This window comes from Mustela putorius, unplaced genomic scaffold (genome assembly GCF_011764305.1).
Source record: "Mustela putorius furo isolate JIRA1106 unplaced genomic scaffold, ASM1176430v1.1 tig00000056_pilon_pilon_pilon, whole genome shotgun sequence".
NCBI lineage: Eukaryota > Metazoa > Chordata > Mammalia > Carnivora > Mustelidae > Mustela > Mustela putorius.
Genome location: NW_025421263.1, coordinates 5,244,649 through 5,383,896, shown reverse-complemented (window position 1 = coordinate 5,383,896; position 139,248 = coordinate 5,244,649). Strand labels below are relative to the sequence as shown.

Genomic DNA, 139,248 nt, shown 5'->3' with positions numbered 1-139,248 from the left:
AGAATGCAGCTGTTGGTGTCTCATCAAATGCATTCTTACCCAAAGATCTGCCTTCATGGGTAGCAAAAACTAAGGATGAGTGTGTGTGTGTGTGTGTGTGTGTGTGTGTGTGTGTGTTGCAAGGATGAGTGTGTGTCTGTGTGTATTGCAACAGACAAGCCCTAAAAAGGACTAGGCCCTCATGGTCAGCATCCTCATGTTCATCGTCCTCTTGCAGATAAACATTTCCTTTGTGGCTTGATTCCTCAACAGCTTTTGGCAAACTGAAAACTAGTAGTACTGAGCTTAACACATATTACTTATACTTAATGAGACTAGTTGAGTGAGCCAGCTAAAGTATTCAGCTTGATAAGTGTAATAATACAGTTTGGTGAGCAGCCTGTCAACCCCAACTTTGTCCTTCCCTACAAGATTCAGTGATCTGTGCTTTTTCCTGGTGAGACGTCTGACCCTGTACCATAGAGAAGAGCCATGGGAGTTTTTAACTGCCCAGAAGAGACTTCCTTTCCCCCTTCCCAGAGATTAACAGATGAACTGGAAAACAAAACAAAACAAAGTGAGCAATAATCTTTTCATTAATCTATCTCCCAGTCTACATTCTACCAGGCACTTAGGTTCCTTACTGCTCTGAGCCCCACCACAGGGAAAAGATGAGAGGAACAGGAGCTTTCTGTTGATTAAAACTCTGCTTGAGGTGCATGGATATGGTTAAATAGTATTAGGTACAAAATGAGGAAGAGAAAGAAGCATTGCTACTAGGTTGCCAGCCTCAAGTGGACCTGAGAAGCCAGGATAGTATTCTGTAATGTGAAGAGTTTACTGTGAGAAAAATTTCAATATGGTAGAAAAAATGTCAAAGCAAGAAAACGGGTGCTGGCATTGATACCCAGAGACCTATACTGAAGTGTGACTGATAAAGAAATAATATATAAAAAATAAAACAACAACAAATAACTTATTAAAAAAACTAACTTTATCAATGATGATCAAATAAGTTAGAGTCATACAATGGGATACTTCACACAATAAATAAAATATTAAACCTTAATTTATTATTAACTATTAATTTTTAACCATTAAAATGGCCTATTACTCTCTATAACTCTGAAAAAGATAGATACATAACAATACAGAAAAAAACATATTATTAAATAAACAAATGATACATGAATGTAATGACCCTAGATTTTTTTCATGGTTATATAGGATAAAATGCTATTTGGGTAGTAAGACCACACACACACACACACACACACACACACACATTGTCTTGAGTATAACCTTGGGAAATGCATAGGAAAACTTCAATATGCCTATTGTCTCTAATTCAAACTAGTGGTTGGACAGACCAAGGCTTTTACATTTTGTATTATGACCATCTGTACCTTTTGATATTTATCTATAAAGATGTAATAATTTTTTATTTTGTTGAAAAGAATTTTTATCTTATCTTGACCTATCTTCTTTCAACCAGCAGTAGACCCCTGTTGCATCTCAGTCTGGAGTGTGCTTTGGTGTTCTCTAGACTTTTCCTAGGCAAAAGATAGAAAGGAAACTGCTCTCTAATTATGAAAAATAAGAAAAGTCCACCTGGAGAGAGATATGAGAGGAAATGAAGAATGAGCGTCCCTGTCAACTCTTGTTCTCTCTCCCTGAAGTTCAAACATTTCTCTATCATTGCTCTTCTGTCTGGTAACTTTTTGTACTGATTGCCCTTCTGTCCAACACCTATTTGCATTTGTAAATATATTTTACAGTTTTGTTTTCTAATTGTCTCATATTCATTCTGAATCCAAAAGAAATTCTGTTCACCAAATCTTTGTCTGCTTTTGTTTGGCTCAGATGAGACTACAAAGGATATGACAGTCTACGAAATGGGGGTGCCCATCAGCTGTGGGTGATCCCAAAGAAGGTCACTCTGTTTCTACAACACCTACCGATTACTGCCACCATCACTCCCATGACAAAGGAGCATAGGGATACAGTCACAAATAGTCTATGTTGTATTCTCAGAAACAATGTACTACCTTTGAAGGCACCAAGGGCAAGCTACTCCAAGATGGGCCACTTCGGTGTACAGACTATTTTTTTTAAAGACTGTTTCTTTTTTAATAATTTTAATTTTATTTATTTTTAAAGTGAACTCTACCCTTACGTGGAGCTTGATCTCACAACTCTGAGATTAACGGTCAAATGCTTTACTGAGCCAGCGGAGTGCCCCTGGTAAGGAGACTATTTTGAACCAAAAGCAGTCTAAGATCCTGTAAGCTCAAAAGAAATTTTACCCCTCCCTTAACTGCTTAGAAGGATTTAAATTGAGGGGTTTTTGTTTTTGTTTTTTCCAGAATAAAGGTGACCAGTAGAGACAAATTTTATCTGAGTGACACATCTGTATGGAATGACAAACATCTAGCTATGAAATGGCTGCTCCTCTTATTGCCCTGTAAATTGCTTTTCTTCTGTTAAAAAACAAAATTAAGGGGGGCCTGGGTGGCTCAGTGAGTTAAAGCCTCTGCCTTCAGCTCAGGTTATGATCCCAGGGTCCTGGGATCCAGCCCTGAGTCAAGCTCTCTGCTCAGCGGGGAGCCTGCTTCCTCCTCTCTCTCTGCCTGCCTCGCTGCCTACTTGTGATCTCTGTCTGTCAAATAAATAAATAAATTATTTTAAAAAAATTAAACCAAGTAAGTGTGAAGATCTAATTGTCTTTATTAAAGAAATCATGAATCAGGCAGCACCCCCTCCATTAAGTAGACAGGCATTCCAAGAATTGTTCAAAATGGAAGGATTTTATAGAAGAATGGTGGGGGGTAAGCTTATTAGCAAAAGAATAAGATTGTGCCAGGTGAGGGTGGTTTCTAGAGGAGAAAGCAAGATGCCTCATGCAGATTATCTCATCTTTCTTTGAGGGGTGGAGAGGACCCAGGTGGCAGACTCAGTGGCACAGATGGAAAATTTCTACATTTCTGGGGGAATATTGAATTGCTATAAGATTAGGTATTGGGCATTGACTTGAGAACTCTGATGAAGTGACACAATTTGGGGTCAGTCTTTGTTTTTTATACTTTCTTCTAAAGTCCCAGACCCCTACCCCCTTCTCCTTAATTCAGAATGACATAGATACTTCATTAAATCTGACCATCTTTATGATTCTCGTGCTGTGTGGATTGCCAGTTCAGACACAATTACATTTTATTATCCCCTGTGAGTCTCTCCATTAATCCAGGTAGGAAAACACTTGATGACAACAGGAATTCTTGCTCCAGGACAATTGGCATAGTGGACAGTATCCTTTCACTCGCCGAACACTGCATGCCCTAGGCACATCATGTCAGCCCCCCGGAATCCATCTGGGGAGTCCAGTGGAGCAAGAATGGAGAGAGTCGTTTTTCTCTCTTCTTAAATTTAGATTAACTGGACAAAATAGTTCCTCAGGCTTAGCTACTCTTTGGTTACTGATCCCTTTCCTCCCAGAGATGGTCTTTGTTTTCTTTTGTCTGTGTCTTTCACATGGTTTGTCAAAGGGACTTGGAATGTGTGAGCATGAGGTAAAGGCTGTCTCCCATGGACAACCATGGAAGCCAAAGCTACAAACCTGGTGAGCAGGAGTCAAGCCTTTAGCTGTTAGAGCACTTGCCACCAAACTCAAAGACTCCTGTGATAGGATAAGTTGGTCAGACCTGGGTTGACACTAGAACGTTCACCACCTTCTAGAAAACTTCCATGCAACCAGGTACACTATAAAACGTTAAGTGGTCCCCAAGCCCATGATACATCCCTCCTAGGTATGAGTGTGGCTCCAAAAGACCCAATGCTTAGATAAAGCTGTTAAGGTACATATTGCACATAGGAGTTTTTCTCTCATCTTGTTCTGTGTCCTCAAAGCTTGGTTTTGTGACCAGTGAGAATATTCTCTTTGGTCTCCACCATTCTGGGAGTCCACTTACTAGGGTGCACTTTGATAGATGGTCCAGTACACTGGGGTTTTGAGTCTCTCTGTCCTGCTCTGCCACCTCTTAGGGGAGTTTTTCATGGAGGTTTGAGCCCATAGTGATGTGGAAAACAGAGGCAAAAGAAAAGTTATTAAATTTCCTTACTATCTAGAGCCCACTGAAAAGTCCTTGTAACAGTCAGAGTGACATTCCTGTAGGGACTAAACTACCTCCACCTCAATCCTTTGCAAAGGGCAAAAGGCAATCCTCACCTGACTGCTCCCCCCACCCCAACCAGGATCCTGTGGGTCTACTTTAACATATAAAAATTCCTTTGGAAACTTCCTTTATCTCTGAATCCCCCGAGATATGTTTTGACAATCATGCCCAAGCATATGGCCCACCAATATACATCTGAAGGATCTCATGACTAAGGTTTTTTTAGACGGTAATAAATGACCTTTCCCAATAATAGCTAGCCCCTCAAGGTCCTGGAAACCTTGCTTCCAAAATTCCTTATTGACAAGCTATTCCTGACCCCCTCCCAACTTGCAGGTATATAATGGACCACTCCTCACAACCCTGGAGCAGCGACTCTTCCTGCCCGTGGGTCCTGACCCTATGCTTTAATAAGATCACCTTTTTGCACCAGAGACATGTGAAGAATTATTTCTTGGTTGTCGGCCTGGACCTCACCTATATCCAAAACTCCATCAATAGAAACCTTTGTCGTCTCAACCTTACCTGTTTGTTGGTGCTGGAAAGTTTCATCTCACTAGCACCCACCTGGTGTCCCAGATTAGCGGGCCTGGGATTGGAGATGTCTCCTGTTTTCACGGGAGACCAGAGATAAACCATTCTTGTTGTCTTATTAGTATAATGGTTAGCCTTAGGGACTCCCTTGACAAGATAAAAGAGCAGAAATTAGACTTAGGACGAAGATAAATGTCCTCATCCAATGTAAAGTCCCCTTCTTAAAATCCAGCCTCATTTCCCTAGAAGATTTATAGAGACCACTCTGGTCTCATCTCTAGGTGGAAAGTATACAGGTTGTTCATGTAAATGCTGAAAGCCAGTAATGAATTTAACAAAAGCAACCAGACTGGCCATAGGGCTTGCTTTGTGCCTACCTTCCAGGGCTCTTGTAATCAGGCTTTGCCAATTTCAGACCTTACTACAATGCAATATCCTTTCTAGAAGTATCTTAGACCCCCACTGCAAAAGAATTTGTGTTCCCAGGACAGCAGCATATCTTTCAAATTATAAAGGCCTTTTACCTCTACTTTCAAAAGATTAGAATTTTTTGGCTATATTCACAACCATCCTTTCAAAGAGGAAACAAGATGACCAAAATTTTTGATAGGCCTTCCTACAAATGGACAGTGGAGGGCCAATATTCAGGAGCTGATATTGGATATTGAATTGAATTGAATTGAACTGAATTGCATTTTATTACGTTCTTTTTCTGTCCCTTCAAATTATTATTGAGTTGAGTTGATATAGAAAAAAAGGCTTTTGTTAAAATGCATTGCACAGACTTTACAAAGGCTTAGATCTTTTGCTTCCCATTTTATTTAAAAATTCTCTCTGATATAAAGAAGCAAATTTAGTTAAAAAGACTAGCTTGTCCCTTGATAACAAGAAGTGGCTGTAATCCGGTTCTTTGTGGAATTAGAAATAACTGTTTTTGTCTTACAGATTTTTGCAACGCAGAAATGTAACTCTAGAAGCAAGTCAAAAACCCATCTATCTTTAACAATCACTAAAGTACACCTACTGGGGCCCCAGGGTGGCTCAGTCCTTGAGCATCCTGGAATAGAGAGCCCTGCATAGGGCTCCCTGCTCATCAGGAGGCCTGCTTCTCCCTCTGCCACTCTCCCTGCTTGTGTTCCCTCTCTGTGTTTCTCTCTGTCAAATAAATAAAATAAAATAAAGCTCACCTATTCCTATCAAAATGCTTGTGCATATTATAAAAGATCAGGATATTGGTACAAATCTTTTTGTACTTAAAAAAAAAGGTAAATTTTAAATAGCAGTTACCCTGAAACTCTAGGGAATTTTTTTTATTATGTTCTTTTTCTGTCCCTTCAAATTATAATTATTATATCTTTGAAATGTAAACACAGCTCACAGTTGCCTGAGACTGAAGAAAGAAAGAAAAAAAAAAAAGAGAGGGGAGAGGCCTTTTTATTTTTTTCTAAATATTTTATTTACTTATTTGACAGAGAGAAATCACAAGGAGACAGAGAGGCAGGCAGAGAGAGGGGCAAGCAGGATCCCTGCTGAGCAGAGAGCCCAAGAATGGGTTCTATCCCAGGACCTGAGAACATGAGCTAAGCCTAAGGCAGAGGCTTAACCCACTGAGCTGCCCAGGAGCCCCAAGACAGAGGCTTTTTTAAAATACAAAGTCTAGCTCCTCTGACAGGCAAGTATGTTCCAAATATCCACCTTGGAAAAATCTCAGATAATCTCTTTGTGCCTTTGTGATGTAACATTTCTCTCTTTTGTTTTAAAGATTTTATTTATTTATTTATTTGAGAAAGAAACAACACAAGAGCAGAGGGGAGGGTTTAGGGAGAGGGAGAATTAGGCTCCTGGCTGAGCAGAGAGCCTGATGTGGGGCTCACTTGATCCCAGGATCTGGGGTTCATGACCTGAGCCAAAGGCAGTTTTGCTCAGAACTGTGCAATCTTCTGTATTTGCCTTTGATACCTTTTATTGTCACTTTGATTAAATGTATAATTCAATATCGTTTCATAATGATTTCTGTTTGTATTTAATCAAATATTTAAACCTTTTAATATTTATCGAGATACTTCCCAAAATCAAACTCTAAAATGAGGCCTTTGGACCACAGTCTAACTGAAATTTTCAAGTGGGCCCCTGAAGCCTATCCAAACAATAACATTGTGAGAAATTAAACTAATTAGGCTAATTTTGTATGTCAAATTACATGGAAAGAGTAAGTGATAGTAAACCCTCTAAGATTCTATTTCTAGAGATATGTTATTAAAATAAGTTTTCTAAACATTGTATAAAACTAGAAAGCTGATGATACTAACCAGGTATGTTATTATCTTGAAGAGTTGTGTGTTCAAAATAACCAGATTTTCTTACCATTTGCGTTATAATGAACTCGAATCAGCTCTTTAAGCATGGCCGTTTTTACGTCTTTTCTCATTTAAAGAGAGTTACACTGTTACTCAGACACTCTTGTAAAATCTTCCTGCAGATGTGTTTCAACTTTAATGAGATTCATGGAAAGAACTCTGAGTGCAGGTTCCTGATAGCCTTAAGATCATAAAACTGAACTAGGTCAAAAAATTCTGGTTTGACTAGAAAAACTGAATTCAGCAGGACAAGAAATAGTATCATGGGACTTGAATAAACTAAGGAAATAATTATAAATTTTATATAACTTTTTGTTTGTAACACTGCTGACTTTTTAAAAATGCTTTGTTTTTATCTATTTAAGAAAAATTTTTCTTTTAGGCAAACTGATAGTGATTTGATAAAATATACCTTTGTGAGTAAATTGAAACATTTATCTTGCTCCCTACCTGAACCCTCCAGAACTCAAAAACTCTCAGGTAGTATTCTTATATTTTTACTGCAAAATATTTATTTGCATAAGTTCAATAAGAATCTGCATTGCTCATAATAGGACACAACTAAACACATTGGTTATATTACCAAAGCTTTGACTGGAATGTCATATTTGAGAGAGACATGCATACTCAGATTGACCAGCTTTGAGGAACTCAGGTTGGCTTTATAGAGCCAATAAAGCCTCTTGGAAATAAGAGCCTGGTACCTTGCTTACAGAATTGCCAGAGCCTTGCCAAGTGAGTAAAGGAGGTCATTCCTGGCAGGTACAGGAAATAATACTTTGAAGACCTCGAGAAGAAAGGCATTCACTCAGATCTAAAGGTTCTGCAGGCATAGTCTGATGACAAGTATTTGGCTTGGGTTCTAGCCTTCAGAGGCTGTTAAAAGTTCAATCTAGAGATTCCTAATGAAAATTGCCAGTAAAGCCATTTTTAAAGAGTCTACATAGTTCTTGCAGAACTTATGGAGATAATCAGGCCAAGTTTTGTTTTTGTTTCTTGAAACTAGACTTAGTTGGCTGGTTAGTGTTAATTTGGCTATCTTTAGTAGAAACGAGAACGATTTTAGAGAGAAAATTTGTTTCAATAGAGCATTTTTGTAGATATTCGATTTGAATACTTTTCATTATATACTGGACTAAATCCTGATTTATTCTAGTGCCCTCCAATGCCTGCCTACAATTCTTTAAACTAGCATCTTATTTTTCCCCCCATCTTTTTGACTTGGAATCCTTTGAGAGTTAACACTAGCCTTTTCCCCAGAGCCCTGCAAACTGAATATAAACAACTTGATGTAAAACTTCAGAGAAATTGCCATAGTAGTTGATGTATCCACGATCTTTGTGTCTATTGTTCTGTGGGCCACTCTAAAAGATCCCCAGATATTTAAACTACACACTAGGACAATCAGTCAGATTGCCACTGCCTGCCCTCTCTCTCCCAATCTCTCTCTCTCTCTGAAGATGCTTGGAGCCTAACATCTAGAAATCTTGACCAGCTACCTTTGAGAACTCAGAAACCGTTTATAATATGATCCAATCATTAACTGTTGTTTTTTTGTTGTTTCCGTAGAAATACCTTTCATTTAATACCTGACTACTGGAACCATAGGCCCAAGTTTGAGAACACGACTGCATCACTGCCTCCTGAAATGAACACAACAGAACTGACCTATTGTCAACAGTAATAGATCAGTTCAAGGACATGGAACAGTATACCAGCTCACCTTCTGGGAAATTTCAGAGGAGGGAGCTGTAGGGGCCAAAGGCAGGCTGCCCCCACATAAGCCACTTGGCATGCAGACGGACTATTGGAGCTGGGGGCAGTTTCCTGAGAAATTTTTGCCCTTCCCTTAACTACATAGAGAAATCTAAGCTGGGGATTTTTCCAGATTAAGGAAAGATGTTATCCAAGTGACCCATCTGTATGGCAGGGAAAAACACCTAATTGTGAAACATCTACTCTTCTTATTACCCCGTGAATTGCATTCTCTTCAAGTTCTAGACCAATGACCCCCTCTCCTTAGTTCAGGATGACAAATATGCCTCACTTTCCTGACTGTCATTGGAATTCTTATGTCTGTGTGGATTCCCTGTATGTAAGTTATTAAACTTGATTATCTCCTGTTAACCTCATGTCAATTTGACTCTTGGTCCAGCTAGAAGGATCCTTGAAAGGGAAAGGAGTTCTTACTCCCCAATACTCTCTTCTCTGTGTACCCCTGAGAAGAATTAGTTATGTAGGAATAGGAAGAGCTTAAGGAATTGCTCAGCCAGCCTTAAAGTCAGCAAAAATAAATAAATAAATAAATAAATAAATAAATATGAATGGATAAATAAATAAATAGGCAGTATGTGGCCTTCAGAAATATCACCTGAAAATACTCACCATAAGTTAGTTGAGTAAGTTAAATATTAATTGTATTGTAACTACTGTTTTCAAGGTTTTTCCAGAAATGTGAAAATAATAAGCCTTAGGTTGGTAATAGAAAAGGAACGCATTTTTGGGAGGGTTTTCTCAGGTCTGTGTCTGCGTTTTTCAAGATTTGGCTGTTTTGCCACTTTTTCCTACCATGGAATCAGGGCTTCTAGTTTTGGATCATTTCATGGAGCAGCATGTCCTTTAATTTCAACAATTCTGATTTTATTTATATTTGTATGCTTCTTAATCTGCATGGTTCCAAGCCCAGTTATCATTTCTCCATGGAGCCTCCATTATTTGAGCTACCTGTATCTATTCCAAAACTTCACAATTCATAAAAGCCTCTAAATATTTCTAGTCTATGTCCTGCTATGCAGCTATTACTGATACAAAAGGAAATAGGAGAGAATGAGCCACTAATTCATTTGTTTGAATACTTCTTTTTATCTTCTCTATATTGAAAAAAAAACAAACAAACAAAGTCAGCTCTGAGAACAATATGATAAAGTAATTAATTGCATAGATTCTTCAGTCAGACTGGTTTTCCCCATCCCCCCATGATTTGGTAGTGGTGTAAACATTGAACAAGTCACTTGAGTTCTTGAATACAGTTTCATCAGTTATATAATGGGAAAAAAACTAGGTCAATACACTCCTGTCTTGAGAAGATTAAAAATAGTATCTACCTCACAGGTTCATTGTGAATAGAAATTGGTAATACAAATGTGATGCTTAAAATAAGAGTGGCACCCATAGGCACTGAGAAACTATCAGCTAATATTATTTTTAATGTTTTTTCTATTATTGCTGTTTTTATAATCAACGATTAATGTGACTAAACCCCTTGGGTACTCCCTACAGAAATGTAGGCTTAGCCAGCCCTAAAGTTAACTGGCATCCACTGGCAATGAACACATAGTGAAAAGAACCAAAACATGGCAATTAGAAGATCTAGATCAGCTTTGTCAGTTACTGCTTGGCAAGTTAACCTGAGTCCCAAATTCCCCATTTTATAATGATGATAACATTGTTTGGCCCACTTTCCTAAAGTAAAGTAGTAGGAGAATCAAATAAGACATGTTTGAAGGCTTCTCATAAACCTTAAAGAGCTACCCTACCCTGCTACTGAGTGTAGGAAATTAGCAATTGAATAAATCAAACACTCACATAAGAAGCACTGAGTGACAAGTGACAACTAGACAATCTCTTGGCTGTATAGGGGCTGACTGCCCCCAAGATGGGCCACTTTGGTGTAAACATTGTTTTGAGCTAAAATAAAACAAAACCCAGCATATTCAGAAAAAGCTTTTTAAGTTCCCACTCAACTAACTGCAGGTACCAGGAGGAGACCTATTAACAGAGATTCCTCTTTAAGATATTTATTTGTATAATAGTAGGCAAACTCTGTTTTGTCTTCCAAACATCTTCTTTCACCTTCCTCTTTTTTTTTTTTTGTTTAAAGATTTTTTATTTAATTATTTGACAGAGAGATCACAAGTAGACAGAGAGGCAGGCAGAGAGAAAGGGAGAAGCAGGCTACCTGCTGAGCAGAGAGCCTGATGTAGGGTTCAATCCCAGGACCCTGAGATCATGACCTGAGCTGAAGGTCCCAGCTTAACCCACTGAGCCACCCAGGCACCCCTTTCACCTTCCTCTTAATGGTCTTTTTCCTCTATATCCTCAGAGTCTTACCGCTCTCCTTAGTTCATATAGACCTCATGTTGCCTCACTTTCTTTGGAATTTCATGTCTATGTGACTTCCTTGTGTGTATGAAACTCAACTTGATTTCTTCCTGTTAATGTGATCTCTCATGTTGATTTGATTCTTGATCCAGCTAGGATATTGAGGGCATAGGAAATTTCTTTCTTCCCAGCATTTGCATCTACCTCTGACTTCATATTGTTTTCTTTTTTGTTGAAAATGAAATCCAAACTTAACTAAATGGTACTGTTATAGAACGTGGACTGGATCCTGGCAGAAGAATCAAGCAGCACTAGGGAGACTTTGGAGGATCAGAGATTTATTTAACACCAGTGGACTCAGGAGAGGTTGTTCTCCAAAGGTCTGAGCCCTGAGCACAAGCAGGGAGGGGAATTTAGACCCTCCTATTTCTGCATACTTGGTACTTTTGGCTCGCACAGGAAACGGTAGAAAAGAAGAACCCGGAAGGGCTTTGAGACAAGGACTGGAATTTCTTTGCTGGTTTGGTCAGCCATCTTAGAGTACAGTTTTTCTCTATCAGTACAACCATGTTATGCATTTTCTAACAAATGCAATCTGAGTAAAAATAATGAAAAGGAAGTAAATTGTCCATTGATCCATTTTCATAGAGCTTGAGCTTTTTTTTCTGAATTAGAACTTTATCAGCAACATAAAAAGTTAAAATTAGCCCATGCCAATATGACAATATTCATTTCCATTTACATTTGCAACAAAACAATTTCATTAAATGTAATCATGAGTATGTTTACAAAACAGAAGTGTTTAATAAAATGTCATTTAGAATGCATTTTGAAGAATCTTTATGATTTCTGGTGTTTCTGTATGATAGCTCCCTGTATAGCAAAGAATGTCAAACCGGAATGCAGACACAAAAATTCCTGAAGTGTTTTAACCAGATTCAAAAGCTGGCAATGAGGTTTCACTTGAGAAGCATCAAAACCTTATTGAAAAATTAAAGTGTGAAACAACACTTGTTCTACTAAAATGATTTTAAGCTGTTTAGTTAAAAAACAATCTTGCCTTAAGTAACCTTTGCAGTTTACCAAATACTTTCATACACATTATCCTCTTGTCTATGAGGGAGATGGTTTTTCTCATTTTAGATCTGGGGACCCAAGGCCCAGAGTCATACAATGATAAGGCCCATGGCTCTAGTCATTGACCCCAAGGCAGATCGTTAGATTCCAAACCTAGAGCTCTTTCCTTATGACATCCTTCTTCTCCTTTATGTGTCTAGAGAAATCAACAGTTGGTGTTTGTTATAATAGATGATGGAATAAAAAGAAATCAAAGGAGAAGTTATCTGTAATGAGCTATGTAGGTTGGAAAGAATTGACATAAACCTCACTTTTCTTGTCTTTAAAACAAAAACATTATAGGCAGTAATTTTTATACATTCTGTAGAGTTTTGGTAAGGACCAAATGAGTAGATACATATGAATGCATTTTATGTACAGTACAACTTAATGCACATTGGATTTGCTATTTTTATTATATGGTTTTCTGTCTGAATTGCATGAATTGTGAACATTCTTGTGAGAAAATACCACAAAGGAGATATGAGAATGGGCTCAATAAGACTTCTGGCCTTTGGCCCTACTAGGACAAGCTGCTGAATTGTCTAAACCTGTGAAAGTAAGGCAATTGTGAAGAAGAAATATGATAGTGTATGTAAATGACACATTACAGTGTCTGTCACACAGTAAACACTCATCACATGTGAGTTTACAATCCATTTAAGAAATGTATTCATAAAAATATAAATAGTCCATTTTAACAGGAGGTAAAGTAACACTTGAATCTTAAATGACACAATAGAGAATAGAAGCCATGGTTTCCTGATCCCTTCCTGTATCACTCCAGCCCAACCAATAGGAGCCGAAGTCAGCAGAATAAAGCTGTTCTACATTCTATTACCCTAAGGGAAGGGAAATCAACACCCATGGCTATTATCAGCAAAAATAATGTGCATTCATTTTATTGCACTGATCTTTCTTTCTTACTCCCTCCCCTTCTTTTCCCCTCCCTTCCCCTTTCCTTTCCTTTCATCTCTGCCAAGAGACCCATTAAAAAAGGCCACAAATAAATGGCTATAATTTTCAAGACCACTCAGGCCAACTTCCTTGACCTGCTATGGAAATCTGTGGTTTCTCCAGTGTATCTTAGGTATAGATGATGTTAATGAAGCCAAAAGTTAACCCATATGAAAAAAAAAAAAAAGTGGTACAGTGAACTGAATAGGGAGTCCTGCGCTGTGATGTGGCTCTTCACACATATGCAACATTTGATATGCTGTGGTGGGCAGAATCACACCCTCCCCTCTCCATCCTCTTCCTCACCTTAAGATGTTCATGTCCTTATCCCCAGAGCCTTATATGGCAAAATGGACTTTGTACACATGATTAAGTCGAGGATACTGGTACGTGGAGAGTATCTTGGATTTTCTGAATGGGCTTCATATAATCACAAAGGTTCTTATAAGAGAGAGACAAAAATATCAAAGTCAGAGAAGATGTGATGATACAGGAAGAGGTGGGAGTGATTCAAGGAAGGAGCCATGAGCCTAGGAATACATGTGGCTTTTAGATACTGGAATAGACAAGAAAATTATTCTTCTCTAGAACCACTAGAAGGCAGCCCTGTGGACACCTTGATTGTAGGACTTCTGATCTTCAAAATTATAATGTAATAACCTTTTGTTTTAAGCCACTAACTTTTTGATAATTTGTTAGAGCAGCAATAAGATACTAATACAATTTTCTCTGTATCTTCTGGGTCAAATTTTGAGATCTCTTGAAGACCTTATTAAGGACTGAATATTTATGTCCCCTACAATCCATATGTTGAAACTTTTTCAGTTCCCAATGGGATGGTATTAGAGCCCTTGGTAGGTGATTAGGTTTAGATGAAGTCATACAGGTGGTGTCCCTAAGAGGGAATTAGTGTCTTTATAAGAAGAGGAAAAAGCCAGCCAGTGAAGACACAACAAAAAGACATTTACAAACAAAAAGGGCCCTTTTCAGGAAATTAATTTGTCAGGAGCTCAATTTTAGACTTCCTAGCCTCCAGAAATGTGAGAACTTAATGTCCGATATTTAAGCCACCAGTCTATGGTATTTTATTATAACAGCCCAAACTGACTTAGATAGAATTTTAAGTTGTATTTCTTTTATTTTTCTTTTTTAAAATTTTATTTAAATTCTAGGTAGTTAACATAGAGTGCAATATTGGTTGCAGTGGTAGAATTAAGTGATTCATCACTTACATACAACACCCAGTGCTCAGCATAACAAATCCCCTCCTTAATACCCATCACCCATCTAGCTCATCCCTCACTCACCTCCATCAACCCTCAGGTTGCTCTCTATTGTTAAGAGTCTCTTATGATTTTGTTCCCCCCCATTTTTATAAATTATATTTCTATACTAATCTTTCAGAGATATTAGTAATAGTAGCAAATCTCCCATTCTCTATCCATGTATATCCTACTACTATATATATTGGTCTCTCCTTCGCCTGTTGGCTATGTTGTGTATCACTGAGAAAAGGATCATACTGATATAGTTCATATATAATAGAGTATCATGTGCAACCCCCTCCCTTCATGGATAGCCACAGCCTTCTTCTAAAGAATTATCTTCCCCAGAATTAACTGATACAGAAATTGCTGATCTGTTCCTCAAAGTTCTACACTGTAAGCAACAGAAACTAGCTGTGGCTAACATAAACACAAAAAGAAACATGAATACTGAGCAATCCACAGAATCACAAAGACTGGAAAAATAGTGAGGAAAAACATCAATTACATGTAATTCTATTCATTTCCTGCATGAAAAGTGATCCAAAAGATATTGATTTTGAGTCAACTGTATATATTACATAAGTATGTATATATAGGGATGTTTCCTTCTTATAAAATAGATAGCATTATTTAATAGTTTTTGACTTGGGGAACTAAAAAATTGTCTTTGCTCATTGTGCTGGTAGGTGCCTTACAGGGTTTGCAGGTTTTTTTTCTGTCAGTCTTCTTAGAGCTAGAAGCCTTCCTTCTACCATTACCAAGATATTTGGTCTGTTTCCCAGCACTAATTAATTTTTCTATTTTTAAAATTGCATTTGAACATCAGGAATATGCAGAGGGAGGTACTTCATCCTGAGAGTTGAGAATGAGGTTTGAGAAAAGGCCAGCAGTGAAACTAGAAAGCTGGGAAAGGAAAAAGGGAGAAGCATATGAAACTAATCATCTTGGGGGAAGGAAAAATTTTCGGAGGAGATGAGTCACATTTCAGTGATGAATGTGTAAATAAAAACCAAAAGGTTATTTATCATGGAATAATAAACTAAAGATACTGATTATACATTTGAGAATAAATGCAGTGAAACCACTGAAAACCAATTGATAGGCTTTTCCAAGTCTCAGTTCTACCATTTTATCTTCTGGTTCATGGCTTCCCTATGATTCCTTGGCACAGATTCTTAGTAACTGTCATTTAGTCTTGGTCCCAGATGTAATCCAATGGTGTATGGTCTGGCATTTTAGGGCCTCTTTTACTCCACACTTGTAACTACCGAGCCCGTTATGGAACCTAGACTGGATCCTGACAGAAAAACAAAGCAGCACTCAGAGAGTTTGGAGGATTGGGGGTTTATTTGAGACCAGTGGGCTCAGAGGAGGCTGTTCTTCAAAGGTCTGAGCCCTGAGCACAAGCAGGGAGGGGAATCTATATCCTTCTACTTCTGCATACTTAGTACTTTTGGTGCACACAGGAAACAGGGTAGGAAAGAAGAACCCGAAAGTGCTTTGAGACAGGGACTGGAATTCCACTGCTGGTTTGGTCAGCCATCTTGGAGTACAGTTTTCCCCTTATCATTCACCCCTTAGATGCCCCTTTAAACACCTAGTTTAGAGAGCATCATTATCTATTATGATGGCAGCGGCTCCCCTGGCAATAGTGTTTTCTTTTCTTTTTTTTTTTGAATTTTATTTATTTTATTTTATTTTTTCAGTGTTCCAAAATTCATTGCAACAATGTTTTCTATGGACTTAGCAATCCATCTTAAGGTTCCTAAGGCTGCCCAATAAACATAACAATAACATGTTTCTGGGAGAAGTCCAGTCAGAAGGAGCAGAAGCATAAAGTCCAACTCCTGAGGTGAGGGATATCACACCAACAACAGCCAGATATCACAGTGAACAGATGTCCATCAGTAGGTGGGGTCTTGTCAAAGGTGGAGCTGGAGCAGGTCTGTAGGATCTGCTTGGGCTTTCCACTGATGTGACTCATCCAACTAGTGAGACCCTTCTTTACTCTAAAGCAGTGGACCCAATTTGTATGACACCTATGGCCTTGAGGGCAGTAGGGATGGTTAGAACAATATTGTGGGGCCCTGTCCACCATGGTTTGAGGGGGTCCTTTCTAAAGCTTCTCAGGATATGTGCCTTGGAGTTTTTCCCAAGGTTTGGTGGTGTTGGGACACTTCTAAGTTTCCAATCTGTTTGAGGTCTCCTCTAAGCCTACTTATTATATGGGGTGGCCCACTATAGAACCTTTGAGATGAATTATAGCTGCAGCAGTCCTTTAAATCCAGTTGACTAGAATAAATGATATCAATGACCTCCAACAGTTATCCTCTATGAAAATATGATGTGCAGGTCCAGGTTTAAGCATAGCTGGATTTAAAGTTTGACAGGTTTTAGGTATTACTTCACCTATCTATCAGTGTAACTGGTATTTATATCTATCAGTGTAACTGGTATTTAATAAGTCGGCCTCCACCACCCATTGGTGGCCTTTGGTTTCTAAGACACTCGGGACCTGAGGTGAAATCATTACAGTCAGGGACTCTCCCATAGTGAGCTTTGAGATTCCTTTTACCAGGGCTGTTGTATGCTTAGCTAAAGCCTTAGTTTGCAATTGTACCTCAATAATGGTGGCTTCTAGGATAAATATGACTGAAAAATACTATTAAGACCACCTCTTTGTTTGAGGTAAATAGTTAACATTCTAATTACAAAGGATCACTGGCAAGTGGGAGAAAACTTGTCTCAAGAAGTAAGGCTATCCCCAAGTGCATTACCCAATCCAATCATAAATAAAGTGGGGTCATCCATTATCTCCACAAGTTCACAGATAAGCCTATGGAGTGGGGTATGCTCTGGCTTTTAGGGAATGATTTCATTATCTCAGCCACATAGAACTGGTCAAGGTGATAAGTTATACAATAATTGGGGAATCAATCCCATTGTCCAGTTGTTTAATCATGTGCCATGGGGTCCTGTTATTATTAGCCCCATAGAATAAAAACAAGAAGATTTTCTAAATGAGCTATTGTGCAACTTCTCTGAAGTTTACCTCAAGTTGTCTAGCTTAGGTAAACAACAAACATTTAAAGACAATCAAATCTAGAATTTACATCTACAAAGGTGGGTTATTTAAATGTCATTTTTTCTCTCTAAATAACCCTCATTTCCAGAGATAGCCAAATCAGGACTAATTTATTTGAGAAACAATTCAAGTTCTAACAAACCTGGCCTAATTATTTACATAAGCTCAGCAAGAACAGTGAGATCATATAGATCTTTAAGAATCTGCTTTCCTGGAACTTTATAAAGAATCTCTAGGTTGAACTTTTAGTAGCCTTTCCTGGCCAGAAGCCAAGCCATATGCTTTCCATCAGACATGCCTGTAATACCTCTAAGATTTGGGCAGATTCCTCTTCATGAGATCCACAAAGTATCCTGACATTCCTGCACCTGCCAGGAAGTGACATTCTTTACTTACCTGGTAAGGGAACCTCTGTAAGTAAGGTATCAGGCTTTATGGCTCTAGGTTGTCAACCTTAGCTCCTTAAATCTGTCTGGTCATATCTGAGTCTATGCATGTCTTTGCTCAAATATGACTCCGGTCAAAGCCTTGGTAAAATAACCAATGTTTCCAGTGGTGTCCTGTTACAAGGAGAATAGATTCTTACTGAACTTATGCAAATGACTAGGATTGCCATGAAAGAAGGTATACTTACTGAGACCTTTTGAGCTTCAGAGGGTTCAGATAGAGAGAAAAGTTGAATGTTTTAATGTGCTTACAAATGATTATTTTATCATGTTCCTATATGTCCTAGAAATTTTATGTTTCCTTAATAAAGAAGAGTGAACATTAAGGAAACAGCAATGTTTTTCAAACAAGGATCACAAAATCATAATCATCATTTTAGCTCATTTAGTCCCATGTTACTGATTCTTGTTCAGTCTGAATGCAGCTTCTTAGTTCTGGAAGTTCTTAATCATTTCAGTTTTAGGATTTTTAATATACTGAATACGTGTATCTGTCCTAAAAGTCCTTTATATGAATCTCTTTGAAGATATAACTCCCTTTACAAGAGAATTAGAACAATGCTACATGACAAAAACTCAGAATAGATATGATGATGAACATGAACAATGCTACATGACAAAAACTCAGAATAGACATAATGATCTGACAGGAGAGTTCACTATGAGGAGATTGACAAGGAAACTCAGTTATTCTGTGATACATAATATTTCAATAGCTAGAACCAGAATGTTACATATCAAACAAGTAAAGTTAAATTAGTCAGCAAGACTTTGTTCATGATTTAAATCTTGGGGAAGTTTATTAAAACCTTAGGAAGTTTTAAAGCACATGCCTACATAGGATTAGGGATGTTAAAGACCTGATAAAGGCAAACACACACACACACACACACACACAACAACAACAACAACAACAAACCTGATAAAGGCAAGACATAGAAACTGGTTTTTCTAAGCAGGTGGAGAGAAAACAACTGTTTGCATTTTCTTATCAAGAACAGACCAACAATTGAGAATATTTTGTCTTTTTTTTTTTTTTTTTAGGTTTTATTTATTTATTTATTTATTTGGCAGACAGAGATCACAAGTAGGCAGAAGAGAGGCAGGCAGAGAGAGAGGAGGAAGCAGGCTCCCTGCCAAACAGAGCCCGATCGATCCCAGAACCCTGGGATCATGACCTGAGCTGAAGGCAGAGGCTTCAACCGATTAAGCCATTCAGGCGCTCCAAGAATACTTTGTCTTTTTGAACAGAATGAAAACCAACTTTCTATACCAGTGTCTTTCTAAAGTTCATTTCAATCTTAGTCCATCCTGACCACACTTAATATTCATTTCCAAAGATTTTCTGTCACAAACCTTCTACAACTCTCCTTTGCATTCAGGTTTTGCCCCAAGCCATTTCTTTCCAAACAACCATCTCATTTAGGACAAAATTACCTTCTTTTACCTTCAATAAGATGCACTCCCTTTCCTTTCTTTTCTTACATATCTCCTACTTTTCCACATATAGATTTGTTTCCCTTATTTCCATCAGTCTTAGTTAGTTACAGTTAGCAGAATTTTGCACTCTTTTAAAACCTTAATCTCCAGTAAAGACCAAGGAGAAACCAATTGTGAACTGTTAGACCAGAATTCTTAAATAGCAAACTTGTGAGTCAGTTAAGCATGATTCACATGCTTGGTAAAAACATGTTTACCAACAGATTGAAGGATTCTTAGTTCTTTGCAGTAAGTCAAAAGCACAAACCTATGTCCAGTATACAATGGTATAGCACTTTATCCCATCTGGAAAAGACAGAGAGGTCCAACAAATTTAATTCCATTTGTCACCCAACCAAAACCTTAAAGTTTCAGGTTACCAAAGACTTTGAAAGCTATTTTAACAATTACCCATGAAAATTTTGATGAGACAATTAATCATTTTAGTCATCTTTTTACTAACAACCCAACAGAGATAACAGGAGGTTATTTGACCTTCAATAAACCTTGAAAGAATAAAAGTTCCACATTTACCACTGTTAGCTTAAAAGACACATCTATCTTATCTAAACCAACAAACTTAGTTTAAATGCTGAATTCTGTTCCACCTGATCTTCCCCTGTGGTCAATTTTCACCCGAGACACATGGGAAAATCTGGAGTGGGTGGTGTTAGATCCTGGGAATGCTCTTCTTGCTCCTTGACAGTGGTACCTGAAGCACCGAGGATGGTCTAGAAGCCAGTAATGCAGACTGCAACCAAGATGGTGCAGACACAGGAAAAGGGGGATGGGGAGGCAGAAGAGACAAAGTGCTGCCAGAGGGCAGAGAAAGGGTTCCCAGTTCAGGGGCTCATCAACTCCAGAGAAGCAGACTCCATGTTTTCCTGTCAACAAGGCAGGGGATAGGCAGTCCATGTTGGGCCAGATAATACCGGGAACTTCCTGGAAACAAAGGAAGTTTCAAGAGCTGCTTGGAAATATTCCTCAACGTCCTCATCCTGAAGGACAGCCGGGATCATGACCTGATCAGAAGGTTGGGTCTTAACCAACTGAGCCACCCAGGCACCTCCCCCACTTTCTCTTAAAGGTAAATATGCGAGCTCCTGTTATTTTACATCCTGTTTGTCTGTATCAAGTTTCCTGTGGGCTCTCAGAGCTGCTAAATCAGGTATCTCCCCACACATGCCACTTACAAGAAGGAGGAGTACTGTCTTCCTGCAGCTCATCTTTAGGATCCGGGACAAAGGACTGTGGTCCCCACACTTTCTGATGGGTTCATCCTTGTCCAGAGCTCATCTGTGTTGCTGTCCCTGATGCCCCGGGGCAGGGCCTCCCTGAAAGGCTTTGCTTCCTTAGAGCCTTTGGATTATTTTAGTATATTTTACAAATATACTACACTTTGGTCCTTCCTATTAGCACAGAATTGGACCCAGGGGGCAGAGTTTGGACTATCTAAAGCGAAGAATCAATATATGGAAACTGGTCATGGTGTCTGGGAGTCCTGATCATAATTTTGTAAGTGACCTTGACAGTGGGTAGGTCTTAGGGCCCCTCGGAGGCCCAGTCGACCCCAAAGGTGGCCCATTCCAGTTCATATAATGTGCCTAATTTTCCAGATGTTTTGATCCTATAGCCTCCTTTTAGCTTCTTAAAATTTTGAGCATACAGTCAAAGACCGTAGGTTTTGAAGAGCTTCCACCCATGAGGAGCAGGAGCTCTCTTGGCCACCCTGTGTGTTCCCTCCCTGTATCATTGGCATAAAGACAAACAAAAGGGTGGGTGCCCTTCCAAAGCAGAGATCAGTCAGATGCCCACCTGTCCACCTTCCTGGAAGAGACCTGGGTGGCTCTTGGCTGTAGTGAGTCCATATAAACCGTGGACTGGTGCCCCAAAGAGACTTGCCTTAGACCTTATGAGGCCACCACAGGAACAGGTTAGGCTTGCTCGGACTCTGTAGGCATCTGGGGACTCTAAGAGTGCCCGCCAGTGGAGCCACAGAATCAGTCCGCCTGACGAGCCAGGTCAAACTGCACATTCACTTGCGCATTCACTCCAGAAGTGATTACAGTTCCTCTCCCCCACTCCCAACCCTGGGAGGCCTTGACCTGTGGAATTCCTTCCTATCCCCCCTTTTGAGGGGGTCCTGACCTGAGGGACTGAGGGTCTCTGAGAAGGTCTCTGGGTCTCCCAGAGGTCTCTAAGAGGTCTCTGGGAAGTGATCAGTTACCCTTCCATCCTCATGGATGGCTCTGACTGGGTCCCCAGCCCCCAGGCCTTACTAGAATCCTACATCAGGTCTTACCCTGCCAAATCTCCCGAGTCTGGGTGGGAACAGTGGGGCGCCCAGCCTGAGGCGACCAGGCGGGAGACTGCTGAAAATTAGGCAGGGCGTGCCTTCTCCCTTACAATCCCTCCCTCATTCTGGCACTGCCCTGCCATTGCCCCAAATGAGTGGCACCAATAGGCCAGCATGGTTCAGTTTTCTGGTCAGGGAACCAAATGTTACCGAATCTGGACTGGGTCCTGACAGAAGAACCAAGAGGCACTTGGAGATTTTGGAGGCTCGGAGGTTCGTGTAACACGGGCGGGCTCAGAGAAGACTGTTCTCCATGGGTTTGAGCCCCGAGCATGAGCAGGGAGGGTAATTTATATTCTTCTACTTCCCCATACTCGGTACTTTTTGTGCGCGCAGGAAGCGGGGTAGGAAAGAAGAACCCGGAAGGGCTTTTGAGACAGAGACTGGAATTCCCTTGCTGGTTTGGTCAGCCATCTTAGAGTCCAGTTTTTCCCTTGTCAAGCCTTGGAGAGCTAGGAATAAGCAAGATAGAAGGAATCCAAGGAAGCTGCATATCCCTTGCCTCCGTAAATATCACTATGGTCCAGTAAGTAGGGGAACTGTGGGTTGAAATGTTTTCCAAGCAATCCCTGGGGCTAGAGAAATTTTAGTTGTTAGCACACCTTGACACCTAGAGGTAAACCTTAAGTGACCCCAACCGTTTGGGAACAACTATATTAGGTTACTAGGACTGAAAATGCTGATAAAAATTTCTTGAGAATTTTGTGTAAAATATAGATCCTTGGGCCCCAATCCTGCTACTCTAATTGTTAGGTCTGTGATTGTTTCCCTGAGATTCTGCAAATTAGCAAGCATCCTATTCCTCCAATGATTCTAAAGCAAGTGGTCCACTGTCTGGATTCCAGGTAAAGTTTAATGCATGGTCCTCTTGGTCTCCTCTCACTTGCTATCAGGCTTGAAAAATGAAAGACACCCAATGTTCAGGGAACACCTTGTAAAAAACTACAAGAGATTCCTATGCAGGCTGCGTCGGCCACAGGAAAATTCTGTACAGACTGTTTCCAGCTCTGGTAGTGATAAGCTCCTGTTAGCGGTTGTTATATGAGATTTCTGCTCTTAGTGTAAAACTTGCCCTGGAAAAAAAAATTGCCCTTAGTGTGCAAATGATTGAGTGGGAGAACATGCAAGAACTGATTGGCCAGAGCATCTGATTAAAGGAGAATGAACCCCTCCAGAGTTCCTTCATAGCCTATGCTGTAGCAAAAAGTGGTGACACCCATTATCCGTATAAACAATCTATGAGTCAGAGACATTTCCTTGCCTTTGCTGGGTGATAACAGGACTCATTATTTGGATTTCTCTTTTAGCATGCCCTACGAGCTCCCACCTGGAACCAACAGGGAGGGTGGCTTTTGCTCCTCAGTCAGATGTATTTCATCTGAGATAAAGGGTTCTAGGCCCTGGTCCAACAGATTCAGCAGATGATGGACCTGGTCCAGAGAGTATCATCAATTGTCCTGTTCTGGGAGAGGGATGAGGGGATATTTTGTTCTTCCCCTGGAGGCTTCATCGTCACCTATTTTCAGTGCTACATTGCTTCCAGATCTGAAGGTGGACCTGTCGGGGCCCAAAACATTCAATCTCCTGACCATGTGGAACTGCCAAATAACATGTGGTACAAAGTGCAGAACACTGCCCAGTACTAAGTAGCTCCTCCATAAATCTGGGTACCAGGAACTGTGCTGATCACACATGTGATCAGTTTCTTCCACTTCCTTGCAGTGAGGCTGGTGATGTCACTTAGTTGAAGCTAACAAAATGTGAACAGAAGGGACATGTGTCACGTCCAAGACCAAGTATAACAACCTGCCACACAAACATTTTCATTTTCTTTCCCCATGTGTCCAATGGCTGTCTATGCTAAGGGTGTTGCTGAAGATGAGAGGGTTGTCCATCTGGGCCTTGAATGACTAGTGAAGCATCACCCCCCCACCCCACCCAATTTTTTAAGAGATAAATAGCCCATGTGGGCTACTAACATTTTAGGTTTTATTTATTTGAGGGTTAGCCTACTTTAAATAATACAGTACTAGCTGAGGGCTCGCATACTTGACTGCTCACTCTAGTAATACTTGTGCCTCCTGTATCATATACAGGCTTCACAGGACAGGAAGCTGAGGAAATTATCTATACACTGTCCATCCAAATGGGTGTGGGACTATGCCTTACCCTTGGGTTAAGAATCAAGATTCCAGTTATGAAGATTACTGCTTCCGTAAACAGAAAGACAAGGTGTAATGTGGACCTTATCTGGTCTCAAAATCATCAGGCAGAAATACCATCATGAGTCATCATGTTCAAGTTATTGACACAACAATTCTGTGGGGACTGAATCCAAAAGTTAATTAATGTCTGTACTACTGGGCCAGCTCTAGGATGCAAAGCTATCACACTGTGCCATCTACAATTTAAATAAAGACACACAGCTATCTCATATCAGAACTATGAGAGAACAGTACTAACATAAATACCACTTTATAGAAACTGTATTCTCGACAACTACATACAGTTCTGGAGACCATACATGAAATCACATTTAGAAGTATCAAGGGTAGATATTTAATGAAATCCTAATATGAGCTATGAGTTATAAAGGAAAGACTCTTTTGACACAGTGAACATTCCATTTTATCATAATTTTCTTAAAGCAGGTATGCTATCCTATCCTATGCTATGCAATAGCCACATCTCTAAAGCCCACTGGGTTGGCTAAGTAATAGAAAATGAGGGACAGATTGGATACATTTCAGACAAAAGGAATGTTGGGGAATGCAGTGAGCTGGCGAATATCTTTCTAGCCCAAATGAGGCAGCTGCTACTCAGGGACAACCTTTCATTAACAGGATAGATTGTGGGCCAGCAATGCTAAGTATGCTGTAATTCCTTGGTGAGATCTATGATCTAGATTTCTATGCAGAATCATCTAATTTTTAAATTTTGGCATTCTGTTCTAACCTTTTCCTACTGGCAAGCTAACAAGTTAGCCTGAGGAAGTTCCAAGGATGCTGGCAGAAGACATCACACTCTTGGGACAGTGATTAGGAATTGTGACTAAGGACGGTATTACCCATAGCAATGTCAACAATCGGTTTCTTGAGTTCCAGTTCCCACAGGATAATGCACAGTGGGCTAGGAGGCCCCTGGGCATGCAGTGGGTTATATTATGACCTAGGAACTTTGACTTAAGGGAATCTGAGTATTTTATCCTGGACTTTAGGCATGCCTCCCTTTTCTCTAGAGGGAGATACTATTTGTACCTTCTGAGGTAGTTTGCAATACAAATGACCTTGAAAAAGGTACTGGGAAAAAAAAGGCAGTCAGAGCCTCTACTCATAAGATACACATAAGCATGAGGTGCATAGAAAATTATCTCACAACAATATTCACTGCTAGTTTCTTTTTTTTTTTTAAGGTTTTACTTATTTATTTGACAGACAGAGATCACAAGTAGGCAGAGAGGCAGGCAGAGAGGTGGCAGGGGAAGCAAGCTCCCTGCTGAGTGAGGAGCCCAATGCAGGGCTCGATCCCAAGACCCTGGGATCATGACCTGAGCTGAAGGCAGAGGCTTTAACCCCCTGAGCCACCCAGGTGCCCCTCATTGCTAGTTTCCAATCCCTCTTGGCTTCTGGTGAATTTTATAAGTATAACACCCTGATTGATCTTATTGAAAGAACTGAGTCCAATTCTGTTCAGTTTGGTTCACACAACATTTAATTATAGTTAGTATCAACAGCACTCTAGGCAGCAGAATGAGGCCATGCTGAATACTGACCTCAGCCTTGCACCGGCATCCCAGACCCAAACAGCTGAACAAGCCCCATAAACTACCAAGTCTAATTTAGAAGGCCAAGTGGCCTTCTCTTCAAGTTTCTGTAGTGACCTCTCCACTTGGTCATGTTAGAGATTGCATGGACTCCTGTTTGACCTGCAAGGGGAAAGTCTAGGGCAATTTTGTCATCATTCATAATCACCCAGACCAGTGAGGCTGGGTGTGAAGCCTTCAAAGGTGTACGTGGTGACTTTGACTTCAGCTAACGTTGGGAGAAATTTTACTGCGCTATTCTAACTGTATGACTCCTGTCTGTTTCCAGGGTATGCATAAATAATTAGCCTGTTATCCCTCCAGGAAGCTTCCCTGAGTAATCAAGGATGGGCCCACTTTGGAAAGATCTCTGTACTCCTCTGCAGGTGTCTACTCTTGGTATTGCAGGGTGCCATATTCCTTCCTTATTACCCCTTACCCCTACAGTACAAATCACTGTTTTCAGAACAAAGGAAAATTAATTCTGGGCTTCCACATGAGGGGCACAGTGCCAGGCGGCATGTGGCACCCCCTGGAAAGAAAATGATTTTGTTTACTGTTCTTGGAATCTCTCAAGTGAAACCTACTTTAGTCAGGGGAAACAGGTCGATAAAGCCTCCTCTGTGGCTTCCCAAAAAGCTAGTAGATTGTGGGGTTCCCAGAGGGGTTCCCAAGAGGAGGTGTGGGAGCAGAGTCAAAAAGATTTTAGTCAATTTTTGAGAAGTTCATTCTAGTGGTCAATGATACAAGTACTTGAATATACAAGTACATTCTAGTATCAATGATACAATGATACTCAAATGGTCAATGACACAAGGAGTTGAATAACCACCAGCAGCAGATTGTTGAATAGCTTTTGCCATAAAAAGTACAGCATTGTTACACTGTAAATGTTCCAAGAAAGCTAAGACAATACAGAATGTATTTCCAAGAGCTACAATAATGTGACTGCTGTGAGCTGATCCAGCTGGAACGCAACTGTGATCCAAAAAAAGTGAAAACATTGGATCCGTGATGCTATCTATGATGCATCATGGATAGCTTCATGAAGGGATGGAAGGTCTGAAACAAGTTGTTGAGCTTGGCCTGTGATGATGAGCATGTTGCCATGTTCACTACGATGATGGATCCAGGGTGCTGAAGGTGGAAATGTGAATGGTGCAGTTTCATTCAGTCTCTGCATTCTGTTCCATATTTTTAGAGAATTGGTCCTTATCACAGGCATTTACAGGAATGATTCAGCAATTGTGATTTGTTTGACTGTTTGTGGCCTCAGAGACGGGTATCTTTAGTCTGCTAATCTATAGCAGTTTAAAGAGCTAGGCCAATAGCAACAACCCAGGAATTAGTAAAATTCTACCAGGGCACCAGCGGATTTTAGTTTAGTTGAACCATCAGCGAGCTAGGGCCAGACACGTAGGAAGCCTTTGGGGACCAAGGGCTCCGCTAATGTAGCTGTGCTCTAAGCAGCAGACTAGGATATGAGGTTTCCCCTGTGGTGACAGCTGCCACGTTCCCATGGAAAGCTGGGGTTAGGCTGGCTGCTTGCTTGGACATCCTATTTCTATTTACCAAGTGAAGCTGGTGAGCCATCCTTACGTTGTTAATCACTGAGTCTGAGTCAATGTATTCTGAAGTGGGGATATCAGGCTGGACAGTCTCAAGACCCGCATGGGTAAGGCATTCTGTTTTGACAAGAACCTAGTGGCAAACCAATAGAGGCTTGAGAGTAAGAGTTGTTTAGTAGCTCTGTCAGGGATGCAACGAGTCTCAACCTCAGAGAGGACTTCTGGGGAAGGCTGACTCCTCTAACCAGAGGCTGTAGTCAACAAAACTGTCAGAGGAGAGACTTGTAGCTCAGAGATATGGTTCAAGTTGCAGGGCACCAAATTACTAGAACGTAACCACGTGGGGCTTTTACTGATCTGGAGAATTCCTTCTGGCATTTAAGGAAGAAGGAAGTATGATCATATAATGCATCAATTCCTACTATACATTCAAATATTGATGTAACAATATTGCACTGAATTAGCCTGAAAGGCCCCAAACACAAGGCACATTTGTTTCCCTTCTCCACTATGATTCCTGCCTGAATATCATTAATTGAATTCACTGCCCCATTCTAGCAAGGACAGGTAGGATGGTGACTTGTGTACAACACAGGTATAAATTTTTTATTTCCTTTTTTAACCTCCCCTAAAGACTCCCAACGCTCAAATATTTAGATCGGTGCTTATGACCTTTGACTCTCCATGGTTGCAGGGAGACTTTGGTGTCACCCTTAATTGTCTTTCTCCTTAAAGCTGCCGAGGTCAGAGTAGAGAAGGATGGGTAAAGGGGTAAAGAGGGAAAGAGTGGCTGTTATCCCTAAGCGAGGAGCATTTGCTTTGAGTTTGGATCAACACAGAGCCAGCTCATGGCTTAACAGTGAACTTCCAAAGTCTGACCTGGACTAGCTGGACTGGGAGGAGGAATTCTCACTGGGAGGAGTAAGCAACAACCAAGGCACTGTTCAGGCAACTGGCTTTGAACATTCTTTCTGATACTTGACATACAAATTTCTCCCTACTTCTTCCTCACTAGCAGACAACAAAATGGAGGACCATTTATCATCCTGCTGAACATATGATTTGTATACCATACTTGTCACCGATTCCCAGAGACTCTTCTCTCTAACCCTGTGAATCAGCTCACAAGACCTTCATACTCACTCTTCCAGGAAGTCGTATCTCTGTCAGCATCCCATTTGCATTGCTGAACCTGACAATAACTATGAGGAGTGAGGTTTTACTTTGGTTACAAATTAACAAGTTAAACTGCCACAGTTTCATGGATGTTGGCAGAAGACACAAGATTCCTGGGTCAGAGATTAAAGACTTCACTTCTCACAACAATGATAGCAGACAGAGAGAATCAACTTGCTCTTGCACTGGTTCCCTGGACCCCAGTTTCCACAAGACAATGTAAAAAGAACCAAGTGACCTGCACACACAATGGGTTGCATTATAGGAAAGACACCCTGAGTTCAGGAACACAAATTTTTATAACAGTTACTAAATATGCCTGTCTTTTTGCTCAAGGGAAACTTCATCTTGATTTTCTAAGGCAGTTTCCTCTACAAACATCCTGAAAAGATAGTGTAGACCCAAGGCAGATTGTACTCTTTTTTTCTCTACAAAATACAAAGGCACTGATGGAAAATTGTTTTTTAGCAGAATGTAGCTAAGACAAATTGTCCCCAGAACTTGTGCTACTAACCATTACAATTGGATAGACAGAAGGGAGTTTTGTTCTTAAATTCAGGTTTTTGTTTTGTTTACAAGTTGATTTGATGGGTGATTTGAAAACTTGGGTATGGATTTTGCAGAAAATAGGAGCTTTACATATCTAAAGAAATGTGTTTTGGTTATGTTAGTGCCATATTTGACAGTAACTTTTTGAAAATTGGTAACAGTTGTTTGTCCTGTTTTTCCACATTATTGTGTTGGAAGTTTCTTATATCTGTAACAGCAAGACCTACATCAGAACAAACGTGTTTGTGTGACTTAGAACAACATTGCCTTTACTTCACCCGAAAGTTCATTTTTTCTTTTTATTTTTTTTAAAGATTTTATTTATTTATTTGGCAGACAGAGATAACAAGTAGGCAGAGAGGCAGGCAGAGGGCGGGGAGAAGCAGGCTCCCTGCTAAGCAGAGAGCTCGATGTGGAGCTCCATTCCCTGACCCTGAGATCATGACCTGAGCCGAAGGCAGAGGCTTTAACCCACTGAGCCACCCAGGCACCCCTCATTATTTTCTTTTTAAATAGCACTCATTTTAAATTTTAGAAACGTTTTTATTTAACACTTTTCTTGTAATATTTATGTGGCAGCAATATCTAACAAGCTTCTGAGACACAGGGTAGGTTTTTGATAGACGTTGCAACTCTGCCAGAAGCCAAACTCAAAATAAATGTGTTATTTCAAGCGACTGTGAAAGTAATAATAAAAGGAGTGTTATTAGTTTCAAGGTTCTCATTGCAAGGTCCAACAGTGATTCTATTTGACACAGAAGGAAAATGAAAAGAAATATATAAATTAGAAAAAAAAATTTACCAAAACCTGGAGAATAATAGGTTGATATGTTAAATATTTGATAAAAAGAAAACTTTAGTTGCCTATATGTGAAACCCCATGAATCATTCCATAGAACAGGACCAACTAAACTAATTCCCTTTATTCTTAAGAAATCAAGTGGTTTCACCTAAAGTAAAAGTCACTGATTTCTCCTAGTTATACACTCTTTTACTTTATTTTTTCAATTTTATTTTTTTTAATGTTTTAAAAGATTTTATTTATTTGACAGAGAGAGATGCAAATAGATGAAGGAACACAAGAAGAGGGAGGGGCAGAGGAAGAAGCAGGCTTTCCACTGAGCAGGGAACCCAGTGCAGGACTAGATCCTAGGACCCTGAGATCATGACCTGCGCTAAAGACAGACACTTAACTACTGAGCCACCCTGGCACCCTATTTTATTTTATAATTTTTATTTATTTATTTGACAGAGAGAGAGCACAAGCAGGTGGACTAGCAGGTAGAGGGAGAAGCAGGCTCCCCACGGAGCAAGGAGCCCAATGTGTGTGGGACTGGATCCCAGGACTCTAAGATCACGACCTGAGCCAAAGGCAGTGGCTTAACCGACCCAGCCACCCAGGTGCCCCTACACTTCTCATTTTAAATATTATTCACATTTTTTCCTTTCTTGATAATAAGTTCTAAAATTTGAGGGTTATGCTACCTCATAGGGATGTTCTAGCTCTAGAATCCAGGGAGCCCCCCCAAACTCTGGGAATACAGATAAGGTCATATGTACAGTTTTGGAAAGATAATGGTCTGTATCCTTCATCTTTTATCCTGTATTCATAGTGATAATATGACTCATTGAAAATGAAGACCCACTAGCCTATTGTAGCAGTTTCCAAAGTAAAATATAAAGATAATTCACTGGAGCTAAGTGAAGAAAATGCTAGCATTTTTATTTGTATTCATGCTCAGTTAAACAATAAAATAAGCTTCACCATTATATCAGATTGAGGGCAGCATATTTTATTTATAAATCACAAATCTTAGTAATATATTCATTTATGCTATGTATATGTAATATATTGTCAGTCTGCTAAAATATTTTACTGAGAGTGTGCAGGTATCCAAAGATTGAAGAACATTGCTCTAGATGAGTGAATATCAAGTTGTCATAAGATTTTGCAAGGCATCTTTAATTAACATGTGGGAGGAGGTGAAGGAACAGTGCATTCTCAAATACTAACATATTTTTATTTACTTCAACTTTCCAAGACACAATTTGTTTGGAAAAGAAGGTAACTTATTGTGACTGAACTGTGCCTAGATGCTGCATATCCCTGCTTCACTGGGCATTGCTATTACTGAAGGAATAGAATTCCATGACCACTGTCACTATAACTTTCCAGAAGGCTTCAGTTTTGCCCCTCTTATTCCCGCTGTGTAATACCTGATTGTCCAATTGCTGTAGGTGCATTTTTGTTTCACTTTGTTTTAATTTCCTCTGGGACTACTTCAGAGATCTTTCTTCAATACAAATTGATTTCAGACTAAACCATTATCTTACTATAGATATTTTTAAGTTTGGACATTACAATTACACAAAGTCTTTTTTCTGCCAAGCAAATTTCTTCACAATCTGTAAGGTTTGTTTGCAATGTAATATTTTGACATTAAATACTAAAAAAACTGAAAGGCAAAATCTTCTAGAATATCTGAGAAGTCCTAGACCGGCCATTTAAATTTTGTCCTGATTTTTATTCCAGTCTTAAATCTAAAATATTAACATTTTCCTGAAATGAAGTTCATTATAGTGGAAAAAGAGTCTGCACTAAAGTGAAGCCTGGGTGGCTCAGTGGGTTAAAGCCTCTGTCTTCAGCCCATACCATGATCCCAGGGTCCTGGGATTGAGCCCTGCAACATACTCTCTGCTCAGTGGGGGAACCTGCATCCCCCTCTCTCTCTGCCTGCCTCTCTGCCTACTTATGATCTCTGTTTGTCAAATAAATAAGTAAAATCTTAAAAAAGAAAGAAAGTCTGCACTAATGATAAAAGAAACCTGGCTTTTAGGACATCACCTCCACCCCCCCCCCACCAAAAAAAAAAGAATATCACCTTTTTCCTCCTTTTGCTTGGTTTGTTTTTATTTTTTGAAATGAGAATCTATGCATTTATGATTCTATGCTATTTCAAAAAAAATATATCATTTATTTATTTATTTATTTATGCAGGCACTGAATAGAAGAAATGAGCACAGGTAGGAGAATAGCTTTTGATGAAAGAGTGCATAGGTTGTGTGAGCTATAGTCAAAACAGATGCAGGTGTGACAGGTTAAGAGCAAAGCTGCTTCACAGGAAATGTATAGATGGCAACAAAATGTAAAATGTTTGAAGTGGCTGAAAGAAAGAATACCAAATGATTGCACATCATCAGCATAATAAAAGGAGCGCTTAAAAGGAAGCCAACTTTGTCTAAAATCTGGGAGCACACATACTAAGAACAGAAGGAAACCGAGTTCAACAAAGACAAAGAAGGACTAATTACTCCCATAAGCGTATGCTTTTCAGGACAAGTGTGATTCTTCTCCTTCTCACTAGAGAATGCAAAGATTTCCCAGACTTTGCCAAGAAGCCTAACCACAAATGTACATTTTAACACTGTAAACTTTGATTAAAGTACATTTTGGTGTTCTCTCCATGATAAAGCAAGTTGGCCCTGCTTTTAGCTTGTATTTAGACAAGGGATGGCACTTGTCTATGGTGTTTGCAGCTTTGTGTTCTTGCTTTGCAGAAGACGGTTAAGTCCATCAACACAGGGATTGCAGCACCCCGCCTTAGCTCCTTGCAGTAACCGCCTTCCCATCTCACACACAGGTCATATCCCCAGTCTTCTACCCTTCAGCTCTACCTTCACTGAACTCTCCAGGTACAGCCACTTAAGAGTGAAGCAGCACCAAGGTGCGCAGACAAAATACACTTCATGCTTTATTGTTCAGTGAAGGTGAATAATCGGTCAAGCCACCCCAATGAGTATGTGCAAGAGATTCCTTTCCACTTTTTAATAATGCTTATCTAGGTAAAACCCATGCACTTAAAACTACTACAATAATTCATTAATCCATTCTTCTTGGGACCGTTAACTGTTGTTTCAACAGAGACTTGAAAGTTGCTTTAAGGTGTCATAAAACCCCATGCCTGGGTGGCTCAGTTGGTTAGGCGACTGCCTTCAGCTCAGCTCTTGATCCTGGAGTCCCAGAATTGAATCCTGCATCGGGCTCCCTGCAAGTCTGCTTCTCCCTCTGACCTGCCCCCTTCTCATGCTCTTTCATTTTCTCTCTCTCAAATAAATATATAAAATCTTTAAAAAAAAAAAAGTATCTTATTAAAAAAAAAAAAGCATTATATAGCCCCAGACTTCACTGGGGCTTTGCATGTAAAGCTCTAGTTGGGCACCTTCGCATTTGGGAAGTCTCAGGGAGCCATGTCTAACCCTCAGACACCATGTGGAGTAGACACTCCCCTTCGTTCACCTCATTCACTTGCTAGACCCACCATAGAACACTCTGTTCCATTCTATGACTGCTTCTGACTTAACCATAGGACATGCTCCGAAGGGTCTGCCTGAACTTGACTGGCAATATGAGGGAGAAGCAATTTGGAGGAAAGGTTAGTAAAATGTTAAAGCAACTTTTCCTTCCTTCCCATCAAAGGATCTGAAGGACTAATGGCTTTTAGAGTAATACGAAATTCCATACCAGACATGCCAGCTTTACGCTCATGCCTGTTTTCAAACCCAGAAAGAAGCATGAATCATTTTCTTTCGGGATATAGAAGGAACGAGAAGCCATGGATGGAAACAGTAAGACCAGAACAGAAGAAACTATTCCTGGAATTCCAGATATTTGGAGAAACAGACTGATTGGGAAGCACTCTTAGGACCTACATTTCTTTATAGAATAGTTAACCTGGCAACAATATTCAGGACCCACAGCCCCCAACCCTGCCAAAAACCCTCTGTCCATTCTTTCCTCCATCCTCATTTCCATTCCTAGCTTCAGAGCTGCATGTCGGATCCCTTACTTTCCTCGAAAACTTACCCTCTAGGCAGTCTGTCTCTGGCTACATTCAGAGGTCTAGATTAGAAAATGTATCCATAGTTGCTACCCTCCAAAGTGGATAAGCTTGAGAGAAAAAAGGGAGTCCTTAATTTTTTTTTTAGCATCCACACTATGAATTTTGAATAGATCCTATCATGGAAATGTATGTTCATCATAAGAGCCATAAAGTATTCCATAATTAATGAGCCTTTGTAGGCTGGCCTGGGGTATCCATCACAGATGATTTAATTTCTCTGTGAAATTACATTTTTGGTAACTTTTATTTAGATAAGATTTCAAAGTTATGGACTAGTTACAGGAATACTACAGGGAATTCCCATATAGCTTTTACTCAACGTTGTTTACATTGTATGTGTGTATACAGAGAAAATATTTTTTTTGAATTTTAATTAACTTACAAACTTAGAACACAAATTATTACTAAATTGGGGTCTGCTTAAAAATTTGATAAGGAAGATCAAATTCTATGCTTTTAAATTTCCTTTAATTCATATCATTGTTTTGTAACTTTAAGGGTTCAATTACAGAAAGAAAAATGTATTTAAGTCTTTATTTTTCTTTTACACATGTTTATTAATTCCATTTACTTGTGAGACTATAACTTTGTTTTCCCAAGGCCTATGGCACTTTCGAATAATAGGATTGGTATTTAACAAGCTACAGTCAGTGCTTCAAGATCCTGGGCTATCATTTAGTACATAAATTGTCATGTAGCTCTCATAGTAAACCTGGGATACTAGAGGCCAATCAATAATGACTTTTTATTCCTGAGGTCACCAGGCTAGTGTATCTAAACTCTACAAGTACTGATTTAAAAATTATAATGTTCATCTTTCTCTTGTTTTGAAATCGAGCTCTTTTTAAAAATCAGATCTGTATCCCAACCCAAACTTGCAGGTTATTTAGCTCTTCAGAGAACTTAGACTAGTATTATTAAAAACAGAAGTTCCAACTCCAGAAAAATGTTTAAGAATTTTCTTAATGAAACCATAGCATCATCTTCTTCATCAATACTAACATTCTCTTCAAAAAAAGATTGAGATCATTCAACTAGAGTTAAAAAAAATTCACAAATGTGTACTTTGAGAAGAAAACTTGATGACTCTTAGGACATCTGTACACACCAAAGTGTCCAACACAAATTTAAAAATAAGCTATTAGCAAAAAGAACAAGTCTCATTTCCCACTTCTGAACTTAGGTTTTCTCACTGGAACTTTGTACGGCTCGGGATGGCAATGCAGGATGTCTGCTGATATAAATCCAAATTTCTGGGTGTGTGTGCTTAAATGTTTTACTTCTGGACATTATGGTATATCCATATCCCTCTTTACTCTCATGTTGATTCTCATTAAATTAAATTAGAATGATATTATTGCATTTTAATATAGGCTATAACCCTCATTTATCCCAAATATCATGACACAAAAATGAATTACTAGGAATTAAACTACTAATAAGAATTAATATAGCCTTCACAAAAGTGCAGAATAGAAAAATGTCAAACAAAAGGTAGTATTTATTGATATGACACATTACATTATGGCAGATATTTTTATAAAACAAACTTTGATATTTATAGAAGAACTACTTTATAGTCATATTGCATCTAACCCATAATTGCTTATTTCCTTAAAAAAAAAGTGCAACAGAAAAAAATACCCAACCTATTTTGTTACATACACCAACAGTGAAATGAAGAAATATAATAAAATGCAGAGCTGAAAGGTTCAAAGAGCTAATGGTACCAAAGACTCTAATTTCTATTTGGAAAGCTTTTGTGGGGGCACACTATCACAAATGCACTTTCACAACCACGGCATTCCACCAGGACACAAGACTACAGGTCACTCCATCGGACCGTGCAGGTCAGGGCACTACACCTATCTGACATATGTACAATATGCTAAATTGTGAGTACAGGTGATAAGTGATGGGGATAGTAACAGAAATATCCCCCAGAGGTCATTTTTGAGGTTCCTTTCCTTTTTTTTTTTTCTTCTGAAGACTTGAAGTGTTGAAGTGAATACATTTTTATCATGTTAAGTGGAAGAAAAAGTAGATCGTGATTTAGCTCCTAAAATTTTAATACTGTTCTTAGTCATCCGCAATCATAAAGTGCTTTCAGAGATTCCGCACCTGCTCATAGGAGTCAAAACCCAAAGACTAATAAGCAGATATGTATTTTGCTAATCTATTCCTGAGGCTTTGCCCAAGAAATTGGCATTGCCATCTTCAACATCTTTCTTCTGGAACCACGGTTTTGAATTTGTTACTGGTTGATAAGCTTCCAGAAAATGACAGATTCCAGGAATTTCACTGGGGAAGTTTGGTGGAAGTTCCTCCCTTGATCGAGGGGTAAACACAAAACCAGGGCAGTCTTTGAGTAATCTGAAAAGATTAAAATAAAAATATTAAAATTAGAATCTAATACAGATGTAACCGTCTACTCAAGAAAAAACAACTTAACTAAATCAATATTCCTGACAAACAGATCTTCCTTGACTTATGATAGGGTTACATCTTCATAAGTTGAAAATGTCATAAACTGAAAATACTATAAATTGAAAATGCATTTCATACACCTAACCTAGGAACATCATAGCTTGGCCTGGCCTGCCGTAATGTGTTCAGAACACTTTTTTTTTTTTTAATATTTTATTTATTTATTTGACACAGAGAGAGAGAGAGAAAGAGAGAGTACAAGTAGGGGGAGCAGCACAGGCAAAGGGAGAAGCAGACTACCCACTGATCAAAGAACCTGATGTGGGCCTTGATCCATGATCCTGAGATCATGACCTGAGCCAAAGGCAGGTGCTTAACCAACTGAGCCACCCAGGCATCCCTGTGCTCAGAACACTTAAAGTAGCCTGCAGTTGGGCAAAATCCTCTAATACATGGTCTATTTAATAATAAAGTGTTTAATAGCTCATGTAATTTAGTTAATATTTTATTGAAAGTGAAAAACAGAATAGATAAGTTTATCAGTTGTTCATCCTCCTGATTGTGAACAAGACTGTCATGTGGCATATCATTAGTTAGGGAAAAGATCAAAATTTGAAATTCAAACTATGGTTTCTACTGAATGCATATGGTTTTCCCACCACTGTAAAGTTAAAAAATCATTAAGTTGCACCATCGAAAGCTGGGGACTGTCTGTATTAATAAACCAACCATTTTCAGTGTGATTGGCAGAAAGATCCCAATGATTTTAAAAATATCTTCACAGAAGAACAAAGAAGAATTGATTCACAAAAACCAAAGAAAATTCTCCAAATAATGTATTTCACTCACATTAGGAAATATATTAAATATTTTTGTAAAGATAAAATCAATAATTCATATAACAGTAAATTCACAGTAGTGGGAAAAAATGCAAAATAATCCAAAAGTCTAATAATAGCAAAAAACCCCCAACCCCATCCATAAACATAGTGTTCTAGAATAAGGCTTCCTAAGTTGAAAGAGAAAAGACATTGTTCATTTATTGGCTCATTTATTTTGTATATATTATGGGGAAGTAATCTAGGACAAGAGGTTGTGAAAGAAAAGTTCTGTATAAGATATATTACATACAGAAGCCTGGCGGCTCAGTCTTTAAGCGTCTGCCTTTGGCTCAGGTCTTGATCCCAGGGTCCTAGGATCAAGCCCCACATAGGGCTCCCTGCTCTGTGGGAGCCTGCTTCTCCTCCTCCCACTCCCCCTGCTTGTGTTCCTCTCTTGCTATGTCTCTCTTTGTCAAATAAATAAATGAAAATCTTTAAAAAAAGATACACACACACACACATCATATATATAATGTGATATATATTTCTATATATAATGTGACATACATATATATGATGTGAAAATAACATATGAATCTCTTGATAGAATTTTTATGAACTGTAGGTTAGTAAGACTAAAAGGAAAGTTAATTATACAAATTAACACTCTTCTTACTGTCTGGTATTTGAAATATTTCTTCTTATATTTATCTGTTTACCACATTTTATTATTTGCTATTAACTACTTGTCCACTGCAGTAAACTCACTTTATTGTATTTGCTCAGTTTTTTAAAAAGTTTTTATTTATATCCCAAGTAGTTAACATACAGTGTAATATTAGTTTCAGGTGCATAATATAGTGATTCAACACTTCCATACAACAACCAGTGTTCATCATAAGTACACTCTTTAATCCCCATCACCTATCTCCCCCACTCCCCCAACGACCTCCCCTCTGGTAACCAACAGTTTGGTCTCTGTGGTTAAGGGTCTGTGTCTTGGCTTGCCTGTGTCTTGGCTTGCCTGAGAGAGAAAGGCTCTCTCTCTCTTTCTTTTCCCCTTTGCTCGTTTGTTTTGTTTCTTAAATTCCACATACAAGTTAAATGCATTTTAAGTTCCAGTCCTACTGATGAAGTTACTTGTTCCTCTTTCTATTTCCTTCCTTAGCTTTCTGTCAAAAGCAAACTTTTTTTTTTTTTTAAAGATTTTATTTATTTATTCATGAAAGACACAGAGAGAGAGAGAGGCAGAGGCAGAGGGAGAAGCAGGCTCCCTGGCTGAGCAGGGAGCCCGATGCAAGGCTAGATCCCAGGACTAGATCCTGGGTCATGCGCTGAGCCAAAGACAGACGCCCAACCATCTGAGCCACACAGGTGCCCCAAATGCAAAGTTAGTAAGCATTTCTCTAACTTATTATTCAGGTATATGTATTCAGGACAGGAAATGTTGGTAGTTCTGAGCCCTAAACCAACTTCCACAGAAAACCACATATTATACATTCCCGACCAGACCATGACCTCCGCCTCATCAGCTTGTGACGTCATGCCTTAATGGAACAGAAGATGGCGCTGCATTAGATTTGGTACCGTGACACCCTATGTACTGAAGAAACCAACCAAATAGAAATCTAGGTTTCAAAAATGGCAGAACTCAAGTAGAGAAGAACATGTGAATATTCAATTAGCTAATTTTAAAAAGCTTCATCAATAAATATGCAATCTGCAAAATAATTAATGAAATGATGCTTTAGTCATGATCCATAAATATCTGCATGCCTATTATTTATAAGGCATAATATTTGGTAATACATAATAAGAAGTTTCTAATTTCATAGTATTAAAAGTATAAGCTTCAAAGTCTGGTGGATCTAGGCTGAGGTAGCAGCAAAGATGTCTGTTTTCTAACCTTTAAGATGGAGTAAAAATAGTACAGTTCTCTTAGGACAGCTGTGAAGATTAAATAGATAGATTAAACATGATGGGATAAGCGTCAATTAGTTATCAGTTCACACTCATCATATTGGTAACATCTGGGGAACAGAAACCTTCATATACTGTTGGTGGGATATAAATTGGGAAGACCAATTTGGACAGCGAATGGATGGTTAGTGAAGCTGGGCTGGACATAGCCTATGGTCTGGCAATCTGTGGGGTGTAGTATAGCTCTCCATGGCTTATTCAAGCTCTAGAGTACACAGACCTGTACTGCTAGACCTGGCTCAAACTGGCCTATGAGAGCCAACTGCTAAACATTCAGGGATTTTTATGGGACAATTAAACCATCTGTGGCTGAAACCTGCTGTGGTGGGAGTACATACGCCACAGAAATGGGTCAATGCTAAAAATCAAAGACTCTCCACTTTCCTCCTAATGCTGGTTTACCCGCAAAATGCTGCATTAGGACCAGCTTAACTAAATGAACTAAGTTTACAATTCATCAAAAAAAAAAACAAAACTCAAAAACATAATAGGCAGCAGATTTAAGGCAAGTCGTGAAAGGATATGGACAAGTTGGACGGGCATCTATTTTCCTCTGGTTTTGTTTTTCTACCTGGAGGAACCTAAATGAGAGTGACACTCTTGGCCTCTCTCTGCCCACTTTCTTTCCTGGTAGTGAGTTTGGGAGAAGCTGCTGAGCCTGCTCTTCTCGGTGCCTTCCTGCCTCTCTTTGGGAGCCCTCCTGTCTGTGGGAAATGTATGCTCTCAGCTGCTCCTACAAACCCTAAGGGGCACACAGAGTCCAGCCTGTGAGATAGCAGTGGTTTGTGGGGAGAGGGTGCAAATTTTCTTTCTTTCTTTCTTTTTTTTTTTTTAATAAAACAGGGATCTGGGGGGCCCTGGGTGGCTCAGTGGGTTAAGCCTGTGCTTGCCTTCGGCTCAGGTCATGATTTCAGGGTCCTGGGATCGAGCCCCACATCAGGCTCTCTGCTCAGTGGCGAGTCTGCTTCGCCCTCTCTCTCTGCCAACTTGTGATCTTTCTGTCAAGTAAATAAATAAATAAAATCTTAAAAAAAATAAAACAGGGATCTGAAAGAAAAATGACAGAATACTGACATTTATTAAATATTAGTATTGGTCACACGGGTGGCCATGGGTGTCATATTTTCTTTTTTTTTTTAATTTTTCTTTCTGTAGGTTTAAAATGTTTAAAAATTACTTATAAAGTGCATAAAACTATAAAGGTTTGATAAATAACAATATATAAAATTAAGACCTTTCTTTTTTCTGTCTATATCAACCCAGACTTTCCTAATGAATATGGTGATTATAATCATAACCTTATGTTTAAATTTATGTAAAACATTCAGCACTTGGAAGTGGCTTTAAAGTATACCATTTGAATTTAAGTGCCTTGCTCACGAAGACTCCTCTGAAAAGCTCTGTGTTTGGGACTGTACAGCCTGTCTTCTGAATACAAATTCTATCCTTCTTAAAGAAACTTACAGGTAAACACAATTAGAGTGTCACGGAGTTAGAAATGTTCATTAAATCTTCTTTAAGAAAAAATCATATTTTTTTTTACAGATTTATTTATTTATTTGAGAGAGACAGAGAGCATGCAGGGAAGAGGGGCAGAGGGAGAAAAGAATCTTAGTCAGGGTCGGTGCTCAGCGTGGAACCTGATGTGGGGCTCAATCTCCAGACTCTGAGATCACCACCCTGAGATCACCACCTGAACTGAGTCTCAGAGTCTGATGCTTAATCATCTGTGCCACCCTGGTGTACCAAAAAGATCAGAAGTTTTAAGGAAAAGAGGTTGGAAAAATAATACCACTTAGATGAAAGTCTCATGGACGCCAGAGCCAAGAAAAGCAACAAAAGTTTCAGGGCAGATATCCACATATGGTGGGAGTTTCCTTTACTCTCTCTTGACCAGATACCATTTTCCCCAAATTGTCATAATAACTCTCCTTTTTTCTGTCAGCTCTCTATAATCTCTTTCTTCTCTTTGTTCCTTCCCTTTACAGAACTGAAGTCTTGTTTATCTTTTATTAGGTTCTCAGATCTTTCTTGCAAACAGCAGTTCCTGGTTGTACTTTCCCACCCACCCTGGGCAGTATCCATTTATATCCCTCAGCTGCCATTTTTGTCTTTAATGATCCCTGGATCACCACATAAACCTGTCTCATTAATCCACTGACCTGAAACTTGGACAATATTTAGTCTCGTCCCAGTTTTCTGCACTTCAGTGAGATCAAACAAGAGGGCAGAACATTGTCCCTGAAAATAAAACTCCTGGTGCCATTTAGAATGAAGGAATGTGTAACTGTCGTAACACAGCAACATTCTAAATTACTAATTAGACCCCGGAGTGAAAGGTAAGATTTGAAGTTTAGGATTTTGAAGGATTTTTTGTGCGTGTTTGGGTACGTATTCTGTATCCTGAATTTACAAGTTTTATAAGTGTACCAAGGATACAGTTACATGTGTACATATAATTTTTTTTGACAAGTGTCACCCCAGATTTCAACCGTGAAGTTCTCCAAAGAAATAATTAGCTTTTATATTTGTACCACTTTTAGTGGAGTCTACTGTTTGTCCCAAACTTTGATAGAACTGGAATTATGTCTCCATTTCACAATCCAGTTGTTAAATTTCACAAAGCCTGTACTTTTGATTGAAATTTATATTATCAATTCTAAATTTTCCTATCATTTGGAGAAAAAAATAAGATAGTTTTTAGAAGAAAGACTTTTAAAATGTGGCTAAACGTATTCCACATTAAATACTTATTTCTTGCCTAAATAAAGCATTTTAACTACCACTTGCCCTTTAGAGAAGACATATATATTTCTTATATGAAAGCAAGAGGTAAGTAAATTAAAAAAGGAAAAAAAATACCTTATTTGTCTACAAAAGATAGAAAGAAATTTAGTAAAAACACTGATGTTCAGTATCGATTAAATTTTCATTATCCTTTATAGATGTGCATAAAAATACATACTAAGAAATAATTTAAAAAAAACACAAAAATGTGAATAGTTACTGTCTCTGGATAGTGAGATTATCAACTGTTTTTATTTCCTTTGTAACTTTCTGACATTGTAAATTTTCTAAAATGAGAGAGCATATATTACTATTATAATCAAAAAATAATTTATTAAAAGGAAGGTGGCACTATGTATGGTGTAAAATCTTGTATGTGCATGCCCAGTAACATTGCCTATATGATGAACCTAAGCATTTAAGCTATGAGCCTTCTCCTGTTGCTGAAGATGTATATCAAAGTGTCATAATACTCTGTTGGAAGACACGAGATCTTAAAGTACATTTTGGGAGTAAAAAGAGTAGCAGATATCAATGTCTCCTATCAAGATTTAAGACAACCAGGCTTTGAAAAATGAAACAAAGGAAGAATTTGAAAAGTTTTGTCTTGTAATTCCTGAAAACAATTAAAATAGAAGAACTAGAAAATACTCTTTTTTCTATATGAAGGTTTGGTTTTAAGGATACATACACACCCAAGGACTCCTCATGGTGTCCATACACATATATTACATTATTGAACACTCAATAGCAGTGAAATGACAAGAAACTACTCAAGTTATCTCAGGACTATCAGCCTCACTTCCTCCAGAAAGCAGAGTCATATCCTCTAAGGACTTGAGTTCCTCTCCTTACATGGCTTATCTGGGAAGACTCTGAGGCTATTACTATTACAACTATCTCCAAGGACTTTTCCAATTCTCATGCTAGAGTGACTCATTTTCATATCAAAGAGTGGTCCATCAATCAATAAATACTTATTGCTTTCCTACCGCATCCCAGGTACTGATCTGGGAACTGGGGCTATGAAGTGTAGACCACCAGAGGCTGACACACTCTGAGGGGAGGCAGGCAATAAACACGGAAAGAAAACACCATTTCAGACACAGGTGTGAGCTAAGAAGCAGACACATGTGTGAGCTAAGAAGATGAAAAAATAAAATAATGTGAGGCGTGTGAGGCTAAAGTTGTTCCTCTAGCTATGGCAGTTAACTAACCAGTGTCTCTTTGAAGGGGTGACATTCGACTTAAGCTCTAATTATGAGGAAGAAGATGACACAGGATGATCCAGGGAACAAGGAGAAAGCAGAGGCACAGCCAGTATCCTCAATTCAGGAATGGGTGTAGCAAGTCTAAAGGGAAAAAGGCAGGCCAGGGTGGCAGGGTGGCAGTGAGCGAAGGAAAAAGTGGAAGAAAATAAAGTGACACAACACAGGCTGGCAGGACATTGATCAAAGAGGACATTTTGGCCTCATTTGGTAACATACTTCAATTTTATTCTGGCTGCAATGGGAAGCCATTGCGGGGGTTTTGACGCAGGAGTGACGAGACTGGATTTATACTTGAGAGAGACGATCTGGCTGCTGTGTGGGGGATGGACTGCGGGGAGGAGGTGGACCAGAAAGCAAGCAGAAGAGTGAGGGTGATCCTGGGTTGGCTGGGGTGGGACAGAGGAGGGAGGCGTGCCTTGGGGTGTGGTGCGGAAGAAAGTGAAAAAAGATGTATTCAGGATATAATCTGTGGGTGGATGTGGTAAACTGCGAGGGGGAGAAAGCGATGACCGCCCTGAGATTTAGAGTCTAAGATGGTGGTGCCATTTTAAGGAGATTGATAAAGCAAGCTAGGCTGGGAGGGGAGTGGATTTCATCAGGCTACTGTATGTAATACTGGTTCTAAGATGATCAAGATAATTTAAATTTGTCAATTAGCCATCTGAGCAGAAATATAGAATACGATATATGAGTCTGTAGCTTAGTGAAGAATTGTGGGATGGGCTAAGAATAAAACAACAAAAAACAACAGAAAACAAACAAACAAACAAAAAACCTGTGAGTCAATAAAATTCAGACACAGAAGACAATGGGGACAGAGCTCCGGGCACTTTGAAGGTATGGTGGGGAAAAGAGCAACAACACAAAACACTGAGACGATGAAGTCAGGGTAATGAGGAAACGAGGTGAGTGTGGAGTCACAAAAGCCTAAGGAAAAAATGTTCAACAGAGGGACTGCTCAAGCTATTCAGCTGCCATTGAGATGTTGAGGAAGATAAGGGGGAGGAACTGACCATGATTTTAGCAAGGAACACCGATGACCCCATTAAGAACCATGTCAGTGGAGTGCAAGAGACACATGCTGATTGGTGTGACTCAGAGAGCCAATGGGAGGTTAAAAAAAAAATAGAGCCAGTGAGTATGAAGAACTCTTGCAATGAGTTTTGCTGGAAAAAGAACAAAACTATGGTGGCGGTGTTGGGGGTGGGTAGCTGAAATATGCTTGGAAACAAGGAAGATACTATTTTAAGAAGTCTAATAGGAAGACACGCCTGTTTTCTGATGGGAATAATCACTTCACTGGAGAAACTAATCATAGAGAGAAGCCAGGTATTTTCAGGAGACAAGTTCTTGAGAAAGCGAGAAGTGGTCACACTCAGAGCAAACTTGGGGGGATCGTCTGGAGGAGGAGCAGGCAAGATGGCGGCACTGTCACCAGAGCAAGAGTCTGTGACCAGGGCTCTGGAGGGGGTGGGTAACTAGCCTGATGGGGTCTGCCCCTGGGCGAAGGTGGTGATGCACTTATCAGATGCATTCCTGTCTTCTCTGGTGAAACAGGAAAAGAAGTTATCAACTCTAAAAAGAAAGGCTGTGAAGTTTTCAGGAGAACGAAGATGCTATAAAATAGCTTTCTCTGAGAACAGGAATGATAACTTTCTGGGTATAGTTTGGTACGTTAGCTACCACTTATGTCTGGAACACATTTTGCCATTCAAGCTTTTCTGTTAGAACTGGATTCTTAACATGAGATGGAACGTCTCCCCGTCTGGCATCTGAGCTAAAGGCATGTTGAGGACCATGCCCTGTAAGTTGTGGGGCCCAGGCTAAATCTGGGTGGCCAGCGCCGGAACGTGCTGCTGTCCGAACGGCCAACCAAGTATGGAGAGCATGAATCCGTGCTTTGAGAAGAACAATGGAGGAAGATGGGACGTGAGTCAAGGAGCCCCCTGGGCAACAAGCACCTCAGACTTCTCAGGAGGCTGAGTAATTTTTAAAAAGGCGAGGATAGTAAAGTTACTGCTTTTCTCTTTCCTTGTCAGATTATCTAAGCAAGAAAATGCTATGGAGGATAATATAAACCAATGGGAAAAAAAGACAACAGTGTATAAGTGAAAAGAAGGGATTTGACATTTAGTGCAAACTGTACCTGTATGTTGTTGGGCTGACATTGATTTTCCGTGGAACACTGCAGGACTCAAATTTGTTCGCCAAGGTGACGTTGTTTCCGAAAAGACAGTAACGAGGCATTTTAACGCCAACAACGCCAGCAAAAACTGACCCGGAGTGCAGTCCAATTCGCATCTGAAAGCCCAAAGTCACACAATGTCCTCATCATTGGTAAAACACTTCTCGATCACTGGTCCATACCAGATGAATGCCCTTTATATGATTTTACCCTCTGCTGTCCGTACACCATTCTGCTCTTCTGCAAGACATCCTGCCTGCTTCCCTCTACTCACATCCAGTTAAAAATTACTTGTACAGGGCGTCTGGGTGGCTCAGTGGGTTAAAGCCTCTGCCTTTGGCTCAGGTCATAATCTCAGGGTCCTGGGATCAAGCCCCACATCCTGCTCTCTGCTCAGCGGGGAGCCTGCTTCCTCCTCTCTCTCTCTCTCTCTCTCTCTCTCTGCCTACTTGTGATCACTGTCAAATAAATAAATATAATCTTTCAAAAAATATTCCTTGTACAAAATCTGTCAGACTTCTTAACTCTTCTCCACTATGCAATTAGGTCTGTTCCACAAAGCATTTTTGTTTCAGCTGCCTTCAATGTCTGAAACATATTTCTATGCATTCCTATCACAGTCACCAGAATGACAAGGCGAAGCGTCTGTACGCTTCTGTTTATGGGAACCTGCTCTGTCCATCAAGGGAGACAGACAGAATCCTGGCCCCCAAGGGTTGTTTCCCAGCGCAAGGTCAGAGAAGGGCAGGAGATGCCACTCTTAGAATATAAAGGATAAAAAGAACTTTATGGCAAACATTTCTCCCCTCTTAATGATGAACATGAAAGGAGAAAGGAATTGTGATACTTAAGTAGAACACACCACAGACAGAGGAAGCAGAGCTGAAGTGGCTTAGACCCGCATCACTATGACTACATACACATTTTTGTTAAACCCGCCCAAATGCGTGGAAAACCAGAGTTGGGCCATATCCAGAATTAAGGTGAGGTCTGGGATATGCTGGGGTGAAAGTTTAGGAATTCTGAAGGTTACCAGTGATTTGGAGAACAATTAAAACAATATTTTAAACTGGCATCTTTTATAAGTTCTGAATTATTGATCTCAGGGGATGTACAGATTCTGAAATTGCTGCTACAAAACAGTAAGCTAAAGTCGGGATATTCTGTATGACAATTGGGTACAACATTCATTCTTTTCAAGTCCTCTGTTCAGCTGACAATTTAAAAAAAGTTTTGTTAGGTATATGCATTTTAAACAAAGGCCAAGTACTCAGCGATTTAATGTTATTCAGAATTTGGAAAACTCTAGTTTTGCCTAGTTTTACAACTGATTTTAGGTATCTGCTAAGAATGTTCCAGAATCATTTGCTTATAAAATGTCAAATCATGAATTTTGCACCATTTTCAAACAAAAGCACTATAGTATGAATTAGGAGACCTGCATCTGCCACAAAAATCTGTGACTTTCTGTGAGTCTCTTTAGGTCTTGCTCAGTGTTTCCTCATCTATAAAATACAGGATTGAACTAGTTTTAGAGTCCCTTCTTTGTCACAATCTCATCTTAATCAGCAAAGCTTAGACATCCATTACATCTGGTATTTTCTTCTTTAGGAGAATATGTTTTTGTACATATACCAAGTGATCAATATAAGCAAAAGTCTATCTTCTCTGTAAAAATACAATTTTAGTTTATAATTTAGATCAGGCTCTCTCCTGGTTAAACCTGTTTCTCTCTCTGTACTTAGTTATTCTAGCTTTGTCTTGATAAATTTGTAAGACTTCCTTCTATTTCATAATCAATCAATCCAAACAAGGCAGATAAAGTAAATGGCCTTTAGTTCCTCCCATGCCACCCCCGCTCCTTCTCTTCCCTTCTCCCGTTCTGAATTTCGCTCTCAACTCCACAACTTTCTTATCAGGGAACTCTTCATGTTCACCAGCAAATTCACAAATTTCATTTCAAATTCGTAAGAAAAAGACCCTACATTTAAGATGCACAGCACGTCCTGAACAGAAAGCGGCTGGTGCAATCTTCCATTTGGGGACCACGTTTGACACAGCACATGTCTCCTCACAGATGCCTTGGGAGGAGGAAGGAGGGGACAGGAGTCCTTTTCCAAATTTACTTTGCACTGACCGACTTCCCCTGTCGCATTCGGCCCTCTGGTTTCTATCAACACTCCACCTGCAGCTTTCTAAGCCAGAGCGTGTGGACGGTAGTAAGGAAATCAGCAGTGATAGGCGCTTTATACAAATGGCATGTTGGAGACACAAAGAGCTTGAAAAAAAAAAAGGAAACATTTCCCATTCTTTCACTTTGATTCCATTCCATTGGGTCGTAGGGTAAGAAGGAGGGAAAAGGCTGGGTTCAACATATGGCTTCTATTATGAAGAGAGCCAAGGCTACACTTCTAAGTATTATAGTTTTGTATTTTACATTTTTTCTTTCTTTTCTCTATTATTTTATAGCATGCCAGATAGGATTCTATAGGACTTCAAAGTCCCCTTTCTTTTCATTTCTTTTTATTTTTTTTTAAGATTTTATTTATCTACTTGAGAGAGAATGAGAGATAGAACAGAAACAGGGAGAGAGGAAGAAGACAAAGTGGAGCTCAATCCCAGGACCCTGGGATCATGACCTGAGCCAAAGGCAGACGCCCAACTGACTGAGCCTCCCAGGCAGCCCTCAAAATCCCATTTCTGAACATCATCAATCGAGGACTGTCTTATAAAAATTAAGTGGCAGATTCACTACAAGTAGGACAAATAAAGGTGATCTTGTATTCTCTGAAATTAATGCCTAGCATGGTCATTTTATCTTCTCATCTGCAATAAGACATTATTTTGAGATAATGCAGAAACTTTAGAGTGTTACATGTTTTGGAAAATACTGGGGTGGATTAGCAGTCAATTTTCATTAGAGTGTAATATCCTGCCCTACAGGGGAAATGATGTTTTCTAAACTTGTCTGCATTTTCTAGATGTATTTCGGTTGGTGAATCAAATATACTTGTAAGTGATTTGGAAGCCAGGATTTCTGCTGTGACTGCACCTCTGGGGCTTCCAAGAGCATGGACAGCTGTGGCAGCCTGTGGGTTTCCTACGGCGTGCTTAGCACAGAGTCCAGCTTCCAGTCACTCGTCTTGTGAGGGTCGTGATGCAGGATTTCCATGTTACTGATTCAAATTATATTAAGTGCAGTTTTGTCCTGCAGCCAGTAATAGAGGCAGCAGCTCTCTGAGCACAGTGGTTTCCTGCTGTGGCTGGGGCCGTAGAGTTCTGGAGCCAGCTTCTCCATCTCAGAAAAAGCAAGGACCCAAGTGCAGCTCTGGGAGTCATTTTTTTTGAAGGTTTCACTTATGGATGGCTTTGTTAGTCCTCTCAGTGATTCTGCACACCCCTAAAGACCCTATCGTAAATTTCTTCCGGCTTCAACAACTTCAGAGATTTTGCTCTCTGCAACTGACCCCAACTGAGGCACTATTCTTTGCATTTTTAATTATAATTATAATTTTATATATAAATTATATATATAATTATATATGTTTTATATATATAATATAATTTATAATTATAATTTTATTTTCATCTTTAACTAGAAATAATTAATAAGCATGTACTCTCCATGACATTTGCTGGGCAATATATGATCTGCCTTACCTTGATAGGTTCTCCGTGGGGAGACATGACTTCATCCGAGAGCTCCATCATCTTCAGGGCCATCAGCGCTATCTGAACAGCATGGGTGTCACTTTCTTTGTGTAGTCCCCCAGCCACACAGTACGCGTCGCCAATGGTCTCCACCTGCACGGAATAGATTTTCGGCATTACAAATACAAGTTCGGAAAGAATCATAGTGCGTGTCATAGAGCAGACACCGTAGTGTTTGGGCCCTCAGGAACATCAGAGTAAATCAGATACTCTCAGAAATGGCTTTCCCTTTCAGGAAATTCATCAAGTGGAGATGCCTTATATCAGGTGCTGCTCTGGAAGGCAGTGTGGTCCTGGGAGCACAACAGCAGGAGGCGGTGTCTCCTCCCAGACTAGCTGAGCGTTTCACTCCCTCCACCTCATGTCAAGTGCTCTGTAGAGGCCAATGATGTAATGTAAATGATACTGCGTGTTTGTAACAGTTTACTTAAAGATATTGGAATCACTTGCCGATTTTATAGCCTCTTAGAGTACAGTGTTTTGAACAGTCGCTGCTCAATCATTTCATATGAATTTAGTAAAAATGTATGCTATAAAGCTAAGACATTCTAGTTTTTCAAAAGGATTTGGGGATCCTCATAGTAACTATAAGGGGGTCTACAGGAGTATTAGTCACGAGGGATAGAAATCAAGATGTCGAACAATGGTGCTTGGAAGGCTATTGAAAACCAAGCTGCTATATAAATTCCAAGTGTTATCATTGTCATTACTGTTGTTGTAACAGAATTTTATCTGACCGCAATGCTGATGGCAAAGTTACCAGTTCATTTGAATCCACAAATAATCCACCAAATCATAATCACTGCGTTTTTCTCCTCCTCTAAATACTTATTGTAACTTACTAGATCGCATCACTCCTCTTATTCAAACTTTCTAGTGTGGAGGGATGGAGATGAGAAAGGAAAAATGAGAAAGTGATTCTCCATTTCGCTCAGAATCAATGCTGAAACTCATAAAATGCCTCTAAAGTCCTTTTCACCTTTCTGCTAATCTCTGATTTTACTTCATCCTTTCTCTTGCTTACTTTGTCCCAGGGCCATTGACCTCCCGTCATCCCTCAAACATACCAAACATGTTCCCACTTGCTATTCCTTTGTCTTGAACAACCTGCACACGGCGACTTGGCGTGTCCCTCATTTCCTCCAGTGCCCGCTAAAACATTACCATGTGAGAAATACCTATCCCACCTGCCCTCTGTAAAATAGCAATCACCCTTACCTTCTGCTCTTCTCCTCAACTTTATCCAGAATAGCACACCCATTGGAATGCTAAAAGTTGACTCATTTGCTCATTTTCCCTTCTTTTCCCCAGTAGAATGTCAGCTCTCTCAAACTGCCTGTTTTACTAACTCCTAAATTACCAGTGCCCAGTATATTTGCTAACAAGTGAACCAGGTGGCAGTGCCTCTTGTAAGATTTTCTTCATCAATGAATATATAAGAAAGTGCCTAAAATAATGGCTGATGTATCTCAGGGGCCCAATAAGTGCACCTTATTTAATTAAAAGAAGTGCTGCTCTCACTCCTACTAGATGCTTATTCTCTCTGCTATCATAACACCTGTATACCTGTGTTCCCAACCAGGCATTCACCTTGTCACATGGAAATCTGGCATTGGTCAGCCCTGCCCTCCTATCCCCCACATAGGAGATCTTCTCGCTCAAGTTGACCAATCCTGGATGACAGTAAATATCTGCTATAACAATCAATAAATGAAAGCTGAATAAATTGAAAAATGAAAAGAAGACGAAAAGACAATAAGCAAATGAGATTAAACGAAATCCTGGTATAAACAGGTCCTGGGTGTGGCGGGGGAAGCTAGACTATTCCTTGGAAGCCACCACACTCACAGTCAAGCGTATGATTACACATACTGTGCATCTTACGTTTATCTCCGGTGAAGACCCTTCCTGATCTACTCACAGCTGTCTCCAAGTATTTGCATGCAAAATCAGAAGTGAAGAGAAGGTGGAAATAAAGACAGAGCAGATGATTCACTATTTAGCTTGGGTTGTGGCTTGATTAGCTACGGAACTCTGTGACTACTATCCACATGGTAAGGAGCACAGATTCTGAATACTTGATTGGAATAACTGAATTGTTTTAGCTTCAACAAGCTGAAATTTGTAGAAGAGGGCCACTACCTCTGCTAGCCACCGTAGCAGTTATAAGGGAGAGTGAGGCTTTCTTCTTACAATTCCGAGAGGAGACAAGGTCAAGATAGAAACTATCTACAAATAACTATAGTAAATTGCACAAGAGGCCATCAAGCTTAACCTAACTAAAGCCAATTATTTTATCAGTAATTATACATGGAGTTTTGTGGTTTTTTTTTTTTGGGTTTTTTTTTTTTTTTTTTTTTTTCCCCAAGGGGATCATGGCTCTGTCTGGAATTTCCTGCTGGAAATTTTTAAAAGGAAGGTTTTAAGTTGGACATCTAGACTGGAACAAAGCAGAGGCTTATGAAGTCTCATAAATAATATTTGTTTTCTCCTCACTGATCTACTTATTTCATGTTGGATGAATCTCCAAAATGCCAGATTGTACCTGGCAAACTAAAATGGGATTCAAGCCACACAAATGAGAGGGGTGCTTTGTTCTTAATGCCAGTGACTAGAGTAATGTGAAAGACTTTAAATTAGTAAAAAAAAAAAAAAAAAAAAAAAAAAAAAAAAAAAGGGGGAGGGGGAGTTAATTCTAGAAACACAGAACACAAAACACAAAACTATTTCACTAGTTCTCTTATAGCCAATCAAGTTACATTTAAAAAAAAAGACTAGTACACATTAGGGATAATTACTTCCCTAATGAGCTTCCACGTGCCTAGAGTGATGCCCAGTTTGCAGTAGACTCATCCAGTAAGTCCTGCTACATCATGAATAACTGATACAATTTACCATCATCTTTGCAACAGGCCTGTTCCTGAAGCTTTTGGGATATAATGTCTGTTATTCATATGTATAAGCTCCATAGGTGGATATTACTTTCTCTGTTATAGAAATGAGAAAGGCTATTTCACTTTCTCAGCTTACCGAACAAGTGGAGAACTAGATTTGAACCCAGGCCTCTCTCTGCACCTACGTCTCTGCCTTTGGCCTCAAATCTCCAATAATGCCTTAAGTCAGTGTTTTCTTCCTCTGACTCAGCCATTAAAAGCATCACATTAACTCCATACTGAGTTAACCTATTTGAAGATAATTTGTATAAGACCCATGTTTTTTTTTCTACTTTTCCTTTTACAGAGGATCACTTTTCTCCATACAAGTCATACTTGGAATGATCCCATGCTTGATAATTCAGCTCAGTTGCCACCATCAAGTGTCCCATTTACTGACTTTTAAATTGTCCCCGTTCAGGGGTCCTATGCCCCATCTTCCACTCAGCCTATCACCCCTTCACGCTATGCTTATTCTTTGAGAAGACAATGGGGCAGTCCTTTAATGGAATAATGATCTCAGTTTCTGAGCAGATTTGGCGCTATTTCTGGCTAGAGCACACCCACAGGATTAAGGCACAATGCCTGCTCCCAGGACACGGCTTGCAGAGAAAGCCTTTCATCTGCATGGTAACTCAGTAACTAGGGGTCCTGGCTCTGGTGCTTTTCCTCAGTGACTTCTGCCTGTCCCATGGGCCTCGCCCTCCTCTGCCCCTACCTTGTAGACATCCAGCTCGCCGCACTGTTGGTCAAAGCGAGTGTAGAGTGCGTTGAGCATGGTGATGACCTGCAGCGGTGAGCACTGGGAACAGATGGCCGTGAACCCCACGATGTCAGAGAAAAGCATGGTGACGTCACTGAACTTCTTGGCTTGCACAACTTGCCCTTGCCACAGCTGTTGCGCAACCTCGGAGGGAAATATGGAGCACAGGAGATCCACCGTCTTCTTCTTCTCCTCCTCCAGGGCTTGGTGGGCTTGCTCGAGGGTGGCCTTCAGCTTGCCCAACCTCTTCTTCAGGCCATCTTGTGCTCTGGCCTGCTCCCCTATCAAGACTACATCCCTCAGTGCGTTGTGAATCGGGATGTCTGACAGGTAGAGCCCACGTCCTGTAAAATCTTCCAATCTGTCCACGCAGGGTGACCCCAAGAACAAGATAGCACTCGATTCAACAATGTAGATCATTTGGCCTTTGAGGTCCATAACCTGGGAAGTAAAGGCAAACCAACTGTGGTTTATTTCAGTTTCCAACATCTTTTTAGACAAAAGGAAAGGTAGAGATATGGTGACGATCTCTTTGTGTTTAAACTTGATTTTTTTTCCCACCTGCTAAAAAGGAACAATATGCTTTCTTATAGTTCCAATTGACTGTGCATTGTAAAATGCACATGGACATTTGGAGAATGGGTAGAATGGAGTAACTCTGCATAGAGATCATGATTTTCGTTAAACCACACAAAAAAATCTTGCTTCAAGTTTTTCTCACTAGGGGGAAGGCTGATATTTCTGCTATTATTTTCTGTTAGTAGTAGCAGATAGTGTAAAGGATTGTACCAAGGAAGCCTTGAGAGATGTGATGGGTAGGTGATCATCCTGGTTTACTGTATGAGTGAGAACAAATATGTGTAAGTGTGTTCTCTGCAGCAAAGAGTCAAAATTAACCCAGATGCCCTTCAGTAGGGGACTAGTTAAATAGAGGATAAGCATACAATGGGATTCTACACAGTCTCTGGAAAAAGGAAACAAGCCTACACACCATGACGTGGAAGAATACCCGAAATGTGTTGCTTAGTGAGAAAAAGGAAGTTCCAAATAGTATTTTGTTTTGTTTCACACACAAAAATGTATCCAATTAATGTCATTGATTTTTTGGCTGCAAGGAATACCTCTAAGTATTACCTATTTTGAGCATTTAGCTACATTGTTTTTGTGATGAAGAGTGTTAAAACTGTTTTTACTTTTGGAACAAACTACACATCTCCTGGAATTATGCATGTTTAAAAGTTATATACATATAAGCCTGAATGTTAGCTTTGCTCGTATAATCAACTATGATTTTGCAAACTCCTTCCTTGGACTAAATGACCACCCAGATTCTCTACCATGAGAAAAAGCCCCACAACATTCTCTAACAATTAAAAAAGTTACTGATTTTCCAAGTCTATTAAAAATTGATTTAAAGGGCCACCTGGGTGGCTCAGTGAGTTAAAGCCTCTGCTTTTGGCTCGAATCATGGTCCTGGTGTTCTGGGATCGAGCCCCAAGTCGGGCTCTCTGCTCGGCGGGGAGCCTGCTTCCCCCTCTCTCTCTGCCTGCCTCCCTGCCTATGTGTGATCTCTGTCTGTCAAATAAATAAATAAAAATCTTTAAAAAAATGTATTTAAAAACCCATTTAGTTGTCTCCTCTAAGAAACAAGTAGTTTTTGTTTGTTTCTTGCAGAATAATGCCTCTTGTTAGGTATTTGATGACTAAAACCACATTTTTATATAAACATTTATCTAATTCGGTTTATAAAATACCCTGAGAGGATTTTAAAAGGTAGACCGCGTCCAATAAATATTTTTCAAGTAATGAATCAAGTAACCAGCACATGAATGAAGAAAGGATGTTAAGTTTATTTCAGCCCTAAAATGCTACTAGAATTGTCTTAAACATAATGGGTGTTTTATCAAAATGTATGAAGTGATGGATATCTCTTTACTTTTTTGTTTCTAGTCCTTAAACAAGAAGTGATTTATTTCATATGCCAACCACGATGACATTTTCCTTACCCTTGAAGATTTCTTCACAGAGTTGTCCCACCTCCTCACTCGGACGACAAACTGCATGTTCAGCATAGCCATGATCCCACTAAACGTTTGGTTGATTTTGGGAGTCAGAATTTCAAAGTATTCATCAAAATTCGGCTTTCCTTGGAAGTCCTTCCTGTTCATCAGCCTTCTAATGCCATTGCCAAACTGCAGAATCGTCAAGTCCTTGTCAAACATGAAGTGGAAAGGAAAGGTCTTGCAGAAGAGGGATGCGGGGATCACCAGCGAGGACTGGGGCTTCCCCGGGGACAGGGATGGTTTGGTGCTTTTGATGTGGAGGGAGTATAACAGATAGGGCTGATTGATGAACTCGCTGCCGTCATTCCGGAAGCAAGGAGGCAGCAGGGACACCTCCACTTCGGTTTCGTACAACACGCGAGCAGCAGCCTTCATGATGCCAGGAAGAATCAGGGACGTGATTCTCTTAGGGAAAAAATAGTACACATTTAAGAAATCGTGGTCTTTATCCAGGCACAGAATGGAAGCGTCTTCAAACCTATCTCTCTTTTCTGCTTCTTGGCAGTGGCTGCTCTGTTTCAGGAGGGTGCTGAAGCTATTTAAAAAATCTTTGAGGGTTCCTCCAACCACACCTAGAATGTGTTCATCTTCCTCGTAACATATTTTGAACAGCTCTTCCCCGAGAGACTCTTTGACGATTTCCACTGGAACTCCTGAAAGCAAAGAATACATTTTCTGCCATATCTGGATCATTCTGGGAAGAGCTGCACGGTTACTACTATTTTTTAACACCGTTTGATTTGAGGATTTAGTGCCCTTTACCTCTGGTAACAAGAGTTTTGACCAAAATTAACCATCTATATTCAAATTACCCACATCGATGAGTTTCCACAATTCTGGAAACTCCAAATAAAAATTCCCCATCAGTTAATTATGAAACCATGATAAATTAAGTATAATACACAACTTTTAATCTCCCTGAAGAGACTGTTGTTCTTACAAAAGAACAATCAGTACTACAGAATCAAGTTCATTTAAGAAAAAGCTCTCCTGTCATTCTGTTAATGATAAACACAGCACATTTTGATGAAGGGGCACTGTCTAAACCTGGAGGGCCTCCCGCCCTCAGTAGAAATGTTAACAGGAATGAATTTGAAATCACTGGTCATGAACCTCAATTTTATCATTTTTCTCTAGAGACAATATAAAGTCATTTAATTTTTTTTTTAAAGCAAAACAAAATTCTTGTTTAAATGTTACTGGAATGAATATTTGTTTCTAATTCATTTACTTCCTGTAACTTCTCCTTCCCTAATCTTCCTTATTCTTTAAATTCTGTGTGTCATTTTTTCCCCCTCATCTATAATTTGGAAAAACAATAGTGCCCTTTTCATAGCACTGTTGTGATGTGTAGAGACTATTTAGAATAGTGCCCAGCTCCCGGGAAGGACTCAGTATATACTGTTAGCCATCACCATCACCATTACCATCATCATCACCATCAAATTCTTAATATCTTGTACCTTTGGAAAGATTTAACCCATTGGTCCATGTCCTCCAACTTTAAAAAGGACAGTACAACAAAGTTACTCATCTACTTCCTTCCCATAAACTAATTATTAATACTAGAACACTGCTAATCCTTTTTCCCAGGATTGCTTCCAATCTTCAAAAAATTTCTTTATTTTACTTTGTTGAATAAGATTTTTCATGAATAAATAAGGAATACTTAGTTATGTTCAAGGCCAAAGCATGTAAATATCTATGAGTCAGCTTCCCATGCAGCCTTATCTATGTCTCAGCAAATAAACATTATAAAGAAGAGGAAATGTTTTCAGTCAAACAAAAATTCACAGCATAAAAAAGAATTACTCTTTATGTTAACACAATATATTATACTGAATACTTCATACTAGAAGTCACCAAAAATAAATATGAATATTTTAGGAGAAAATTTTAGTTCTACAGGTAAATATTTTCTACCAGTAGAAAATATTAGTTTACAGGTAAAATATTAGTTCTGTAAGTATAATTACTCCCTAATTACATATACTTAAACAATTCTATTACCTGCTGCAACTGCTTGGTCTGTAATTATTTTTTCCAAGTCTTCTCTTTCCAAAGATTTCCTGAAAATATGTCAACATCTTAAATTATAAACTGACAAATGCGTGCTACAACTTCTGATTGTAACATACAGACATGACGACAGAAAATAGTTTGAGTTGCCTTTTCTGTAGAGGCAAGTCTTGACTATCAAGTTTACAAGAAAGGAGCAATGACATGTGCAACCCCAAAATACACCTGATTTGGAGTGTTTCCTCATTTTTTGAAGCATATTTACCATATTTATCTTACTTTAGAAAGCTAATACTATAGAAGTTTACACTGGCAGGGAATCAGAACAGGGGATGGTAATAAAGCTGCCCAGGGTTCTTCCGATAATACAACCAAGAAGAAAAGTTCGTGCACTGATAGATTTCCCTTTTTAAGTTCCATTATCTTTCTTCTTTGCTTTCTTTCTTTCTTTCCCTCTTTCTTTTTTTTTCCCAAGATTTTAAAATTTATTTATTTGACCGAGAGAGGGGCACAAGCTGGAGGAGCAGGAGGCGAGGGAGAAGTGGGCTGAGGGAAAAGCAGACTCTCCACTGAGCAGAAAGCCAACTGAGGGCTGGATCCCAGGACCCTGGGATCATGAACTCAGCCAAAGGCAGATGCTTAACAGACTGAGCCACCCAGACACCCCCCCACCCACCCCCCCCGCTATCTTCTTTTCTAAAGCAAGTATGTAACATATATTGCTGAGTTTAAGGTTCTATATATTTAACTCTCAGGCATTATTACATTGAGCTATGTGTATAAAAATTAGTAACTAAAGAAAACTATTCTTTATTCAATCACTGCACTGGTTTTTCCAGCATAGAAGTTGATAATACATTTTGACCAATAAAAAGTATTAGTAATTTCCACTAGATGACTTACTGATTCATGTTTGCCTAATTAGGTTTTGATGATTTCCGACAGAGATGACTTATGATAACCAAATTGGCCAAATTACTAACACATGTTAAAAGACACCTAAGATTCTATCTGTAGTTTAGTTTGCCATTAGATAAGCCAAGCTTAAAAACAGACAAAAATCTAAATTTTAAGCAGATTTCAATAAAACACAATATATGTACAGAAGTTTCAAAAGGAAATATTTTCAAGAAGGAAAACTGCTCAGTCCACTACTTTATCACATAAAGGTACGTTGCTTATAACTGTTTAAAATGCTAGGTAGAAATACTTCCTTATCTAAATTGGTTGAGGCTCACTATCTAATTTTCTATTTAGTTTGTATCTAGATATCTCCAAACCTCTCATTATATTTTATATTAATCATCTTCAGACTTGCTTATTTTTCTCATTTGCTCAATTTCTGATTTGTTTTGTTTTCCTAAAGAAATGAAAGCCTTTCTGCTCAGGGAACCCTAATTCTGCCAATTTCCTGAACCCATGATATGAGATGTGAGCAAAACTTAGTGCAAACAGCGAATAATGCAATTAAAAATAAGTCCTCTAGCTTTACCTTCAAAAAAAAAAAAAAGACTAAACTTTCATATGTGACAGCAAATGTGTGTGCTTGTACACACACACGTACACATACACACCCCAGCCTTGCACAGATATGCTGATGTGATCAGAAGATCCCAGGAAAAGAAACAAAGCAAAAGCTCTCTGTGAAACCAACCCAGAGAGACATCACAATGATATCTGTATTAAAATTAATTCACTTAAAAGGTGGGGGGCAGAGGGCACCAATCTTCATTTAGGGACAGTTTATTGTTTAATATATTGATTTTTTTGCTTTTCAAATAATATTATAAACAGTCCAAAGAAAGAGTTATGTTCAGTGGTTGGCAGGTTGAGACCAGTAGATATGACAGCACACTTTCCAAAACGAAGATGGGGGAAAAAAGGAAACAAAAAAATATATCCACACACTAAAAAAGCAAAGCAGAGAGAAGCCATTTAGCATATCATCAGGAAGTCATGAGAAAAAAGTTTCTCATCTTATTTCAACAACTGAATAATTATCATTAGCACAATTTAAAAGTATGATCAGCTCTTTAAGAAATCAAGGAAGCAGTAAAAAAAACTTCAGCTTTCAAAAAAAAAAGATTTTTTTTTTTTTTATGTTTTGAGGTATTTTTAAAGAGCTGCACAACTGGGAATACATCCTAACTGAACCTCTGCCGCATCCAGCTTAGGAACATTTCAGAACACAGAGCCCTGAGAATCAATTTTGAGCCAACTGGCTGCCAAGGATTTAAGCAGACAGACACAGTAGCGTAGCTACAATGACTTGGCTATCTTATCAGCTTGACTGAGAATTAAGGTCAGAGGCATTCCGGAATGCTTTTCGCATCACTTGTATAAACAAAGCTTCTGTCAGACACATAGAGTCACACTCTCTCTTTCTGGACCCCTCCTGACCCTTTCTTGGCTTGCCTCCTGCCTGCAGTCCGGGGCCAGTTAGTCAACAGAGAAAATGAAGGACAGATAATCCACTCCTGAGAAATAGATGAATGAATGTGTAAAATATTCCTGACAATGGCGATGGCTTGCAAAGCTGCAATGTTCAATTCTGCGAATTTGAACACAAGTATTTATTTTATTATTTACTACTGAAACAATCCTTGAGATCCCAAGGAATCAAAAACAAGGCCAATAAAATGACCCTCCAGCAGTAAACACGCTAAGATATTTATGCAAAATTAACTCTATAAAGCAGCTTAAAAAAAAAAAAACCCTTATATATTAACCCTTTACAGAAAACTTTCTTCAAAAAAATTTCAAAGACGGCATGCAAGAAAAAAGTATAAACTGGAAGATACTCAGCCAGCGCATACAAATAGAATAAAACTGGTTATGAAAATGTGGAACCACTTCCCTTAGGACTGATAAAAGGATGTTGCCTCAAGCCTCCTGAGTCAACCCCTCCCTTCTAAGCCCCCTCCCAACTTTCATTCTTCTTCAGTCTTCTCTGGCTGTGGCAGCTGAAAGTTTAAAGTGTGTGGAAATTCGTCTCCCCACTCCCACACTGGGCACTGGGACCCTTTGCCACCCCTTGGCTGTATCCTTCAGGCAGGAGTCTGTACTGATCACCTGGGATCCCTGCCTCACCTGTGAAGTACTGACATTACCTCTAGTAGGAGGCTTGTTAAAAGCAGCAGTATAGGGAAACATGGTTAAGATCACGGACTCCGGAAAGAACAGGCTTAAAACTCAGCTCTGCCTTTTCCTGAACAGCTGTAAAATCCTAAACATTTTATATAAATCTGAGCTCAGGGATGTATTCAGTGTGAAAAATAAATGCACTAATTTTCAGATTAGTGGCAGTTAAAACACTTAGTCTAGTTTCTCCAATACCACAGCGATTCAAAACATGTTGTGGCCTTCACTAAGGGGTGGTTATTTGTAGTGGTATCAGTTAAGTGTCACGGGAGGGTCACACAACTAAAGTGGTTCAGTTTACCTGCTTTCTTTTATTTTGTGTTTCGCCAATGTCCTCTGAAGTGCAAGGTTCAGCCGCTCCAACTAAAAAGTGAAAAGAAAAGTTTTAAACATTCCCTTGAATAATAATTTACCTGAAGACAGATATTTTAAAAATGTGTCCTGGAAGTTTCTATCCAGCAGAAACATGATCACTTTACTGATGAGTGCGGTGAATTTACGCTTTGGAAATGGAGACTGATTTTCTAGAAGTTTCTCAGCTCTGGGAAGAAACAATGTCCTTTAAATAATTTGAGTTTGGATGATGTGGGCTAGGCCTTACAGCCTTCGCCCTTTGTGGGTGGTCTCACTGACAGCCACAAAACAAGGTCAGGCTGAATCGGAATCCAAATAGAAGATTCCAGTGGGTAATGCCAGGTCTTCCATGAAGGAATTGTGGGCACTACTTCCGCTGGGTCAGGAAATCCTCTTGGATGTGCTGCCAAGGCTTCAATTTCAGCATGGCTCCAGCCAAGCAAATTCCTGTTCTCTTCACAAACCCTACACCCGGCCCCCCCTGCTGATTTTCTCAGCTACAAATACAAGTTTATATTTCATATTTGATTTACAGGTCCTGGCCTAGAAAACTTGAGCTATCTCTGTCTTTCCCTTTTCTCTAAACCCTTAAATCCAAGCTTTCACCAAGGCCAGCTGATCGTTGATTTGAAACAAATCTCGCATTTACCTTACTTTTTTACTCTCTTAATTTCTGTGTATTTCATGAGTTTTTCCACATTGTAAGTTATTTGTATGTAAGCCTCCATTCCTCATAAATACTTGATGATCTATTAATCTCTCTTAATGGCTTGTTTTCTCTAACTAGTTGGTAAGCTGGAAGTAGAGTACTGGTTAGTTAGACTGTCAATGTTTTGCATTCCATATAAAAACCATATGTATCTATATGTGTATATATAACTGTTGATCCTTTCTGTAGTTTGCCCAGAGGAAAGGGAAGAATTTTCTGGTTGTGTTCCAAGTTGGGAAATTCCTTTTCCCCTAAGAACTATTTATATCCCTCTTACAGTTTCCACTGGTCAAGTGAGGCAGCAAAGTTAAGCAAAATAGAGCAAGCTTCTGTTTTAATAAAATAAGTTATGGAAAGGACTTTCAGTTTTAAAGAGCAAATCGAGCTTAGGGGGAAAAAATCTGGAATTTAGTGAAAAAAAAAGAAACCAAAAAACTGAAATGAAAATTTTGCACTGGATGAGCAATAACACATTTTCAGGTCGTTCTATTCCACAACTGGATGACATCTCTCTGTTCTAAATCTGCTAAGGACACTGTCCCCTCCCCCGCCAAAGAAAACCCCCAAACAAACTCAAAACACCATAACTGCGGAGTTAAATCTAATTATCTAAAGCAAGAACTACAATGCTGTCTAATGCTATTTTGAGTCCCTCCCTTAGGTTGCTGATAGAATTGAAACTAAACTAAACTGAGCCAAACTAAACGCTCTACGTGCTACTTACCAACAAGTTAGAGAAAATACGCTGTTAAGAGAGATTAGCAGATCGTCAAATATTTATGAAGTATGGAGGCTTACATACAAATCTATCCACATGAAAAAGAATCAGTGAAAAAAAAGTTATATTTGACATGCTGATGTTTGGACAGCTAAAGTAATCCACACTGAACACCGCCCAGTCCAAACGCATCCAGCACCGGGACATTTTACTGTTAAAAGACAAATGGCCTCAGTTGTCAGAGTTCTAGTTATTAATACCAAATGTACCCATTTTACCCCCTAGAGTTCTGACAGCTTTGCCTTCCCTGCTACATGACGCTGTAGTCAAATTTTGATGATGTTTTTTCCTAGGAGTTCACAAACAACAGAGATTATTCCAAATGAAGAAAAAGAGAAAAGGTAAAATATCATTTAGAGTTGGTATTCAGAATGTTTTTAAAAACGATTCCAACATTTGTCTGACTTCAATGGCAGAAATTCAAATTTATCCAACAAAATAATAAAGCCAACATGGTAATGACAGGACCCAGGGAAGGCATGGAAGCTCTCCAGCTTTCCCATCCTCACCATCTGTTCATCTCTGCGCATCTCACTCTGTTCTTGGAAATGAGAGTCCCAACCACTTCCCAGAGGATGATGCCAACCGACTCGCTGAGAAGGACGACATCGCTCATCCCAGCCAAAGCTGGCTGTCTAGTAACTGGGGTGGGGTGAGAATAATGACATATTTCCGTTTCAAAGGCCATTAACCGAAGTATTATTGTGCGAATACTGTATCTGAAGTAAATTCCCTCAACTTTCTGTTGATTCTAATTTCTCCATCTTCAAGCTTTAATGCTAGTCTCTTCTTTCTCAGTCACTCTAGCCATACCGTTGGCAACAGTAGTGCTCTACCTTTCGGAAGCTGTGGGACTTTAGTCATTTAACCTCCCTAAGTCATTCTGGGACTGAAACAAGATTACCTCCGAAGTTCCTTTAAGTTTGAAAAGTCAGCAGTCCGTGGTTTTTTCAGTGCTCCGCACAAAACAGAGTGGGTGTTGGGTGAATTAAAAATGTTCAGTGGATTCTTATAGCTGGAGTTGGATCAGGTCAATGTCCAATCTCCCAGATAAAGTGAGTTTATAGAAAACTGTGAATACTGCCAGAGGGAGGAAGACATCATGAAGACTTGTCAGCTACTCTTCTTTTTAGCCCTGCAGGGAGAGAGGAGCTCTCCACATACCCTTCTATTCTAAGATATGTGACCTCATTAGGTACTGCCCTGTCCCCAGGTTCTCTTATAGGTGGATTAGCAGAAGGTGCTCCAGATATCAATGTGACACAAGGCTATGAAGCTCACAGAGCTACATCAGGAAGTGTCTAAGCTAATGGGCAAGCAAGCATAGGGCCATGATACTGACTCAAGGAAGCAGGTCAAGAACTGGCTTTTGCAGAGACCTCAGATGCAGAGCTAGAGAAGGAAAACGGAGATTTTCCCAACTCAACAAACTGGCAGCGAACATATGATGCTCTCTGTAATTAGAAGAAAATGGACAGGAGGTAAGTTATTCTTCCAGGAATTTAATTTTAAGAGAATAGGTAACAACTACCAGGCACTTATGGTATGGCAAGAGCCGTGGATTAAGTCCCTTCGTGCTCATTAACACTCTAGGAGCAGGTACTGTTATACTACCATTTCACAGACAAGGAAGATGAGGATAAGAGGAGTTAAGCAGTTGCCCAAAGTCGTAAAGTTCATCAGAGTGCAGATCCTGCTGAAAAGAATTCAAGATCTTAAACATTTATTAAGAGTAAACACAATTTAAGAACGCAATCACTTTCAAGAAGTGTGTTTATATGTTTTAGCCTTGCAAGTGAGAAAGCAAGGGTTAACATTTTCCTTAAAAAATATTCTTTTACCATTTTCATAATATCAGTAAAATCTTAAAAGGTAAAGCACTCACCTCGGGAAAAATCAGTTTGCAAATACTCTCCGCTAATGTGTGAAGATAGACTCGGCTCCTACTGGTCTTTCTTTGAGGAGAACTTCTTTGTACATTCTTCTCAAGGACATCCTGACAGATGGGCAGAGTTGCTTTGCCACTCTCTGAGCTTCCTGCTACCTCTTCTGCTGGCTCCTGGGGAACCTGCCCGGGTGCCAGTAAGGACAAAGGGCACTCCCCTGTGATCTTAAGATCCTTCAGCTTGGTGCAGAACATGGTGTTAGTAGCTGCTCAGAGTACTTCTGGGTGAGCCGTTCTTCTTACGTGGGACTGACCAATGGATGCCACTAGCAGATCAAGGATACTGGTGACTGGGGTGTCTATGGAAGTAGAAAATCAGAATAGAAAGGTAAATGATTTTGTATACTTAGGAAAACAGAAAAATATAGGTGTAAAAAAGCAAAGGCGATATATTCAAGTGTCATTTTCAAGAAGAAGAAGATTCTGGTGGATATGTCAGTTACAGAATGGATGAACCATTTGGTGAGGATCTTTATTTAGTATCTGTGCATTTTAGTATACTAGTAAAATACTTGGTTTTAGTAGTTTTCAAAAGGAGCATAATTTTCTCCCAACTGTCCCTACCACAAATTACTGATTTACATTTCTATAGCCCATTTGGTCTAGTTTGATTCCACAAGAATGGAACTTTACAGTTTTATGACAAAAGCCAAGTATAAATAAATCTACATCTCAGTGCTAAGCACTACATTTTCATTATGCCCTCCTTTCTGAAAAACCAGGATAACAGAAACCAGCGTCTCCCAATATTTAAAAGAAAAAAAATGTATGTAGTGCTGCTCAAGGATATGTTTTGGGATCTGAAATTCTGAATTTCAGATGAAAAAAGATTAATTAAAATGATTACGGCAAAAGAAGATACTTGCTTCTGTAAATAGCAAAATAATTTTAAAATAGCATCAAAATTAAAAACAAATACTACTTTTTCAAAATACTCCTGGGTCTCTGGATCTGAGTCTAGATGACACTGGAATAAACTAAGAAGGCATCTCCTCCCAGAGGCCAGCTGAAATCATACGTATAGCTATCCCAACATATTTCTCTTGTTTGTGTTGATGTTGTGACCGTGAATCCCCACACACAATCCACAGCCCACTGATAATTAGTTATCTGTCTGGTTGAGAATTCAGTTTGTCAGTAATACTAATGATCTTGATTGACTGGGATCATTGTTTCCATTCTTTGAAAATTAAAACACACACACACACACACACACACACAAAGAGTGCAAAAGAGCCCTAGTTTACTTCCTTCCAGTGATATGGCTGGCACAGTGCTGAGGATTCTGTATTTACAGTTAAGCCTCACAGCAACCATATGGCACATTATTATTATCCCCAATGTGCCAGAGGCTCAACAATTGAGGTTATTTTCTTTCCTTTGATGTGCTGGAAAAGTGACAGAGCTAGGCTTCAAACTAGGGTCCATGCGACACCAGAGCCAATGTATTTTCTATGAACCCAAGTTCCTAGACCAGTTTCTACATCATCAGGCTTAGTTCATAAACCAGGATTCATTTAAAAATATGGTTTACAAGTTTATATTAAAAAGCAAATAAGAACATAGTTCTCCTGCTCATAGGCTGGGAGTAGCTGAATGATCCAGTCTTTAGAACTGGAGTACAGTGACTTCCTTTCTGTGTGCCTCAGTGCTTTTAGTATATTGTTAACGCGTACAAGCCGTAGCTTGTAATTTGTCACAGATAAGTTCTCTAATAAGTTTAGGACAATGGACAATTCATTTTCTTAACTGGAACAACTAAAGAAGCTAAATTTGTCATCTGCCTGCCCTTGGGGAGTGTCATGGATCATTAGGTATGGGGAAGGATTACGGATGCTGACAGGTCAGTAGAAACTGCTACTACTCTCTGTTACTTGAAGTCCTCCCCCGAATCTGTGATCACATGTAATTTATGAGTCTTCAAGAAGATACAAGGAAGATCCTGTCTATTCATGAGCAGGTGACATTTTCTGCTAGAATAGAATACGGAGTTCTCTCAGCAGGCTACTGAGTGACCCAAAGGTAATTCAGTGACAGCGGGAATGGTTACTTGGGAGTCTGAAAGACCTAAAAATCCCAGGCTTTCAACCACATTTATTTTGAGATTCAGTTCGGAGAAAATAAATGTCACTCAGTCTTAAATGCATCTGAATCCAACTATTACTATTCACTAACTCCCACCCTCATAAAGGCTTTAGATCAGTGGGCAGTGGACCTTTCTGTAAAGAGCCAGAGAGCAGATAATTTCAGTTTCGTGGGTTTCTATCAGTGATTTAATTCTTGCCATTGCTGCATGAAAGCAACCACAGCTGATATACAAAGGAGGAATGGATGTGTTCCAGTAAAGCTTTATTTGCAAGAACAGGCTATGGATTTGGCCCTCAGATTCACCGTATCAACTTGGATCAAGCCATAGGTTGCTGAATCCTGGTTTTAGAAAGCTGAGCAGGTTAACTGAAGCATGTTAATCCAAACAGAATTCTGCTATAGGGCCAGAGTCACTTTCTCATCTCCTCTACCCAATTCACTCCCCTAACATAGCAGCCTACGTGGATTCAGTTTTGTACAACTTTAAAGTAAAAAAGGCAGCATAGTGGATAATATTAAATAACTATAAAATTATAATACCATTATTTTATATTAATTTTCAGGAAGAAGAGCTATATTAACTGAGTGCCATGATTTCAGTTATATCAAAATTAACTATAATAACTAGAAGAAGAGAATACTCAAAAAAAAAAAAAGGAAAGAAAGAAAGAAAGAGAAAGAAAGAAAGAAATCAAGCAAGAACAACAACAAAAAAATTAGAAGACTTTAGATTGGATCTGATGAAGGTATAGAACTCCTCCCTAGAATAAGTTATTCTGGAACATATCAGAATTTCAATTTGGGACTTAGGAGTCTGTCATAAAACAGTTCATGATAAAGTTTCCCACTAAGTTTAACTTCTCATTAATGTTGAATTTCAACCCTTGTCCCCAAACCCAATGTTTTGATTCTCAGCCTCCTATTCAATCTTGCTGCAAGATAAAACTCACAAGTCAACCTCGAAATTCTTTTTTCTCCTATATTGCACAACATTATAATTCCAAGAAAATGTGTCTAACACTGTTTTTTATTAAGTAAAAACAGGAACAGGAAACAAGTTGTGCTTACTTTAAGATCAGTTAAGTGTTTAGTCTCATTAAATCACATATGTATAAACAAGCTAATTAGCATTCTTCATCTGCTCAGCTGATGAAATTACATTACAAAACAGATGCACTCAGTGCTGATACCTTGGAAACCTATGCTTGTTTTGTGTTTGCCTGCTAGGAATACAGAATACGTTCTTCAACTAAACAAGTGATGATTTTCAGGTGTAACATTAGCAGTGACTTTGGAAATGGCTTGGTCAGTGGCTGATTGGGGAAGTGAGAGTAACACGGTAAGGGGAAAAATATTAATTAAAGTAATAAACTTGGTGACAAGGCCTTGGTGAGCAGTGGGATGTATGTTCGCAGAAACTTGGAGAGGTAATCTGCCATCCTCAAGGTTGATGATTAAACAGCCCTCAAATGTATTAAATGTTCTCTTCCTTTTGCTAGTAAGTGATTAACTCTGCTATGGTGAGAATAATGACCCAGCTGTTGGCCTCATATTAATAGCCAAGATGTGTGATTGTTCAGGTGAGGGGCCTGTCCATGATTCCAACTCCAGAGTTACACATAAAAGTCTTGTTTTCACTCAGCATAAGTCAAGCAGAGAGTCAATTATCATATGGTTTCACTTATTTGTGTAGCATAACAAATATCATGGAGGACAAGGGGTGTTAGAGAGGAGAAGGGAGTTGGGGTAAATTGGATGGGGAGGTGAATCACGAGAGACCATGGACTCTGAAAAACAATCTGAGGGGCTTGAAGTGGCGGGGGGGGGGGGGGGAGGTTGGGGTACCAGGTGGTGGGTATTATAGAGGGCACGGATTGCATGGAGCACTGGGTGTGGTGAAAAAAAAATGAATACTATTATGCTGAAAAGAAATAAATTTTAAAAATTAAAAAAAAAAGATTAATGAAAATATACAGACAAATAAATCTAATGTTCACACACACACACACACACACACACAAGTCTTGTTTTCTACTTATAAAAAGATCTGAAAGAAAATTCTGACACGGAAATCCTCTTTTATGACAGCAGGTCCTAAAGAGCAGATTTCAAATTAGAAACTGGGGTGGGGGGAGGAGCCTAAGAATTAAGTCTCCATAATAAAAACAAATAGTTATTATCTGATTTCCAATTTCAGGCCTAGCACCTAGCCAGGCCACAATTTGTGTGAAAGGGATATGTTTTAAGAGCGAATTCCAAAGTCTAAATTTTTAAGAGTAGCTGAAAGAAGAAGAGAGCTTAGAAACAAAAACTGCCTTCGTGAGGATCAAGTTTGCATCCAGTAGCACAAAGTTGTTACCGTTTTCATAAACTGGTGTCAAGCTTAATTTTCAGGTAGACCAGAAATCTAAAAAAGTTTTTTTCTTCAAAAAATTGAAATAAATAAATAAAATCCCATAAATCAGACTTTTACAATGTGTTTCTTTTCATTTTGCAGTGGGAATTATTTATAGAACTTTCCCCTGTGATCTATCAGGAAAGCAGACCAAAGTATTAGAAAAACTGGTAAGAATGTCCAAGTCACTCCCAGGACTAAGGTTTTTAAAAAAAAAAAAGCAAGCCAATGTCCCTTATGGTCACACTTCTTAAAAGATCAGGACTTAGGTACCGTGTTCACTTCCTTAAAAAATAATTTATTTTTAAGTCCACAATTCCCTGGCTTTTGCTTCTGCTGCGTCACTGACACCCAGACACGATAACTTCCGAAAAGTTAAAGCTCATGAACCTTTTGGCTTTTAACATACTTAATGGATCTCAAGTGCCATTTGCCTTTTCTTTTTCATCATCTCCATTCCCACAGACTCTTTGATACTTCACTTTCATTCACTTTTCATTCTGTTCAACAGGTATTTGTGGTGGTCTACTATGTGTCAGGCTTCTTCCAGGCACAGGGACAGAGCAGTGAATAAGGGACATGGCCTGCCCTCTTGGAGCTCACAGTCTGGCAGGAGAACTCTTTCTGACATACCAGTTCTCCAGAAAGGGGAAGGACGAGTGAGTGCTCTCAGAGCAAAGTCAGGGATCCAAACCCAGTCCCGGGAGGAAGAGACATCTGAGCTGAGCTGTGACCCTGAACCAGGTGAAGAGAGTTCCAAACAGAACAGACCTAGCCATGATCTAGGAACTGAAATAATTCCAGCATGGCCACAGCATGGGGTCAGGGAGAACCAGGTGATGGTGGAGGTCAGGATTGTGAAGGGCGCTCTAAACCTCGTTAAACAAAGAAAAACTATTCTAAGAGCAACCAACTGAAAGACTAAGATGTAAGAACGTGAATAGCTTAGATTGTATTTTTAAAGGATGATTTGGAATGGAGAATGGGAAATGTGTCAGAGCAACCAGGAGGCTGATCCGGTTTGGACTAAATAATGACCTTAGCATGAAAAAGTGGATCAATTCCAGAAGTATTTCTGGTAGAGAATCTACAGCCCTTAGCTACTGACTGGATATGGGAGCTGAAACACCGTGAAGGCGTCTTCCTCTGAATTTTCTTCTCAATACTGCAGCCAAGGAAAGACTCTAAGGCTCATGGAGAGCAATCAAAGAGTCCACAATCCATTTCCCATGACTTTGGTTATTCAATCATTTTGAGCCCAGAATTTGGGTTTTCACTATTACATAACACCTTGTGGGAGTCAATGTGCTCCAACTCTTTTGCTAAAATCTCCTTTTGGAAAGTAATTTCTCCTTCTTCAAAAGCCCAGAGGTGGGAAAGCTGACTCCAGTTTATGTTATACAACAAAACATTCCCCTTCCAAGACTGCATCTACACACCAATGTAAGGTGTCCTCAGCTATTTTAAGAAGAGTGCAGGGTACTTACCTTGAATTTTGTAACTAGAGAGCCCATACTGCCAACCTTCCCAAAACAAAAAAGTCAACTCTAAGGGCAACAGCAACCCAACTGAGGTTGGGTCAAAATGCCAGAAACCCCCCTCGCCTGATGGCAACTGCCTCCCTAAAGCTAGAAGTACCCATGCAACTTATGTTTAATAATAATTATAATGAAAATAATATTTAATACTGATAATTCTAGTTTAACAAACTGTATTTTCTTTTTTTTAATGATTTATTTATTTATTTGAGAGAGGGAGAGATAGTGTGAGGGGCAGAGCAGAGAGTGAGAGAGAGAAGCAGACTCCGCTGAGCACAGAGACAAACATGGGGTTCAGTCCTAGGACCCTGATATCACCCAAGCCAAAATTAAGAGTCAGACGCTCAATCAACAGAGCCACCCAGGTACCTCAAACTGTATTAATTCTCTATTAAAAACAAGACGTGTATGATTCACAATTTTTTTTTGCTGGAATTGGGAGCAATTCTCTGACATCTCTGAAGTAATAGGAGAGTTTAGTATCGTCTATAGTAGAGAGATTTTAACTCTAAGATTCTGTTTTTATGACAATACAGAGTGTTTTATATGATTCTCAGTTTTTATATCAAAACGTTCACAGAATGTTTTATAACTAAGCAGCAAAACCTCTGGGATTATAAATCCTAAATCTCTGTTTAAGGCTTTTAGTATGACTATCACTGAAATCAGATACAGTTAGTATTTAAATATTTACCACTGCATGTAGGTCCTGAAAGAATATAAAACAAATTATAAAACAATTTCCTGCAGCTATTTCTGTGATTCCCATCATTGTTTTATTACTAAAATAGTTCCTTAGAGACTTAGTCATTTAAAAATACATTTACTGAAAACATAACAATTAGTGTGAAAGGAGTTAAATGCAAAATGGAATTCCTTTCTACACCATAAAGAGCCATTTTGTTTTTATCTATTTCCAGCTAAATATTGTGTATTTCTGTGATGTGAACCGGCTCAGACGCAGTCATAAAAAGGGGAATAACGTCAGTTAAAGTAACAATTATGCCGCATCTCTAACTACCCCACATTCTTCCTCCTGGCTCAACTGACCTCATGTTCCATCTTGGAAGTACTTACTACGGTGGTTTTCCTCTATTTTCTTCCTTGGCACCCTAACTCAGCAGGCTCTGCACTTCTTACAGTTCCTTCCTACCAAGCTACTTTCACCCTTTCCCCTCATGTCAGACCCATCGTCGATTGCAGCAGTCCAGTACTCCTTAGAATTCCATAGAATGCAACTGGTTTTGTTTTTGTTTTGTTTTGTTTTCTTTTGTTTACCTGAGCTGGTATATATAGCTTTTACGATTGTTACTGCTTTTGTTGGTGCTCAAACTTTGGGCTGGTTTCACCCTAACACATTTTCCTCCCACAAGCTCTTTTATTTTTAGTGCAGTTTTACAGCAAACAAGGTTTTTCAGGAATACATATATGGTGTTGTTTTAGAAATGCCTGTACTCTCAACAATGTTTGATTTAAATTTGCAGGTAAGGTAAAAAGCTGCCTGAACTATCTGCAAAACAGCACTCAGTAAGGTCACATTCTTGAACAGCCTACAGAGTCCATTATGATATAGATAATACAGCCTGATGAAACCTGTAGAATGAAAACAAGTCCATGATGCTTAAACAATTGGGCTGACCGATAAATTTCATTTAAGTGGGAAAATAAAACTAATGACCATGTGATATCAGAACTTCTCTGATTTCTTTTCTTTATAATTTTGGCCGGCCAGGAAGACCTGGAAACACTTCTTCCATTTCATATACATGCATACATACATGTACACAATTATCTGCCCTCTTGCTCAATGCCGACTTTTTTAAGTGCCTGAGATTTTATATTTACATCTCTATCTCTGGAGATGAGTGGTAGGAGACAGACTTCATGCTTGGAGACATCAGTTCACACCACTGCAACCTCAGGTAGTAGAGCTAAAGTGCAACAGTGACGGAGCTCAGGCTCGGGGACCAGGTGGTCTGTGGCTGGCCTTGCCTCTACCATCTCTCAGCTCTGTGACCTTCGTCAAGTTCTTAACTTCACCTCCGCTTTCTCCATTTCGAAAATAGGGATCCTAATAGCAACTGTCTCATTAATGTGTTTTGAAACTAAACAACATGATAAATGCAAAGCACTTAGGAAAGTGCCTGGTGCCCAACACACAATGATTAATGTTGACTGTCACAATTTTTACTTAGCAGTAGCGCAATAATGGAAAGGTTTCTTAATTTCACTGAGCTTCTGTTACCTCAACTGTAAAATGGTAAAATGACGATGTATGAAGGACTAGGAAAGATAATCTACCCAAAGGTGTTGTACAAGAGAATCCTGCTAAAACAAGTCACTAAATAAAAGACTGACAAATTTATTCTATTTCCTCAGAAATACTGAGTCATGTTTTATACCTATGACACCTTTCAAAGCCAGTTTAAGGGAACTCTAATCTACACCAACTGCTTGGTCCTGTACAAACTTGCAAAACATTCTCCACTTGAACAACATTAATGCATACCAAGAAAATAATATCTATGTCAGTAGTTAGGGTGCCTTTTATTGGTTTATAAAATAATAGAGTTTACAGTATAGTCCAGAAGAGTAAGATTCTAATTTGGTTTTATCTTATATAAATCCCTTAGCTGAGTTGCATGCCAAGTTTCTTTAATAAAATATTAGAATTAAAAACTGATGGAATGTGCTAAATTTTAAATGTTTTTCCACTCATGAAACCAAACCTGTGATATAAATCAAGCATGCTTTACATCAGTGAAGTACTTACTACTTTATATAAGCCCACCTTACTCCCAATGTGGAAAATTTTTAAACAAAATAAACCTGTAACAACCAAGTTGAAATAGAAATTCTGTGGTATCTTATTTTCTTTTCCCTAGAATGCTAGGTTGGCAAATGACTCATATTGTTATATGACCAATCTTGCCTTCAATCACTGCTTTCATATGTCAACTGTTCTCCATATTGACTCAGTGTTAGCTTCTTAGTGTGTACTTCTTTTGTAGAAAGGTTTAAGAGATGGGTAGGGAGAGATTAACTAGCATGTTAATTTTAGGATATTTGTGAAATCAAGTTAAGTCACCCAGAGTCTGATTAAAATAAGAGATGTTGGGATTCCTAATAAGAGTAAAGTGGATTCTGGTTTTGACTGTCACACCTATGGGGCATTTGAATTAACATTTTAACAATGAGGAGATATCATAACAAAGTGGCCTCATATTTGGTGGGAAGGAAGGGGTAACTGGACTAGTACAGAACTCACCATCTGGTGGAGGAAAATAGATTTAACCCGTCATATTTGGAAAGAAGATTCTGAAAGAAAACACAATTGTGACTCTCCTGAGTCTTCTAAACCAGCCCATGAAACTTTTCTCAAGATCCTTGAGAAAAAGGGCTGCAAACTATAAAGCCATGAAAACTTAAGACTTGTTAAGTACCTTCTACCAACAAAGAGAAAAAACAAGAACAGGAACAAATATATCAATAGTAGAAGCACAGGCACTGAAGAGGTCTACACTGGGCCAGCACTGGGAAGGTGAGAGAGCTAAACCACCACTCAGGAAAACCTGGACTTTCAGGAATTCTCCCTCACTTTTTTTTTAAGAGAAAGAGAATGTGTGAGAGTGGGGGGTGGGGGAGACACAGTGGGCAGAAAGAATCTTAAGCAGGCTCCATGCCAACGCAGAGCTTGAGGCAGCAGGAGGGCTCAATCTTGGACACTGAGGTCATGACCTGAGTTGAAATCAAGAGTCAGATGCTCAACTGACTGAGAACACCCAAGTGCCCTTCTTGGGACCTCTTAAGGCAGGGGTTGGCAAACAATGGCAAAAATCCAACCTGCTGCCTGTTTTTGTTCTGCCCTAGAGCTAAGAATGGTTTTATATTACTAAATGGTTGAATAAATCCAAAGAATATTTTATGATACATGTACACTATATGAGATTCAAATTTCAGTGTCCATAAAGTTTCATTGGAACACATCCACACTGGGACAGAATAAGAAATATATATTTGGCTTCTGCCTGTTGTTTCCTGGCACACAACTGCTGAAACCCAAGGAATCTCCAAAGTGATAAGACTCCTAGATAGCTTCAGGACGGGGCCTGGTTGCCAGGGGAACCAACCATATGATTAGAGAATCGGAATTCTCTATCCCAGCCTGGTCTCTAGAGAGAGGAGAGAGTCTGAAGGTTGAGTTAATCACTAATGGTCAATGATTTCATCAATCATCCCTATCTAATGAAGCCTCCATAAAAAAGCCTACTCAAAGGGGTTTTGGAGAGCTTCTAGGATGGTGAGCACATGAAAGGGCTAGGTGGGTAACACATGAGGAGAAGGTATGTAAAGGCTGTATTTTAAAAATACCTCTCTCTTCTACAATTTACAATTCACCCCAAAATCCCACCCTGGAGACCCCAGGAAAGATGTTCCCCTGGAAGCTCCTGGGGACATGATGGATAGTCAGGGGCCTTCTTGAATTCTCAGTTCAGCAGCTGAGCTCTTCTGATTCTTGAGACAGAAAATGACCTTCTGTCACCAGCAATGGGGTACAAATCCTTGATGCTCATGCTTAGAACCAGGCCAGCAAGGGTCCAGCACAGATTCCATTCCTTTCGAATTTTACATAATGATGAAATGAAAAGAAATCATTACCAGAAGTAAATTTTGGCTTCTGGATGTGTCCTTTGCAGGTAAATATTCAGATACAAAGTTGCATGTTGAGAAAGGCTAAGTTCTTTCCCATTAAATCCAAAACCACAGCCCTATTATTTTAATGATTTTTACATCTAATTGATTCAAAATGGAAAAATTAAAAGAAGCCTTCCTGTTCATAGTAAGCCCAAGCAATTTTGAACAAAAACTGAAAGTGAACCTAAAGACATAGGTATTTACGTAACAGAAGATTAGAAAACTAGGAAAGATGTTAGAGACTATGTATTGTAACTCTTCTTACTTACAGATGGCAGAACAGAAGTCAGATTTCAATGAGTTGGCCCAAACCCCAAAGTTACTGAGGTAATGGGGTCAGACGGGAATTCAGGCAGATGGACAGCCCAGAATTTACTCCAATATACAGCAGAACTTTGAGAAACATGAATTTGAAACTTCACTGGTCCGCTTATGCACAGACTTGTTTTTAGATAAATATGATACATTACTGTCCATGTAGTTTCCTTATGTTTTTTTTTCTTTTGTTGTTTTTTGTTTATTTGTTTTAGATTTTTATTTATTTATTTGAGACAGAGAAAGCATGAGAGGGAAGAAGGTCAGAGGGAGAAGCTGACTCCCCATGGTACTGGGAGCCTGATGTGGGACTTGATCCCCAGGCTCCGAGACCATGACCTGAGCTGAAGACAGTGGTTTAACCAACTGAGCCACCCAGGCACCCCTTTTTAACAGTAATTTTAGTTCAAGTTCCACCCTTAATAATTTGAGAGTTGAAAATACTTCAGCTTAAAAAAAATTTTTACTGGGGCACCTGAGTGGCTCAGTAGATTAAAGCCTCCGCCTTTGGGTCAGGTCGTGATCCCAGGGTCCTGGGATCGAGCCCCGCATCAGGCTCTCTGCTCAGCAGGGAGTCTGCTTCCTCCTCTCTCTCTACCTGCCTCTCTGCCTACTTGTGATCGCTGTCTGTCAAATAAATAAATAAAATCTTTAAAAAAAATTTTTTTTACTTAGTCCAGAGGCTTACATCTCACCCATACATCATTATTAATAACAGTAATGAATTAATACTAAAACATACCATAACATTGCTTTGGCTGTCTGTAGTTTCTACAGTATTTCTCCAGACTCTTTTTCATGATTTTTCTCATCACCTTTTGCACTTTCTCAAGAAGCTATCTTTAGCCCTTTTTCAATTACCTAAAAATATTTTCTAAATAACCTTACTCATGATCCAATCTTTGCCACTTAATTGAAAGTTGGTATGGAAGGGGGGCACCTGGGTGGCTCAGTCGTTAAGTGTCTGCCTTCAGCTCAGGTCATGATCCCAGGGTCCTGGGATCCAGCCCTGCATCGGGATCCCTGCTCAGCAGGAAGCCTGTTTCTCCCTCTCCTACTTCCCCTGCTTGTGTTCCCTCTCTCACTGTGTCTCTCTCTGTCAAATAAATAAATAAAATCTTAGAAAGAAAGAAAGAAAGTAAGTAGGAATGGGGGCACCTCGGTACCTGGGTGGCTCAGCTGGTAGAGCATCCAACTCTTATTTTCAGCTCAGGCTGTGGATCTCAGGATTGTCATATCAAGCCCCACCTCAGTTCCTCGCTCAGCATAGTCTGCTTGAAATTCTCCCCCCACCCACTGCTCTCACACACACTCTCTCTCTACAATAAATTTAAAAATTTAAAAAAAAAAGATTTTTAAAATTTATTTGAGACAGAAAATGAAAGAGAGCACTAGCATGAGCAGGGCGGTGGAGCTGGGAGTGGGGGGCAGGAGCTGAGGGAGAGGGAGAAGCAGGCTCCTGGCTGAGCAGGAAGCCTGTTGCCGGTCTTCATCCCAGGACCCTGAGATCATGACCTGAGCCAAAGGCAGATGCTTAACTGACTGAACCACCCAGGCAACCAAAATCTTCATTAATAAATAAATAAATAAATAACAAGTAGGTATGTTTCCAGACTCAATCTAACTGGTCCATGTAGATGGCAGTTTATTCAATTTTTGACTTCCAATGAGTTATTTTTTTAAATTTTTTTATTATTATTTTTTAAAGATCTTATTTATTTGCCAGAGAGAGAGCACAAGCAGGGGGAATGGCAGGCAGAGCAAGAAGCAGGCTCCCCGCTGAGCAAGGAGCCCCATGTGGGACTCGATCCCAGGATCCACGGACCATGACCTGAGGCAGATGCTTAACCAACTGAGCCACCCAGGAGTCCCTCCAATGAGTTATTTTATGCTGTAATCAAATGACAGAATGACTGGCTTGAACTCATCTGTTATAAACATGGAAGGGGTTAGGGTCGCTGATTAAATCTTTATTATCAAATTCACTCAATCTTTTCATTTTATTTTCACTGGATCTTGTGTGTTTGTGCTGATTATATATATATATATATATATATATATATATATAATACAATATATATATTGTATATCATATATATATATATGATATACAAATTGAGAAGAAAAGTGTTTCAAAATGTTTTCCTATATATTTTCCTTTTCTATTTTATTATTCTACCTTCACCAATTTATTTATTTTTTTTATTATTTCTTTCCTTTTTTCTTATTTATTGCTCACCTTTTTTGGAAAGGAGAAATCTTGTTATAGATAGAAATTTATGAAGTTTACTGAAGTGTGACAAAGAAGCCAACAAGGTTTAGGTAATTACCTATCCTCTTTTCTCAGTTCTCTGTGAGAGTAGCTAAGTGAAAAACCACACGTTTCCTACAGTTCACTGCTCTTCAGAAGCACTGAGCCCAGGATCATATATTATTTGGTATTCAATAAATATGAGCTAATGTCAATAAAATATACTAATATTAGGCCATTATTATATCTAATATAAAAGACAAAACAGTTAAAAAAAAGTTACAAAATTGAAGTAAAATAAGACTAATAAATTGGAGTCTATAAAATGTGTTGCTTCTTGAAAACAAGTTTTATAATGAAAGATTAATAAATGAACTTATAATTCAATCAATATTTATTGAGTTTCTGAAAAAGACAAAATTATTCCTTTCTTTAATTTTCTTCAAAGTCTAGTATGGGTGATAATATATTTTCATAAATGGCTATAATAAGAAGTGGAGGATAGGCACAGGCAGAAAAATAATAATATTTATAAGAAACATTGCTTTAAGGCAGTGGCAGCAAAAAGGAAGGGATAACTTCTTGGAATGCATGGAATTTGAGCTTAATTTTGAAAGTAACTAGGGTTTGGCCATAAAGTCGTTAGCAAAAACTAAGCCCAGAGAGGCAAAACAGTGTAGGTCAATGTGCAGAGTGAAGAAAGCTGTGGGAAGGGGCAGGAAAGGATGGGTTTTAGAGATATTATAAAATTAAAGTTGGCATCACGTGGCAAATGACTAGATCCGAGGAACAGGATGACTTTGAGGTTTTGTCTGGAAAGATAATGGTGCCATTAATAGAAAGAAGGAATAGAAGAAGGCTTGAGAGAAGGAATACTGAATTCCATTTTGTACACATGGATCTTGAACTATTAGCAGGGCATCTAGGTAGAGATATATTTGAAAATTGGAATGTTTAATTAAGCATTAGAGACATGAATGTGTGGTTCTCCACACTGAGGAAGCTCTTAAAGTTCACTTCAATTCAAACTGTTTAATGTCAAGGGCTGCAAGTAGAGAGAGAAAACTGCCAAATTCATTATCCTGGGGGAATATTCATATTTAAGAGTTAGAGAAGAATTGTTATGACTAAGACTGAGAAGTAGCAATCAGAAAACTGTGATGAGAATGGAAACAGAAGAGGACACATGTCCAAAAAGAAGTGTTATTTTGCTAGTCTGAAGAGGGAAAGGGGGTCTATTAGCTCAGTCCAATATAACAAAATATCATAGACTGGGTGGCTTAAACAGGAAACATTCATTTTTCACAGTTCTGGAAGCTGAAAACTCAACATCAGATGCCAGCATGGTTGGGTTCTGTAAAAGCTCTCTTCTCGGCTTGTACATGGCTACTTTCTCACTGTAGCCTAACATGGTGCAAGAAGAGAGAGAAAGAGCAAGTTCTCTGCTCTCTTTTCTTCTAAGGTACTAATCCCATCCTGAGGGTCTCACCTTCAGGACCTCACCTTATACCCAATCATCTCCCAAAGGCCCCAGCCTCCAAATACATTGGGGATTTTTAGAGCTGCAACGTATGAATTTGGGTGAGGACACACTTTAGCCCATAGCAAAAGAATTGAGAAAACGTCATTTGATTTTTAGATTAAAAAGACATTTATAGCTTTTATGAGACAAGTTTCCATAAAAATAGTAGAGTAAAGGTGAAAGGAACGAGGAGTTATGGTGAGGAGATACTACAGTGTGATCGATTACAGATGACATTGAGAAATACCAAGTTTGAAGGAAGGATTTTGAGAATGGGAAATCTCTTGTTCTTTATTTATGTATACTGGTAGTCTTCTATAAATAGAAATACTTATCCACATCTGTATCAAGTTAGCTTAGTCAAAGTACAGAGTCTTCACTTCTGATTAGATTATAGAAAATCACAAGAGACTCTCCTACTCCAGCCCCAAGAATGAAAACTTGCTAGATAAATTACATAATTATAGTTTTAAAAACTCTATCAGAGGGGGTCTGCATAAACTACAGTAAAAGTCGTACCACAATTAAAGACTTAACACTTTTTACTTTGATCAGAAATAAGGCAAAGATGCCTCCTCTCACCACACCTAATCAATTGTATTGAAGTTAGATCCTAGTCATTGCAATAAGAGAGAAAAATAAAAGACAAAGATTAGAGAGAGGTAAAATTGTCCCTGTTTGTTGTCTGTATCTATAATAATTGTTCATGTGGGAATGCCCAAGGGATCTACCAAACATAAGCATATCTAGTGATATTGAAAGTTTAGGTTCAAATAATGGCAATAAAGCAAAATTGCAATAAAGTCAGTCAAGTGAATTTTAGGTTTACCAATGCAAATAAAAGTTATGTTTATACCATACTATAATCTATTAAGTATACAAAAGCATTATGTCTAAAAAATGTACACATCTTAATTGAAAAGTACCTTACTTTTTTAGAGTTAGATTTAGATTTATTTATTTTAGAGTGCAGATGAGCGAGAGGGCAGGGTTTGGTGGGGAGGGGTGGGAGGAGAGGGAGAGAGAGAATCCCAAGCAGACTCCCTGCTGAGCAAGAGCCACCCCCCCAACAATGGAGAGCCTAATCCTGCCACACCACAATCATGACCACAGCCAAAATCAACAGTTGGCAGCCTGACTGACTCAGCTAGCCAGACACCCCTGAAAAGTACTTCATTGCTAAAAAATGCTGTCATTTGAGCTTTCAGTGCGTTGTAGTCAATGATCACAGATCACCATAACAAATATTAATAATGAAAAATTCTGAAATACTATGATCATTCCAAAATGTGACACAGATACACAAAGTCAGCAAATGCTGTTGGAAAAATATCTCTAGAAGACTTTCTGGATTTGGGGTTGCCACAAACTTTCAGTTTGTAAAAACACAGTATCTGTGAAGCACAATGATGTGAAATGTGTCTTTAACAGGTAGAACTAAGATGTGAATTTAGCAAAGCTGCAAAAACAACTACGTATGGAAGTATGCTAATCTACAAAAATCTGTTGTAATTTCTGTACTAATAGTGGACAACTGGGAACTAATATTTTTAAAAATCCATATATAGGGGGAGCCTGGGTGGCTCAGTGGGTTAAGCCTCTGCCTTCAGCTCAGGTCATGATCCCAGGGTCCTGGGATCAAGCCCCACATCAGGCTCTCTGCTCCTTGGGGAGCCTGTTTCCTCCTCTCTCTCTGCCTGCCTCTCTGCCTACTTGTAATCTCTGTCAAATAAATAAATAAAATCTTTTAAAAAAAATCCATATATAATAATATCAATTAATATGAAATACTTAGGAATAAATCTAACCAAAGGTTTGCAAGACCTCTATATTGAAAACTACAAACCGTGTTCAGATAAAATAAGGAGAGCCAAAGAAATACAGAGGTATATTATGCTTAATATTGTTAATGTACCAATTTCCCTAAATAGTCTATAAATTTAAGGCAATCCCAATTAAAAGCCTAGCTATCGTTTTAGGAGATATGGAAAAAATGATACTAGGATTTAATGGAATACAGGGAATACAGAGAATAGCTAAATCAATACTAAAGAAGAAAAAAAGCACTTAAAGATTTATATACCTTATTTAAAAATTATTATAAAGCTGAAGTAATTGAAAGAGTTTGGTCTTGGTTTGAAAGGAGTAACATAGAGATTAATGGACTAGCAAGCCCCCAAACAGATCCAGATTTATGTATTCAATTATACAACCAACATATCAAGGCAATTCAATGAGGAGGGGAAAAAAAGGCTTTTTCTATAAATGATGTTGGAACAACGATATGCATATGGAAAAAAAATGAACATGGATCCATATTTCATACCACATACAGAAATTAATTCTCTATGGATCACAGCCATAAATGTGGAGATTAAAATGATAATACTTGTAGAAGAAAACAGGAGAAAATATTTGTGACCGTGTATGAAGCAAAGATGTTTAAATTAAAAAAACGAATCATGAAACATCAAAGAAAATAATAAATTAGACTTCATCAAAATTTTAAATGTTTTACTCTTCAAAAGATGCCATTAAATAAACAGAAAGCTAAGTCACACACTGGTAGAAAACATTTGCCACACATATATCAGCAAAGAAATTAAATCCAGAATATATAAATTTTACCGCTAAGAAAGCAAACAATTCAATTAAAAACGGGCAAGAGATCTGAACAGATATTCCACCAAATATATCTATATATATATATCTATATATATATATATATAGATATATATATATGAATGGCCTATAAATATCTCTTCCTGAGTTCGATAATGTTAATTATAAAGCAAAAACCCATTGGAATGTCTAAATTTTAAAAGTCTGACAATGGCAAGACTTAGTGATGATGTGGGATAACTGGAATTTTTTAAATGCTGCTGGTGGGAATGTAAAAAGGAACAAGCACTTTGTAAAATAGTTTGGTGGTTTCTTAAAATGTTAAACATGCTTTCTCATACCACTCAGCTATCCCATTTCTAAGTATTCACCCAGAAAGAAAGGTAAACTTATTTTCAAACAATGACAGCAGTTTTGTGTGGGGGGGGTAATAGTCAACACCTGGAAACAATTTAAATGTCTCCGATCATGGCAACAGATAAAAAGAAGTGTTGTATAGCCATACATGTAAAAGACTATTACTCTGCTGATACACACAACAAGGAAGATAAATCTCAAACTGTGTGAATGAGACCACACATACAAGAATACATTACCTTTCCATAAAATCTAGATACTGCAAACAAACCTGCAGGAACACAATGCAGATCAATGATCGCCTGGGGGACAAAGGAGGAGTGGGGAATTGACCGGAAAAAGACACAAGAAAACTTTTAAGGGGTGATAGAGATTTTTTTTATATTGATGCTGGTGGTGGTTTCACATGTGTATACATCTGTCAAATCGTATCCAACTTTGTATTTTATATATTTGAGATTTATTTATGTAAGTTACACACTGGCTAAGTTGTTAAAAAAAAAAAAAACAAACTCAGTGGAGAACTCAGAGAAATCTAAATAACATAAGTTCCAAAAAAATAAATAAATAAAATAACAGGCCTAAGGAGAGATGAAACTCATAGCTATTTTCATCCCAGATGAAGTGGTGGAAGGTGACAGAATATCCCCACAGCAGAGGTCAAGAAAAGCTGATTAAATGTTTACCAACCTTTTAACTGTTGCAAGATAGATTAGAACTCAGTGACGCCCCACAATTTATACTGACTCAGCTCCATACTTGCAGTTTAATACACATGGGTGCATGTGTAAATAAAGCGTATCTATTGAGAAATGGCTAGCAAAGAATATGAAACAATCGGAAATACTAAAAATGAAAAATACAATAGCAGCAATAAAAAATTCCACTTAATTGACTTAACATCAGAGGAAAGAATCAGTGAACTTGAAGTCAGGCGAACAGAAACCACCACAAGAGAATCACAAAGAGAATAAACTGCAAATAAATAAAAATAGGAGAGCACCTGAAATCTATACAGAAGTATCACAAGGTCTTTAGAGTCCCGGGTGGGGGGGCAGGGTGGGGAGGTGAGGGGATGCAGGAAGAAGAAATATTTGAAATGGCTGGGAATAGTCCACATTTGATAACAGCATTAACTCACAGATCCAAGAAGTTCAGCAAATACCCATGCAAGATAAATACAAAGAAAATCACACCTAAGTATTTAGTTACCAAACTTCTGAAATTCAAACATAAAAAGAAAAAAAAGAAGAAAGAAAAAAAAAAAGGCAGCCAGAGAATCATGGAAAGTAGCGAACAATGAAACAAAAATTTAAGAACCGAAGAAAGAAAACAAACAAGTTTGTTTCTCTTAAATTATACACCCAACCACAAAAAAATATTTTAAGAGTTAATACATATGAAAAAAAGAGTAGCCTAAACATTACAAGCATAGCAACTTTAGACTGGTGGGAAATTTAAAGATATATTATTTTAATTTCACTGAAATTCTTTTTGCCTTGTTTTGTTTTTAAAATTTATTTATTTATTTATTTTTTTTAGAGAGAGAGAGTGGGGTTGGATGGGCAGAGGGGAAAGAGAGTCCTTTTTTTTTTTTTTTAAAGATTATTTATTTATTTATTTGTCAGAGAGCGGGAGAGAGAGTGGCAGACAGAGGGAGATGCAGGCTCCCCGCTGAGCAAGGAGCCCATCCAGGACTACATCCCAGGATCCCTGGGATCATGACCTGAGCCCAAGGCAAATGTTTAACCGACTGAGCCACGCAGGTATCCCTAATTTAACCTAATTTCTATCAAAATTCTTTCAGATGCCTTAATTATCTCTTGTTTCATGCATATTTTTAGGAAGTTCACAAATCTTCGAAACCTAACTCTAGAGTCAAAGTAGACTACTGTATAAACGAATACGCTATTGATCATAGGCAAAAGTCATTTACAAACCACCAGAAAATCTTTTCTATAGCCAGGAAAGCTGGTAAAACATAGTATTTAAGAGCATGGACACTGCCTACAAACACTGGTTCCACCCACCCCTAACTGAAGGTATGACACTAAGGCAAATTACTTTTCCGCTTTTAACTCCATTTCCCCATCTGTACATTAAGTGATAACACAGAATATTTCTCAGGGGCTCAATAAAGCTTTCATTATAATTCAGTTTTAACAATATAATATGTATTTAATGAATGTTGGCTCCTAGTTTCTGAAATTAGGTATAAAACTATCCTAGCACCTGTATGTTACATTGTTACAGGCTTGGTTGGCCTAAAGCAGTAGTTCTCAGAGTATCATCTGCAAATTCTTGTGGATGCCCTGAGGCCCTTTAAAGGATATGCAACATCACAACTCTTTTCATAACAGTACTGAGGTACAGGTGCCCTTTTCATTCTCATTCTCTCAAAGGTAACGAGTGCATCTTTCTAGAAGCTATACAACATCTAACAATGTCCTCATTTTATCAGCTAACCAAATGTGTGCTTGTGTAGAATACTCTAAGGTAGTAGATTTAGTATAAAAATGTATGTATGTTCAGGGATTAACTCGGTTTGTTCTCAGAACTTCTGCTGTGTTCTTTCTGTGTTTCCCAGAAATCAATGGTTATACCTGCTATTATTTCCAGTAACTTCATCACTGTCCAACAAATCACTATTTTGAAATTTCTGAGTTTTTCTTGCACGTGCATGTAAACACAAAAAATAACTACATTTTTCTGTTTTGTTTTTCGGTAATATTAAATTATGTTGTTTTCTAACTTGTAAATTTTCACTTAACCTGCTATGTTAGAATTTAATAATATGTATTCCAATTAAAAGGAAAAATTATTGGTATTTTTCATATATTTATGGGTGGATTCTTGGCTTGAAGACCTTCTCACCCTCCACACCACACCATAGCTATATCTTCTACATCTGCCATGGTGAATTCGACAGCTTCCCAATACTTAAAAATTTTTCTGGATGAGATTCATGGTGATATTGATGAATTTGATTTTTGGTTACTATATGATAAAACATAAAGTGTGTCAACATGTTAGGCCTGGCAAAGCTCAGTGAACCAGTATTTTCCAATGACCATGTTTCAAAATCATGCATTAATAAAGATCCCTTCACAGAATATAGATTTTAATAGTTTCATGTCCCAAACTGCAAGCAACCTTTACGTTATGATCATTTTTCAAATTTTGAAATTTTTATACAAGAAAAATCTATAATTACCTGAAAATACTACTAAATGACTCCTCCCTCTTCAACTATGTATCAGAGGAAGGCTGGAATTTTTTCATATACTTCAACAAAAACAACCTGAATTTGTTAAATGTTAAAAAAATATATTACTTTTGGGGCACTTGGTTGCTCAGTTGGTTCAGTCCGACACTTGATTTCTGCTCTGATCAGGATCTGAGAGTCCTGGGATCAAGCCCTGCATCAGTCTCATGCTGAGGGAGGAAACTGCTTAAGATTCTCTCTTTCCCTCTCTCTCTACCCCTCCTCCCGCTCACATTCTTTCTCTCTCTAAATAAATAAATAAATAAAATCTTTAAAAAATATATTACTTTCTACGTCAAAGAAGTATATAATATTGTGGGTTCTTTTACCAAATACATAGTTAGTGCTTATAAATAATGTACTTTAGGTTTATATTTCACAAATCATTTGGGTAACACCACTTCTTTCTTCCACAGCATTTACCTTAAGGTCACACTAATCTTTATTCAGTATCCTTGTCTCTGATACTGGATAAGAAAGTGTATTTCCTCTTCAAAGTCTATGTACTGTTCTGGACTCCATCACAACATGCTTTCTCTAGGACCTTTCTTTATAATTACTCGACCTAAACTTCCCTTAAAATCTTCCCTTTTTCTTCTACCTGAATTCTTCAATTTATCCATCCATCCATCCATTTGTTCATATACCCTAGAAATATTTGTTCAGCATCTATGACTACTTTCTAAGAGATGAGATTTCAGAAACCCAGAACAAAAAGCAATAAAAATAAACCAGCTCTAGACCTTTAAGGAATGTTTCATGTAGGGAATCGGATGTGGATGGACTAAACACAAAAATTCAGTTAAAGTGTGATCTGTCATGACATGTAATAGGAAGACAGAAAATCTGCACCCATTTTTTTTTTTTTAAAGATTTTATTGATGTATTTGACAGAGAGAGACATAGTGAGAGAGGAAACACAAGCAGGGGGAGTGGGAGAGGGAGAAACAGGCTTCCTGCCTAGCAAGGAGCCTGATGCGGGGCTGGATCCCAGGATTCTGGGATCATGACCTGAGCTGGAAAGCAGACGCTTCACGACGGAGTCACCCAGTGCCCCAGAAAATCTGCATCTAAATATGACACGGTACACTGGTAAAGGCTTCCTCAAAGAAAAAAAACTTAATCTGCATCTTCTAGAATAAGTATGAAACAACAAGGCATAGAAAACAAGAAAGGTATTCCAAGAAGAAGAAAAAGATGTGCAGAAGACAATGACAGAAACAAACAAAAAAAGCCTGGTGACCAATTCCATAAAACAGAATTCAAGTAAGAGAATAACCAAGATATTGACCAGCAAAGTTAGACAGTAAAGTAAGTAAGGCTGGCAGACTACTTGAAATTACGAACACTGCATGATCTCTACAGCACTTAACATGGTTTTTAATACATGGCATGCAGCAAATTCTTGATACTCAAACAATGATCAGTGATTATTTACCAAGGACAGTTAATGTAAAGAAACAGAGCTAAACACCATTTTACCGTGTGTAAAACAGACTGTGACAACCTACAGCTACCAATTTCCACTATGTACTGAAACAGATACAATATTAAGATAAATATAACTAAACTGATGTTAATCTGGTTTGATGTAGGTGAGGAAAACATCCTAAGCACCCCCAGTTAGGATAGGGAACAAAAGTGTAAAGAAACAACTCTTTTCAGGACCCTAAACTTTTTTTTAACCTCCAGCTTCCTGTCTGAACACCATATTGTCCCCAGTGTACCCTACTTGTATCTACCTTTCTCATTTAGGTGCTACATGCTAGGTCTTTGAGTTTTCTTTTTCTCTTGCATTTGAAGGTCTACGGTCCAAGAAACCATACTCTTGCTTGAAGGTAGAAGGCAACATGATAAATGTGACTTTTGCTATTGGGGAAACAAGGTAATGCTGTTCTTTCCTGTAAAAACAGTTATACCAGGACCTCCTAAAGATAAAATCCAAAGGACTACATTGATCCAAAGCAGTTATCCCTAGCAGACGACCAGTGGAAGAAAAACCTTATGATACCTCTCAAATGCAACTATCTTACCCTTGGCCAAGCTATCAAATGAGTTGCAGGTGGTAATCCAGGCTAAATCAGGATAAATTCTTACAGCTTCAAAGGGTGGCAGAGAAAGAGGAGATGAGGAAAGCTAACAAATTAGGTTGGGATAATTTGCTATCTATCCCAGGAACAGGCTGTCTGAAGAAAGATCGCAGCTCTCCTATATACGACAGCTGATTTTTCAAGAGCATAAGACGACACACACGACAAGAGCTTAAGAGTTACTCTAAGCCAGTCACTGGAGAAAAGAACCAGAAATAGATGTGCACGGCATGTTAAATTGTTATTTGGGAGTAGAGGTGGACAAAGAAGAATGTTGCTTACAATTAGTGACTGTGAATATTTTAAAACACTTAAAAAATGGAATTTTAGCCAAAGAGTCTTAACTGGGAAAAGTCTTTTGTTAATCACATTTACAAATTAATACTAATCTATTGTAAGAATATTTTGTTTTAAATTTTGACATATCAAGTACTGACAAGGTTAATGTGTTTATCCAAATCTCTTCCATGTTACAGTTCTAATCCCCTAAATACTCCACCCATTGTGCTATCTTGATTGAATTTTATGCTCACAAATATACGACTCAAAAGTTTATATTATACCAATGGAACACTAAAATTCCTCACCCTGTGTGTTACTAACTCAATAATATAAACCACGTAACATTTCACAACTTTAATAATAGAGAGTATCTGAAGCTGTAAAATGATGGAAAATTGAGAACAATTAGCAGCTACAACATCCTTCAAATAAAATTAGACTAGTAAAAGAACAAAACTTCTCTAATAAAACCAATGGCATTAAAGTTACAGGATCTTCTCAACCTCACACATGGAAACACCAGATGCAACGTAAGGAGCCAAATAATTTCCTCGTTAAATCTAGAAAAGCATATCAAATTTTGAATAGTTTGAATTGATTTATGAAGGTTTAATTAAAAGTCATGCATGTGCTGCATCCTGTCCTTAAACTCAAAAAAACAAGATAGTTCTACATTCCCTAATAAAGCCAAAACCCAGCCTGGCATCCTGGTCTTTTGTAATCTAACCTCTCTTTACCTTAAATCTTTTTATAAATATGCCCCAACATAGCCTCATCACTCCAAGCAGGCCTGTATCATATGCCACATTTTTACTGAGTGCTGAGGATCCATGGGGCACTTCTATTAGGTGTCTGTGACTAGAATGAGCACTAGGCAGAAATGGTACCTCCTGCCACGAATAGGAGGGTACTGGTGGAAACAGGCAATTCAACAAGCAATTACAGGGCAGTATAATAATATGATGGGATAGCACAGGGCATTGAAGGAAAAACATAATAAGGCACTTAACTCAGGCTGGAAGGTCAAGAAAGTTTCTGAGAAGTAGAGCCTAGTTTGAGATTATGAGGTTGATTAGGAATGGGCTTCCCGAAAACCGAGCAAAGGAAAAAGAGATCTAGAAATGGAGGGAGAGGTGGTAATAGTATTTTCCACAAAGGAATACTTCAAAGCTGTGCTGGAGGAGACCTGCTGTTACCCCTTCTCCCTCCAGACCCCGGTTCCTCATGGACATGCACGCACGTGGACGCACACGCGCACACCCCACGCTCAGCCCACTCCCCGCTTGCGGCTCTGCGCCTTTCCTGTTCTCTGCCCAGAGCACCCTTCCCACTCTTCTCTATATTTAAATCCTACAGGTCCTGCAAAGTCCCACATCAGTCCTCTTTCAAAATCTCAACGAAGAGCCAGATCTTCTCTAGAGAGCCTTCAGTAATTCCATCCTGCCAAGTTCCCTCCTTTAAGTTCTTCAGACCTCCCTAAAAAGGCACCATGGATATTAAGCTCATTTGTAAATGTTGCTGTGTGAAATTTTGAGACTACTTCTGGGTTCTGTTATCTCTACATGCAGACTTCAAATTCCCTCAAGTCAGCGACTGTGTCATAAACTGTGCTGGTATGTGGCCCAGTAACAAACATAATCCATAATAAACCTTATTGTGAGAAATACCAAAAAGAGACTGAGACTCTGAGAAGACTGTCATAAAATATAAAATAACCTGAATCCTCCAAAAATCATAAATTAAAAAAAAAAAGTTCTTCCAATTCTTTTAATTTATCTTTCAGCTAAAGTGGAGATAATGGCATTTATTTGGGTAAAGGAAGAGTTCAAGGACTCGCAGGGGAGGTGAGGAAATTCAAAAGATGGCGCAGAACTGGTCAAGCAGAATTACTCTACTTTTGTTTTGTTTCATCTCCGTTCCTCAAGAAAACAATATGCATACTGGCAAAAATAAGACCAAAATCAAAATAACAAATTTAAGGCCCAAGGGATAGAATGATATTAAATATTCTAAACGAGTTTAAATCTACTTATGTGAAGGAACCGCATTACAAAGTACTGAAAGCATGTGTGGATGAAATAAGGGACTAGTTAAAATCATCTTTAAAAATATTACAATGAAGAGAAGGGTTGGCAGAAAAGGAAGAATCCAGCCATTGTCTCAATTTTCAAAACAGAGAAGGTGATTCCATCAACTCTAGCCTAGAGAGCTTGACATTCCCTATAGGTATGATTTGCAAAAGATTTGTAAAACTATGGTATGTGAGTATTCAGAATGTGAGGTGTTGTTACCTACAAGCTAGTGAAGGGTCACAGGGAGCATATCATTACATAAAAATAATAATTTGGTATCTATTCCGCAAAAAGTGGAAATGCATTTTTCCAAGGAATTTGATTGCATCTGTCACAGTATACTACTGGGCTACACAAAGGAATGTAAATGCCAAAGATAGAGAATTAGTTGAGGATATAATTGGGGGGACATCCTCATAAAGAGGACTAATAATTCACAGACTAATGTAAAGCAAGAAGAAGGTGTCCAGGATCTAGGATCGTGCCAGATGTCCCTCCAGTGCAGCATTTTGCAGTTATTTGGATGAAGATCTTAAATGGATCCTAATCAAATCTATTAATGCCACCAAATTGGGAAGAATGGCTAAACTTTATCAAGGAATTAGAATCCAAAAATACCTTGACCTTTTGGAACAACAGACTAAAGGTAAAGATCAAATTTAATTGCAGTAAGTATTTTTAAAAATCCCAACTCAAATGGCCAAATGCACAACTGGGGAGAAGTATATCTGCATCAGAGTATGGGTAAAAGGATGCATAATTAAACAGTGTAGTGTGGATGCAAAAAAAAAAAAAAAAGTGGGGGAAAGACAGATTAGAGTTAGGATGAGTAGTACACAGTATCCAGAGGATGTAACCAGATATATTCAATGATATCAGTCCACTCATCTATATTCAGCTCTAGGGACCACACTTTAAGAAAAATAGGAGGGTATTCAAAAGAGAAATTCCCTGATGAGACTTTCAAGGCATGTCAAATACAGATGAGTTGAAGGAACTGGACGGGACCCATAGAGACCCAAGAGTTGTCATATATAAAAGCCTTTTGTATTAGTACTCTAAGAGGTAATAATCAGCACATAAATATTATAGAGATAAATAGTATTGTTCAATATAAGAAGAGAGTTCTTATGCTCAGGATGGGTCAAATAAAGAAATGCCTCCTAAATTCCAAATGAATCTTGATAAATGGTTTGCCTAAGTTGAACTTAATATTCTCTGTGAAGATGGAAATAAGGTCATCTGCTAAGAATGAAAAGAGTAAGGCTAAAGTGGGCAGATTGGAAAATCTGGAAAAATCTGGAACAAGTACTATGGAGAATTTGATATGGAATTATCCAAGAGAGAATAAAATAGCTTCCTAGCACTGTTAACCATCTCTTTTTATTTTTTTAAGATTTTATGTATTTATTATTTGAGAGAGAGAGAGATTGAGAGGGATGTGAGTGGGAGGAGAGGAAGAGGGAGAAGCAGACTCCCTTTAGGCAGGGAGTCCGAGGTGGGACTTGATCCCAGGGCACTTAGTTTATGACCTGAGTCATAAGCAGACACTTAACTTATAGAACCAACCAGGTGCCCTACTAACCAGCTCTTAAGCTGAAGTTAAGAGTAAATCAGATTCTGGTAGCTCTGGTGGCAAGAGATCTGAAGTCTGGAGCAGAGTTGACATTGCCATTCAAGATGAGTGTGGTAAGTAAAGAGGAAAACATGAGAAAATTGGGGGTGCCCAACTAACAGTGATGGGAGAGAAGGGTGTTGGGTGGTAATGAGTGAGTGGAATTAGGGGAGGGGGAGGGATAAGATGTTGTTGGTAAGAAATGTGAAATGCTTGACTTTTGGTCCAGCTGGGGCAACCCTGAGGGATCAGAAGGCCTGAAGGGGTGAATACTAGTGGACCCCCACCGGGAGGTCAAGCAGGTTAGGGTCCTCTGAAAGCCAAATTATAGATGTTGAATGAAGCCCTGAACAACCTCCCTTTATTTTAAGATTCCCAAGGAAAGCAGAATGTTCAGGAGGTCAAAAAGCACTGGTAATGGGGTCAGGGTAACACAAGTTAAAGATGTAAATTAAAAAAACAAAGGGTAGGGGCACCTGGGTGGCTCAGTGGGTTAAAGCCTCTGCCTTAGGCTCAGGTCATGGTCCCAGGGTCCTGGGATCGAGCCCCGCCTTGGGCTCTCTGCTCGGAAGGGAGCCTGCTTTCCCCCTCTCTCTCTCTCTGCCCCTCTGCCTACTTGTGGTCTCTGTCTGTCAAATAAATAAATAAAATCTTAAAAACAAACAACAAACAAACAAAGGATAATTGGACAATGGTGAAAGAAACAGCAGTTTACAAGCAGTTCTGAACAGGCTGAAAGCTATATGAGAAAAGAGCACAGCAAAATCTCTCAATGGTCAAGACCAGAATATTCCACAGGGCGTCAGTGCAAGACAAGTATTTCTTTTAAAAAAATTGTATTCTTGAACAGAATTTAAAAACAAAAACAAAAACCAAAAACACTTAATGCAACAATTACAAAGACAACACAATTAAGCTTATTAGACACCTCCTGTGTGCCAGGCTATGGACCCAGTGATGAGTATCCTGAAAGAGATATGAGTCTGGTAGGCAATACAAGGCATATTTACAGGTATTTTTTAATGTAATGCCCCATAGAAAAAGGAGACCTGTAGATAGGTCAGACCTGGAAGAAAATTCAGGATTAAGAAGTTTTTTTTTTTTTTTTTCTGGTTTGCTCAACTTCCTTTCCCCAGGGTGTTCATTCCCAAAGCCATTGTCTTCTGTTGGCTTCTTGCTAATTCCTACTGTGGTGAGTAGGAGGAGGTGGTATGTGAGTTAATTAAATTGAGTTGCCTTTGATTTTCTGAAAGGGAGGGTTCATTTTATAAAACTAGTATTAATTTCCAGAAAGCATTTTGGGTAAGTGATAGGAGTAACTACAAGTAACTAGAAGAAGTAGTTGTAGCAAGGGGTAACCATGCCCCAGAGACCCTCAAGTTTTATAAAGCATTCATTCTTTCCTACTGTAGGCTGAGGAGGGAGCTTACCTACAGCTCTACACTCTTTGCAAATAGTTCTATTCATACTGTATAACCCGCATGACTATAGGAAGATAAAATCTGTTGGCCTGAACCCAGGAGAGAGAAAATAATATGAAATAGGTCAGACACTTCCAAACTGAGAGATATAAAATAAGCAAATGTGATTCAGGATAGCCAAAAGAGTATTCTAACCCCAAATAAGTCAACGAATCTATGGACAACCAAATTTGTTCATATAAAGACCTAAAAATTATCAAAAATTCTTCTTGTATCAGGTCAAGGTAGAGATACTCAAAACTATTGCATAGGGCACCTAATAAATACTTATTGAATAAATCCAGGTGGCCTAGAGACTAAAACCTAAAATTATTGTTATTTTATGAAATAAAATATCTTTTTCTATAAATATGCAGAAAAGTAATTAGTAGTATTTAAGAAAAGTAGCTTGGGTGAATATCTATAATTAAATGGTATAAAAATCAGTGCCATAAAAGTTATGTATTTCAGCAAAAAAAAAGAAAAGCTAAGCAACTTGCTGGCAGATCTGACATATAGAAAATATTCTCAATATCTAATTTCCCCCCAAATTTTTTCCCAATAGTAAGATACTTTTTGGTTTATTCAAATACTGCTTTAGCTTTCTACTTCTCCTTCCTTGAAAAATTAATTCTTTTTTTTTTTAAGATTTTATTTATTTATCTGACAAATAGAGCTCACATGTAGGCAGAGAGGCAGGCAGAGAGAGAGAGAGAGGAGGAAGCAGGTTCCCTGCTGAGCAGAGAGCCTGATTCGGGGCTTGATCCCAGGACCTGGGATCATGACCTGAGCCGAAGGCAGAGACTTTAATCCACTGAGCCACCCAGGTGCCCCGAAAAATTAATTCTTAAGGCAAATTTGATTTTAACTAGAGATTTTTTGGGTACTGATCTTATTTTTTTAAAAAATCAATATTCTCCTCCCTACAGTCATTATTAATTGTTAGCAAATGTAATCTACAAATGTAAATACAGGATTTAATCTCCCTGATATGGTTTCTGACAAAATTCAAGGTTATCCAATTTTAATTTATAATAAAACAAACAAACCTGCTATTAACTAAAGATTTAAGTCTTTTTGTTTCAAAAATATCTATGACACAACAGTTGACATTTAGGCACAATAATATTTTATTGATGTATTTATAACAGATGTAATTTAATTTTAGTTATTACTTCTTTAGTTTTTGGTGCAATATTAAAACAGTTTTTCACAATAATGCCTTAAAATAAGAGTGTTTCATAAACCATAGTTTTAAGAACTATAAGGACTAAGGCTTATGAAGTTGCCCACATTGCTCTTTCCTTTGCTGTTGCCAGATGTAAGTCAAATACCTTTACATTTTCTTCCACATTCTCTAAATGACAGAAAACTACCTTAGATATGTTATACCATCTAAACAAGACATCTAAAACCAAGGTCTCTAAGGGATTACTTATATTCACACACTTTGAAACACCACACCAAGTATATTTCTGTTTGGTTTCAAATAGAGAAAAATAGAATTTTTTAAAAAAATTTTCTGTGTCATACTAGCAAGAGATCTTACAGTACAAGCAGAAACAGAATATACCAATGTATGCATCACAAATTTCTACTAAATAGAGTTCCTCTACCTAAGTTTCCTGATACATTTAAAAACACACAAGGGGGCCTATCTTACATGAAATGTTTAATTATTGTAACATGAGTTATTCAAGATTTGCTCCTACCATTTTATGTCTGCAGGCTTTATGTGGAAAGCCTATTGTTTTGACAAGAAAAAATAAAGCTTTTATATTTTAACTTTGTGGTTAGTTTCCTGCTGGGTCAAAAATCCCTATGGATATCTGAGGACTCTGGACTACCGCCCTAAAAATGCAGGGACTCAAATGTTTACATACAATGTCAAGAGCTTCGTGACTCCTACACAGAGATCTACAGACTCAGTTGCTTAACTCAACGAATACAGACTACACAGATAGTCTCACCTAAGGAGTAATGAAGCTTATAGGGCTTTTTGACAAATTAAAGTTTGCTTTGGAATTTCAGATTTTCAGAATGTTGTTATATTTTTACTGTTACTGATTTTTTACCACTCTTCATAGTAAAGCACTTGACAGGACCACTCCTGAAGAAAAATACAGCCATTTTAGGAAAAGCAACAGATTACTTCCACACTATGAACCAAGCTATAAAAACCTCCATCATTAAGTGCTTCAACGTTTATGTACATAACCAGAGGGTTAATGATGCTCCCACCAAGACTAGTTCAAGTATACTTACTTGGGAGACATTTAAAGATATCACCATCGGAAGACTGATCCTGGAAAATCACTACTGATACAGAATAAATGCGATCGCGTGCGCGCGCGCGCACACACACACACACACACACACACACACAATATGGCCTGTTGTACTTAAAACTCAGGAGTTTTCAGATCCTTGGAAACCCGGTGCCTCTGACCGGTTACCATGAAGGCGTCCAACCTATATTACTTCGGAAGATGAAAACTGCTCATCGAGTGCAAAAGGGAGAACCACAGGAAATAAGTGAGCAAAAGAAAGACGCATGAAATCCATAGCCTGAAATCACATGACCACGAAGCACTGCAGCCCCTCACACAAATGCCACCGTGAGGCCGCTTAGCTCAGCAGGAACAGGCTGCATGCAGGCACAGCCTCGACGCGCAGAGACAGCCCTGATCCCCAGTTCACCATTTCCCCAAGTGCTGCGGTCTTAATGAGAACAGAAAATTGGTCTGCCAGATTAGACCGCGCCCGCGCGCGCGCGCGCGCGCGCACACACACACACACACACACACACACACACACACACTTACTCTTCGGTTCAGCCCCGAGCAGCCCCGCTGGAAGTTTGCTGGTTGCTTTCTCTAAGCAATTCTGCGATCTTAGCGGTTTGCTCCCTACAAGGGCGAATGGCTCGCCCACGCAGCAGCCGGCGGGGTGAAGTTGCGGCGAAGCCCCGGCGCGGCCTCGAGCCCCGGCCGGCTCTAAGGTCCCGGCCGCCCTTTGCTGCCGCAGCTGATCCTCGCGTGCGCCCAAGGCCCCGGCACCCCGGCCGTGGGAGAGCAGCTGCCCCAGCGCGCCCCGCGCGTTTTCTCACGCCCTGGCTTTCCTAGGGCCCGCGCTGGCGCTGCACGGCCCGGCGCCCACCCCCTTCAGTCCTCTTCCCTCCGGCCCCGCAAACCGCCCCCCCCCCCCGAGCCCTGAGCAGGGTTCCCCGGGCGCCGTCTGCTTTGCTACTTCGCTCCTCCCCAGCGTGGGAACCGGGCTCCGGCCCCCAGGGGCCGAGCAGCTGGGAGCGCACGGAAGTCTTCCCAGGGAGGGGTAAGGGGAAGAGCCCAGGCCACCGGCCGGGGGAGAAGGACTGCCTCTCTGGGGAACCCCGAGCCGCGTGGGCATGCAGAGACCACTTACTCGTTGGCTTCCCAGACCCGGCGGCTGCGTTTCCGGATCTCGGGCAGCTCCCGGGCGCGCCCGGCAAATCCCCACTGCGAACGCGGAAAGACAGTAGGCGTCAGGGACAGAAGAGGATGAGCGGGAGAAGGGACCCTGCAGCCGCACCTGTCAGTCCGGGCGCGAGTGCATCCAACCAAACGCGCGACCGCGGTACTCACACTAGGGCTCACTCCTGTCTACCTGCTCAACAGGCTGGGCGGGACGCGACGTGCCTTGCAAACCGGATTCCCCGCTCTGCTCCCAAACACTCAATCAGCTCTGGCCGGGCTCCCTCCCTGTCTCTGTTATCTCTCTCCCTCTCCCTGACGACTCCAAAGGATCCCTTATAATCCCTTTCCCTACTGCATTCAATCAAGTTCTTGTCAGAATCCTTCCCCTTCCCTGCACCGAAAGACTGAAAAAGAAAGTAGCGACTAAAACCAACCATGGTGAGGTCACTGGGGTCTGGGTCCTGCTGATGATGTGCTCGCGATGCTCCCTGCCCCCTGTCCCCACCCTCCAACCCCCCAAACCCCGGGCAGGTGTCCGTCGCCTGGGGCGGCTCCAGGCTGCTCTAGGCCTTTTGGCCTCGCCTTTAGCGCTGCCAAAGAGTCAGTAAACTGCAAAGAAACCTGCTTTGGAAAATCTGCTCTGTGTTAGAGTCCCACCCACTACGCCCAGGCTAGGGCAGGGGAACTGAGTCCTGGCCTCTCTCCAGCCGCCCAATCGCCAGCCGGGCAGTTACAGTGCGGAGACAGAGAGAAGGGACAGGGACAAAGGAAAGGAAACAAAAAAGGGAGGAAACCCAAGGAAAATTTGGCTCACTTAGGAAAAAAAAAAAAAATCTGCACTATGCACTCGTCCAGAAAAACTGTCGTTTACAGTAGTTAAAACCTCCAACATTTCTACTGGGAAGTTAATACCAAATGGATGGTTTTCTTTTCCTGTTTTACAGGTTTTAAAGCCAATCTAAGGCTCTGCAAATGCGATTCTGCGATTGCAAAGCTTATGCATCTTCCCAGTAAAGTCCTGATTCTGCTTGGTTCAGTGCATTTAATTCTATTGGTGGTGGTGGTGGTGGTGGTGGTGGTGGTGGTGGTGGAGTGTGTATGTGTGAGAGAGAGAGAGAGAGAGAGAGAGAGAGAATTCCAGCACAGAAAAGTAAGTTCTGATATTCATTTTGGGTCAGTTTTCTGACTTAAAAAAAAATCTCATTATGCTGCTTCATTGTGAATCCATAATTAATGCTGATTATTATGTGTTCCTTCCTTAAACCCAGGACCACCACTGTGCACTAATTAAATCTGCAGTAGGTGACTATGTCAGCCTTGTGGGATTGTCTCAGGTTATCTCAGGGAGAAATCAAGAACAGGAAGAACTAGAAAACCAGTTAAGTAGAGGCATGCAAACAATAGTTTTAAATAATCAACTATGATAGAAACATAACATATTAAGAAGACTAAGGGTCTTTCTAGGGTCTATTTAGAAAGCAGAAAAACTTAATTTTTACAACTGTATTATATTTTACAACGGCATATATATTTTCACACCCGAATTATACCTCATAATGTGTAAGTATTTGGAGAACAACTACATATGCACCCTTCGCCTTTTGTATCTATAATCCCCTGTAGCTCACAAGCTTTGAAGAAGTTCTTCAGAGCAATCTGAAATACTACCCAGGCTATAGTCCTCAGGGAGACAATGAATAACGACGAACGCATTGACGAACCTACCTAATGAGCGTGGCTTTCTTTCAGTGGACCACACAATTGAGAGAGGATTTCTTACTATTTTTTAAAAAATAAATCCAGTGATATAAAAGCCCAGAGGAAGAAGAGATATCTTCTGATAGGAGAAACACTTCATAATGGAGCAACATTAAAGTTAGTTCTTAAAAATTTGGTCATTATGAAAAGATGAAATAAAGGAGATTTTCCTTTTTTTTTTTTTTAAAGATGTCTTTGAAATTTAGTTCCTGATTAAAATGCTTCAAAGTATAGGGATAGAGGGAACATTCCTCAACTTAATAAAATCTATCTATGAAAAACCCACAACAAATATCCTCAATGGGAAAAAGCTCACAGCCTTCCCATTGAGATCAGGAACACGACAAGGATACCCACTCTCACCACTCCTGTTCAGCATAGTATTAGAAGTCCTAGCAACAGCAATCAGACAACAAAAGAGAAATAGAAGGTATTGAAATTGGCAGTGAAGAAGTCAAACTCTCTCTCTCTTCACAGATGACATGATACTTTATATGGAAAACCCAAAAGACTCCACCCTTAAACTGCTAGAACTCATACAGCAATTCTGTAATGTGGCAGGATACAGAATCACTGTACAGAAATCAGTTGCTTTCTTATACACTAACAATGAAAATACAGACAGGGAAATTAGAGAATCGATTCCATTTACTATAGCACCAAGAACCACAAGATGCCTGGGAATAAGCCTAACCAAAGAGGTTAAGGATTTATACTCGAGGAGCTTTGGAACACTCATGAAAGAAATTGAAGAAGACACAAAAAGATGGAAGACCTTTCCATGCTCATGAATTAGAAAAATAAACATTGTTAAAATGTCTATACTGCCTAGAGCAATCTATACTTTCAATGTCATTCCAATCAAAATTCCACCAGCATTTTTCAAAGAGCTGGAGCAAACAATCCTAAAATTTGTATGGAACCAGAAGAGACTCTAAATTGCTAAGGAAATGTTGGAAAAAAAAAAAAAAAACTGAGGGCATCACGTTGCCTGATTTCAAGCTTTACTACAAGGCTGTAATCACCAGGACAGCATGGTACTGACATAAAAACAGACACATAGACCAGTGGAACAGAGTAGAGAGCCCAGATATGGACCCTCAGCTCTGGTAAAATAATCTTTGACAAAACAGGAAAAAATACACAGTGGAAAAAAGAGAGTCTTTTCAATAAGTGGTACTGGGAAAATTGGACAACTATATGAGGAAGAATAAAACTTGACCATTCTCTTTCACCAGTACACAAAGATAAACTCAAAATGGATAAAAGACCTCAATGTGAGGCAGGACTCCATCAGAATCATAGAGGAGAACATAGGCAGTAACCTCTTCGATATCAGACACAGCAACTTCTTTCAAGCTATGTCTCTAAAGGCAAAGGAAACAAAAGCGAAAATGAATTTTTGGGGCTTCATCTAAATCAAAAGGTTCTGCACAGCAAAGCAAACCGTCAACAAAATAAAGAGGCAACCCACTGAATGGGAGAAGATATTCGCGAATAACAGTACAGAAAAATGGCTGATATCCAGGATCTATAAAGAACTCCTCAAACTCAACACACACAAAACAGATAATCATGTCAAAAATGGGCAGAAGATATGAACAGACACTTCTCCAATGAAGACATACAAATGGCTAACAGACACATGAAAAAATGTTCATCATCAGTAGCCATCAGGGAGATTCAAATCAAAACCACATTGAGATACCACCTTACACCAGTTAGAATGGCCGAAATTAACAAGACAGGAAATAATGTGTGTTGGAGAGGCTGAAGGGAAAGGGGAACCCTTTGACACTCTTGGTGGGAAAGCAAATTGGTGCAGCCACTTTGGTAAACAGTGTGGAGATTCTTCAAGAAATTAAAAATAGAGCTTCCCCATGACCCTGCATTTGCACGACTGGGTATTTACCCCAAAGATACAGATGTAGTGAAAAGAAGGACCATCTGTATCCCAATGTTCATAGCAGCAATGGCCATGGTCACCAAACTGTGGAAAGAACCAAGATGCCCTCAGTGGATGAATGGGTAAGGAAGATGTGGTCCATATACACTATGGAGTATTATGGCTCCATCAGAAAGGATGAATACCCAACTTTTGTTTTTTGTTTTTTTTAAAGATTTTATTTATTTATTTGACAGAGAAAGAGAGGTCACAAGTAGGCAGAGAGGCAGGCAGAGAGAGAAAGGGGGAAGCAGGATCCCTACTGAGCAGAGAGCCTGATGCAGGCCTTGATACCAGGACTCTGAGATCATGACCTGAACCGGAGGCAGAGGCTTAACCCACTGAGCCACCCAGGCACCTGCCAACTTTTGTATCAACATAGACAGGACTGGAAGAGATTATGCTAAGTGAAATAAGTCAAGCAGAGAGAGTCAATTATCATATGGTTTCACTTATTTGTGGAGCATATAAGAAATAACACAAGGACATGGGGAGATGGAGAGGAGAAGGGAGTTGGGGGAGATGAACCATGAGAGACTGTGGACTCTGAAAAACAATCTGAAGATTTCGAAGCTGAGGGGGTGGAAGGTTGGGTGAGCCTGGTGACGGGTATTATGGAGGGCACGTATTTCATGGAACACAGGGTGTGGTACATAAACAATGAATTCTGGTACACTGAAAAGAAATTTAATTTTTTTTTTAAAAAGGAAAAAAAAGATGTCTTTGAAATTTAAATTCAATTAATTAACATATAATGTAAAGTTACCCATCCTCCCACCCCTCTCCACTAGCAACCCTCAGTTTGTCTCCTATGATTGAAAGTCTTGGGTGCCTGGGTGGCTCAGTGGATTAAGCCTCTGCTTTTTGCTCAGTTCATGATCCCAGTTGGGCTCTCTGCTCAGCAGGGAGCCTGTTTCCCCCTCTCTCTCTGCTTGCCTCTCTACCTACTTCTGATCTCTGTCTGTCAAATAAATAAAATAAAATAAAATAAAAGTCTCTTATGATTTGTCTTACTCTCTGATTTCATCTTGTTTTATTTTTCCTGTCTCTGTTTTGTTTTTTAAATTCCACATATGAGTGAAATCATATGATAATTGTCTTTCTCTAATTGGCTTATTTCACTAAGCATAATACCCTCTAGTTCCATCCACATCTTTGGAAATGGTCAGATCTCTTTCCTTTTTTGATGGCTAAGTAGTCTGTGTATGTATGTGTGTGTGTGTATGTGTGTATATATATATATATATATATATATATATATATATATATATATAATATTTATCTTCTTTATCTGTTCATCTGTTGATGGACATCTGGGCTCTTTCCATAGTTTGGCTATTATGGACATTGCTGCTATAATATAAACATTCGGGTGCACATGACCCTTCGGATCACTATATTTGTATTTTTAGGGTAAAGACCTGGTAGTGCAATTACTGGGTCATAGGGTAGCTCTATTTTCAACTTTTTAAGGAACCCCCATATCGTTTTCCAGAGTGGCCACACCAGCTTGCATTCCCACCAACAGTGTAGGAGGGTTCCCCCTTTCTCCACAACTTCACCAATATCTGTCATTTCTTGACTTATTGATTTTAGCCATTCTGACTGGTGTGAGGTGGAATCTCATTGTAGTTTTGATTTGTATTTCCCAGATGCCGAGTGATGTTGAGCATTTTTTAAGTGTCTGTTGACCATTTGGATGTCTTCTTTGTAGAAATGTCTGTTCATGTCCTTTGGCCATTTCTTGATTGGATTATTTGTTCTTTTGGTGTTGACTTTGATATGTTCTTCATAGGTTTTGGATACCAGTTTTTTATTTGATAAAACATTTAGTTCTATCAGATATTATTAGTTTCTCTTTGTCTTCATTTCCCTTGTATTTGGAGATGTGTCTAGCAAGAAGTTGCTGCAGCTGAGATCAGAGAGGTTGCTGTCTGTGTTCTCTTCTAGGGTTTTGATGGATTCCTGTCTCACCCTAGGGTCTTTCATCCATTTTGAGTCTATTTTTGTGTGTGGTGTAAGGAAATGGTCCAGTTTTATTCTTCCGCATCTGGCTTTCCAATTTTCCCAACACCATTTGTTGAAGAGACTGTCTTTTTTCCGCTGGACATTCTTTCCTGGTTTGTTGAAGATTAGTTGACCATAGAGTTGAGGGTCTATTTCTGAGCTCTCTGTTCTGTTCTGTTTTTCTGTGTGTCTGTTTTTGTGTCAGTACCATGCTGTCTTAATGATGACAGCTTTGTGATAGAGCTTGAAGTCTGTAATTGTGATGCCACCAGCTTTGGATTTCTTTTTCAACATTCCTTTGGTTGTTTAGTATGCTTTCTGCTCCCATACAAATTTTAGGATTATTTGTTCCAGTTCTGTGAAAAAACTTGATGGTATTTTGATAGGACTTTCATTGAATTAGATTACTTAGATTGCTCTAGGTGGCATAGACATTTTAACAATATTTGTTCTTCCAATCCATTGGCACAGAATGCTTTTCCATCTCTTTGTGTCTTCCTCAATTTCTTTCATGACTGTTCTATAGTCATATCCTTTGTCTCTTCAGTTGGGTTTATTCCGAGGTATCTTATGATTTTGGGTGCAAGTGCAAATGGAATTGACTCCTGAATCAAAGGAGATTTTTCTTTGTTTTGTTTTGTTTTGTTTTCAGGCAGAGGGAAACTTGTGAACAAGGGCATGGAGGTGAGAAGGCATGAAGACCAATAGTCAAAAAAAACAGAGAGTGATGTCAATAGATAGAAATAGGAAGTAAATGAAAAACAAACAAAAGTCTAGGAAGATAAAGTGGAAAAATCAGTTGGGGCCAAATGGCCCCACTGGCCTGTCTTCCAGTTGCATGACTGTAAGCTTGTATAAAATCTGTGTTTTTGTGTTCCTTTACTCTTGTCAATACTCCTGTCATCCTGGCACATGACTTGCTTAACCCATTCATTTCTGCCTTCACCATCTTTATATCCCAGTGCACACCAAAGTCCTTCCCAAGTACTGCACTTATCCTCAGTAATCTCTGTCCCCCAGGCTACTCAGTTTTACCAAGAATAGACTCTCAGCTAGAGACAGGGCTTGTATTCTCCTTCTCCCATCCTTTGTGACTGTCAGGCAATGCAGAATGTGGGAAAAATAACCAATCTAGGGTGCCAGGTGATCATGAAGCATATGCTCTACTCTGGATGTTTGATATGCCCTAAAAAATTGCTAAGAGTTCCTTATTGTTATGGAAGGAATCTTTGCAGCCTAAGTGCCTAGCAATGAACATGGTTCATAAGAGGAATAAAATAACTATAGAGTGGATGAATGAATATATGAATATTTCATCATCTTCCAGGTCCATTCTTCTGTCTTCTAGGTAATGTGTAGGTTAAAACCCACTGGCCTCCACTTTATTGAGAATAGGAAATTTGTCATGACAATTTAATAAACTGTTAACAAGGACAAGTGTTGGGTTGACAGTAATCCTTGGTAGCCCTGGCATCTTTGGCAGAAAAACAAGTTTTTCTTCTCAAAATGTTTTGGCTTAAAAAAAAAAAATGCTTTGGTTTTTTTCCTGTGCCCATAACTGACAATGGCACAAAAGCATTCAAATGTGTATTCTTTTCACACTCCCAAAAGACAATGGCAACCAGAGATGTGATCTAATGTCTTGCTACTCAGAGTGTAGTCTGCATATCAGCAGAATCAGCGTGACTTGTCCTCCTCTCAGAAATACAGAGTTATGAACCTCATTCCAAACCTACAGAATCAGAATATTCATTAACAAAGTCTTCAGTTGATTCCTATGCATATTACAGTTTCAGAAGCACTGATCTAATATCAACACATTAAGTATGCTAGATGTGGAAACAGATTCAATGAATCTGTTTAAACCCAGAGATTTTTAGGACTAGTATTTTCTCTTATTTTTTTTTCTTTGAAGTTATTACCAAATCAGTTTTAATAAAGTAATGGGACTAATTGATTCATCTCTAAGAGGTTCTTGGTCTAATTCATAAACCAAACACAAATTGATAAACCAAAGGGAATTGAGAGAGAAACAAGGAGGGGAGCAATGTAGCAGGAGGGAAGATATGAAAAACATTGAACATTATTGTATACTTTTTTAATGTGTCAGGGGCAGAACTTCACTTTATTTTTTAGCAAACAGACAAACCACTTGACTGTATGTTTATCAAGTCAGGATAACTTGTCAAACATAAGAATGATAACTTCATTATCTGTTTCCTCTTTATGACTTCTTCCCCTCCTTTTCTTCTTAAGATGATTTACTTTCAATTTGTTTTAAATACAGCTAGTTAGATAAACTTCACATTGCTAACTTGTCATTACTGGGACTGTGTTAGTGCTCCAAAATGTCTGTTTTAGAATGTGAAGTTTCAGGACGCCTGGGTGGCTCAGTCAGTTAAGCATCTGCCTTTGTCTCAGGTAATGATCCCAGGATCCTGTGATAGAGCCCTGCATAGGGCTCCCTGCTCAGCAGGAAGCCTGCATGTGCTCTCCCACCCTCTCTCTCTCTCTGACAAATAAAGAGGTAAAACCTTAAGAGCACCTGGGTGGCTCAGTCATTGGGCATCTGCCTTCCTCGCGGATTGTGATTCTCAGATTGTGGTCAAACCCCATATTGGGCTCCCTGCTCGGCGGGAAGCCTGCTTCTCCCTCTCCCACTCCCCCTGCTTGTGTTCCCTCTCTCATTGTGTCTCTGCCTGTCAAATAAATAAATAAAATCTTAAAAAAAAAAAAAAAAAGAATGTGAAGTTTCAATTAGGAAAAACAGGTCATGTAGGGTTGGAGGTCCCTAAATGTCTCGTCTTGGTATCGACATTCATGAAGCAGTTGCGACTCTAAGAGATTCTGATGATGACAGAAATGTTTATATTTTTTCTCAAACCGGTGGTGTTTGTTATCAGTAAATAGAGTGGTAGGCAAAATGATGTGCCCTCCCTGCCCCAAGGTTCCCATGCCACCCCAGAAAACTATGACTATGTTATGCCACGAGGCACAGGGGGAGGGAAAGTTAAGGTTGCACATAGAACTAGGATTGCTAGTCAACAGAACTTGAGATGTGGCAGGTTATCCCAGATTATCCATATGGGCATACTATAATCACAATGGTCCTTATAAATGAAAAATGGAGGCAAGAGAGTCAGGGTCAGAGTCAGAGTGATGCAACATGAGAAAGACTTGACCAGGAATTGCTGGCTTGGATGATGCAAAGGAATTATCACCAAGGCATGTGTGCAGCTTCTAGAAACTGGAAAAGGCTGGAAAACCTATTCTCCCTGAAAGCCTCCAGAAAAGAAGCAGCCATGCCAGCACTTTGATTTTAATCTGGTAAGACTCATCTCAGAGTCTTAATCTGTGTTACTTGAAGAAACTGAGTCTGCGTTTGTTTGTTACAGTGGCGATGGGAAATGAGTGCCAATTTTGGTACTGGAGTGTGAGGTGCTATTGTAACAATCACCTAGAAATGTGAAGGCAGCTTTGAAATGGGGCAGTGACAGAGGCTGGAAGAATGATAACTTCATTATCGTTTTCCTTAATTCCTAAATTTCCTTTCATTCCTAAATTTAAAAAGCCTAGGTTGCTTGAATGTAGTGTTAGTGGACATATGTATGTTAACTCTGCTAGCAAGGACTCCAAAATGTGGTAGAGAAGTGGGCATGTGGTAGAGAGAGCCTGTATCATTCTGGGGAATACTTAATATGTCATGATCTGACTGCTGGTTTGAATTATGATGTTAAAAGTGATACCAGGGACAATAGCTGGAAATGAGGAATCTGTTACTGGAAGCTGGAGGAAAAGCTGTATGGCAGGAAATTTAGCTGAATTATGGTCTGCAAGTACCAGAAAGGCAGAACCTGGATATGTGGCAAGAGATTTATTTATTGATTTATTTTTTGAAGATTTTATTTATTTATTTGACAGACAGAGATCACAAGTAGGCAGAGAGGCAGGCAGAGAGAGAGGAGGAAGCAGGCTCCCTGCTGAGCAGAGAAGCCCGATGTGGAACTCGATCCCAGGACCCTGAGATCATGACCTGAGCCGAAGGCAGCGGCTTAACCCACTGAGCCACCCAGGCGCCCCAAGAGATTTATTTTTTAAGATTATATTTATTTATTTGGGAGAGAGAACGAGAGCAGGAGCACAAGCAGGGAGGTGGGAGAGTGAGAAGCTGGCTTCCCACTGAGCTGTGAGCCCAGTGTGGGGCTCAGTCCCAGGCCCCTAGAATCATGACCATGACCCGAGCCAAAGGCAGATACTTAATGACTTAGCCACCCAGGCACCTCTAGTGGAAGAGATTTCTAAGAAAAGTATTGGAAGGCATGACTTGGGTTTTTCTTGCCGCTTACTATAGAATGTGAAAGGAGAGAGAAATTGAAAGGAAGAATCACGAAACAAAATGGAACCAGGATTGGTGATTTAGGAAATCTTCAGTTTATCTAGACTGTGAAAGATGCCTTGCCATCATTTTCCAGATAAATGTAACATCCTTGTACTTGGGTGAAAACGGAGAGGACTTACCGATTCTTGTATTTGAAAAATTTGCTGAACATACTGATATGGGAGATCCCCATATCTTAATTTCATGTCTCAAAGTACTAATCATTTTGACACTTTTAGCCTGATATAATTAAACAGCATCGGTAGTATTCCAAGAAATGTGCTTCGAAAGGAGGCCAAAGTAGTAGCCTATAGACCTCCAGATATTTCCTGCTGTTGACTTTAGGAAATCGAAAAGAAAATGTAGAAAGGAGACATTGACATGGAAGTCCCTAAGATGAATGGGTTGATGGAGACTGCAAAAGAAAGACCTGAAAAACTTACTCAAAGGTATTTATGGAGTGTAACTCTACCCGGTAAAAAAATATTTCCCATGAGTAAAAATTGACACATTTAAAAGGAACAGTTCAGCCCTACAAAGACATTATGTTTATAAAAACAAAACAAAAAGTCCATAACTATGGTTAATCTCTCACTGTAACTTAGTTCAAAACACACTTAATTTTCAATATTGCAATTTCTACTCTAGCTTGGTATCCAGCCCTACCCTGTATTTACAAGATTTCTAGGCTTTTCAAAATAATTGACCATATACAGACAGATTCTGTTTTCTGAGTCTTACTTTTCTGTCTTTCGTATAGGAAAATTAATGCCAGCCAAATTAATGCCAAATTAATAGATTATTTGGACTATTTGTAATAGTCCCACACTGGAAACAACTCAAATATCCAGCAACAGATAAGTGGATGAACAAATTATGGTACATTCGTATAATGGAATACCACTCAACAGTAGAGAAGGAATCCCAAGGATGAATCTCAGAAACATTGTGCTGGGGGGCAAAAAAAAAAAGACATAAAAGTATACATACTGCATGATTCCATTTGTATGCAATTCAAGAAAGGGCAAAGTTAATCTGTGATGACCGAGGAGCTGTTGGCAGCCAAGATAGGAAGATGCCAGAGGGGCACACATGACTGTTTGGGTGATAAAAATGTTTTCTATCATGATTGTGGTGGTGGTTATTGTGTGTGGTCATTAATACATGTATTAAAACTCATCCAACTACACACTTAAAATGAGTGTATTTTTTTTAAGATTTTATTTATTTATTTGATAGAGATCACAAGTAGGCAGAGAGGTAGGCAGAGAGAGAGGAAGAAGCAGGGTCCCCGCTGAGCAGAGAGCCCGATGCGGGGCTCGATCCCAGGACCCCCAGATCATGACTTGAGTTGAAGGCAGAGGCTTTAACCCACTGAGCCACCCAGGCGCCCCATGTGTATTTTCTTGTATGTAAATTTATTTCAGTGAAGTTGATTTGAAAACAATGTCCACAATCAAAGTCATTAAAAGAAGGATGAATGACTTCTTTTCTGGGATTGTAACATTTTAATGGTCTCCAAGAATCATAAGAGTTGGCATGATAGGACATTAAAGTTAAATATGAGCCAAGCAATTCTAAATACATTAGGTCAGTCATTTCTTCCAGTAATCCTTCGAGGTAAGCACTATTATTATATTTGCTTAACACATGAGAAAGTTGAAGAATAGGAAGATTAAGTAACTTTCCCAAAAGCACACAGCTAGGGAGTGGCTAAAGCAGGACTCAGTCTCGGGCCATCTGGCTCGTAATCCTGAGGTATGAATCATCCTGGTCATCTGCAAAGAGCTTCTTAATTATATGAAATAAAGAGTCCTAGTTCAAACAGATCAAATCAGACTCTTTGGGTATTGGTAGGTCCTAGGAATCTGCATTTTAACAAGCACCTATAGATCATTCTGATGGTTAAGTGTGAGAAACAGATATTTCAAGGTAGTAAAGTTGTCTTATTGAGAATTCCTTAGATGGGTGCCTCTTCCTGACACAATTATATAATAGGCTTCAAACTGTTGCACTTCAAACTGTTTATATATTCTCTTACATTCTTCGCTTGACATGAGTTTCAGCTGCCAAGTAAGGAGTGGAGAATATGTTTCAATAGTTTTAGCTTTTAATAGAATGGTTAACTAAATAGGGGTAGTATGTTTCCATTTAATTATGTATTTATAGAAAGGAAAAGAGAGACAGAGAGAGAAAGAAGGAAGGGAAGGACAGAGTGAGGCAGATTACTGAGGAGGTAGGCAAAGCCCTGGAAATCTACTCAGCAAAGCACCTGACAGAAGAAACGATTAAGGAAAACCACGCTCAGGTAATTTTCTACCAGTTCTTCAAATGTCATACAGGTTGAGTTGTTCCTACTTCCTTTCATGGCAGGGCATGTTAAAAAGTAATCACTGATTAAATGAATGCCTTATACAGAGAGTTGGAAATGCTTTAACACTTTTTATCTCTAAGCACCCAACATGGAAACAACCCCAGAGCTCCTGTGGTTGAAGTTCCCAAGAATCTTCCTTGACAAGGATGACAACACTATTTCAGGGGGTTCCTGTAGAGCAGAGTTAAAATAGAGTTTAAAAACATCACCGTCTTAATAGAATATTACTTGTAAATGAAAGCATTTCCTCAGGATGAGAATTTTTATCTGCAAATATAAATATGTGAACATCTAGCAGCTTTAAATTTTAAGAGATATATTCCAAGGCAGCATGACCTACTGACCTATTGAAAAGCAAGCTCTCTGTGGGCAAAGCTGTGTTTGTAAATTTTTCAAATAATGGCCAATGAATGAAATGTATACTTCAGTCAGTAAAGCACCCTCTTGCCTTTCAAATATTGTAACACATAAAACCTTGTCTTGATTCCTCTGGTAGTTCTTCCTTTTTTATAACTTAAAGCTGCAAAATATGGTGTGAGGAAAAATAATATGCCTCTCGCGAAGGAGCCCAGTGGGGGCATGTCCTGGTAGTTTTCCTTAGTCTAACACAGGACACTCATCCCCTGGGGATGTGTCCTGCTAATGAGCTAGTGAGGTGTGTGTGTGTCAAAAACCTCCAATGAATGGGCATCAGTTTTGCTTTGGGTTTTCGACTTACTTCCCAAGCCAAGATGTTTTCTTAGAGCTTTGCTTATCATGTATTCTGCTCCTTCTGGGAAAAGTGAAGCACATAGATCTCAAAACTGGAAAAAGCAGCCAGAGAGCATGATGCTCTTAAATAATAGTCCTGCCAGTTGGGGCCTAAAGGCATGTCCTGAGCCAGGGATTAAAAAAGAAACTGCTTCCAGGGGCACCTGGGTGGGTTAGTTAAGCATCTGCCTTCAGCTTAGGTCATGATCCCAGGGGTCCAGATGGAGCCCCTACATTGAGCCCCCACATTTGGCTCCCTGCTCAGCAGGAAGCCTGCTTCTCCCTCTCCCACTCCCCCTGCATGTGTTCCCCCTTTTGCTCTCTCACTCTCTCTGTCAAATAAATAAATTAATAAATAAATAAAATCTTAAAAAGAAAAAGAAAAAGAAACTGATTCCAAACTCAAAGCAGAGAGAACTCTGTTTTGACCTTAAAAATAAAAATAGGATAATTATGCACAGGCAGAGTTGTTGAAATCTCATTTGATGAAAATGACAGTTACGGCTGCTGCTTTTATATTTATGAAATAATTTGTTTGAGCAGTTGGCAATATTACCTAAGGGAAATGGTGCCTTACCAAATCTCTTTCTTCTTACTTTTTAAAATATTCTATTTTGGTCGGATTATAAAAGTAATGCAAGTAATAAAAAGAGGCCTTCCCTTTCTAACACCATAGCAGATGTACATAGACACCCTTCCTGTGACAGAACACTGGATGATGCTGGAGAAAAAAATTAAACACAATTTTTGGGTTTAACCAGGCTGGAGGCCCAGAAAGAGCGACGGACTGAAACCAGACTCAGTGAGAAAGGAAGACTTCCTTGGTAGGGAAGCATGGTACTTGGCGTTTATTTTGAGGTCATGTGCCTTTTCACAGTAGGCCAGTACCTGGGTTATGGGGCAACATGGGGAGAGCACCTAAAAGCCAAAACCAAAGGCAAATAGGAAATGATAAGACACATAATAGAAATCTTGGAGGCAATGTTTTCACAAGGTACTTTTTCTCTCACTCGATACTGACTCAGAATGGAGGGGGGGGGGTAAAAACAGGTCTTTCCTAAGGTTTCCTGATCCTCTGCTTGAACTTCTACAGTTTGGAATTGGAAGCAAAGACAGATTCGGTGGCTTGAAAATCTGCAGGCAGAACCTTGGGTTTAAAGTGATCGTACATTGGGAAGGCTGCAGGAACCTGGCAGAAGCAAGTGAAAATCCTCACTGCGGGGAATTCACTTTAAAGAAAGTCTTCAAAGAACTTCTACAGATAAAGTCCCGGGAAAAATGAGCTGATAATAAGGGAGTCACCAAATACCTGAGGAAAGATGCAACCATAAATGATAGAGAGAACTCAATAAATTAGAAATCAGACCTATAACACTGTAAAAGTAGAAATTATTCAAAGAAGAATATAAAATTAGTATGTTTTATATATTTAGATTTTATTTATTTATTTCAGTGAGAGAGAGAGCACAAGGAGGTGGGACAGATGGAGAGAGAGGGAGAAGCAGACTCTCTGATGAACAGAAAGCTTGATGCAGGGCTTGATCCTAGGACCCTGAGATCAGCACCTGAGCTGAAGGCAGACACTTAATCGACTGAGCCCCTGTTGAATATATTTTATACATTAAAAACAGTCATTGTGTAAGAAAGGAACCAGAATATAGAATTTAACCAGTTTGAAACAAGAACCAAAAGGAACTTTCAGAAATACAAATACGAAGATTGAGAATAGCCCTTCTGGTGGAAGAGTTAAGTAGCAGATTAGATAAAAATGAAGATAATATTAATAAACTAAAAAATAGATCTAAAGAAATAACCATAATTTAGAAAACAAGTTGGATGAAAATATGAAAGTGAGTGAAGATTTACAAAGGATACTACCAAGAAGGAGTAGTGAGTTAGTAGGAAGGCGATATTAAAAAGGACAACAACTGCTAAGATTTTCCAGAATTTAATTCAATCACTTCTTCTTAGTCCAACAACTCAAAAAGAATAAATACAATTTAAAAAAATTCACTCATAAACATTTGATGAAATGACCAAACCAAAGATAAAGAGATCTGCAAAGTGACCAGAAAAAATTCAAATCATCCACAATGGAATGACAATTAGGTTGACTGCCAATTTTGCTAGCTTCTTAACGGAAATAATTGAGAGCAGAAAAAAATAGGTTATTACCTCCAAGGTGCTAGAAAGTGCTTAGAGAAAGAGGGCTGTCGATTCAGAACTGTATATTGAACAAAATTGTCTTCTGAGAACTGGCGGTAGGGTGAGAAGTGGGTGATTTTACAAGCATAGTCTTATCAATAAAAGAATTTCTAAAGATGTACTCCAGTTTTAAAATTTATTTACTGATTTGTTTGTTTGTTTAGGTGTGGAGCCCAATAGGGTGCTTGATCTCGTGACCCTAACATCAAGACCTGAGATGAGCTCTAGAGTATAACCAACTGAATCACCTAGGCGCTCCAGGTTTACTCCATTTTTAATAGAAAACATTTTGGAAAAAACGGTATTTCCAGTCAGATGATCTGAAAGCAAGACAGAAGCAAAAGAAAAATAATAAACATGTCATATGTTTAAGGTAAATGTGAACAAAGTAATTGATTGCTAAACTCTATTTTTAATTTAAGAAATTCCTTTCATCAAAGACACTATAAAGAGAATAAAGAGACAAGACATAAACGAACTGAAGTTATTTGCAACATAATTAAAAATGGATGAACAACTTTGTAAGTAAAACTGGTTTGTTCACATGCCTTATATTTTTCTTTGAATAAAGAAAATTCCTAGGACCCAAATTCCCAGGAAATTGGGACCTAAAAAATGAGTTATTTTATGCTTGCTAATGTCAATTGCCAGATCATTTCATAAGTTTTAATCACCTTATAATATGAATTTTATATAAAGAATATTCCACCTGCTTGCTATTATTTTAATTAGAGATTTATTTTACATTAAACATTTTCGTGGAAAGTGAATCTCAGATTACATTAGTTTCATAAATGATTCTGAATATCTTATGTACTCATTTAGTCATTATTACTACCACTATCCCTTATTTTTTGAAATGTCAGTTTATGCCCTTTGCCCTTGATTAAGGTATTAGTGCTCTATTCCTAATTCATTTGAAGGAAATGCTTAAATATTTAGAATATTCATCTGAAGTATCAAAATTATCAAACCCCAAATTAAATTCTTCTTGATTAAAATTACAAGCAGCCATAGATCCCAATGGAATTTAATGATAAATCATGAGACAGAATGCTATTTAGTGCTGGGCTGATTTTTACCCTTTCCAAGGTAGTTAAAACTTACAGAGAAGGCAGTAGACAATGAAGGAAGAGCAAAGCTGGAGGACCAATCAAATAGGACAAGGACTTATTTAGAATTAAATATACATGCTCTGTTTGTTCTTACCAGTAATTAGTGGCTGCCCCCCCCCTTTTTTTTCTGATCCTGACATTTAGAAAAAAAGAAAAAACATTTTCTCAGATTCCTTCATTAATTAAAATATTTTGATTGAATAACAATCATACAACAAGCACTGTTCTAGAAACTAGGGGATTCTACAGTAGGATAAACAAGGATCCTTGTTGTCAAGGCACTTTTACTATGATGGGCAATTAAAAAAGATGAACAAGGGTGCCTGGTTGGCTGTCGGTTAAGCATCCAGCTCTTGATTTCAGCTCAGGTCATGATTCGGGGTTGTGAGATGGAGTGGGGTCCAGGTTGGGTGTGGAGCCTGCCTAACATACTGTTTCTCTCCCTCTCCTTCTGTGCTTCCCCCCAACCCCGAAAGAGAGAGAAAAAGAAAAAGAAAATTAACAAATAAAATATATAGGGTGTCAGTGATTTCTTCTGTAGGGAAAAATGAAGTAGAGAAGGATGATGGGGGTAAGGTTAAAGGGTAAGGAGAAGTTTCAACTGTTCAAATTCAACCAATAAGGTCCCCCCCCCCCATATCTCAGCTATCGAGTATTTAACTTTTATTATGACCACTATATCAGAATATTTTTCTTCAGGAAAACAGACATCACTTCATGCGTTTCAAACAGAAAGAGGTGCTAAGAGAAGTACTGGAAGGGCTTGAGGAGAAATGTACAGATCAGAGGAAGATACCACTGATGAGGTCCGCTGCCTTCCATGAGCAGGTGGGATACAAATCTCTCCAGGCCCTTAATCAGTGAAGGCGCCTGCTGCTGCCAGAAGGAAATAGCACTTCTCTTTTTCTCAGCGTTTTGAAGCTCACACATTGGAACTAAAGCCTGTTGGTGAGGGATTCTGGGAATTATAGTTTCTACGCTCCTGCTTTCATTCCAAGAATATTCCGGAAGGGGCCTGCTGAGCCTCAATGGACAAGACTCTCTGATATAACAACAGAGTTTGAAATAAATTTTATTATTGTAAATACTGCGTAGGTGTGTTTTTGATCAATTAGCCCATGCAATATATTTGCTACAGGATATTGCATTTACTCATCTGAGGTGTAAATAAACCCACCAGTTTTGAGTTAATTAGCCAGAAGTTCAGAGCACAGAGATGGTAGTAGAAAAAGAGCACATCACTCATGTCACCGGTCATCGGAGGCATTGGAAGGGTCTCCTGGAGCAAAGAGGAGATACAAATCACGTGAGGATGGCTTTCAGAGGAGACGGTCTTTGAAGCTTGTTCCTGAAATGACAGTTGAGAGAACATGGCAGCCCAGCAAACCAGCCATGGAGATTGATCCTGAGGGAGAAAGTGGTTCATCATGGCGGATGACCTAAATCGATTTTTTTTTTTAAAGATTTTATCTATTTATTTGACAGAGAGAGATCACAAGTAGGCAGAGAGGCAGGCAGAGAGAGAGGAGGAAGCAGGCTCCCTGCTGAGCAGCGAGCCCGATGTGGGACTCGATCCCAGGACCCTGAGATCATGACCAGAGCCGAAGGCAGCGGCCCAACCCACCGAGCCACCCAGGTGCCCCCCTAAATCGATTTTTGTATAAAGTATTACCACGTGTTGAAGGGCTCCATGCTATCTTTGTGTCGGATAGAGATGGAGTGCCTATTATTTAAGTGGTCCATGGTAATGCTCCAGAGTACACCTTGGGACCGGATTTTTTATCCTTTGCCTTTGCAAACTAAGAGAGCAAACTTGGACTTAACGGGACTCATTGTCAGCCTAGAAAAGGAGCTTGTGGGCACCTGGGTGGCTCAGTCGTTAGGCATCAGCCTTTGGCTGGGGTCATGATCCCGGGGTCCTGGGATCAAATCCCCTGTGGGGCTCCCTACTCAGAGACGAGCTTGCTTCTCCCTCTTCTCCTCCCCCTGCTTGTGTTCCCTCTCTCATTGTCGCTGTCAAATAAATAAGTAAAATCTTAAAAAAAAAAAAAAAAGACCTTACTCCATTATTTGAAGAATCGACAAGTTGTGGAAGTTACTTAATCAGGCAGTGGTTTAGATATACACCCTATTTTCGTTATAACAGATACAATCAATCCAACAATCTTTAGACCACAATAATACTTGTATGCATGTATTCAAGAAAGGGCCCCTTTTTCCTACTTAAAGAAAGAAACTGCAGACAGAGTTTATGGACAGATTGATTGTTATCTTTTCTTGTGTAAGGTCTTTTCTTATGTAGGAAGATCTCAGGATATCACAGAAATGGTTCAGTACATCACAGCTCCCATGAAGTTAGCCCAGTCACCAAATATGCATGAGATTCTGTTTAGTGGGTCAGAATCAAAAGGGTGCTTTGATCTACTTGAGCCATTATGTTCTTCTTAATCTATAACATGCCCAAGATTGCAGAATGGAAGCGGATCCTTTTTATTGCAAATAATAACAAGGATATATTCTTCTTTCTTTATATTGTTTTACTTCCTTGCATTGAATGTGAGGAAGATGAAATGGCTTAGTAGAAGTAATAAAGTCAGTACAACCACAAAAGAAAAGAAGAAAGAAAGAAAGAAAGAAAGAAAGAAAGAAAGAAAGAAAGAAAAAGAAAGAAAGAGCGGGCGGGCAGGTCAGAGGAGAGCACTGAGGAGAGGTAGAGTTGAGGCTGAGAGAAAAGGCAGCTCTATAGGCATGCCTGAATGAGCTGGCTGGTATACCAAGAACTTTTAAAGCATCAAGAGCAATAGGAATGTTAATTTAATCCACTGTATTTCAGATTTTTTCATTAAGTTCATATATTGAAACATTCTACCATTTCAGGAGATAAACTAATGCCATTAATGATAATGTTTCAACTAATTGATTGATTCTTTCACCTGATTCAATAATATGTCTTTAGTTGCCTATTGACCTAACTGTTGGGAATTATCCCGCACCCCAAAAACCTGATCTAATTATGGCCCTCCAGGAGTTTATGGTTTAAAAATGGAAAGGAAAATCGAAAAATAGGTCATGATCCCTGGGTTCTAGGATTGAGCCCCACATCGGGCTCTTTGCTCAGCAAGCAGCCTGCTTTCCTTCCTCTCTCTCTGCCTGCCTCTCTGCCTACCTGTGATCTCTCTCTGTCGAAAAAATAAATAAAATCTTTAAAAGAAAAAAGAAAAATAATTGCAATACAGGAATACAAATGCTATGATAGAAATGTTCAGAGGGTGCTTTAATAACCAATGAAGGGTCATGAACAATTTCAAAGAGTTGATGATATTTGAATCTGAGAATTTGGGGCTATCTGATAATTTTCTAGGTGGAAGTGTAAATTTTTATTCCAATTTTATAGACTAGGAATTGAAGCTCAGAGAGGTTAAGTAACTTTATGAAGTCATACAGTATCCAGTATAGTGCCTGGAACAGAATAGGAACTCCTAAGTATCCTCATTTATTGAATGGATAGAAGGATGAAGGATGATTTAGATCACATTATTATTGTATTTACTGAAGTTTTCTAAGATCTGTATTTTCAAATTTCAGAAAATGCTTCACACTTGATTCAGATTCTTTTTTAAAGATTCATGATGTATTTTTTTTAAAAAAAAAGACAAAATTCTTAATGTGATGATAACCTACCAAACAATAACAATAATAATAGAAAGAACAAAGAAATTGGACCTGCTTGAAAGGCATGCATAATTATGTTGGATGATCATAACAAAGGGAACCAAGAAGGCAAGGCAAAACCTTTAAGAAAATTCACAAATACATTCACACATTTTAATTATGGTTTTATGTAATTAAACAAATTTTATTAAGAATTTCCAAATATTTTCTGTCTGCTTTCCCCATATATTTGTTATCTAAGATAGAGATCAAATATATAAGAACCGGGGATGCCTGGCTGACTCAGTCTGTTGAGTGCCTGCCTTCAGCTCAGGTCATGATCCTAGAGTTCTGGGGTCAAGTCCTGCATGGGCCCCTTGCTCAACAGGGAGCCTGCTTCTCCCTCTCCTTCTGCCTCCCCGCCTACCACCCCCCCACCCCCGCTTGTGCTTTCTTTCTTCTTGTTGAATAAATAAATAAAACTTTTTAAAAAGCAAAATAAATAAATAAATAAATAAAAGTAAGAAAATACATAAGAACCAACTGAGACTGTTACTTTTACAGAATAGTTATTTTATCCTAGAGGCCATGGAAAGTAAATAGCCAATGTCCAGGAAGTTTTGATGAATTATCAAGTAAAATTAAGTATTTATTTTTTTATAAACATATATTTTTATCCCCAGGGGTACAGGTCTGTGAATCACCAGGTTTATACACTTCACAGCACCCCCCAAAGCACATACCCTCCCCAATGTCCATAACCCCACCCCCTTCTCCCAAACCCCCTCCCCCCAGCAAAGGATTTTATTTATTTATTTGACAGACAGAGATTACAAGGAGGCAGAGGGGTAGGCAGAGAGAGGAGGGAAAGCAGGCTCCCTCCTGAGAAGAGAGCCCGATGCGTCGCTCTATCCCAGGAACCTGGGATCAGGATGTGAGCTGAAGGCAGAGGCATTAACCCACTGAGCCACCCAGAAACTCAAAATTAATTATTTTAATCATAGTGGAGCAGCAAGAGCATCTTTATCTTATTATTTATATGTGTTTCTTCTACAAATAATGACTATTTTATTTTGGGTGTTAAAATCGGTAAATTAAAATAGAAATTTGGTAGATAGAAAAACATAATAATAGTAGTAAAATTGCTGTCTTAATTTTTCCTTCTAGATTTAGAATGGTCTTTATTATTTTTTTTTAAAAATATTTTATTTATTTATTTGACAGAGAGAGATCACAAGTAGGCAGAGAGGCAGGCAGAGAAAGAGAGGAGGAAGCAGGCTCTCTGCCAAGCAGAGAGCCCGATGCGGGACTCGATCCCAGGACCCTGAGATCATGACCTGAGCCGAAGGCAGCGGCTTAACCCACTGAACCACCCAGGTGCCCTAGAATGGTCTCTAAAACTATCAGCTGAAATATGGAAATAATTTTTTTTTAAGATTTTATTTTATTTATTTGACAGACAGAGATCACAAGTAGGCAGAGAAGCAGGCAGAGAGAAAGAGAGGAAGAAGCAGGCTCTCCGCTGAGCAGAGAGTCCGACGCGGGGCTCGATCCCAGGACCCTGGGATCATGACCTGAGCTGAAGGCAGAGGCTTTAACCCACTGAGCCACCCAGGCGCCCCAGGAAATAATTTATAATGCAAAATAATTTAACATATTTGGTAATAAACTTGAACTGGCATTTCTGTATGGAAAATGAGTAAAAGAGGCAGTTATAATTAGTAAATAGAAATCTTGGCTATATTAAATTATTTAAAAACAGAAGTGGTGATAGGTCCTAGGTTGGCAGGATTACTTGTCTAAACTGAGTCATTTATGAGAATGAAGAGTTTACTAACAATTATTATGTTGGGATGATAGACATAAAGCAAGAACTTATCTGGGCCAACTTTCTCTATCTCCTTCCCCCATTAGCACTCCTGTGCCCCCCACCTTCCACTCCCTACAGTGTGGTAAGATTGTCAGAGGATATACTTATTGAACACAACCCTCTGCTCACGTCGCCCACGTGCTCTTCCAGACTGTCAGATGTTTCAAATTTGGAATCCTTCCTTAATTTGCCATCTCTCCAGTCTTATCATGGAGGGTTCTTTCATCTTCCATTCCACTCAGGACGTCTTCTTCCATCTCTACAATGTCAAAATCATCATGTACCAGTTAGCCATATTGTTCTTGTCTATGGTTTCAGCAGTTAAATGAAGTGAGATTAGCAGCAGCTCCAAACGCTACATAAACGTGGCTCATAGAGATTTGGGGCTTTGTGGTCAATGGATCTGAGGAAAGGGAGGATGGAGAAACAGGGAACAATGGTCTCTGGAGAATGGGATTTTCTGTGTTTGAAGTCCATGGTTCAAGAGGCCAAGAGTCCAAAGTCAAGGTGTTGGCGGGTAGGCTCTGAGGGAGAACTCCTTCCATGCCTCTCTCAGAGCTTCTTCTGGCTAGGAAGGAGCAATGCTTAGCCTTGCATGGCTTTTTTGCTGCCATCACTTCAATCACTGTCTCCATCTTACTGGCATCCCCCCTGTGTCACCATGTCATCAACTTTTCTGTTGCTGATAAAGGCACTTTTCACTGGATTTAGGGCCCATCCTATTCCGGGAAGTTCTCATTTTGAGATCCATATCTTTTTTTTTTTTTAAAGATTTTATTTATTAATTTGACAGAGAGAAATCACAAGTAGATGGAGAGGCAGGCAGAGAGAGAGAGAGATAGGGAAGCAGGCTCCCTGCTGAGCAGAGAGCCCAACGTAGGACTCGATCCCAGGACCCTGAGATCATGACCTGAGCCAAAGGCAGCAGCACAATCCATATCTTAATTATATCTGCAAAGACCCTTGTTCCAAATAAGGTCACATTCTGAGGTTGCAGGTAGACCTATCTTTGGGGGGCTACAATTCAACCCCGTATGACAGAGTTAACAGTTGGAAAATTCTCATGTAAACTCTAATTTGCTTGAAGGTTTGGCAGAGGGTTCCAGAACGATTTTGTCATAAACACAAGAAACAAGGAATTTAGGAAAGATGACATCTAACTGTATCCTATTCATCTCTGTATCATGTTGTGATAATGTGATAATAGTTATTTTATGCATTTGTAGTATTGATAGTCTCATAAAATTATCACTGCATTTTGTGCTATATACAAACAATAGAAATAAAACATGTTCCTTATTTTTTTCCTTCTTAGTGGATTTAGTTTGTTATTTTATTGGAAAGATCAATGTCGTTCTAAGAGATACTCTCCCAGAGTATTATAATTCTAAAGAAATTAATCAGCTTCAAATAAACAAGTTACAAAATTTAAAAATGAGGAAAAGAGCAATTTTTACTTAATATGAACACATTAATTATTATAATATATTTCTTATTAAAAATATATATTCAAGGTGAAAAATGAATAATAACTTCAGTTTTACTAAAATGTAAAAAAAATTGCAACAGTGTCAAATCTTGGGCCTGAATTTTATTTTGTGGCATATGTTTTTTGTATTATTTAAAAACAAACAATTTTTTTATATATTTCCTTTAGGAATAAAGTTGCTTAAAAATTCCTAAAATTTTAATTAACCAGACTGAACCAGGGAAATCCTGGCAAAGGAATTTGTATGCAACAAAATTTGGTTTATTCTTAGGCATCCACTTATATTGATGTGTTTCTTTGTGCATCAGGATAGGACTGTTTCTATATATATCTATTTATAATATGTATATTTTACCACATCTGTTAATCTTTGAATATTGTAAACAAATCTTAGTGGTACTGTGTTTACCATAGACTGATATTTCTTTTTCAAACTACTTGTTATAAATCTCCTTTTGGGCTCACAGCTCATTCTGTGTGTATGTCTGCCAGTTTGTCTCTCTTTCCCTTTCTACATCTATTTCTCTCTCTCATCCCACATACTATGTATAAAACATATTACATGTGATTATGTAATTCAATATATGCCTATATATGTAACTTTCTGTTAATGTTTATAACCCCATTGTCTATAACATATATGTATATATATACATACATCTATATATTTGTCTACTTAATTAACATTTTCACCAATAAAACATTAAACTTCATTAAAGCTTTTCCAGAATGCTCTTTAGCTACTAGTTTCTTTTTTTATTTTAAGATTTTATGTATTTATTTGAGAGAGAATGAGAGATAGAGGAAGAGAGAGGAGAGGTCAGAGGGAGAAGCAGACTCCCTGCTAAGCAGAGAGCCCAACGTGGGACCTGATCCTGGGACTTTAGGATCATGACCTGAGCCAAAGACAGATACTTAATCAACTGAACCACCCAGGTGCCCCTAGCTACTTATTTCTTAAAACTATTTTTGCACTTATCTTCGAAGTAAGCTTTTAATTTTTTTCTCTGTTATAATAGTTTTCTTTTTTTTTTTTTATTTTTTATTTTTTTTTTTAAAGATTTTATTCTTACAGTAGAAAGCAGGCATTGAGCCTTTATCCCAGGACCCTGGGATCATGACCTGATCAGAAAGCCACCCAGATTAATAGTTTCATCTTCTTACTTAAAAGCATATTCCTTTAATGTATTATCAGAAAGCCAGATTAATAATTCATCTCTTTCACATTTAAAAAAAATTTTAATTTTCTTCATTTATTTTAAAATTTTATTTATTTATTAGAGAGAGGGAGAGCGTGCGCACACAGAGCAGACTCCCCATGGAGCAGGGGCCCAATGAGGGACTCGATCCAAGAATCTTGGGATTATAATCTAAGCAGAAGGCAGACGCTTAAGCGACTGAGCCACCCAGGCGCCCACATTGTTTTTTTGTTTTGTTTTGTTTTTGTTGTTTTTGTGTTTTTTGGCTGCTAGCATTTTTCTTTGCATTTTAAATAGGAGGCATGGTCAAACAGTTGATTTTATAATCTGAGTTGTGGTAAAATGGTCACTTCTGTTAAAGTAAAATTTTGAACTTTCTCTTGTTCAACTTTTAAGTACTTATATTAACCCTTTAAATATTGGGCAACTGTATATGCCAATGAAACATTAAGTTGGATGGAAAAGCCAAAACTGGTTACCTAAATTGCTTTTGATCATTTTAATATCTTTCGTTATATACAAAAGCATTCCAACTTAAATTCTGATTATTTTTATTGAGATGATTAGTTTTCAAGAGCCTCTCCAGACAAAGTGGTTCCCACCAAAGTGAAAAATCTCTCATACAGTAAATCATAATCCAAAATCATAATGGAAGAGCACAGAACCTATGAAGTTTTTCACTGGAAGTAATACCAACAGATGCTATCAGGACTGCTGGGTTGTACTGGGAAGGTACTTAGGAAAGGTGAGATCCAACTGTACCCCATCCATCTCTGAGATTCTGTAACTGTGATAATATATTTTGGCTATGCCAGCATTTCAGTAACACCTTGAATTTCAATGTAACACTCATTTATTATTTAATAATAATGCAACACAAAACTTTTGGAGGAAAAAAATGATCAATAGAGAGAAACTTAAAAATAAAAATTAAAATCTCATGGAACATTCACCATTCAGAACAAACCTGTATCATATTTTGGCATATATATCCTTACTATTTTATTCATTCACATGCCTACCATAAAACTTCAAATAATGCAGAAATAAAACCATATTTCCCTTCTTAAAATGAGATTACATTCTCCTTAGTATTAATTACTCCAAATATGTCTTTACTCATGAGTAATTAATGCAGATAAATTCCCAGGAATATAACTGTTGGGTCAAAGATTATTATTGTTTTTAAGCTACAGTTGTTTTTTAAACCACTTACAGATTTTGAAAGAACTATTTCCTCTAGTATTAGCAACAGTCCTCCTGTGGAAATGGGAGCACAATTATCAGGTATAATAATATTGCCATTATAAATATATAGTTAATTATTTAGATAATTTTTTGGAATAAAACCAAAGCAAGAAGTCTGTGGACAATAGTTGTTCAGAACCCATGCTGAGTAAAGTGTCACTAAATGTTTCTGCATATGCCATCAGAGGGCACAGAGAAAGGAACAAGTTCAAGGCTCATGGGATTCAATATTCTTAGAAAAAACCATAGTCTGTACAATGCTTTGGGGAAAGTTATAAAATAAGATGTATGACACATGAGAACTAAAAAGGAAATAAAACAGATTTGCAAAACTCTCTGGACATATTCATCTCCTTCACATGAACCTTGCCATTTCAAAATCATGTCTAGTTTTCTAAAAATTTGTAATCTTTTTTTTTCTACCTGTCCTGACATATACAAAACAAAACTAACAAACAAAAAGTTAAAGGTAAGCCCAGGTTTTTTGTTGTTGTTGTTTGTATTTTTGTTTTGGGATTTTATATGTTTGAGACAGAGAGTATGAGAAAGGGGAGGGTCAGAGGGAGAAGCAGACTCCCTTCTCAGCAGGGAGCCTGATGTGGCCTGGATTCCACAACCCCAGGATCATGATCCAAGGCAGATGCTTTTTTTTTTTTTTTTTTTAAGATTTTATTTATTTACTTGACAGACAGAGATCACAAGCAGGCAGAGAGGCAGGCAGAGCGAGAGGGGGAAGGAGGCTCCCCACTGAGCAGAAAGCCCTATGTGCGGCTTGATCCCAGGACCCTGAGATCATGACCCGAAGGCAGAGGTTTAACCCACTGAGCCACCCAGGTGGCCCCCCAAGGCAGATGCTTAACCAATGGAGCCACTCAAGCACCCAAGCCCAGTGTTGTCTTGACACCAGTTTGACTAAAGAACAGAGAACCTACATCAGCTTTTCTCAATTGGAACTAGGACAAAATTAAATGGTGAGGCCTTGAAATTATCCATGGTATGTAATGAATGATCTTTCCTAGGCATGGAGAATGATATTAGTTATAGAACATTCTTTGGAGACTAGGGCTTGCATGGAATACTAGTGGAGAAAGGCTAGCCTATGAGATTCATGTGCCTATGTGACCCAAGCACAGGACTAAGGCATGGGAATAGAATGGCCACATGGAAACATGAGGTCACCACATTAGCCCTGCAGATGCCTGCGCAGGGCGATAAGGGAAGGAGCAGGCATGTTCTGGCAGCCTGTCTGATTATCACCAAAGGAACTGGTATTAGCACGACTTGCACAATGGCCCACCCCTGTGCTTGTCCCCGTCCAGAATAAAGAATATCCTTAGTTGTGGGATAGAGAGACATAGATTGTGGAAAGGTCAAGTAGCATGTCTTGTTTGTCCCTAGAGCCGGGGCACAGCAAGGGTACACCACTGGAACTCAGGAAACATGGTGTGGAGGACAACAAACTATTAGACACCTTCATTCTTTAGTTTCCACGAATTGGTCACTATTTGAGCCTCTTTTTCTCCACATATAAAGTAGAGAACATGATAACATTTACTTCAAAAGATTGCCTCAAGGATAAAATCAAATTCTGTCAGTAAAGATATTTTTGTGAACTTTAGAATTCTAAATAAGGGATTAGAAAACAGCTTACATGGGATCTACTTCTCTGAAAAAGAGAATAAGTTAATTCTTTGTTGTCTGGCTAAATTGCAGTACACGTTTCCTCACTGAAATGTTGTGTAATCAAGTACAAATAATCTGTACCATAAATAATCTGTACCATAAAATAATCTGTACATAATTTTCCCCATGAGATTCAAAAATGTTATTTTAATTTTAAATGAAAAAATGAATCCCACAAAAAACCTTATTTTTCCAAGAATAAACTTTGTTCTAAATAGGTTGTCTTCAGGGACACCTGGGTGGCTCAGTTGATTAAGTGTGTACCTTCGGCTCAGGTCATGATCTCAGCAATCTGAGATCAAGCCTTGCATTGGGCTCCCTGCTCAGTGGGGAGTCTGCTTCTCCCTCTTCCTCTTCTTCTCTATTCTGCCCATGTTCTTGTTCCCTCTGCTCTTCCTCTCTCTCAAATAAATAATCTTTAAAAAAAAAAAAAAATAGAACCTTCAAATAGGTTGTCTTCAGTTGGCTTAAACAATTTTAAGTTGACTGGTTTTATACGATTGGAAGAATTTTAAATGGGTTTATGACAAATCCCTTAACAACTGGCAGTCATATTGTCAAATGCTGACATTTTGGGCATAAAGGGAACATCACTATTGCAAAAGTATAGCCTCAGAGATTACATGTATCACTAGATCCAAAAAATGTCTTCCATAGATAGACCCTCTCAAATTCAGTCTTTAAAATGTAAACAATTTTGTTTCCAAGTAATAAATGCCTTTGTCTCATATGTTAATTTTGCATAAGATTTAAACAAAGAAGACGTTTATGTTTAGCAACATTATCTAACCTGCATTTGTTTAGCTAAGCATTGTGATCTTTTATGAAAATTTTAATATTTTAGAATTTAAGTGTGATAATTTTTAAAATTAATTGTTTTAAGATATTATTTATTTATTTGACAGACAGAAATCACAAGTAGATGGAGAGGCAGGCAGAGAGAGAGAGAGGGAAGCAGGCTCCCTGCTGAGCAGAGAGCCCGATGCGGGCCTCGATCCCAGGACCCTGAGATCATGACCTGAGCCGAAGGCAGCGGCTTAACCCACTGAGCCACCCAGATGCCCCTAAAATTAATTTCTTAAAGACTGTTTTTTTAGAATGGTTTCAGGCTCACAGCAGAGTGGAAATGAAGGTATGGAGATTTTTATTTTTAAAGATTTATTTATTTATTTGAGAGGGAGAGCAAACAGGGGAAGGGGCAGAGGAGAGGGAGAGACAGAATCTCAAGCAGACTCCCCACTGAGCACGGAACCGGACCTGGGGCTTGATCTCACAAACCCGAGATAATGATCTGAGTCAAAATCAAAAGACCAGTGCTTAACCAATTGAGCCACCCAGGAATCCCCAGAGATTTTCCATATGCCCTTTGCGCCTACGCATGCATAGACTCCCCCGTGGGGTACATGCCCCTCCCCAGTGATACATTTCTTATAACTGATCAAGGAACATTGCCACTGCAAAGTGCATAGTTTCACTGGGATTCACTCTTGGTGTTACATGTTCCATGGGTTTGGACACATATCTAATGACATATATCTGTTATTATAGTATCACCCAGGGTATTTTCCCTGCCTTTGCTGTGCCTTGACAGACAATTTAAATCTTTAGACAGCGATTTTAAAGAGGTCCATCAGGGGCACCTAGGTGACTCAGCCAATTTTGTGTCAAAGTATTGATTTTGGCTCAGGTCATGATTTTGGGGTCCTGAGATTGAGTCTGCTGTTGGGCTGGGTGTGGAGCCTGCTTGAGATTCTCTCTCTCTCTCTCTGTCTCCTTCTGTGTCACTCTCCCTCTCCCTTTCTCTTTCTCTTAAAATAAAAAAAAAAAAAGTTGTCCATCAGTACCATTCTTTTGTCTGCCATCTGAAAGTGCATCATGTCAGTTTCCAACAGCTATTGTTGAGAACGGAATAAGAGTTTTGAAGCAGGAATAAGTAAAATTTTAAGCACTTAAAAATTCTATACCCTTTTGCATTTGTCGTATATCTGTTCATACTTGGAAAGTGTAAAAATTGCTTCATAACAACTGTAGCTAAAAATTCAAGAATGTCCAAGTATATTCTACTGTAGTTAATGCAAAAAATAAGTTGTGCACATGTGTTGTAAATAGATCATAAGTGTTTTACTGAGCTTAATTATACACAAGATTTAAGACACTGCAATATGTGTAGGTGAGATTTTATTCCTGTGATATTTTTAATTCTATTCTTGAAACTTTATATGAGGCATTTTAACAGCACAATCTCTAAGCTTCAGCTGGATGAATAAATCCTATATTCAAATATATTGTTATGTTATTTATTCAGATAGGAAATGTTATTAAAAACTATTATAGTGTGGAGGACCACAGGGGAAGGGAAGAAATCAGAGAGGTAGCCAAACTATGAAAGACTCTGGACTCCAGGAAACACACTGAGGGTTACAGAAGGGAGGAGCGGGGGGGATCGGGTAACCTGGTGATGGGTAATAAGGGGGATATGTGTTGTGATGAGCACTGGGTGTTATATGCAACTAATGAGTCATTGAACACTACATCCAAAACTAATGATATACTACATGCTGGTTAACTGACTGTAATAAAAAAAATTAAAATTAAAAAAATTGTGGATTTAGCTTCATATGCTTAATATTTATAAGAAAGCTTACTTCTTTTAATAAAAAACCATTGTTGTAAACAACACAAAGCTTCTTGATTATGCACATCTCGTAGATTCTTTTTTTGAGATAGGTGGAGATTAGCCATTTTTCTACAACCTTACCACAGGTCATAATGTAATGCACTCTCATAAAACATATATTTATTTAAAAACATTTATTATGTAATGAGCACAAAAACAGTTATTATCAGTTGGTATATAAATTTGATGAGTCCCAGTTTTCTTTTGTCCTGGAAGATACTACTACCTTCACTAGTTTTACAAATGTCTCCTTAGAGGCATTTGTTAAAAATATTCTACAGGTAAAATTCTCTTACTCTCAGAGTTGGCATCAGACAACTAGAATATAACCCTGTGATAGACACAAAGTTATTTAGAGATTAAGCCTCAAGCCCCACCTTGGAGAATTAGGGTTTGCTCAGAGAAGAGTGGAAAATGTCTGTATGATATTAGGCAGTTCACTTAGCTTGTATATTATTGACTTTGCCAATGAGAGTCCATTTGTAGCATTAATTAGAAAGTAGTACATAGGAAAACCACAAGTACAGGTTTACGCAGGAGTGTCCCACATGACCTATGACTGTTCCTGTTTATTCTTATAATCCCTTTGTCGCAACTGGATTCATGTCAATATAGGGTTCTCATTTTTTAAAAGTGCAGTGTTATTATTAATAGTTGCATTGCACTAATCTGGAACTGATTTGACAGACTTTCCTTTGTGCTTACAGCTCCTGCTATGCTGCCCTGTAGTATTGGATATTCTACAGCAAAAGAAAGACTTTTCATTTTAACATGTCAAAAAGACAATCAGTGATAATTCATCTCCCTTTTCAAATGCAGTATAACTGGCATCTTCCTATTAAAGAGCACATAAAAGGCACTTGCTGTTAAAGACATATGCTCAGCCTAGAAATTGCTACTTTGAAAAGGATTATATGCAATTTTGTAAGGAATTAAATATAGAAATAACATACTGAATAGGTAAATTGTTTAAAAAAATTACCTGGGAACATAATAATAGAAACAAAGTTACACAAAATTGACTTAAATGGGGAGCCTGGGTGGCTCACTTGGTTAAGTGTTGGACTCTTGATTTTGGCTCAGGTCGTGATCGCAGGGTTGTGAGCTTAAGCCCCACGTCAAACTTCACACTGGGTGTGGAGCCTGATTAATATTCCTTCTCTCCCTCTGACCCCACCCACCACCTAAAAAAAAAGTATATCTATACACTAGATATTAGATAGATAGATAAACAGATACTTTCTTGTTAACTAAAATTTGTAAATTATTAGGAGTTTCTTGTCTTTTAACTGCCTTTTTGTTTCTGTTCTAGGATATTACATTACATTTAGTAATGCCTCCTTAGGTTCCTCTTGGCTGTGACCACTTCTTACTTTCTTTCTTTTTTTTTTTTAATGACCTTGACAGTTTTGGCAAGTACTGGTTAGGTAATTTGTAGGATGTTTCTCCGTTGGAATTTGTCTGATGTGTTTCTCATGGTTAGACTGAGCTTACATGTTTTTGGAAAGACCACAGGCACAAAGTGCCATTGGCATCACATTATATCAAGGATGCACATTATCAACGTGACATTAGTGTTGATGATAATCTTGACTGAGGTTGAGGTAGTGTTTGTCCGTTTCTGTGCTTAAAAGTTATTCCTTTTATACCCTCTCCTTGCCATACAGTGTAGAAGGAAGGTTGCAGCTCATACTTATGTAGTGGGACATTAGGCTGCATTTCTTTGAGGCTGGAGTGTCCACATTGATTATTTGAAACTCATCTGCAGGAGAAATTTGTCTCTTCTCCATTTACCCATTTATTCAATCAATTGTGTATGTCAGTGTGGACTCAGATATCTCTTATATTTGGGATTGTAATCGAATACTACTTTTTTTAATTGTTCAAGTTTTTCCAGCTTTGGCCATTGAGAACTCTTCCAAATGACTCCTTTATCTTTTGACTTATATCTATTGTTTTGTTTTTGGAGCACCTTTTTATTTTCTAGCAGTGGAAGGTGATACAAGCTAGTGTTATAATGTTGTATATTTCCTGTCCCCATCCTGGAATCAGTAATCCCCTAGGAGGCTTGATTGCTTTTACTGAAGAAAGATATTAAGAACCAAGATCTGGTGTTGGGTCTGTTCATTGAAGGAGGGTGTATTATTGTTTTTAGGTTCCTGAGCTGACATAGCATGGAAATATATGCATGTATCTTAACCACTGTCTGTACTTATATCTATTAATATTTCCCTATGTAACCACCTGTATCTACATTAAGCTAAACATGAGTTCATGCTGATATCTCTGACTCTTAATCTGATCTGTGGATCATTCTAGTCTCTTTCTCTGGCTTAGCTGTAACTTCCCACTCCAACAGTGAGAAAGCTGGCTCCCTGTATTTGCTATCCACTCGCTTTATTGCTCAATTCCAGTGTACATGTATGGTAAAATCAGAATTATTAATTTTACCCCAATAGGAAACAACTTTATCAGCTAGAATATAATGTGCATAGTTTCTCCTGCCTCATCTTAGAGATTCTACTCATATCCAGATTTACTTAGGCCAGCAGCTATTTCCCTGATTTCATTCAGTGAGGTCTTTTCATATATCTATAATGCAGTTAGATAATTTCATCACTTTGTGCAGTCCATCCTGGGATTCCCCATCCTCCTAAACAAATTTGTTTTATCTTTCACGCATTAAGATTCACTTTTGCTGTGCATTTCTGAATACAGAGTGAAAACTGGAAATACAAATTTGCAGATGCATAGTGTCGTGTATTTACCATTACAATATCATACAGAGTAACTCTAAAAAAAATCCCCCTGTGCTTTACCTATTCAACTCTTCCCCTGGAAAGTACTATCGTTTCTCTTGTTTCTAGAGTTTTCCCTTGTGTAGAATGTCATGTGATTGGAATCATACAATATCTAACCTTTTCAGACTGACTTGTTTCATTTCACTTAAGATTCATCCATTCCTTTTTTGCTTGCTTGATAGTTCATTAGTTTTATTTCTGAATAAGGTTCCATTATATAAATGCACTGCAGTCTGTCCATTTTGGTAGTTTCTAGTTTTTAGTGATTATGAATAAAGTAGCTATAAGAATTCATATGAAGTTCTTTGGATATGCCTAAGTTTTCATTTCAGTTGAGTAAATATCTAGGAAAACAATACTAGAGTCCATGGTTAGATCGCTTAACTTTATAATTGCCCAACTGCCTTCTAAAGTGGCTGTACCGTTATGAATTCCAACCAGCAGTAAATAAAAGTTCATGTTGTTCTTCACTCTCGCCAGCAACTGGTATTGTCAGATTTTGGATTTTAGCCACTATAATGTGTGTCTTAGTATCCTTATGTTTTAACTTGTAATTCCTTCATAACAAATAATGCTTAGCACTTTTTGCATGTGGTTATTTGCCATCTGCATACCTTCTTTGGTAAGGTGTCTATTCAGATATTTTATCCATTAAAAAATTTTTTTTCTGTACTCTTGAGATTTAAGTTCTTGTATTCTTGAGCATAATCCTTTATCAGATATATGATTCACAAAAACTTTCTTCCAGTTTAAGACTCATCTTTTCATTCTTTTTGTGGTGTTTTTCATAGAGCAAAACATTTTCTTAAATGAAGCTTATTTTAAAAACTAGTTTTATATGTCTAGAAAACTACAGAAGTTATTACAGAGTTCCTATATACCTTACATTTAGTGTCCCTTATTAATAACATCTTGCATTAGTAGGGTACATTTGGTAAAATTAATAAACCAATAATGACAAATTATTATTAACTAAATTCCATAGTGTATTAATATTTATGTGATAGCCTGCTTTTTTCCCAGAATCCCTTCAGCATGCTCAATTTGCATACTCACTCACTCACTCACTCACTCACTCGCTTTGCACTCATTCATCATTTTCTTTCTTGTAATGTTTTTCTGGCTTTCATATTAGGGTAATACTGGCTTCAAAAGGGTTAGGAGATATTTCCTCTGCTTCTATTTTCCAAAAGAGAATTGTTGAAAATTATGATCATTTATTTCTTTAATGTTTTTTCAGATTCGTATGTGAAACCATTTGGGCCTGGTGATTTGTTTCCTGAAAAGTTATTACATTTTTTATGCAATTTCCTTAGTAGAGATAAGACTATTCATTTTTCCTTGTGTGAGTTTTGGTAATTTGTGTCTTTCAAGGAATGGATCCATTTCATTTATCAGTGGGCATGGGGTTGTTCATAATATTCCTTTTTCTTTTTTTTTTTTAATGTCCATGTGATCAGTAATGATAACCTTTCTCTCATTTCTGGTATTAGTCCTTTGTATCTTCTCTATTTTTTTCTTCATTTGCCTGGATGAGAGATTTATCAATTTTGTTTATCTTTTCAAATGGTCAGCTTTTGAGTTGATTTTCTCGATTGTTTCCTGCTTTCAAATTCATTGCTCTCTGCACTAATTTTTGATGTTTTTTCAACATGTTTTCACTGCTTCTACAAATTTTTTTTTAAAAAGATTTTATTTATTTATTTGACAGAGAGAAATCACAAGTAGATGGAGAGGCAGGCAGAGAGAGAGAGGGAAGCAGGCTCCCTGCCGAGCAGAGAGCCCGATGCGGGACTCTATCCCAGGACCCTGAGATCATGACCTGAGCTGAAGGCAGCAGCTTAACCCACTGAGCCACCCAGGCACCCCGCTTCTACAAATTTTGACAGCTGAATTTTCACTTTTACTTAACTCAAAATTTTTAAATTTCACTTGAGACTTCTTTGACCCATCATATTCGGAAATGTGTTGCTTAATTTCCAAATATTTGGGGAATTTCCCGCTATCTGTCTGTTAATGACTTCTAGTTTAATTTTTTTGTGATCAGAGAAAATATGTCCTATGATTTGTATTCTTTTAAATTTGTTAATGTGTGTTCTGTGGCCAAGAATGTGGTTTATCTTGGCAAATTGTCCACATGGGTTTAAGAGGAATGTGTAATCTGTTATTGTTGGATAAATTATTCTACAAATGTCAATAAGATCAAATTAATTAGTGGTGCTATCCAGGTCAATTTTATTCCTATTGATTTTCTGCCTTATTAATCTATGGATTAATAAATGAGAGATGATAAAATCTTTAACAACAGTAGTGGATTTGTATATTTATGCTTTTGGTTCAATCAGTGTTGCCTATTTTGATGTTCTATTGTTTTGTACATTCACCTTTAGGATTGTCATGCTTCTTGGAGAATTGACCCTACTATTGTCAAAAACCTTTCTAGATCCCTGATAAAATCCCTTATGTTGAAGTCCACTTGGTGTGAGATTCACACAGCTACTATAATTTCCCTTTGATTACTGTTAGCATTGTCTATTTTTCTCCATTGTTTTACTTTAGCCTCTGTATTTGTATTATTGTATATAAAATACAACTGAGTTTTTTAAAAAAAATCCATTCATATAATTATTGTATTTTAATTAGTGTATTTATACAATTTAATATATTTATTGATACAGTTAACAGCCACCCTGTCTGCAACTGTTTTCTATTCATTACATTTGTCCATTATTTCTTTTCCTTTCCTGCTTTCTGCTTTCTCTGGGTTTAAAGAGCATTCTACATGATTCTATTTTATTTCCTATCCTAGCTTATCAGTTATACTTATGTTAAAAAAAAATTTAGGGTTGCCCTCAGCTTTCTAATATATATTTTTAACCATTTAAAGTTACCTTTCAACTAATACTAGACTGTTTCACATGTAGTATAGGTGACTTATAGCAGAATATTCCCAAAGCCTGCTCTTATCCCTATGACACTGGTATCATTCAGATTATTTATCAATAACTATACTCACTCAATATACTTTTAACATTGTTACTTTAAAGAAAAAAAATCTTTTAGATAAATTACACTAAGAAAAATTTTAAAAAAACCTTTATCCTTTTCCAACACTTTATTTATGTGGATCCAAGTTTCTGACCTATATTATTCTCTTTCTCTCTGAAGAATTTTATACATTTCTTATACAGGTCTGTTGACAATTAATCTCTTCAACTTTGCCTGTTTGAGAAAGTATTTCCATTTCACTTACAAAGATTAGTTTTGCTGGATATAATTCAAGGTGGGTGGATTTTTTTCACTTAATACAGTAAATATTTGACTCTACTCTCTTTTTGTGTGTTTCTGATAAGAAGTCCAGTATAATTCTTATTCTTATTCTTCTACAGTTTATATTCCCTCCCGCCCACCCTCTCTCCAGTTTCTTTAAGGATTTCCTCTTTGTTTTGTAGTTTTGCAGTTTGAATATTGTTATGCCCAGGTGTCTTTTTTTTTTTTTTTTTTTTGTATTTATCCTGATTGGTGTTCCCTATTTTTCCTTTATCTGCGGTTTGCTATCCTTAATTTTGAAAAGCTTTCAACCATTTTAATTTCAAATGTTTCTTCTGTTCTCTTTCTTCCCCTTCTAGTATTCCAAATATGTTATATCTTTTGAAGTTTTCCCATTGTTCTTGAATGGTCTATTCTATATTTTCATTCTTTTTTTTGTTTGTTTTTGCATTTCGGTTTATAAAGATTCCAATAACCTATCTTCAAGTTCCCTGATTCTTTCCTTGGATAGGTCCTGTTCTAATCAATCAGTCCAAGTCATTCTTCATTTCTGTTATCCTAATTTTTATTTCTACTCTTTTCTTTTAATTATTTCTTAAGAATTTCCATCTCTCTGTTTATATTACCTATTTGTTCTTGCTTGTTGTCTACTTTTTCCATTAGACCACTTAACATACTAATTTTGATTTTTTAAATATTTGCTCTAATAATTCCAACATTGGTGTCATATCTGAGTCTCCTTCTGGTGCTTGATTTTTTCCTTTAGACTGTGGAGTTTTCTGTTTATTTGCTTTTATTGTTGTTGTTTTCTTTTGCATTTTACCATGACTTGTAACTTTTGGAAATAGCTGCATGTCTTATACTGGGTAGTAGAAATTGAAGAAAAATAGGCATTTAGTGTGAAAATTTATGTTATGATAAACATTGAACTGTGCTTGATGTTTGCTTTATCTCTGGGTTCCAGAGGCTTCAAATTCTTTTAGTTTCTTGTTTTTATCTTCCTTCTTGACTCTGGACTTCCCTAAGTATACCTCTTTCTGGAGAATTTGCATCTTGTGGCAATTTCAGCTGTGATGTACTATTGTTATACAAGGGTTCTGTTGATATGGTGGTGAGATGTGGAAGATAGAAAATGTCCTATAATCTTATCATTGAATCTCAATTTTGAGTATGTGACAGTCATAGTGTTTTTCCAGTGGTTGTATGTGTTCCTCCTTAGGTAATGCAGAAGGTTGGAGTCGGAGAAATACCCTTCCCTCAGATAAGATGGTTTTGGTAAAATCTTTTCCCTATATAATGGGTTTGTGCTATGGAAAATGTAGTGGGCATATTTCACAATGATTTCTGTCTTTCCCCCTACCGTTCTTCTTGGATCTCCACTATGAGAACCTAGAGAGATGCCTGGAAGTAAAATCCTCAAGTATGGAAACATTTCTAGACTGTGGCCTCCAGGACTTTCTCACTCTCATCCCAGACCTTTCTCAACATCCAGTTATTAATCAAAATAATTATTCAAATGTTTCTACCAGTTATGTCTCTAGTGATTTCCACTGTTGGTAAGTAGATCCAAGCTGTGGTCTTCTTGATTCTCCTATCTCTTCAGATTTGGGGATTATGGTTTTCAATGCCACCTCAGTTCTCTGGTGGGTTTAAGAAAGTAGTTGATGTTCAGTTTATTCAACTTTTTTTTTTTTTTAAATAAGAGTGACAACTTCCTAGTTCTACATTTCAGAGCTGAAACTGACAGTTTGGCTTATATTATATTCAAAGTAGTCAAGATAAAAAAAGAATAAAATATCATTTTGATTTAATTTATATAAATATGTTACTTTTAAGAAGAAAACACTTTTGAAAATAGGCATAAAATTATATGTATATATACACGATATACTAAAACTCTCCTAAAATTAAAGAAAAAAATTAAATGTTTCAGAAGTTATATGATTTTAATTACTTTTAGTATTCTCTTACACTCTCAAAAGTGTTTGATTTGGAATATAAATTATGTGGAGAGACTCAAGCACCCACAGTTATAAAGTCTTATGCAAGTCTTCAACTATAATGCTTTTTGATTGGTGTAAGAAGACTCAATGTCTAGTTATCATTACCAATTCAAGTATTTGATAAACATAAAATCACCTGCCTTAGCAGGAAATAGTGTAGACTTGTCAATAACTAAAATGTACTTATCTATATTAGGTACAAACAGCAAATATTCCTGTCAAGTTAGTAAGAATGTTGTTTAATGTCTATTTCTCTAGATCAAGCAAATAAATTTCTGTGATGAGATATTCTCTTGTATTTGTAATTAAATTTCTTTTATTCCTAGGTGGGAATATATATTAGCTATAATAACTTTCTTAGAAGTTATGGAAGAGGAAACATCCGGTTTCCTCTGTTTATAACAGAAATTTCCTATGCCTCACATTAGAAGGGCCTGTGGCTCAGAGGTCTTTTCTTTCTCAGAGGAAAATTTTTATAACTGCCAAGTTAGAGGCATCAAAAGAAGAGCAGAAATGAAAAAGTGGACATTAAAGATTTTTCCCTTATGCCTTACTCTGAAATAAGTAAAGATATTTTTCCTTTGGGTTTTTGAGATTATACACTAGAAGGTGCAATAGAAAATAACTAAAACATTTTATTTGTGTAGTCTATGTTGAGGTTCAGAAATGAAGGATACCACTGAAGTAGCCACAACAATGGAGTGTATCAAAAGAACATTTTCAGATTGGTTTAAGCATATATTCTTATTTGTTAAATAAAATTGAGACTAAATACATATTAACAAAATACAGTGGCGAGCAAAACAGTTTAATATTTTGCCCTCTGCTTCTTAGTTAGTGAGATGGGAAACAATAGCCAAATATATCATTAAAAACAACCTAAGTGCTATGAATAAAAGAACAGGGAGGTCTGAGAACTTGTAAATGGGGAATCAGATGGGAAGTAGAGATATGGTCAGGGAACCTTCCAAGGGGAATGAAGTTGAAGCTGAGATACAAAGTGTGCTTGGCAATTTAGTAGAGTGTTGGGGAAGGAAGAGTGTTCCTGATGGAAGGAACAGGAAATGCAAGAACTCTGAGGATAAGAAACACAGCATGTTGGAAGAATGAAAGGGAGATGAGTGTAACTGGTGTGGAAACAGCAGAAAGAAACACATGGCCTTGGCAATGTGTAAGAACAATTTCTGATTTTGATTTGTGTTTAAAATCAGTGGTTCATGGGCATGCCTGGGTGGCTCAGTCGGTTAAGTGTCTGACTCTTGGTTTCGGCTCAGGTCTTGATCTCAAGGTCCTGAGATGGAGCCCTATCATAGACTCTGCACTCAGCAGGGAGTCTGCTGGAGATTCTTTCTCTCCCTGTCCCTTTGTCCATCTACTTCCCCCTCTCTCTTTCTCTCAAATAAATAAATAAATAAATAAATATTGATGTTTGCTTTAGCTCAGGGTTCCAGAGGCTTCAAATTTTGTATCTATATGAGTGTGTATATATGTATATATATACATATATATTTATAAATATTTGAATATTTATATTTATGTTTATGAATATTTATAGATATTTTTTAAAAATAAAGAAAACACAGTGGTCTGGGGAGGAGCCAGAAATCACATTCTCTCAATTCCATATCCACCTTGGACTCATGTTACTCTCTAGTCCCCTAGGAATTTGTATTTCTTCCCAGAAGGTAATCACCATCCGCAAGACACAGGAAAACTTAGCTCTGTTGTGAGAAAGACCCAACTGCAGCCCCTTGTAGACCATTCCACGGAGATTTCTTCTTATTCCAGAGATTAGAGAAGCCAAGATTGGTCTTGACATTCATATGGGTCTTTACTCCTTCCCCTTGCTGCTCTTTCTCTCATCTGTGAAGTCTCTTCTTTTCTATGCCCAAACTGTAAATAAAAGTTGAGCATGCTTCTTCTCTCTTTTGCTCATATTTAAGATTTAGGATACTATAGTGCAGTATTTTGTTTACATCTGTCTACATTACTTGACTATGAGCTGTTTGAGAAAGGACTATGTCATATTCATTAGAAATTAATATATAGGGGCGCCTGGGTGGCTCAGTGGGTTAAGCCACTGCCTTCGGCTCAGGTCATGATCTCAGGGTCCTGGGATAGAGTCCCACATCGGGCTCTCTGCTCAGCAGGGGGCCTGCTTCCCTTCCTCTCTCTCTGTGATCTCTTCCCTTCCTCTCTCCTACTGTGATCTCTCTCTGTCAAATAAATAAATAAAATCTTAAAAAAAAAAAAAAATTAATATATATTTATTGAACAGATGAGTAAAATAAAGCTAAAAAGTTGCTAAAAATTAGAACTTTGACACTGAATTCATTCCCTTTGAGGCTTTACCTAAGATGAGTGGTCTAGTTAGCAGGGGGGGGGGGGTCTTCCCTTACAATAATCATGGAAAGGTGGCTAAAGGGGCATTGAGTTGGATCAGAAACAGCTGACAATGCTGCCCTTGACTCTGGGACTCAAGGGGTGTTTTTAATTTTTGTTTTCTTTTTCTTTCTTTCTTTCTTTTTTTTTTTTTTGATTTTATTTATTTGACAGAGATTACAAGTAGGCAGAGAGGCAGGCAGAGAGAAAGGGAAAAGCAAGCTCCCCACCAAGCATGGAGCCTGATGCAGAGCATATAGTCTGATGCAGGGCTTGATCCCAGGATCCTGGGATCATGACCTGAGCTGAAGGCAGAGGCTTTAACCCACTGAGCCACCCAGGCGCCCCTGTTTTCTTTTTCTCATTCTCATTCTCAAATGTCTGAACTTCCCTTGACTAGTCTGTATTTGTGAGATTTATTTATTTATCAGAGCAATTTATTTTTCACAGCATATTTCCTCTTTTCTCATCTCCCCAACACAAAAAATGACTTGCATCATGCCCCCACATTCCTGGTCTACCTCTAAGAAGGACTGATACAGACAGGCAGGAGCTGGTTACATGGATCCAAGAGTGCTTACTATGATGTCATTCCTCACCTGCTACTCAAGAAAACACTTGGAGATGCAAATGACAGTGCCACTCTTGCAGTGATAACCTTGAATCTAATTTATTTTTCAATCAAATCTTGCACATACTTGAGGATTTTATTAATATTTGTCAAATTTTGAATACACGACAAATCTTAACAAACCATAATTTAGAACTTCTAACTCATTTAATACAGTCTCCCTGAATGGAACAGAGTGAATTTTCTCTTAGCAAACTTAGGGCTAATCTTGACATAAAGGTAAGAAATATTAATCATCAAAACCATTAATAACATTAATATCAAGCCATTTTCACTTTGGAGGCAACTGAAGATTGTAGAAGTTGCAGACTGCCCAGCTCTGAGAATACCAGCCACATGCACTATTAAAATCTGCGGCTTAACCCAGAGCTATACAGAGTCTCTGTGGGCCTTCCCAGGGTATCACGTGATAGGTCATTCCCAAGTTACTGATCACTGAGTGACCAATAATTGGATTTCAGACATTTCCGAGTCCATTCATTAGGTTAGTTTCCTATAATTTATTGATAAAAATATCATTTGAGAAGAATTCAAATTATTGACTATGGTCTACTCAAATATATCTGTGAACATATTAAACTCTACTTAAATTTCAAATAGTTCTTTGTTTAAATGATTCCCATACACCAACATTTCATTAGTTCTATTATTACCTAATAAAATTTTTGTAGTGTGTCACAGAGTTAATTGAAAATACCTCAAATTATTGATTTCTGGTTCTGAGAGAGGGAACATACATTTTCCCTGACCATATGTTTGAATCATGGAAATTGGACCTGTTAAGTGTTCTGGGGCTTATCAATGTCACACAAATTGTAGCATATGCCACTTTAATTCTCATTTGAGATTTATGGTTAGGTTATTTAAGAGAAATTGACGATGCTATGATCCTAATCATGAGTTGTGAGATTTTGGGGGTGGCAGGATATTTTCTATAATAGGATCTATAAGATACTTTCTACTCAATTGCTTTACACCTGCTGGTGGTTTGTTCAATTAATTTTTAAAAATTTTTTATTTCTTTTCAGCATAACAGTATTCACCGTTTTTGCACCACACCCAGTGCTTCATGCAATCCATGCCCTCTCTAATACTCACCACCTGGTTCCCCCAACCTCCCACCCCCAGCCCCTTCAAAACCCTCAGATTGTTTTTCAGAGTCCATAGTCTCTCATGGTTCACCTCCCCTTCCAATTTCCCTCAACTCCCTTCTCCTCTCAATCTCCCCTTGTTCTCCATGCTATTTGTTATGCTCCACAAATAAGTGAGATCATATGATAAGTGACTCTCTCTGCTTGACTTATTTCACTCAGCATAATCTCTTCCAGTCACGTCCATGTTGCTACAAAAGTTGGGTATTCATCCTTTCTGATGGAGGCATAATACTCCATAGTGTATATGGACCATATCTTCCTTATCCAGTCGTCCATTGAAGGGCATCCTTGTTCTTTCCATAGTTTGGCGACCGTGACCATTTCTTCTATAAACATTGGGGTAGAGATGGCCTTTCTTTTCACTACATGTGTATCTTTGGGGTAAATACCCAGGCGTGCAATTGCAGGGTCATAGGGAAGCTCTATTTTTAATTTCTTGAAGAATCTCCACACTGTTTACCAAAGTGGCTGCACCAACTTGCATTCCCACCAACAGCATAAGAGGGTTCCCCTTTCTCCACATCCTCTCCAACACATGTTGTCTTGCTAATTTTGGCCATTCTAACTGGTGTAAGGCCGTATCTCAAAGTGGTTTTAATTTGAATCTCCCTGATGGCTAGTGATGATGAACATTTTTTCATGTATCTGATCGCCATTTGTATGTCTTCATTGGAGAAGTGTCTGTTCATATCTTCTGCCCATTTTTTTTTATATGATTGTCTGTTTTGTGTGTGTTGAGTTTGAGGAGGTCTTTATAGATCCTGGATATCAACATTTTGTCCGTACTGTCATTTGTAAATGTCTTCTCCCATTCTGTGGGTTGCCTCTTTGTTTTGTTGACTGTTTCCTTTGCTGTGCAGAAGCTTTTGATCTTGATGAAGTCCCAAAAGTTCATTTTTGCTTTTG

The 139,248-nt window shown here is 38.5% G+C and overlaps 1 protein-coding gene across 5 annotated transcripts; it reads right to left on the bottom strand.

Annotated features, from left to right (window-relative positions):
• Nucleotides 1–35,326: 35,326 nt before the first annotated feature.
• GUCY1A1 (guanylate cyclase 1 soluble subunit alpha 1) lies at nucleotides 35,327–96,470 on the bottom strand. 5 transcript variants are annotated; one of them, XM_004772032.3, is made up of 10 exons: nucleotides 96,187–96,470; nucleotides 95,721–95,794; nucleotides 63,671–64,029; nucleotides 60,246–60,307; nucleotides 56,795–56,853; nucleotides 54,728–55,437; nucleotides 52,677–53,162; nucleotides 48,975–49,118; nucleotides 45,276–45,430; nucleotides 35,327–36,216 (listed from the first exon to the last, which is right to left on the bottom strand). In XM_004772032.3, exons 3-10 carry the CDS (start codon nucleotides 63,923–63,925, stop codon nucleotides 36,015–36,017), a joined length of 2,073 nt encoding a protein of 690 aa, XP_004772089.1. In that variant the 5' UTR covers nucleotides 63,926–64,029; nucleotides 95,721–95,794; nucleotides 96,187–96,470; the 3' UTR covers nucleotides 35,327–36,014. The 5 variants fall into 5 exon arrangements, with proteins under 5 accessions (XP_004772089.1, XP_004772090.1, XP_004772092.1 ...); XM_004772033.3 differs by lacking the exon at nucleotides 95,721–95,794; XM_004772035.3 differs by lacking the exons at nucleotides 95,721–95,794; nucleotides 96,187–96,470 and adding an exon at nucleotides 95,868–96,110.
• Nucleotides 96,471–139,248: the final 42,778 nt, after the last annotated feature.

What these genes read in the sequence shown, in the direction of transcription:
- GUCY1A1 (XM_004772032.3), bottom strand. Translation starts at nt 63,925, where the DNA reads ATGTTCTGCACCAAGCTGAAGGATCTTAAGATCACAGGGGAGTGCCCT. An exon ending in AGACCAAGCAGTTGCAGCAG is followed by an intron (nt 55,438 to 56,794) that starts GTAATAGAATTG and finishes CTTTGCTTTCAG; the next exon opens with GAGTTCCAGTGGAAATCGTC. An exon ending in CCCACGGAGAACCTATCAAG is followed by an intron (nt 45,431 to 48,974) that starts GTAAGGCAGATC and finishes TTGGGCTTTCAG; the next exon opens with ATGCGAATTGGACTGCACTC.